Here is a 122,605-nt window from a genome sequence, read left to right as displayed (position 1 = left end):
AAGGCTGGCAAGTCACATGCTGCTAACAGAATGATAACTGGCCACTAGATTTAACAAAAGAGGGTTTGGGTCATATTAGAATGAATGAATTTTTTCAGTGGAGTTATGGTCGGAAGCCCAAGTGAAATGACTTTTAAGGAAAGTGGAAGAGAGTCTGAGAAATTTTACTCTTTTGGAATCTTCCTGCCCCCCCACCAAACAATGGAGACAAACCAAATAGGAGAGCAACTAAGAGTACAAAATATAAATCCACAGAGAACATCTATATCAAAACTATGTGCCTAATTATCCCTCTATGTCCTGTAAGAAGAATAATTGGAAATATACTGCCAGCCCAAAACCCTTTTGGTGTCTGGAACTTTGTGATGAAGTGGAAGCAAAGCAAGAGAGTATGTAACAGCTCTGAGAAGAAGATCACAAACTTACTCTCTGGAAAATTCAACAGTCCATTCCGAGGGCAGCAACTGAAAGTAGAGGAATTTTGTATCTTTTTATAGGCAGGTGAGTACAGGGTAAATGCCACCATCTAAAAGTATCTTAGCAGTCTGGGCTCCATAACCTCTTTTTTTGGCCAGGGGAAGGGCAGTGCTAGGGATTGAACCCCAGGTCCTGTACTATGCACTACATTCCCAGCCCACCAAAGCCTTTTTTAAAATTTAAGCTAAGTTCCCATGGGGCACAGTGGTACATGCCTGAAATCCCAGAGGCATGGGAGGCTGAGACAGGAGGACCTCAAGTTCCAGACTATCTTCAGCAATTTAGTGAGACCCTAAGCAACTTAGTGAGACTGCCTCAAAATAAAAAAATAAAAGAAGGACTGAGGATGTAGCTCAGTGGCCAAGTCCTGGGTTCACTCCCCAGTACCAAAAAAATAAAATTTTATTTTAAATAAGGTCTCAAGGCTGGCCTTGAACTTGTGATCTTTCTGCTTCAGTCTCCTAAGTCACTGGGGTTGCATGCATATGCCACTGTGCTTGATTTGGGCCCCATAAACTCTTGAAATTAAACTATAGTTGCCTTTCAGAACACCTACCAAGAGGATACACTTCTGGGAGTAGAATCCAGATTGAACACGACACGAACAACAGGGGCAAAAAGAAGAAGAACTAGATAAATGTTCAGGAAGGGAAGTAGAAGAATCACCACTCTTTAGGATATGTTAGAGACTATACTTAGGTTTACTTCATAGAAAGTCACAGAGAGGGAGCTCTAATGCCATGAAGCTGCAGAAGCTATCCTGGCCTAACCCATCCTTCTAGAAGTAGCACAATGCTCCATTTCAATAAAAATTGAGTAAGAGAATTAAGATAGATTATAAACTGGGTGTCTGGTGGTGCATACCTGTAATCCCAGTGGCTCAGGAAACTGAGGCAAGAGGATCACAATTTAAGCCAGCCTCAGGAATTTAGGAAGGCCCTAAGCAACTTAGTGATCCCTTATCTTAAAATTAAAAAAGGCTTAGGGATATAGCTCAGTAGTAAAGCACCTCTGTGTTTAATCCCCAGTATCCCTCCTGCCACACTATTTTTTAAAAATGGATTACAAAAATGTATTTAGTTACCATATGACCCAGCAGTATCATTTCTGGATGTATATCTTAAAGAATTGGAAAACTGTGTCTCAAAGAAATAGTCATATCTACGTTCATAGAATTATTCACAGTAACTAAAAGGTGGAAGCAACCCAAATGTTTAGCAATGGATGTACAGATAAACAAAATGTTGTAGATACATATAATAGAATATTAGCCTTAAAAAAGAATAAAATTCTAATTCATGTTACAACAGGGATGAAGCTTAAGGATACAATGTTAAACAAAAGAAGACAGTCTCAAAAGACAAATAGATATGATCTCACTTAGATGAGCATTATCTGGAATAGTTAAGCTCATAGAAACTCAGACAGAATGATACCAGAGGCTGGGTGGAGGTGGAAATGGAAAGTTGTTGAATGAATACAGAGTTTCAGTTTTGCCAAATGAAAGAGTTGTGGAAATTGCACAACAACGTGAATGTACTTAACACCATTGCATCATACTTTTAAAAAATGATTTCAGGCGGTAAATTTTGTGACATTTGAACGAAGAAAAAAGAAAGCTGGGGCAGAAAAAGCCATTAATGCAAATGAAGACAGGAAAGTGAACCTCAATCCAAACATATCAATAATTACAATAAATGCAAATGGTGTAAACTTATCAAATCAAAGATTTTCCAAATGGATAAATATACAAGATCAAATTATATGCTGTCTATAAGAAACTCACCTCAAATATTGGTCAATTAAAAGTACAAGATTAGAAAGAGGTATAGCATGCAGATACTATAAAAAAGATGGGCAAAGTTGTTATATTAACATCCAACATATTTCAAAGAAAGATGATCACCATGATAAAGTCGGACATTACACACCCTGAAGAGTCAGTTCATTGAAAAGACATAGCATTCCTAAACCTTTATGTGCCTAATAACAGTTTGAAGCCCAGGAAACAAAAGTGACAGAAAGGAAAGGAGAAAAAGATAAACCCACTATGTTAACTGAAGACTTCAACATGCTTCTCTCAGTAATTGATAAAACTACTGGATGGAAAAGTCAGCAAGTAAATGGAAGAACTGAGCAACACCATTATGCGACTGAATGTAATTGACACAATTTGCCCAACAATATTAGAGTCCTAACTCTTCTCAAGTGTATATTGAATATTCTTCCAAGTATCATGAAGCAAATCTTAAAAATGTAAGGAATTGGGCTCGGGTTATATCTAAGTTGGTAGAGTGCCTGCCTTGCATGCACAAGGCCCTGGGTTCAATCTCCAGCACCACACACACACACACAAAAATAAATAAATAAAAGTGAAGAACTGAAATAATACATTGTATGTTCTCTGACCATAATGGTATTAAATTAGAAATCAGTTAACAGAAGGATAATGTTAAACCCTCCAATCATATAGACAGTAAACAATACATTTCTGAGTAATGCATGAGTCGTGTATTACTTTCTTCATTTGAGGAAGAAGATTTGACAGTAAAAGACTTGGATACTTCATCAGAGAATGACAAATAAACACACACAAAAATGTGTTCGTCATCATTAGCTATTGGAGAAATATGAGTTAAAACCATGATAAAATGCCATTAAAAATAAACAGGAACTATAGAATGGCTAAAATCAAATACTGCCAATACCAAGTGATAGCAAGGATATCGAGCTACTGGAATGCACACATTGCAAAATAGTACAACTACTTTGGCAGAGTTTGGAAATTTCTTTTGAACTTAAATATTGTATAACCAGGGAAATGAAAAACATTCTCAGAACAACCTGTACATGGACATCTGTAGCAGTTCTGTTCATGATTGCCCCAAACTGAAAACAACCCAGATGTCCTTTACAAGTGCATGGTACATCCATTCAATGGGATGTCATTCATCATTAAAAAGGATTAAGCCATCAGCACCTGCACACAAGCAAGCCATGTCCACAGATGGATCTCAAGAGCATTATACTGAAGGGGAATAAATCTCTGAAGATTATATACTATATGATTCCATTTATATTACAATCTAGAAATGAAAAAAATTATAGTGATGGAGAAAAGATCAGTTGCTTACCAGAGGTTAGGAACAAGGAAAGAGAGTGACTGTAAAGGGACATGAAGCAGTTTATTGGTTGATGGAACTATTCTGAGTAATGGTGGTTACATGAATCTCTACATGTATCAAAATTCATACCATGGCACTGGAAAACTTTGTGTGTGGGGGGGGATGGGTGGTATTGGGGATTGAACCAAGGGCAGTCTACAGTGAGCTACATCCTTTGCCTCTATTTTTTTTTTTTTTTTAATTTTGAGACAAAGTGTCACTCAAGTTTCTCAGGCTGGGAACTGAAGATATAGCTCAGTTGGTAGAGTGCTTTCCTTGCAAGCACAAGGCCCTGGGTTCAATCCCCAGTACCACTGGAGGGGGAAAAAAAAGTTTCTCGAGCTAACCTTGAACTTGGGTCTTTCTGCCACAGCCTTCCATTGACTGTGATTACTTGCATGTCCCAATGTACCTGGCAGATTCCTGTTAATTTTAAAAAATTAAAGGAATAGAAAAATATCATGGTTGAACTTTGTACAAAATTATAAGGTTAAAGAGAATGAAGAACAAAATGACATTCCTATAGGTAATGAGCAGCACATAGCAAGTCATAATGTTTCAAAACTAGCTAAAGACCAAACATATTAAAAAGATAGTGCACCATGATCAAGTGGGTTTCATCCGAGGGATGCAAGGTTGGTTCAACATCAGGAAATCAATAAATGTAATTCACCATATCAATAGACTTAAAGTCAAGAATCACATGATTATTTTGATAGATGCAGAAAAAGCATTTGATAAAATACAGCACCCCTTCATGCTCAAAATACTAGAAAAAATAGGGATAGTGGGAACATTCCTTAACATTGTAAAGGCCATCTACGCTAAGCCCATGGCTAATATCATTCTAAATGGTGAAAAACTGAAAGCATTCCCTCTAAAAACTGGAACAAGGCAGGGATGCGCTCTTTCACCACTTCTATTCAATATTGTCCTTGAAACTCTAGCCAGAGCAATTAGACAGACCAAAGAAATTAAAGGGATAGAATAGGAAAAGAAGAACTCAAACTATCCCTATTTGCTGATGATATGATTGTATACTTAGAGAAACCAGGAAATTCCACCAGAAAACTTTTAGATCTCATAAGTGAATTCAGTAAAGTAGTGGGATATAAGATCAATGCACATAAATCTAAGGCATTTTTATACATAAGCAATGAATCTTCAGAAAGAGAAATTAGGAAAACTACCCCATTCACAATAGCTTCGAGAAAAATAAAATACTTGGGAATCAATCTCACAAAAGAGGTGAAAGACCTCTACAATGAGAACTACAGAACACTAAAGAAAGAAATTAAAGAAAACCTTAGAAGATGGAAAGATCTCCCATGTTCTTGGATAGGAAGAATTAATATTGTCAAAATGGCCATACTACCAAAAGTGCTATACAGATTCAATGCAATTCCAATTAAAATCCCAATGATGTACCTTACAAAAATAGAGCAAGAAATTATGAAATTCATCTGGAAGAATAAAAAACCCAGAATAGCTAAAGCAATCCTTGGCAGAAAAAGTGAAGCAGGGGGTATCGCAATACCAGATCTTCAACTCTACTACAAAGCAATAGTAACAAAAACGGCATGGTATTGGTACCAAAATAGACAGGTGGATCAGTGGTACAGAATAGAGGACACGGACACAAACCCAAATAAATACAATTTTCTCATACTAGACAAAGGGGCCAAAAATATGCAATGGAGAAAAGATAGCCTCTTCAACAAATGGTGCTGGGAGAATTGGAAATCCATATGCAACAGAATGAAACTAAACCCATATCTCTCGCCATGCACGAAACTAAACTCAAAATGGATTAAGGATCTCAGAATCAGACCAGAGACCTTGCATCTTATAGAAGAAAAAGTAGGTCCAGAGCTTCAACATGTCGGCTTAGGACCAGACTTCCTCAACAGGACTCCCATAGCACAAGAAATAAAAGCAAGAATTAATAACTGGGATAGATTCAAACTAAAAAGCTTTCTCTCAGCAAAGGAAACTATCAGCAATGCGAAGACAGAGCCTACAGAGTGGGAGAAAATCTTTGCCAATCATAGTTCAGATAGAGCACTAATCTCCAGAATCTATAAAGAACTCAAAAAACTCTACACCAAGAATGCAAATAATCCAGTCGACAAATGGGCTAAGGAAATGAATAGACAGTTCACAGAAGAAGATCTAGAAGCAATCAACAAACATATGGAAAAATGTTCAACATCTCTAGTAATAAGAGAAATGCAAATCAAAACCACCCTAAGATTCCATCTCACCCCCATTAGAATGGTGATTATCAAGAATACAAGCAACAACAGGTGTTGGCGAGGATGTGGGGAGAAAGGTACACTCATACATTGCTGGTGGGGCTGCAAATTAGTGCAGCCATTCTGGAAAGCAGTATGAAGACTCCTTAGAAAACTTGGAATGGAACCACCATTTGACCCAGCTATCCCACTCCTTGGCCTATACCCAAAGGACTTAAAATCAGCATATTACAGAGATACAGCCACATCAATGTTCATAGCTGCTCAGTTCACAATAGCCCGATTGTGGAACCAACCTACCTAGATGTCCTTCAATTGATGAATGGATAAAGAAAATGTGGTATATATATATATATATATAGTGGTATATATATAAATAAAACCTTATATATACCACTATATATATATATATATATATATATATGTGGTATATATATATAGTGGAATATTACTCAGCCATGAAGAATGATAAAATTATGGCATTTGCAGGCAAATGGATGAAACTGGAGAATATAATGCTAACTAAGATAAGCCAATCTCAAAAACCCAAAGGACGAATGATATTGCTAATAAGTGGATGATGACAAATAATGGGGTGTGGGAGGGGTTAGTGTTAGGGTTAGAGTTAGGTTTAGGGAGGGGGGCAAGAATGGAGGAAGGAAGGACTGTATAGAGGGAAAAGAGGGGTGGGAGGGGTGGGGGGAAGGGAAAAAATAACAGAATGAATCAAACGACATTACCCTATGTAAATTTATGATTACACAAATGGTATGCCTTTACGCCATGTACAAACAGAGAAACAACATGTATCCCATTTGTTTACAATAATTAAAAAAAAAAAAAAAAACTAGCTAAAGACCAGGCACAGGGGCAAATAGGAAGAAAAGACCAAGAGGACAACAGGTATTAGCAAATATATTAGGGTAGAGAAGATTATTAGATAAAAAATTCTGAACTTGACTAAATATGAAAAGATACATTCCAAAATAGAGAGTGAATAAGATACATAAGATTGTGTGTATATAAATTATATATATTATTTATATAAATTGTATATATAATTATATAAATCATATATATATATCTATAAAAGATATGGGCTGGGAATGTGGCTCAGTGGTAGAGCGCTTGCCTAGCATGTGTGAGGCACTGGGTTCGACTGTGAGCACCACATATAAATAAATGAATAAAATGAAGGTCTATCAACAGCTAAAAAAATTAAAAGATATGTATGTGTGCACATTCAAGTGTTTATGTGTTCTTAAATATAAATGAGAAAACTGAGGCCAGACACTGATTATTGTCAAAATATACTGACTGCTATGTATCTGTAACAAATGATGTTGTATTTTTTTTAAGCCTTAAAAATTAAACTGTGGGTGATAGAAAGGAAGAGACTTTCCTTTGGCTATGTTTTGTAGATTTGAGATGAACTATGTAAATATCTTATGCAATTATAAAACAAAATTAAATTTAGGAAATTCCCTAAAACCAAAATAGAAATGCAGTGATTCAATCTAAATATGTATCCAGTGGTTATATATCCTTAAATTTGTAAGAAGCCACAAATAAAACCTTATACTATTTTATCATATTAAGTGGTAGCAGTGCTATATTGTTCTGAGAATGTTATGTGTTCCTGGGGGATAAAAAGAAATGAGCAATTTAGTTGCAATCTTTTGGTACCTGAGGCTCAGTACATACAGACAAAGGAAATGCAGATCAATAACATTAAGTAAAAATTCTATAGTCCTTAATATGAATTGGAAGTATATTATTTTGAACTCAAGCTCTATTTTGTCTTTCAGTATATATTATACAGGTTAAGAGATTTAGAGATATTATTTAGTCTCATGTATAGACCTCATCTAGGTCCTAATTTAAACAAACAGAAAAATACACTCTGTGAACTTTATTTATTTATCTATTTATTTATTTTGCAGTGCTTGGGATTGAACCCAGGGCCCTGTCCTTGTAAGGCAAGCACTTTACCAACTGAGCTATCTTCCCAGCCCCGTCTGTGAATATTTAGATATGATTATTATTATACTTTTGCAGAAAATTCTTGTCTTAGAGATTCATGCTGAAATATTTACAGATGAAATATGATGCCTGGAATTTGCTTCAGTATAATCTGTGGAGTTGGCTATGATGAGTGGATTCATAAGCTTGTCCTCAACTGGGTGCGGTGGCACAAGCCTATAATGCCAGCAGCTCTGGAGACTGAGGCAGGATGATCGAGAGTTCAAAGCCAGCCTCAGCTAAAGCAAGGCACTAGACAACTCGGTAAGACCTTGTCTTTAAATAAAATGCAAAATAGGGCTGGGGATGTGGCTCAATGGTCAAGTGCCTGTGAGTTCAATCCCCGGTTACCCCCCCCACACACAACAACAAAAAAAGATTGTCCTTAAGTTGATAATTGTTGAAGCTCAGTGAGTGTTACATTGGTTTTTCCTCCTTTCTTTTCTGTGGTGAACTATTTGAAATCTGAAAACAACAACAACAACAAAAAAAAACTAGGAACTCAGTGAGGCAATGTGTGAATGGTGAGGAAAGATAACTGGTGTTAACTTTACATAACCCCTCTAATCTGTTATAATGCTCTGTGGGGAACAGGCATGTAGTTTTCTAGGAAGTCCACATATAGTGGTCTTAGAAAGGAGGGAAAAGGAGACTTTGAGAATGGGCATGAGAAACTACAGAAGGAAGACTGAATAATACTACACATTCATGAAAAGGCACCTCACTACAGTGGTTGAAATAAGGGTGAAAAGATAATTATGACTTTATATAAGTGGCAGTGATAGAGGTATATGGATGGATGGTTAGGTATATATATCATATTTTCATTTGCATCATTTAGTAATTTAGCTTTAGTTTAATCTACGTTTAGTTTTGATGTTTTTTAGTCTGCAAGAGATGAAGTAAATGCATCTTGTGAGTGATATGGGAGAAATTAAACAGGAACACATGGTCAGAACTATTCTGTAATTGTGAGCACAAACAATTACAATAAATTTATTTATTTTATGGTACTGGTGATTGAACCCGGGTGTGCTTAACCACTGAGTCATACCCCCAGCCCTTTTTTTTTGGGGGGGGGGGAGGCAGGGTACCTGGAATTGAACTCAAGGGCACTCAACCACTGAGCCACATCCTCAGCCCTAGTTTGTACTTTATTTAGAGACAGGGTCTCACTGAGTTACTTAGTGCATCGCTGTTGCTGAGGCTGGCTTTGAACTTGAGATCCTCCTGCCTCAGTCTACGGAACTGCTGGGATTACAGGCATTAGCTTGTTCATATGCTAATTGCTTGATCAAAGGCATAGCTTGATCAGCTTCCCCAAATATTCGACCAGCTGTTTGTATTAACCTGTCTACAAAATCTGTATATGGTTCATTAGAACCTTGTATTACTTTAGACAATTGACCTTGTAAATCCCCTGAGCCTTGAAGAGTTCTCCAGGCTCTTACTGCGGCAGTAGCAATTTGTTGATACACCGCGGGAGGATATTGAACTTGAGCCTGAATATCATCATATTGTCCTTGCCCTGTGAGCATTTCTATATTCCATGCAGGATTGCCTGCTGCTGCATTCCTTCTGGCTGTATCTAAACAAATCTCTTGGTGAGTTGTTTTCCACATTAAATATTGCCCACCAGTCAAAGTAGCCCTAGCTAAATTCTCCCAATCTCTAGGGATCAAGTTTGAAGATGAAATAGTTTCTACAAGTGACATAGTGAATGCAGCTTGAGGACCATAAGTACTAGCTGCTTCTTTTAATTGCTTTATTAATTTAAAATCTAATGGTTGATGATACCTCTGATTTTGTGGATTTTCAAATACAGGAAAACAAGAACTAGTATTGGGCTCATGTTTCCACCAAGGTTGCTTTAAGGGGTTTTCTGGGTAATACAGATTATATTCAGGAAGAGGTACCTTAGGAGGTTCCTCAGGTCCCGGGGGGGCAGGAGGAAAGAAATTGGGCTGTATATTAGAACCATAGGATGGTGGAACTGATTGTGGCACTTTAAAACTAAAGTCTTTAACTGAAGGATACAATTTCTTACCACTAGGTGGCACCGACTGTATATTGTTGGCTCTTGATTTAGGTTCCTCATCTGATAGTTCCTCCCCTGACTCAGAATGGTTAGATTTAATGGGAGGAAAGGAACACAATGACCTTTGTTCCTTCACTTCCTCTAGGATATTATTTCCTTCATCTAGAGGGGGTTGAAATTTCTCTTTTTTCTTTGAAGTTAAACAGTCTTTTACAAGAGACCATATAGCTAAAGTACCAGCAGGTAATTTTTCCTGTTGATCAATTTTAAATAATTCTTCACCCAATTGTTCCCATTGTGGGATATCTAATAATCCTGTATCTAAAAACCAAGGAGATATAATTTCTACTGTTTGTAAAAATTTCCTTGCCGTGGAGGCTTTTAAAGGTGTACCATTAATTCTTAAAAGAGCATTTAAAGGCCCTTCCATACGAGCTCTAGACATTTCTGAACCCATATTCTAGTTGTTTTGTCTAATTGAATCGGCGCAAAGAAAAGAGACACCAGTTTTATAAATCAGTTTTATTGCGTCCTTCCTATTTTTTGTTCCTTTATTCTATAGCTATTATGGCCGCCTTTTGCGTGCCTTTGGACCTTTTAATAAGTCCTGATTGCCTTTTTGTGATTGTAATCACTTATTATTACTTTTAATTGGACCGTTTTACACGTGTCCTTATTTAATTATTATAATGTCCCTGGACTACCTTTCTCTGTTTAATTGCTTTGTGATGTAGTGTAATGTTCCCGGACCACCCTCCATGTGTCCTAATTGTCTCGAACTTTCACTTTAATTGGACTACTTTACGTATGTCTTGATATTTATAATGTAATGTTAAGGCTGCCTTTATTTCTTTTATATCATTTATCTATAAAACTTATTATAACATTAATCTTAAAAATTTAATCTTAAAAACTATTTAAAAACTTTAACCTTAAAAACTTATTATAACTTTAACCTTAAAAACTTATTATAACTTTTTCTTAAAAACATTTAATCTTAAAAACTTATAATATTAATCTTAAAAAACTTAAACTTAAAAACTTACCTAGGTAGTTGCTTCGCTCCCGGGTTTCAGCACCAGAATGTCGCGTTCCTTCTGCCCGCAGAGAGAAAACACGACACCTCAGTTGATCATCAGAGCTCTTTATCCTCAGATGATGATGATGATCATTTTACAAGGCAGTTACAGTTATATATATATGAATTTGTGAGACAATCGGGTTACAGAGTTCAGTAGTACAATCAGGTTACAGAGTTCAATAGTAAGATTACAGTATATCAAAAAGTACATAGTGGGCACAGATACAGAAGAACAATCAGTTATAGAATATGCAGGGAGAGCAAGGTTACAATATAATATAATCAGAGCAACTAAAAGGCATATGCAAGCATAAGTCACTTTTGTCCAATCAAAGCAGTTCCTTTTGGCCCTGGCTCAATGCCGGGGCCGTCTTCCCAGACAGCGTCAGCTGCTGGCTTAGTGCCGGGGCCAGTTCTCACGGCAGTATCAGTCATACGTTGCAAACCAGGCTGCCCCGGCTTAGTGCCAGTTCATCAATGTTGCAGATCATGCTGCCCCGGCTCAATTCCAGTCCTTAGTGTTGCAAACCAGGAGCCCCGGCTTGGTGCCAGGTGTCGCACTGAAGTCATTGATGTTCCTTGATGTTGCAGTTTGTGTTGCCCCGGCTCAATGCCAGGGTACAGTCCTTGTTGCAATCTATGTTGCCCCGGCTCAATGCCAGGGTACAGTTCTAGTTCAGTGTTAGCCTACTGGCTCAGCGCCGGGGCTCCTTCTTCAAGCAGTGTCAGCTGTTTGTTGCAATTCTATGTCTCAGCATCTGGGCCACACTGATGTCCTGCATCAGGGCCACACTGAAATCCTCAATGTCTCAGCATCTGGGCCACACTGATGTCCTGCATCAGGGCCACACTGAAATCCTCAAGCCAGGCCAGGCTAGGATGGGGTCTGCAGCCCCCGACAGGCATGCACCACTGTACTTGATCTTTTTTAAAGTTTGAGACAGTATCTCACTGAGTTGCTTAGGTCCTTGCTTAGTTGCTGAGGCTGGCTTTGAACTTGCGATTGTTCTTTATAAGCAAGGTGTTAGTAATTCTGTGTCTAGTGAAACAACCATTTTTCCTTTTTTTTTTTTTTTTTTTTTGGTGGTGCCGGGAATTAAACCCAGGGACTCATGAATGCTAGGCAAGCACTTTATGACTCATCTACATTCCCAGCCATAGCCATTGTTCTTGCTCTTTAAGATAAATAAAAGGTTACATATCAAGAAATTAATGATTGTATGATTTTCATTTGTATTATTTTTTTGAACCCAGAGGTGATTCACCACTGAGCTACATTTCCAGCCTTTTTAATTTTTTATTTTGAGACACTAGTTTTGCTGCATTGCTGAGGGTCTTGCTGAGTTGCTGAGGCTGGTCTTGAACTTGTGATCCTCATGCCTTAGCCTCTCACGTTGCGGGGACTGCAGGGATTGCAGTTGTGTGCCACTATTCCTGGAGATTGTGTGATTTTTAAATCCAAAAAATTGCAATAAGAGAGAAGATACTTAGATTAGATAGAGAATAAAGTGATGAACTTGGTTAGGGCTGTCTAGCCTAGACTTTCTAAGGAAATAACTTTTTATCTGAGACATGATGCGAAACCAGCCAGGCAAAGAACTCGGTTTAGAGAATTTCTAGCAAATTGAACAGTTGATGGAAAACTTTGGAAAGGTAAAAGACTTGTCTTATTTCAGATGTTTGAAGAATACTATTTGGTCTATAATGAACAGTGGGGAAAGCAAGTCAAGAAATGTTGGATAAGATTTTGACTGAGATATGCTGAAAGGAAAGGTTATGGACAATATCATGAATTATGGTAGTGTTTGGATTTTATTCTAAGTGCACAGAGTACCTAAATAGTCTGACTATTGCACACAGCCTCTGCCAGCAAAACCTTACTTGAGTCCAGCTGTCCCTATGTATCTAGATATAGGACTATACTGATGACTTTCTTAGGTTAGGAGACTCACTAGATACTGACATAGGACAGATTACTTATCACTGTACTTATTTCTGCAATAGTCTTTGACAACCTCAGCCTTTATTGTTGAGTCCTCCCTTGGATGGCTTCTCATCACTCCTTATAGCAGCAGATAGGGTGAACTGTTTATCCATTGTCCCTCACTCATCCTTACTGACAGCTCCAATTTTAATTGAGATGTCCACGTTCCCGACTAGAGTATATTTCCTTACCTCTCTTGAAGCTACTCAAGTATACGTACATGACAGTCTGACCAGTGAGAGGGAAGCCAAACATGCTATGTGCAACTTCCAGAAAGGTCCCTCAAAGTGAACACTTTGCCCTGATCACCACCTGCTGCCTTTGTGAAATAAGGAAATGAAAGCCTGAACTCCACCTTGGGCCATGAGGTGACCTTGAGAACACAAGCCTCACAATAAGTGTGGCAAATAGGAGTGGGGGCCCTGATGCTCACCAAGAAAAAGCCCACCTTCAGAATTCATATGTGCAGGAAGAACATGCCCTTGTATTTTAAGCAATGCACGTCAGGGGTTTTGTGTGTCTGTAGCCATTCCTAACCTTGTGTGTCCTGACCCTGTGCCTGGCCCTCTGGCGAACTCTGTGTGGGCATCACTGCAGATTCCCTGAGCATGTTCCATGGAGTCTGGACTCTTAGTACCCAATTTTGCAAGTGGGACCTCAACACAGGAAGTCCCCTGCCTAAGGTGATTCAGATATGGCAATGTTCTGACCGCTAAGTCAGTGATTCTCAGTTGTGGCTGCACGTTAGAATTTCCCAGAGAGTCATACTAAGACTAGTTATTTGGAAGTGTGATGAACATAAAAATATATACCCAGTCTCAGAGAAGACTCCCTTACCTTAAGATACTTAGAAAGGGGAAAAAGACTTTGCACTGAAGTCTCGCAGACACCCCCTTAACCTAGAGCTCCACATGAACACCAGTCGTGGGTGACATAGGATGCTGTAAGTACATAGCCCTCCTGTGGTGTTCCTGCCAAAGATGCAAGACCTCACCTACCTATGAGGAAACACTGGAAAAAAAGATGGAAGAAGTAGAATAGTACTCACCTGGGATTCCCATATGTATATGGAAAGAGATAGTTCACACAGATGAAGAAAATACTGTCTTTTCAACAAAAAAGCCCTTGGTGGACTGAGAGTAGAACATTGTTAGACCATCCTCTCCACTTGCTACTCACCTAGGAAACCAAGGCAGGCTTGGTTCTTTTGTTAGTCACCACTGTTAGCATATAACAGTATTTATTAACCTACAAGTAAACTTACTTTAGACCTAATCCCTAGGTCCTCATGTGTCTGAACAGAAGTTCTGTAACCTTATCTAACTTGTTCCAGTTATTTTACTCTAAAGTTTGTCCTGAATGTAGTCTAAAAACCAACCAAACAAAAGCCAAAGAAACTAAGCATAAATATAATTATTCAAGGCTACATTTCACAAAGTTCTGTTCAGATAAGGCATGATATATTTTACTTTTATGCCCCTTTCAAGTTTAAATTTTTTTTTTTTATCATGTCCTTTCCCTCATCATCCGATAGTTTTTTTGCCCTGAAAGTATCTGCAAGTTCAGGACTGACAAGTATGATTACATGTACTGTCAACTGGCAACTGCTGTCCCTTTCTGCAGGCCAGTGGGGGCTGCTTAATGTTTTCAGTGTCAGATGCTTGAACCATGAACTGTTTTCCTGGTTCCTCCTATGTTCAATGAGTAAAAAGGCTTTTAAAATTTTCTGAATTTTATTAGACTTCATACATATAGTAAATGCTAGTTATAAGTACTCCTTTCCAAGAGGGATCTAACATGGTTCAGATTGCTATTGAGCTTCATATGTTCATGGATAAGATGCTGTAAAAGTTACTATCATAGTAGATTTCTGATTCTCAAATATAAAAATCTTTCCAGTGATTGATCTTGGATTTTTCAGAGAATGACATTTCCTTTGAGATAGGTTAAGGTATAAGAGGGTTATTTTATATGAAAAATATTTTTCATAATTCTCTCTACTGTGATTACTAAATTCTCAAATTCTACTCACCTGTTTCTCTTCTAACATCCCTTTCTCCTGTGTGAATTCTTTGATGTTCAAAGTGTCCCTAAAATCGACATCTATAGTATTCACCTGTAATTTGAATTCTTCTGTTTTGTGTAGGACTTGAGGAACAAAAGGCCTTTCTACATTTAGTGCATTCACACAGACAAAACAGCCTCTCGCTATTATTAAATTATAAGGTTTTTATTTTTATTTTTTTTTTTAGCAAAAATTCTCTATTTGAATGACTGCTAAAAACATTTCTACATTGACTGTTGAAAAAGGTCTCAAATGTTTAGCAATATCTCCCATAACTGAAAAGACTTAAGATATTCTCCTGGACAAAATAATTCCAGTGTTGAATATACACCAAAAACATAACAAGAATAATTATGGCATTATTTTTATTATAACACAAAATTATAAAAATACAAATATCCATCAATAGAATAAATAGCAGTATATTCTTAAAATGGAATAGTATACAAAATGAATATATACTACTGCCACATGGAATACTATACCAATCTTAAAATGTTCAGTAAAGCAAAGCAGAACATGAATTCATGGTGTCTAAATAAAAAATATATAAATAAAATTTGAAAGCATGCATAAACTAGTTTAATGAGATTATAAGCCAGGGAAGTGGTAATTTTTTTTTTTTTTGTAGAAGTGGTAATCTTTGGGGAAGTAAAAACTACTTTTTATTATATAGACTGAAAAAAATCATATTTATAAAATTTTAATGAAGATCAATGCTGATACCATTTTGTAATTTACTTCTACATGTATTGTATTTTTAAATAAAGCCTTTGAGTCAGCAGGTAGGTACAGTTACAAACTAAAAATGAGTGTCAGAGCTGACAACCCAATAACAATGATCACACCCATTTCTTTTGCTAGTAAACAGTAGATTTGTGGTGTGGAACTTTAAAGACTGTTATTACATTTGTGATTAAAATTACATCAACATGTTTAAGCATGCTTTTCTTTTTAAAACTAAAGGTTTGTGTTAACTTGGGAAGACTTCATAAAGAAACCACTTTATTTATTGCATTTCCATGTTTTCTCCCTTATGCGTTCTCTGATGGACAATGAGGCTTCTCCTATAACTGAAGGACTTAGCACACTCATTATAAATATAGGGTTTCTCCCCTGTGTGAGTTCTTTGATGTACAGTAAGAGTTGTCTTCTGGCGGAAGTACTTTCCACATTCATTACATTTATATGGTTTTTCTCCCGTGTGAGTTCTTTGATGATGAATGAGATAAGACTTCCTGCTAAAGGCTTTCCCGCATTGACGACATTCATCGGATTTCTCACCTGTGTGTATTTTCTGATGTACAGTCAGGGTTGCTTTCTGGTGAAAGGACTTCCCACATTCATTACAGATATAGGGTTTCTCTCCTGTATGAATTCTCTGGTGTAGATTGAGATTTGTCTTCTGACTAAATGATTTCCCACATTCATTACATTCATATGTTTTTTCTCCTGTGTGTGTTGTGTGATGATCAATGAGGTGTGATTTCATTCTAAAAGCTTTCCCACAGTGAGGACATTCATAAGATTTCTCCCCTGTATGTGTTCTTTGATGCGCTACAAGGGTTGTCTTCTGGCGGAAAGACTTTCCACATTCATTACAAATATAAGGTTTCTCCTCGTTGTGAGTTTTCTCATGAAGAGCAAGGGTAGTCTTCTGGGAGAAGGATTTACCATATTCATTACAAATATGGGGCTTCTCCCCTGTATGAGTTCTCTGATGTACAGTAAGGTTTGCCTTCTGGTGAAAGGACTTTCCACATTCTTTACAAATATAGCGTTTCTCCCCTGTATGAATTCTCTGATGTAGAGAGAGTTACCTTCTGGCAGAAGGACGTTCCACAGTCGTTATATGGTTTCTCTCCTGTGTGAGTTATCTGATGACAAATGAGGTGTGACTTCAATCTGAAGGCATTTCTACATTGTGGATATTCATATGACTTCTCTCCTGTATGTGTTCTCTGATGATCAGTGAGTGCTGTCTTTAGGCGGAAGGACTTAACACCCTCATTACAAACAATGGGTTTCTCTCCTGTGTGAGTTCTCTGATGATCAATAAGATAGAACTTCCTTCTGAATGTATTCCCACACTGATGGCCACACTGATAGGGTTTTTCCTCTGTGTGAATTCCCTGATGCAGAATCAAAACTGACTTTCTGCAGAAGAATTTCCCATATTCAGCGCATGTATGCTTTTTTTTCAATATTGGCTGCTCTTTTTATTATGCATAGGTGGGGTTTCCCCTTTGTACACTCTATTGTGTGTGATTAAGCCTCCCTTTTTAAGGGATGATCTCTCACACTCATTGTATCCAAATGACTGTGCTGGAGTTACCATCTTCTAAAACTGCATAAGGACATCATTATGATGGAAGGTCCTATCACTTTGATTATGGGATTTGATTTCAGCAGGAACTGTTCCTTGCTTATTATTAAGGAGGGATTTCCCATATCCATTGTACTCATTAAGTCTCTTTCTTGCAGGACTTAGATTACTGATAATCCTGAAACATTTTCCAAAATCTTCCCATGAGTGTCATATTCAGGAGGTAAATTCTTTGAATCAGCAGATGTTTTGCTAGATCAGATGTTCTCTCATATATGCCATTCTTCTCCTTGATAAATCTTTTGTGGTTAGTGCACACAACTGATCTAGAATACTTATCTTGGTGTTCCTTGAATTTCATTAACAAGTCTTCAACATTCCAGTTTTCTTCTAAAAAAAAAATAACTTGTAACTCTTTACAAATTTGCTAGGGAAAGGGTCTAGTGAATTCTAACATGAGGATATGAGACTGTAGAAAAGGCCCAGGACAAATTATTCCCTGCCTGGGGAAGAGGTATAGAACCTAAATAAAATCTCTGCTTCAGCCTGCTTCAGCTGGCTGTGGTGGCACCCACTTGCAGTCCCAGAGGCTCAGGAGGCTGAGGCAGGAGGACGGCAAGTTCAGAGTCGGCCTCAGCAACTTAGTGAGGTCCTAAGCAACTCAGTGAGACCCTATCTCTAAGTAAAATACAAAAATAGAGCTGGGTATGTGGCTCAGTGGTAGAGAGCCCCTGGGTTCAATTCCCAATCCAAAAACAACAACAACAATTCTGCTTCAATGTGGTAAAGAGTGAAAAAGACAAATGAGCAATGAACACTATTAATACCTTTTACATCCTGCAGAACTTCATAGACAAAGTAAAATAGAGAATGGTGGAAAAGGGATTGATAGAAAAATAGATTCACAGACAATGAAGTAAGTGTATAAAGGGCATTATACTTCCAGCAAAATGGATAAGAAAGTATTTGTAGAAATATTTGTTCAGGAAAAATATTAAGAGAAGGATTATTTTTGCAGGACACAGATCACCTATACTTTAATTTAGGCAATTAATGAAATAACTACTGAACACCTAACATGTTATATAATTCAGCAAAGATTAAACAGAAGGTCTTTTATTTGGAAGAAAGGAATCCTTAAGCATAAATTATATACAATCAGACTTCAAATTATATTATTGTATTCAGGAATTGTGTGTGTGTGTTCTAATGAGTAGGCACCACAGGAATTCAGATAAGAGGAAGGTAGATCTGATGTGAAGTAATGAAGGAATAGTTCATGGAAAAGGAATATAGCATATGGAAGGGAATACATAATGTTAATAAAAGTACCTATGTGATGACAAGTTCTCCATTTATGGAAAAACCTTAGAGCCTAAATCAAATGGAAACAGTTTTGTGTGTGAGTGTGTGTGTGTGTGTGTGTGTGTGTGTGTGTGTGTGTCTTTGCGTGTCTTTGCCAGGGTTTGAATGCAGGGGCACTCAATCCCTGAGCCACATCCACAGCCCTTTTTATTTTTTATTTTGAGGCAGGGTCTAAGTTGCTTAGGGCCTCACTAAGTTGCTGAGGCTGGCTTTGAACTTGCAATCCTTCTGCCTCAGCCTCCTGAGCTGCTAGGATTACAGGCAGCACCAGTGTGCCTGGCTGGAAACTGATTTTTATCCATGCACTTTATAAAGATCAGTAAGAATTCTGGCTGGGGACAGAGCTCAGTTGGTAGAGTGCTTGCCTTGCATGCACAAGGCCCTGGGTTCAATCCCTTGCACCACAAAAAAAATTAAAATAAAATTCTGCATGAGAGAAAAGTTGAAAAGACTAGATGAAGGCTTATTGAGGTAGTCAAAGAAGAGAACTTTCTATTTCAATAAGTAATGGCATATCTTGTTAGGAAAGTAATGATATAAATTGAATGAACTGGGACAAAAGTTATAACAAAGGCAAACTGTACTTAAAAGTAATGAAGAGATGACATATGAATTTTCATTTTGTATATCAGTGAGAAATGAAGAGTATAACAGAATGTTACTATATTTCACAGGCTGATAAACAACTGTGAACAGATCCAGAAGAAATGATGACAGAGAGAAGACTCAGGCTGATATCATGGCAAGAATAAAATAAGTAAGAAATAATAGAAAAGAATTTAAGAGCTGAGAAGCCGATAATTTTCATTTCTGACATGCTGTAACAAAACAGGTGAGAGGAGAGACTACAGTACTTTGGAGGGACTAGAGTGGAGGTGGGAGAACATGCGAGTAGCTGACGCCAGAGCCAGCTACAGAAAATGAGCAGCTGAAGTTCTGAGAATGGAGGAGTTGGCATGATTTAAAGGCAGATCCCTTGAAGATAAATTAGAGAATGAAAACTAAGAGTACAGTGAGATAGTGTATATTTATTCTTTTAAACATGCGTGACTCTTACGTGTTAGGCACTATTAGGAAGTATGGACACACTGGTGAAGAAAAGAGACTAAGTTCTAAAATAATCACTCAAGAAATCTGGATAAGAATGAGTTAGTGTTGTTTACCCAAACCAAGGGTTGATTTTAGGAATGATGATCAGCCACATAAAATGAACCACAGAGATTTAATGGAGAACAACTGTAACTAAGGAAAGTCTAAGCAGAAGCCAAGTGAGTTTTAAAGTTAACAGATTTGTAGTGAGAATGGGAAGTAAAGCTTAGTGCAGGAAACAACCCTGAGGTATTATGAAGGAAAAAAAAGAACAGTAAAGTAAGACTACTTGTTGAGAATGTTCTCTTCTTAAAGGATAGATTTACTTATTTATTTAGGTACTGGAGATTGAACCTAGGGGTCCTTAATCAGTGAGCCACATGTCCAGCCCTTTTTATTTTAAGACAGCATCTTGCTATGTTGCTTAGAGCCTTGCTAAGTTGCTGAGGCTGGCCTTGAACTTGCAATCCTCTTGCCTCAGCCTCCCAAACTCACTGGGATTACAGGTGTGCACCACCACACCCCTCTTATAGAACAGATTTAAGAATGCCTGAAAGAGATCTATCACAATGGAAAGGACTGAAAATGCTAGAGAGACAGAGGTGAAAAAAGCAAAAAGAAAAAACTCACAGCACACTTTAAGGAGTAATATCAAACAAACTAGAAAAAAACTATTTTGAAAGAATGGTAGAAGTTTGTTTTTTGGTTTTGGTTCTTTTGTTGGTTTTTTTAGAAGTATATTTCTAGTCTTTAGGGTTTTATATGTATATATTTTTAGCTGTAGGTGGACAGAATACCTTTATTTTATTTTTATGTGATGCTGAGGATCAAACCCAGGGTCTTAGGCATGAAGTAGGTGAGTGCGCTATCACTGAACCACAACCCGAGCCCCGTTGATTGTTTTTTCTGAGGTGAGTCTTACTATGTTGCCTGGGCCAGCCTCAAACTCCTGGGCTCAAGAGATTCTCCTGCCTCAGGCTCCCGCACAGCTGGGATTATAGGAATGCAGTGCTGTGCCCATCTCAGAAATCTGGTTTTAAGTTTTATGAACACAAGGGTCATTTTGAAAGTTAGGAGTCTTTAAAAAGATACTCCTAAGACACTCCAAAAGTACAGCCAACACCTGATTCCTTTAACATTTACTTTCCACTTTTCATCTGCTTTTAACAATGACTTACCTAAGCAGGCATGACCTGCAGATGAGGTCCAGGGTTCTTCTCCTTGTTCTAATTTGAGGATCACATCAGGTTTGGTCATGTCACATCCTGATAAGGGAAAAGAAGACTTATGTTGGTTGGGCTCCAATGCCTTTGAAAGATAAAGATGTATGTTCAATATTGCAAATTAAGGTTTTCATTCATGTAACAGTAAACTGAGAACCTTGCAACAGGCAAGGGAGACACCATCATCCTTTCAATGAACCGAATTCATCACCTCTTTCCCTTGAAATTCAAGATTATACACTTTACATACTTTGAGATGAAATATATGCTTCTAACAGTTTCAAAGAGAGTTTTTCTTACCCATGGAGATGAGATGGCAATAGTTTTCTAACATCACATCCATGTATAGAGTCTTCTGAGCAGAATCTAGGTGCTGCCACTCCTCCTGACTGAAGTCTACAGTCACATCTTTGAATGACACTGATTCCTATAATGCATTGAAATTGTAGTCACAAGAGATTAATGAAATATTGAGGCCTACTCAGTCCTGCTTTTTTGTGTTATTCACAGGAAAACTTGTTAAGAAAGACTATCATTTTTCCTGTGTTGTGATTTTCCTTATAGGGAAACAAAACCCTCTGAACTTCTAAATGCCTTATAAAAACCTTGTAAAAACAATTACTATGAAGTCAGTTGATATCCAAAACCTGTATTGGTTTATTAGGAGGCCAAAACAAAGAAAACATTGTTGCTGCTCAAGAGAAATTAGAGCCTCAGACCAAGAAAGTAACTGAACTGTAACAAACTATAAATGCACATACTCATATGGATTTATGAATATGTCAAAATGAACCCTATTATGTTAAAGTATAATGCACTAACAAAATATTTCTTTAAAAAAGAAAGTATTTGTGAACACAAATCTCCAATGTGTTCCAAGGACAGCATAGAAATATATCACAAAGGTAGAACTAATTTCCCAGGTTTCACTAAGGTAAATTTTTTCACCTTAACAATGAATGTTTTGGGCTGGGGTTGTGGCTCAGTGGTAGAGTGCTTGCCTAGCTCACATGAGGCACTGGGTTTGATCCCCAGCACCACATAAAAAACTAAGTTAGCAAAATAAAGGTATTGTGTCCATGTTCAAATAAAAAAAAATTTTTAAATGAATGTTTGCGCTTGCCTTGCATGTGTTGAGGCACTGTGTTCGACTCTCAGCACCACATATAAATTAATAAAACAAAGGTCCATTGACAACTTAAAAATTTGTTTTTAAATGAATGTTTTATGCAGGAAGAAAATGGTTCTAAGGTGCATAGTGGGATTTTCAATATCCAGCAATAAAAGAGTAAACTACTCAGGAAAACATTTTCTCAGACAGTAGTTATAAAAATCTGGACAAAATATGTAATAAACAACTAAAACAAAGTACTGGAAATTAATTTTATGACTTCTTTGAGAATGCCTAAGACCCTGTAGCTCTCCAGGCAGAAAAGCATCACTTCCCCAGTCATGACAGAACAGAATTCAGGGCTGGTCAGTGTGCTGGAATCTTAATTCTGAAAGTGAGAGAACTATACAAAGGATGAGACTCAATAACTGAGTGTAAACTCTGCTAAATCCCCTGGTTAACAGTTATATTATGTATGTGTTGGAGAGCTCACAGAGTGCTGAGCAAAAAGCAGACAGAAAAACAAAAGCAAAAACAAAAGAATCTTGAAAATCAGAAGTGTACCTAGTGACATTTTAAGATTTCTGCTTTTGTGACTGGTGGTATTGCACAACCTGCTCACAAATCAAGCAAAAGAAACTGAAGCTTTATTGGATTGAGGCTGGGCTTAGGGTTAACAAAGCAAGAGGAAGTATTAGGGATATGGAAAACAGAATCACAAAGATCTGGAGGTCAATTTCAAAGTAATCCAACACAGATAGAATTGGCATGACTGCTTCAAGTGGTGCTTGGTGACCCTTTTCTACTATTTTGGCATGAAAACAGCCACAGACAATGTTGTGTTTCCTTTCCCTCCCTCCCCATCCCCCTTCTTCCCTTCCTTCCTTTCTTCCTTCCTTCTTCCTTTCCTTCCTTCCTTCCTTCCTTCCTTCCTTCCTTCCTTCCTCCTTCCTTCCTTCCTCCCTTCCTCCCTTCCTCCCTCCTCCCTCCCTTCCTCCCTTCCTTTCTTTACTGGAGATTAAACCCAGGAACATTCTACTGAATTATATACGTAGCCCTTTTTATTTACTTATTTATTTTTTAATTTTGAGACAGGGTTTTGCTAAGTTGTTGAGGCTGACCTTGAACTTGGAATCCTTCAGTTTCAGCCCGCAGAGTAGCTGAGAATATAGGTATCTGCCACCACACTCCATTTTGAAAATATTTTTGTTTCAGTAAAACTTACCAATGGATGCTGAAATTAGAATTTTATGGAATTTTCATATGTTGGGAATATTTTTCTTTTGAATTTTTCCAAACATTTTAAACATAAAAACTATTCTTAAGTTCTGGGCCTGCAGCTCAGTGATAAGAGTACTTGCTAATCATATGTGGCCTTGGTTCAATACCCAGTACAGCCAAACAAAACAAAACAAGCAAAAAACAAGAAATCTAACAAATATCATAGCTCATACTCTACAAAAACAGGAAGCTGGGGCTGGGGTTGTGGCTCAGTGACAGAACAGTTTACTGGCATGTATGAGGCCCTGGGTTCAATTCTCAGTACCACATATAAATAAGTAAATTAAATAAAGGTCTATGGACAACTCAAAAAATATACATTAAAAAAAAAAAAAACAGGAAGCTGTTTGAATTTCATTTATCACATACATGGCATATGGACCAAAGATGGGGGGCGGATCAGTAAATAAAACTGAAATGTTGCAAAATTGGTGCATTTTATCTTAAATAACTTAATATAATATTAACCTTAAGTAAACCTTGATAAGTTAAAGACTGCATACTTGAATGTTCAAGTAACCATTAAAAATGAAGATATAGCTTCGTGTGGTGGAGCACACCTGTAATCCCAGCAGCTCGGGAGGCTGAGGCAGGAGGATCGAGAGTTCAAAGCCAGCCCCAGCAAAAGTGAGGTCCTAAGCAACTCAGTGAGACTTTTTCTCTAAATACGATACAAAATAGGACTGGGGATGTGGCTCAGTGGTCAAGTGACCCTGAGTTCAATCCGTAGTACCCCTGTCAAAATGCAGATATAACTAAGATGTCAATAAAGGAATTAAAATTAATTACAGCAGTAGACTTAACACAAAATACAACAGGATATAGGAATAGATCACCAAAAGCTGGTTAGAAGGAACTAAATACACATTACGAAGTGAAAGAAGCCAATCTGGGAAGGCTACCTACTGGATGATTCCAATGATATGACATTCCAGAAAAGGCAAAATTTTAGAGTGGTTGCTAGGGGTCACAGGAAAAAGGATAAATTTTTTTTTTTTTATTTTTTACCTTTTCTGCAGTGCTGGGGATTGAACCCAGGCCTCATACATACCAGCTACACCCCAGCCCAAGGTGAATATTTTATTTCAGAAAATTAACATATGTTTTAACTAAACATTACAATGAACTTCCTAAATCCTCTAAAGGCATTTCACAATATTGTATGCTAACTCTACAATACAACAGTAATAATGAAAATAAATAGGAATCAATGTATAATTCCTTAATGATTGATACAATGTGCACACACAAAGTCAATTTTCTTCCAAAGTTCAATGTTAAGGAAACTTAAGCCTAATATTTTTTCTTTCCACTCTTTTTTATTGGTGCATTACAGTTGCACAGAATGATGGGATTTGTTGTTGTATATTCATACATGCACACAATATAACCATATAATTTGGCCAATATAACTCCCCAGCACTCCCGGCCACCTGCCATCCCTTTCCTCCATTGGTCTCCCTTTGATTTTCATGAGATCCCAACCCCCCACTTTCTTTTCCTCTTTCCTCCCTAGCTTCCACATGAGCAAAAACATACAACGCTTGGCCTTCTGAGTTTGTGTTATTTCATTTAACATAATAATCTTTAGTTCCATCCATTTTCCTAAAAAATGACATAATTTCATTTTTCCTTATGGCCGAATAAAACCCCACTATGTACATATACTAATTTTCTTTATCCATTCATCCACTGACAGACATCCAGACTGGTTCCATAGTTTGACTACTGAGAACTCTGCTGGTATAAACAGGTGTATGCCCGTATCACTATAGTATGGGGACTTTCATTCTTTAGTATAAATACTAAGGAGTGGTAGAGCTGGGTCATATGGTGGTTCCATGCCTAGTCTTTTGGAGATCCAAAAGACTATGATTTCCATGCTGGTTGTACTAATTTCCAATCCCATCAATAGTATAAAAGTATTCCTTTTTCTCCACTCAGAATGAATATTTTAAATACCAAAGATGCAAACAGACAAAAGGTAAAAGGATGAAAAAAGATATAATACACAAATACATATATGGGAAAAGATGAAATGATTATGGGGAAAGATGAATTGATTATGGTAATCAAAAGACAAAACAGATGTTGAGTTGAAGAATATTATTATTAGATACAAGGGGCATTTCATAATAATAAAAGAGTAAACATATCAGGAAAATAAAATCACAAATGTGTATGCATAGAGTTGAAAAATTTGACAAAATTTCAACAAGAATTTTTTTTTTGTTTTGTTTTTTTGTTACTGGGGATTGAACGTAGAGGTGCTTAACCACTGAGCCACATCCCCTCTCCTTTAAAAAAAATTTTTTTTTTAGTTGTCAATGGATCTTTTATTTTATTTATATGTGATGCTTAATATCGAACCCAGGGCCTCACACATGCCAGGCAAGCGCTGTACCACTGAGCCACAACTCCAGCCTCATCATCTAAAGCATTGGTTGGTATTCATGTCAGTATGTGACACTTTCTGATGCTTTTAGTCAGAGGTATGGTGGGACACAGAATTCAAAGAGATCTGAGATCTTGCCAGGAAATCAGAGAGACATTAATATCAACAAAAGGTGCCAATTGTTAGCTTTTCCACAGCTGAAGGATCTACACTTTGTCCAAGAAAATAGCAGCTAGGGAGCACGCCCACAAAGTGTTCTTTCCATTCAAACTGATGGAATTAACTGAAAGTAGCTTACACAAAAGACAAGGAAAATGAACAGCCCAGAAAAACCCCAACTTTCTCCATGTTATAAATCCAGAGGGAGTCACTGCAGCCTGCCACAGCCTCTCAGTGACCTCACAAAGGACTGCTGTGGTGTGAAACGCTCTGGGCTGCCATCCTAGTGCCTTGTGTTACAGGAAGGTCACAGGATGTGGTGACTGAGCCTGAGGAGTGTGGAGAGCCTGAAAGCACTTGACTTCAGTCACACTTACTAACACATTTCCTCCCATCCCTCAGGCTGCCAGTTCAGCTTTCTCGTTCCCTGATGACCAGATCCCTGGAGTGCCCCTTTGCACCTTTTCCATCAAAAAAGCAGATTTCCTCAGATTTCATCCCTCACATATATGTGTGCTTCAGCACTTGCTGATGCTCAGGAATGTGGCTGTGGATTCCTCTCGGGAGTGGGAGAGCCTGGACCGGGGACAGAGGGATCCGTACAGCCGTGGTGCTAGAGAGTTAGAGCCACCTCATCTCCCTGGGTGAGAGTCACAATTTGAACCTAGAAATTCCTGCTTGCTGTTACTCTTTTTTTGGATTGTCTTTAAATATCTAGAGGTATTTCTTTTTAAAACAATCTTTGAGTCATAGATGGACATATAATTTTAGTTACTTTAACAAGTAACTTGGTAACAAGTAACTTGTCAAAGGCTGGGATGGGGACCCCCCACCTCGGTGGTGGGGTGACTTATGGCCGAGGAATTCACATCCCCAGGAGTCCTGTCTCCAGCTCTCTGTTCCCAGATTCATCACTTCAACTGCCCCAGAGCTGCACTCTCTGGGAAGCCATTTCTCACCAGCTTTAAGGTGACTTTAAAATTGTCACCGAAATTTTCTTTCTGTTCAAAGGCTGGAACTCAACAAAAGCCTTTCAATTACTTTAACAAGGCCTGCTAAAGAATGCTCTGGATGGAGGGATCAAAGAATTTACAGACAACAGAGAGGGATAGCAGGGTCTTCTAAGCAGGAGGGACCCTGCATTTCTCAGCTTCTCTTGAATGAGAAAATTCAGAATTTTAAAAAGCTATTATTTATTGAGTACTTTCCAAGTACTGGACATTACTCTAAGCCTTATATGTACAAGTTTAGATCATATAAAACTTGTAAAGCAAAACTCCACAGGTCGACATAATCTCGTAGCGTCAAACGGAGACATTTCTTCATTTCCTGCAAGTCCATGAGATAGTTGGTAATATCCCCATTTTACAGAGGAAAAAAAACAAAGTTGAAGTGTTTGAGTGACTGTGCCTCGACCACGTAGACCAGCTGGTTCTGATTAGAGATGAACCAATAAAGCATGGAGCAATAAAGTACAGTTGCCCTGTGTCCCCACATGTAGCACTCTTCCATGTGTTTTGATTTACTGGTCGACCCATAACACCCAGCCCTTCAACAAGGTGGACTCTGTACCTCAAGGACTTGTTTATCTTGGTAAATGCAGCCTTTTACAAATTTGAATAGGGCCCACATAGGCTCGATAAGGGTGTGTGTGAGAGTTTGCCTAAGTGTGTGCGGTGAGAACATGTATGTGTGAACATGTGTAAATGTGTGGGTGAGATGGCAGGGTGTGAGAACATGTATGAGCATGTGTGAGCTTGCAGTCTGTGGAAACGTGTGTGCGTGAACATGTGTGAGCTTGCGGGTGTGAGGATGTGTGTGTCGACATGTGTGAGCTTGCACCACGTGGGGACATGTGTGGACGGGTCAGCGGTGTGTGTGAGCGGGTGTGTGCAGGTGAGTGGTGCCCTGGGCAGGGGCTGGCTCTCTTGCACAGGCTGCTCACATGTCCGCACAGTGCTCCCGTGGGCGCGGTGGCCTGTGCATGAAGGAATAGCACCCAGGGTGCCTCCTGAGCAGCTGCTCTCCTGCTCTCCAGTGCCCCTTGATGGCGGCTGTCACTCAGCAGTCCCTGGGGCCCTGTGCTGGATAGACTTGTTGATCATCAAAGCGAGAGATTTTAAAGTGAAGTCCCACGGTGGCTTGGGAGAAGTCCAACAGAGTTCCAGATGGTACCAAGTGGCCTGGGGCAATTCCACTAGGATAGGACGCTCTGGGAGCCCTGAAAGACAGTCCATCAGAGCAGACGGTGGCAGGTGGTCTGCAGGCCTTGCTCCCAGCCTGGCTGAGCTATGTGGCTTGTGTTCAGCTGGTGCTCTGGAGCTCAGCATCGCACAGCAGGGCCAGGGAGGAAGAGTCCTGGGGCCTCTGGGGAGATGGATTTTGCCTGGTATCCTGGACTCTGTTCAGAAGAAAAGCAAAGGTGGTCTGAGCATGGGCTTGTGGCTGAGTGCCAGGATCTCAGCAGCAGAGGAGCGTGATGCCCTGGAGCCTCATGCATGCCAGGCAGGTTCGTGGTCAGAAACGCGGCCCCTGTGAGAGCAGCACCTGTCTTGGAGCTCGCCCCCCAGGCGGGAGACAGCCAGCAAGTGGCCAAGCAAAGCTGACCAGTAGGAGGTCGCAGCACTTGATGACACAGAGCCCTGCGTGAGATGACCAGGGAAGCTCTCCTGAGGGCCACGATGTGCAGAAGCTGAAGAGAAGGGGAGCAGCACTCCCCGCCTGACCCTGGGAGCAGAGAAGAAGAGGGTCCCGAGTAGCGGCCTCAGGTGCAGGGCCAGGCAGGCATGGCTGATCCCCCCAAGGCAGGAGGCGTCTGCAGGATGGAGCCGCGAGCTGAGGCCACATTGGTGCCTCAGCCCGTGCTGTGCCCTGAAAACCCAGAAGCCCAGCTTTGCCCTAGAGAGCAGGAGCTGTGGCCTCTGGGCCAGGGCTGTCCAGAGGGCACCCAGAGCCTCAGTGCAGCGCTGGGCCAGCAGCAGTGTGTCTGGGCACAGGTGAGCCCTGAGGGGGCTGGATCTGCACGGTGTCCATGGAGACAGACGTGGGGCTGAGTCCCGGGAAGGTGCTTGGGTGTGAAGGTAAAAGATGGGGCGGGGACTCTGGGGAAGGCTGGGGAGGGCATTTCTGGAGGCCTGCAGGGGAGGGAGGGGTGACCCTAGGAAGAGGGTCCCAGCTGTGTGAAGAGCCCAAAGGCACAGATAGCACTGGACTTGGGACCGTGAGTGGAAGCGGGCGTGGCTGGGGGAGAGACCCCATGAAGCCTGACACATGCAGCGTGGACCACGGGGGGCGGCTGAGTTTTCCTAGGGTAGGATGGTCCCCAAAGCCAAGGCAAGCACAGGGCAAGAGTTTATTTAGTTTCTCCAGGAAGCTGTATCGGAGTAGGGAAGTGGCTAGGAAAGGGAAGAAGCCATTTGCTCAGGTGGGCCTCTACTGGTCATCTGGTGGCTCCTGCCAGGGGTTTCTAGGGACAGTGGGGAACTTAACCTGTGGGATGCACCTGAGGGTGAGGAAGCTGGTGTCCCAGACACAGCCAGCCAAGAATGAGGAGCACCAAAGGACTGGAAGCACTTGGTCTGGGATCCGTGTCCCCACTATGTTCCCAGGCCCGAGCTGTGTGCTGGTGGCCACTGGAAGTAGTGGGGCTGGGAGTTCAGAGGACACTGAGCTTTGCTAGACAGAAGACCTTGAAGATTTGGTAACTCGCACCTTTCTCTGCCTCTCTTAACTTTGCACATTTTTACTGGCATTAAGTGAGGAAGGAGAAGCGGGAACAAATATTCCCTACTTGTCACTTTTTAAGGAAGACAATGAGCAGAGGAAATTTCCAATCACTTCCTTTTCCAGAGGGCCATCTCAGCGGCATGAGCCCCTAGATCTTGTCTGATGGCACTGAGGCCAATTTTCAGTAGGCGAATGGAGATAAGCTGGGCCTTCCCATTAAGCCAACCAACCAAACAGGGCATTTAAGGAGGGTTGAAAAAAATCCTTGGAAAAAGAAGCAGACACTTAATATTATTAATTAGAAGTAACTGCACTGGCTCTAAAAAGCCCCTTCCTGACTGCAGCCCAGGACTGCAGCCTCTTTATCACGTCTAGAGTCCCCTTCAGTGGGTCTGTGAACTGCTCCTGTCTACAGTGGGAAACTAAGTCTGCCCCTGCCTACAGTCAGCTGCGGGTTTCCAGGTTCCATTTGCTGGTTGCTAGTCTGGCTACTGGTTGCATCAGGTTCTCAGGTCCTCACACGTGGTGATGGTGTTGACGGTGATGTCATCCTAGTGTTGGTGAAGGTGACAATGATCAGGCTAATGATAGAGGTGATGATGTTGATGACAGGGGGTGTTGATGGTGGTTATGGTTGTGTTGATGGTGATGATGGTGGTGATGGTCATAACGGTCATGGTGGTGATGTGGATGGTGATGGTTATGGTGATGGTGATGATGGTGACGATGGCTAATGAATGAAATTCACCATGTGCCATGTGAGCCCTGGCTCATGTCCTTTGCATGTATTAATTAATTTAATTCTCATAATTATCCTGTGAGAATCATCATTATCTCCATCTTATAGATGAGGAAACTGAGGCCCAAAGAGTGAAACTCCTCTGTTCAATCTCAAGAGCAACCATTTGGAAATACTCATTCTGGGAGCTGTGGCTCAGAAGAGTTGGAGATAAAAGGTTTCGTTTCCTCGGCGGCAGCAACCATAACTATAAAAACTTGTTTTTCACTCCTTTGAATCTAAAGGTCAGCAAGGTCTCTGTGCTTGTCTGTCCTTTCTTTCTTCCTTCACTATGTATGTATTTTTAAACATTCAGACCTCCATTTCACTTATGGTCTGTGAAAACTGTTTGTCCCCTTTGAGGCGCTTGCTCACCCTGGAAACCTGGCGGCCATCCAGAGCGCGTGCGCTGGGCTGTCTGTGTGAACCAAGATCCACACCCTCAAAGTGGCCGTTGGGTGTTGCCCACTGGAAACCCTTAAGCCCGCACTGCTTCTTGGTTGCTTTTTCCTTGTTTGTGGCACAGACACAAAGTGAAAAGCAGAGCAGCCAGGCGGAGAGTGTCCTGGACTTTCTGCAGGTGCTCAGCCATATCTGATGGATGCAGTGACTCGGCTCCCAGGGCAGAAGCACCGCGCACCATGGAGTTGGGTAGAGCGGGCAGGTGCACCGTCGGGACCAATCCCATCCCCAGCCACCCCAGGAGCCCAGTGCACTGTGTGCCTGAGGCCGTCCCCTCACTCTGGCCCCACCTGGGCACCGAGCCACAGATGGTACGGAAGTCAGTGACTCCCGGTGTTTATTTTTGACCTTTTCCACGGCTGTGGGATCAGCTATCAAGCTGGACACACTCTGCTTTTTTTAACTTAACCTGGTTCGTGACTCCAGTGGTGAGGGGGCAGAGGGGACACTCGTATCTGTGTTGACACAGGAGTGCCACCTGTGTCTCTTTGAGTGAAGATGAAAATGGTTTTCAAGCAAGTGGAAAGAGTCGTGTAAAACAGGCAGGTCCCTGAGGCAGAGGCGTGGGAGGTGGACCTGCTGAGCCCAGCCCTGTGTGGGGCACGTGGTCACAGCTGGCAACACCCGGGACGCCTCTCCCTGTCTGTTTCCGCTGACATGCGAGGTGGGGTGGCCGATCTCCTGGGCGTGGGGGCTGAACCCCACTTGCTGAAGGCTCGGGCTGGCCCTGTCACCGGCCCTGTTGCCAGCCTGTCATGGTGGACAGTTCTGCTTAGTTTGCTGCATCAGTCAAACTGGTATTTTTGCCTTCATCCCACATCAGCTTCCAGCTCTTCTGTGCCAGGACCTGTGCTCATTTCTGGGGACATAACAGAGCATGAGGGACCCACCCTTGTCCACCCAGTGCTTCCAAGGCCACATGAGCCACAGGAGACCTCAGAGTGAGGGTGGTCTTGCTCCTCGCCCACATCCTGGTTCTCTCCTAGGACCCTGGCAGGGCAACATTCCTAGGCCAGGCCCTTAGGCCTCACTCTCCCTGGGTCCTGCTCCTGGCCCTCTTCCACATCCACCTGCTGCCTGGGGACACTGTCAGCCCCCAGCACGCACTGTTGGTGTTTGCACGCCCACGAGCGAACTGGGGCTTCCCTGAAACACACACGGCCTAGTCCCTGGGTTGAGCAGGTGTCCGTGGCAGATGGAGTGGTAGCCTGTGTCCAGCACAGCTTCCCACTGGGAAGGGTGGGCCTGAGAGTCCATGTGTCCTGCAAGTTCCCAGGTGATGCTGCTGGTCCCAGAACAATGTTCCCGTCCCCATAAACAGAGTGATCAGATCCCCTGGTGCTGGGAAGAAGGCAGGGAAGTAAGCAGGTGGGTGAGGTATTTGCATTTCTGTCAGCAAGAAAGTAACCTGCTGACCCGTTACCCTGACCAGACTCACCTGCTGTCCAGTTAACCAACACACCTGCTGTCCAGTTAACCAACTCACCTGCTGTCCAGTTAACCAACACACCTGCTGTCCAGTTAACCAACTCACCTGCTGTCCAGTTAGCCAACACACCTGCTGTTCAGTTAGCCAACTCACCTGCTGACTGCTCAGGTGGGCAGGCACAACGTCATCTGGGTCCTCCCATGTCCTGTGTGTGCTGCGGTCAGCCAGGTGAGACAGCAAGCCCGACCAGGGACTACTGGAGCCCCTTGTCCTTACTGCCTTTGTTGTCTACGATCATCCTCCCACCTGCCCTGCCCCATCCCTCTTCAGGGCTCACTGAGCAGTTGCCACCTTGCTTTGGCACCCTGGCCAGCTAGCCCAGTTGGCTGGACTGAGAGAGGATGCCGGGCCAGCATGCAGCATGAGCACAGCGGGCAGCAGTGTGGTCCCCCAGCTGGTGGGAGAGGGAGAGGACGGCCAGGGCCATGCTCCAGCTGTGCGGTCCTCTGAGCTCTGCAGGCTGCTCATGCAGCAGAGGTGCAGTGGTGACCAGGTCACGCCGATCCACCCTCAGAACCCAGAGCCTGGGAGGGAAGCAGAGGCTGCGGACCTGGGAGGGCAGGGCTGAGTTAGGGGCAAGGTCAGACCCAGGGATGGCACTGAAGCAACTGAGGACCACCTGGCCGTCTCCACCCATTGCCTGACCAGGGACACCTGGGGCCGGGAGGACACAGCCTGTCCCTGTGGGTCCCGCGTGAAGCCTCCGTTCCGTCAGGCACACACTCGGCTCCTGGACCGTCCCTCGTCCTTCACCCCCAGCCCCACACCACCCAAGGAACAGCCTGAGCCCAGGGAGAGGAACTGGGCCATGCACCCCACGTCTGGCCCCAGGGCCACAACTGTCATCACAGATCACTGTGAGAAAGGAGCCCTGTGATCTGCGCAGTTGGAGGGTGCACAGCTGTGACCTGTCTCCCCACAGCTGTCCACTGTCCTGGCCAGGAACCTTCCACAAGGTTCCACAGCACTCAAGTGGGAAGTGACCCCCGAGCACCCACTTGTGACCACAGTCCTAAGGGGGCAGCTCTTCATGCAGCTCCATGGGGGGGAACAGAGTCTAGCGGGGCTAACAAAGTCCCTTTGTTCTCAGGTCTGTGTGCGCTCCTTCCATCCTGTCTCTCTGGCTCACTGGTCACCTTCCCGTCTTCACACACACCCATCTACTGGCCACAGGTCCTTTGCACTCACTGCTGGGTGTGCTGCCCGGCTCATTCCCTTCAAGCAGGTCCTCAGCAAGGCCCCCCTGACCCACAGAGCAATGCACTGTTGCTGCTGCTGGGCAGTGTCTCCTCCCCTCCCTGAGCTTTCAGGAGAACTGGGGTCTCCCCCAGGACGGAGCGGCTCTGCTCACCACTCCCAGTCTCTCCTCTACAAGGTACAGGTCTACAGAAGGTAGGACGCTCCAGGTCCTTCTCCATCCTGTATCCCCAGGCCTAGGGCAGAGCCCAGCACAAGGTGGAGCTCAGAGAGGAGTCGATGCACGAGTGAGGGACAGCAGAAGACCTGTCACGTGGCTGTCTCATGCACATGACTTTGGCCTCCCTTCCACTCACAGGGCTTGCCTTCACTTCCCTGCCCACCCCAGGACCCACATGCCCCAAGCCAGGTGATAGTGGGCCCAAGTCCTCCCCAGAGCTGATGAGCACAGGCACCCCATGGAGCTGGCCCATGAGAAATCAGATCCCCTCCTGGGGAATGCGGAGCTGGAAGCAATGAGAAGCGATCTGGCTTTTGGTGGCTAGGTGTGCACCCTGCCTTGGAAACGTCCCCCCAGATGGAGCAAATGCGCACGGAGAGTGACAATCAGGAGGACAGGGATTAGAGAGGAATGAGGCAGAGTAACGAGGAGGTCAGAGCGGAAGGAGAAAGAGAAAGAGAGGAGAGAAGGAGGGAGAGAGAGATGGAGAGGGAAAGAGTCAGAAGGGAAGGCGGGCAGAGCGAGAAGGGCCTGGACCTTTCCTGGACCTGGCTCAGCCCTTCCAGGAGCCCAGCTCCGTCCCGGGGTTCTGACAACGGCTCTGTTTGGCTTCAGCCAAGGCCGGTAAGTCTGAGCCATTTTCCCTGAGAACCTGCCTCCTCCCCAGAGCTGAGTCCATGCACCCACAAGCCTGGGCACACTGGCCTGTGGGGGAAGGAGCCAGGACGTCCAGGAGTGCCACACTCTGCCGTCCACTGCTCAGAGAGCTGCCTGCCTGCCTGTGCCCTTGCAGATGTCTGCATGGAGCTGCAGTGTCCCCCGAGGGGCCCTTCTGCCAGGCACTGGGCTCCTTCCTGGACCTGGTGCAGAGCAGACAGGCAGCCCTCGGCCCTCACCGTGATCACATTCTTTGGAAGGAGAGTGACTTCATAGCCCTGCTGGTGTGATGCAGAGTGCAGGGGGTGGTGGGGTGAAATCTGGGCAGGTGACAGAAAAGGCGAGGCTTGAACAGAAATGCCAAGGAAGCGAGGAGCGGGTGCAGTGCAGGCTGTGGGGACAGCAAGTGCAAAGGCCGCGGGCAGGGCCTGACTGTCTGAGAAGCTGAGGGCCAGCCCAGGTGGCTGCAGGGCAGAGGGCAAGGGGAAAATTCTAGAATGGAAAGAAGAGGAGAGGGGCTGCAAGGGACAGTCCTCGAGTCCTGGGCTGGCCATGTGTGCAATTCATTTGGGCCTCACAGAATCTTGGGAGGCAAAGGATGAGGGACAGAGACACGCAGAGGTCGAGTCAATACTTAAGGTCACAGAGCCTTGCATGGAAGGTCAGGGGCTGGACCGTGGGCCACGGGACCCCCGCAGCTCCCCCAAATCCCCCATGGTACCTGAAGAAACCCAGCAGCCTAAGCTGTAAGCCATTGCTGAGAAGCAGTGGCTGCCCTGCACGCAGGCTGCACGGGGACACAGCCAGGTCCCACAGACCCCTGATGGTTCCCCTCTTCTGACTCTCACCATCTGGTGAGGTACAACTCACTGTGGTTCTGAGCAGCACATTCCTGAGGTGGCACTGAGCACCTATTCCACCTGCTTGCTGCCCTGAAGGGCCACATCATGTGTGACCCTCTGCCCCAGTGTCCCCAGCAGGCAATGCACAGAGCAAGGGCCCAGCTAGACAGTGCAGGGACAGGGGTGCTTCCCTTCAGAGGGCTGCCTGGCGGGGGCGGGTGGCACACCTCCCTGAAGTGCTGATGCTCCTGAACCCATCACCTGAGAAGGGCCGAGGGGTGGGTCTCAACTGGGGGCGCCTTGCCACAATGCGTGGGCGACTGCACCGTCTTCTAACCTGAGCAGGCTGGGTGCTCGTCTCAGGGTTCAGGAAGGTACCCTAAGGGGTCTCCTGGAGGCCCGGGGCTTTCTCCACCTATCATGGTCAGATGCCGAAACTGATGGGAGAATCCGCTGATGGCTGCCCCACCTGTGGAACAGAACCTGATGGTCCCCGCAAGTCTCTGGTCACCCCAGACCCATCCAGTACTCCATTAAATCAATACCCAGCCCTGCCTGGAAGCTCAAAGTACATGAACTAATAACAACAAACAGTTATTTGGTTACTTTTTACAGACACATTTGGACTGCAATTCAATTTTCAGGCAATTTTATGGGCAAATGCTATTTTGAGCATTCCCAAATTCCCAAACTGCACGAGAAACATCTGCAGGGCGAACACGTGGAGTCTTAAGCCCCAGTTCTTGGACATAAATCTGAAGCTGTCCCAAGACCCAGACTGGTTCAGACCCCCGACAAACAGTCCTGGATGGGTAGCCGGTGCCCGCAGGCTCCGTCCACAAACTCCGCCAATAATAAGGGCGGATCTCGCCAGGGCCTGCAGGGCAAGGAAGTTTGAGGCCAATGTGCTTTGAGGCGGTGGGGAGACCAGAGCGTGGGCTTCTTGGGCTCTCAGGAAGACCCTCCCCATCTGGGGGCTGTTGCTGACCACACAGCTCTTCCCACTGTGATTTAGGTGGGCTTCCCTCCATGGCATTTACTCCTGGAACCGCCCAACCCAGGACCATGGCTCTCAGTTCCTGCTGTAGATCTTCAGGGATTTTCATTGCTCTGGGTGAAGATCCAACTCCCCACTGGGACTTTGCAGGAGGTCCCTCGTGTGATCCCTGCTGATGACTGAGCCTCATCCAGCATACCAAGCGCCCAGCTCCCTGGGACACAGAACTCTGGCCTCCTCCAGTTCCTCTCTTGCCCCAGGTATTGGCATGTGCCAGGAAATCTCTTCTCACACTTGTCCTTCCCCATTGACTTTGCCTCTTCCTCCAGCTCCAGTCGACCTGTCACCTCCACTGGGCAGTGCACATGAGCACCAAGCCAGTCTCCCGTGGCTGGGCCTCCGCACTGTGTCTCTTCTTCATGTGTGTGATGCACTTGCCATCTTTTGGGGACACTGGGGCATCTTTCCCACTGGGGTCCCCAACCCCTCACCAGGACCTGGCTCCTGGCTGGTTCCTAATGAAAAACTCAAGCATGAACGAATGCTCCCACCTCTGCTCCTGGCTGCCTGAGACTCCAGTCAGGTCCGAGGGCAGGTTGGGTGCACAGTGTCAACCTGGGTCTCCCCACATGCTCCGCCCACCTGCTCAGACTCCACCCCATCAGCACCGTGTTGGCATGGCAGGACAGGAAGGTCAAGCCTTGCCTGAGCCCTCGCGGCTTGGTTGGACCAAGGCCAGGAGACAGATGGATGGAAGTGACGTGCTTGGGGATCATGTGGACTGCGGCCTTCCTGGCACACAGCCCAGGAGCGGCTGGCCCCTCTGCAGGCCTGAAGGTGGTTCTGCACATTTTGTGTTTGCTTTGGTCCTTGAGGCACGTTCTGTGGCTCCTTGTCCTGCTAGAGCTTATTCGTGCAGGGCTGGGGATTGAGCCCAGGCCTGGTGTGTGTTAGGCCAGCGCTCACCCCCCAGATCACCCCACCCCTGCTACAGTAAGCAAGCCCACTGCCTAGCAACCCTGGCACAGATGAGGGGCCACCACTGTCAGGGCTTCTGGGACCCACTTGGATCAGACTCATGGGGCAAAGGTTAAAATGCAAATGTTTAGCAGGAGAACCAGAATCTCTGTGTTGGGGCCAGAGGCTCCAAAGTCCCAGGTCTTGGGCCAGGGACGCCCTGCTCCACACCAATTACCTCTCTTGGTGTCTCACTGCCAAGGATGCTGGTCTGGATGATTCTTGCAGCCCTGGAGACCTCGTGTGTGCCGTGGAAGACCAGCTCGGTCAAACCTTACTTGTTACAAGCACAGCTTGGAACTCCTCATGTAACAGAAATCAGAACACAGAAGCCTCCCGATTCTCTAAGGGGATACTTCCTGCAGATTAGGAAGGCACTTGGGGTCGGCAGGACCCCGGGCTCTGCGGGCTTCCGGTTGGCTTCTGGAGCCTACCTACCCTTGCTCTCAATGCCGGGGGACGTGGCCTGGCACCACCATGTGCCCGTGTGTCCCAGGACCTTTCCAGAGAAGACGGACACTTTCCAAGACGGTGACAATCCAATGGCAGTCACCTGAGCACCCAGGCAGAGGAGACGCAAGACTGTGTGGTTTGCTGGTTGTTTCTGGAGGTGACCAGGAAGACATCAAGTGTCACTCGGCCCCAGGCCTCCACCCTCTCCCACCGCCCTGGATGCAGGACAAAGGAATTGAGGTATGAAGTAGGAGGAAGCCGGCCAGCTGGGCCCTCCACCTACTGTGCCCCACACTCCTTGGGGGCTTTGAAAAGCCCTGCCCTTTTCCTGGGGGTCCTCCAGGCCTGTGATCTGTCCCTCGGGGCAGGACTGCACCAGGGACCCCAGCCCCTGGCCTGACTGAGAACCGAGCTACTCCACTCCAGCTCCCCCCTCGGTCCCTCCCCACCCCTTGGCACGGGTGCCCTCTCCAGTCCTGCCACTGCCGGCCCTTCCTCCCTCAGCAGACTGGGCTCCACCAGGCCTGGACTGAGAGGGGAGAATAATGGGGCCTGGATTTCGGGAGCCAGCGCCTGGGTTCTGACCTGCCTCTAGCGCTGCTCAGCTGCCTGATGCAGGGCACTCTTGGTGCTCTTGCTGGGGCTGCGATGATGGTGGGCAACCCATGGTGAGCATGGTGGCCAAGCTTGAGTTAGGCATCGGAGAAGCAGGGCCTTTTTCTGAAGTACTGCCAGTACTGAAACCTGGGCCCCCAGAGGGGATCTAGCGCCCACCACCGTCAGATGGGCCTTTGAAAACTGCCCACTTACCATAGGGGTGCATCTTCCTCTGTTGGTGTGTCTTCCTAACATGATGGTTTCAGAGCTGAAGGGCCTTTGGAGAGCCGGGTTGGTCTGGGTTTGATGGACGAGTGGATGCATGCCTGCACCTTTCCTGTATTGCCACACGGAGGCGCTGGGCTCTCCAGGTGTGGGGCAAGAGTACCAGCTGTGCGACCACTGCAAATTACCACCCTCTCTGAGCCCAGTTTCATCATGGAAAGTGGGGGTGGCCACCCTGGTAACAGACTTGGAAGACTTGGCCATGGCACCCACGGTTAGCTGAGTAACTACCCCAAAGACATCCACAACCTATCCCCAGATCTGAGAACCACTCACAGCACAGGGGGACTTCAGAGGGGACTGAGCTAAGGATCTTGAAGGGGCACTCACCCAGGATCAGTCCTTGGGTCCTCTGTAGACTTCAGGGTCTGGTTAGGGTGTGGGAGGGCAGAGTCAGAGGAGGTGAATTGTGGTGCAGAGGGAGTGTTCTACCTGAGGGTGGGCAGCAGGGTCACTGCCTAGCCATGTGGGCAGTCACTGGGCAGGGAAACAGGAGACCGTGGGTCTGGAGCCTCCAGGAGGGACCCGCAGCCCACACCTGGATCCAGTCCAGTGAGACCACGTCGGCCTATTGACGTCCAAGCTGTAATGCCTAGGCTGCCCAGCTGTACCCTGTGTCCCTGCAGTTGCCATCACTGCCACCAGCTGTGAGCTCACCCTGGCCTCAAGTTCCCTGTGGTTATCCCAGTTCACACACTCCATTCCTGCCTCCCTCTCTCTCTCCCTCCCTCCCTCCTTCCCTCCCTCTCCCCCCTCCCTCCCTCACCCTTCCTCTCACTTCTTCTCTCACCATTCATTTGTCCTTCTTCCCCTCTTGCCCCTCCTGCCCACAGTCCCCTTTCTCCCTCCTGAGGACACAGGAGGTGCTGGAGGTGCTTCTCCAGGAGCTGGTGTCCCAGGTGCTCCCTGCTTTTGCCCCTGCCCCAGATCTGCTCCCAACCTGATAACGAGATTCATCCTCCCGAGGGGGCCGGGCTGCCTCCTGTGTTCACGCAGCAGCAGCCTCTGCCCGTCCTCTGCACCGGGCTCTGCCACTGGAGCTTGCCCCTCAGCTGGCCCTGACGTGGCTGCTCTGCCATTGCCCTGCCTCTGCCCAGGGCTTTGTAGCTCCCCTGGGCCTCGATGGGCTTGTCCTGGTAGGCACACCACCTGCCTCCTCTCCCCTCTTCATTCGCCTTCTCAGGGAGACCCTCTCTGCCCGCAGTCCCCTCTCCTGTATATTCCCCCGCTTTGTGTTCTGACACCCGAGTCTCATACTTTGAAACCCCTGCTCCTGGCCGCCTCCACTGCTGGAGAGAGCAGCTCCATGAGGCAGGGCTTTCACTGTTTTTTCCTGTGTCCTCAGCGCCTGGCATACAGTAGGTGCTCAATGAGGAACCATGGCATCACCAGGTCACAGCAGGCTCTCCAGAGCTGGCAGCTCGCACCGCTGTCCCCGCGGCTGTTCTTAGCTCAGCCCTGCTCCACTCACACTGCCCATCGTCTCTCCCAAACCCTCCCCTCGAGGCCACGGGGCCTGGACCACCTTCATCCCCAGCACCAGCTTCTCAGTCTCCTTGAGCTCTCATCCCAGCTCCGTCTGTCTGTCCCCCACATTCTGAAGTACCTGTGCTTCCTTCTAGTGTGGCACATACTGTGCTGTTCACAGAGGTGCTGGGCCTTTTCACCCGGGTGCTTTACCGTGAGCCACATCCCCAGCCCCTTCTAACTTTATTTTAAGACAGGGTCTCCCTATATTGCTGAGGGTCTTGCTACACTGACCACCTGGCCTCGAACTTGAGACCCTCCTGCCTCAGCCTGCCAGGCGCTGGGAACACAGGCCTGTGCCTGTCCCTGGAGTTTTACTTTTCTACTGAGTCTTTCCATGGCCAGCTGTTTAGGCCTCACTTACTTTTAGTTTCCTGCACCATCTAGTGACTCTGGCACATAGAGGATGGCCAGCAACAGTGAGGGAGGGAGTGAACCGGTGTCCCAGGGGACCTCGCCTTACTGGCTCTGTCTCTAGCCCAGTGTGGCCGGCAGGCAGCGGTCAGAGAAGCCCTGGTCTCCGAGGACAGGATTCTGCTCTGCCTGTCCTCAGTCATGTCCCTGGCACTCAGGCAGCTCAGTGGACCCTCGGCTAGTGCGCTGTAGGGACCACTTCCCCTGCCACCCACTCTCTGAGGCCTCCGAGGTCAGGAGGGGAGGTGGCTCCAGGCCACCGAGATCTCCTCTCTGGCCTCAGAAGGGCACGTGTCTGTGTGAGTCCAGCAGGCTCCACACAGGAGGCACCCACAGGGAGCGGCGCCCACAGGAACCCTGCCAGCGCCTCCTGCTTTTCCCCGAGTAGGCAGCTCTGGAGGCCTTCAGCTGACCCAGGTCTTTGGCTGGTCGGGTCTGCTTTGCACTGCATCCTGTAGACCAGGGAGGGTTTGTGAATTGAGGGCTTGTGGGCCCATCTTGGTGAGGTTCTAGGTAACAAAGGGTCCCAGAGGAAGGAAGATAAGCAGTGAACACCGAGTTGTGAGCTTTGGTTAGCCACAATGAGTTTCAAACTTTTACAACTTCCTTCCTTAGTTGAAATTTTAACCTGCGGGGCTGGGTTATGGCTCAGTGGTAGAACCCTTACCTAGCATGTGTGAGGCATTGGTTCGATCCTCAGCACCGTATTAAAAGATAAAGAACAAAAAAAGTATTCTGTTCGTAGAAAAGATACAGGGGAAAACTTCTGGGTGTACCATTTTGTATAGTTTTGTCCATAGAAATGTGTTTTACCTACTGAAAAATAGATACATGAAATTAACATATTTACATATTTATGTGTGTGTGTGTGTGTGTGTGTGTGTGTGTGTGTGTATATATATATATATATATGTTTAATATATATACACATTTTTTGGGGGTATCAGAGATTGAACCCAGGGACACTTAAACACTGAGCAAAATCCCAGCACTTTTTATTTTTTTATTCTGAAAGGGTCTTGGTAAGTTGCTTAGGGCCTTTACTAACTTGCTGGGACTGGCATTCACCTTGAGATTTTCCAGCCTCAGTCTCCCGAGTCAGTGGGATTATAGGCTTGTGCCACCACACCTGGCTTAACAAGTATATTGATTTTCTATTGCAATGTAACAATTTATCCAAATCATTTACTATTTCATAGGTTCTCTGGGCAGTCTTTTTGTTTGTGCTTTTCATAGCCCATCCTAACATTAAGAGTCAGAAGGCCTCTGGAGTTCTATACATGCCTCAGGAGCATGTTTTCACTGGGCCACTGCAAGCAAAATGTAACAAGAAAAAGAATGAGTTCAGCCAAAAATGAGACAGAATTACATTTGGAAGGCTTTGGGCGATATTCTCACAGAAATCTCTCAAAGTCCTCATCACCTATCATTACACCATTCCCACTCTGAAAATTTCTTCTGTCCTGTCCTAGGAAATATTATTTCCTGGTCTGAAGAACTAGCTCAGTTAAGCCAGAAATTAGAAGAAGGGAGAAGTTCCTCCTTCTACCTCAGTCAGCATCTCCAGGACCTCCTCACCCAGGAAGACTGACAGCCACCAGGGACAGGGCCTCGGAGAGCAACTGGCTGAGGGCTGCAGGCTGGGAGAACACCTTGTCCACAGGCTCATTGCTGATGAGGTGACCGTAGGCCTGAGCTGCTCCAAGGTCACCTGTTCACAGGATACTCCACATCTCCACTAGGAACATTTCACCAGTTGTCCTGGATTCCACATCCCACTCAGGCTGTGGCAGGATGAGTAGAGCCTGGGTGGGAAGAGAAAGGAGAACTGTACTGTCCTGGAGGTCACAGTATTCCACCTGTCTCTGTCCTCCCTGGTGGTGTGTAGCCTCTAGGGTAAGAGGCAGCATCCATCAGTGCCAAAGACAGGAGGCAGATTCTTCAAGTGCAGAGGGCCTGGTCTCTGGGGACAGTTTGCTGGGTCCTCTCCCCAAAGTCTTACAAAGTGAAGGTGTTAGCCATTCTCATGGAGGAAAGGATTTGCTTCCAGCTTTCAGATGGTTGGCATTAAATAATTTCTTTGTGGCTATAGAATTCATGGCAGTTTGTTTCTTGAATGTTTCAAAGCATTGAACAGAGAAACAGAGGGAGGATCTTCGCTGCTTGGAGCCTCTGACTTTGCTGCTTGGAGTTATCTTCATCAGCTTTGCTATGAAACAACATAATTACAAGAGTGATATTCCACAACTTTTGCATTATTCCGTTGGTTAGAAGCAGTGCACGGGTCTCACTTACCCTCAAGGGGATGGCATTACCCAGTGTGTAGTTGTGCCAGGCTAGCTCAGACACAGGTAAGGGCATGGAGTCAAGAAACCAGACTCCGGAAGTTGGGTGGAAGCAGCTTGTGGCGAGCAGCCTACACACTCATTTGTTTGGAGAACAGATATACATTTTATAGGCTTCTGCCCAATCATAATGTGCCAAGGGGGATCTGACCACCAGGCCTCTATACGGGTTCCCTTGGTTACACTAGGTCCATGTGGGGAAGTTGCTTACTTTCCCAGGTGGCCAGAGCGGAATGCGCCTCTCCACAGGTTTTCCTTACTGGCGGGATGTGCTAAGGTTTTCCTACACACTTGAGATGTTCACTGCTACCAGCCAGGAAGAGGATTTCTCCCAACATGGAGGGAGTCACTGCAGCCTGCCACAGCCTCTCAGTGACCTCACAAAGGACTGCTGTGATGTGAAGTGCTCTGGGCTGCCATCCTAGTGCCTTGTGTTACAGGAAGGTCACAGGACATGGTGACTGAGCCCGAGGAGTGTGGAGAGCCTGAAAGCACTCGGCTTCGGTCACACTTACTAACACATTTCCTCCCATCCCTCAGGCTTCCAGCTCAGCTTTCTCGTTCCCTGATGACCAGATCTGTGGAGTGCCCTTTTGTACCTTTTCCATCGAAAATGCCTCCTCAGATTGCATCCCTCACATGTATGTGTGCTTCAGCACTTGCTGATGCTCAGGAATGCGGCCATGGATTGCTCTCGGGAGTGGGAGAGCCTGGACCAGGGACAGCAGGATTCGTACAGCCCTGGTGCTGGAGAGCCAGAGCCACCTCATCTCCCTGGGTGAGAGTCACAATTTGAACCTGGAAATTCCTGCTTGCTGTTACTCTTTTTTTGGATTCTCTTTAAATATCTAGAGGTATTTCTTTTCAAAGCAATCTTTGAGTCATAGATGGACACAAAATTTTATTTCATTTATTTATTTTTATGTGGTGCAGAGGATGGATCTCAATGCCTCACACGTACTAGGCTAGTGCTCTGCCCCTGAGCCACAAGCTCAGCCCTGGTTTGTGTTTTACTGACAGCCCACATCATCCTCGGTGACCCAACTTCTCCATCCTTCAGGAATCTTGTGTGCCATTTTCTTGCCCTGTCACTGTTTCTCTTCCTTAACAAACAAGGTTCCAGATGGAAATTTTATTCATGTGATCATGTTTTAATATTTTGACTTCTGGACAGGGCTGTGCATGTATCAGCCAGATGTGCTCTTATTAGGAAAAAGTCAAGAGCCCTGGATGGTTTTGAAGGATGAAGTAAGAGGATCTTACTCAGGTGAGCGTGGGCTGAAGAGGCACCAGCCAGCCATCGTCACACATGATAGCTCGACTGCTTGGTGAGGCAGCAGCACCCCTGGAATATCCAGCTGGAATATCACTTCACTGGCCAAAAATCTCTACTGAAGGCCTGCAAAACACACACACAGCCTTTTGCAAGAGAACTTTCTCTTCATTCCAGACGACTCTCCATTTCTATGCTCTCATTATCCCATTGTGTTACAAAATGGAAAATGCCCTTCTATTTTTCTAGTGGTACTTATTTTATGGATGGTATGGGTAAGCTCCTTTCTCTACCTTTTTCATTTGTGTATTTGTTAATTTCTTCATTCTCTAAAACAAATTGTGCTTTTGCTTTTTATTTTACCTTGACCTCTTGAGGTCTTCCTATATTACCTACTCTTTCCTTGCTGTGTTTTTCCTGCACTCATTAATTCATACTTTCATCTGACAATCTTTCATCTGATTTTTAAATTTTGTTTTGGTTTAGAAGAGTTAACAAAGAGACTAAGAATTATTAAAACAGCTTTTATGCTTTCCTATGACAAGAACATGGCCACACATCTGCATAATTCATTCTATAGTAAGAAAAGACCCAATAGCCTGCGGTTTGAAATCAGGATAAAACAGTGAAAACTGTTCTGACCAGTAAGGAGGAAGAGACACAAGAGAGGTTAAAGCCGATGGAGGACAACCAGGGAAAGACAGTGCAGAGAGACAGCTGGTTTGTCCAGGTCCCAGGTTTCTAGATTTTTCATTTACTCCTCTAATGATGATGATAATTTCTTACTAGTTCTTGAGCACTTATTCTGTGCCGGGTGCTTCCTGGAAATAGTGTATGATTCCCTGTTCCCTCAAAAGAAACTCTGAGAAGAGATACTTTATCTTCATTCATCATACAGAATAAATGAAGAAAAGCTCTGCCAAGGTCATTGATTCTCCCAACACCAAAAGATGGTATCAGTAAATAAACTAATCTGAAACCATGGTCTGTTATCTTTCTGCTGTGGTTCACTGTTCATACCTTGTGACTGAACTTCCTTTCAACTCTTTTGCTTGTTGCTTGAGTCCTTGCTCAGTTCCTAAGAAATTCTGTCCCAAGAAAAACTCCCAAGTTCACAAGAAAAATTTATAGCACAAACAAATGCCATTTTGACTGAATCCTAGTTGCGTATGAAAAATTAGTCGCTAAAGAGTTAAGACTTCTGCTTTATTTCTAGCTCGTGCCGGATTCATGTTGCTTCAACAGAATTCTCAAATTATTTTCCTGTCTGAAATATCACCCCTAACTAACTCCATCAATGTAAATACAACATACCTCGTGTTGTGGAGTTCCTCGTATAGTGCTGATTCTGGACTACATTGCTTTCTATGTATCAGACTGATGCTCTGTTGTTTCCAACCTTCCTGTATTTTAGCTTAGAATTATATAAGATGTTCATCATAGTGTCTTGCATGTTACTTGCAGATTTGTAGGTATTTTATGAAATACTTTCCTTGGCCTTGTCTAGAAGGGAAAAAGAAGATCTTGGGAGGGCTTTGAAAGCATACAACAGCCACATTTTCTATCAAATGGATGAGTAATACTATGATATAAAGAATAAATAAAGCACTCTGGGTGGGATTTTATGGCTATGCAAGTGGAAGAAATGAGCAAGGTTCAGTATTTACATGTAGAATGACAAAAAAAGAATGAGAAGGGTTCATCACATTCCTTCACATTTCTCTGTGACTACTTATGGCCTGGGTATGCCTTTGTCTCCTGATTATCCAAGGCTTCTGGAAGCACCATGTGTAACAGTTTCCATAGAGATGGAAGGGGTGAAATGGTGAGACAGGTCACATGATGAGATTACTCCATTGGTGGACTTGGTCCCTAATTTTGTAATGGCATCCTCTACTATATCCTGTGTACCACTCACCATCCTTTTTTCGTGTAATATGTTTATTCTATAATTATATTCTAATGATTCACATGTGCTAAAAATTCATGAGCATACTATCTGAAACACAGCTTTAGGTCTTTAGTTTCTTATGCTGTTTTTGAAGTGGTATGCAGACAATCCTTTTTGATCAATCTTCTCAGATGAAGATGACTAAAGAAAAGATTTTCTCTCATTACCTGCCTGAATTTTTATTAGCACATAAAAAGTTTGACTTCTTTCTGGCCCTTTTGTTGAGACTGCAGAGAATTTGTGAATTTTAAAACTCATTTCCTTCCCATGAATCTTAGGATTTACTCTGTATCATTTCCTATCTCCTACAAAAGCAGTTTCCAAATTGCACATGGGCTTTAAAAGTAGGACCTTGGGGTGAAGGGCACAAGCAAGATTTGGGAGTGTTATGGCTTAGATGTTAGTTGTCCCCCAAAAGCTGATGTGTGAGACAATGCAAGAAGGTTTAGAGGTGAAATGATTGGGTCATGAGGTCCTTAACCCGATCAGTGAATTAACAACCTGGTAGGAATGAACTGAATGGGAGCTGAGGCCAGGTAGGGTGTGGTTGGAGGAGGTAGGTCAATGGGACTTTGGGGTGTCTATTTTGTGAATTGAGCCCAGTCTCCCTGCTTCCTGATCGTCATGTCCTGGGGCATTTTTCTCCACCACGCACATCTGCCATGATGTTCTCCCTCCTCTCAGGCCCCAAGGAATGGAGCTGACTGTGAATGGACTGATACCTCTTGTGTTTTATAAGCCCACAAATAAAATGTTCCTCCTCAGATTGTTCTTCAGGTCTTTTGGTCACATTGGCAAAAGATCTGAATCAAATAGGGAAAATTATGTATTATCAAGGGATAACTCCCAATAACAGAGTTGAGAATTCATTTGATCCTGTTTGTGGAACCTTTCTACTTGCATCACTTCACCTCTGTGAGCCCTGCTGTGTCCTACGCCCACGAAGCCCCTGGGCAGAGAGTGAACCTGGGGTTGAAGCAATGCTTAAATCAACAGGAGGCCTTCATGAAATTGGTGTGAAGCTGCTGCTGGAGGCCGCCTTCCACTTGCACCTCATTCCTGCTCTTGGGAGCACACATGCTCTTGTACTGAGTACAGGCCCTAAGGTCCCCTTAGGATGAATAGGAAACTCTTGCTGCCAGAAAGCAGAGTTCCTTAGGGTCACATGGAAATTCATGTTGATAATTAGCCTTGGAACCACTGTACAACATCCAATTAATTTTCCCTTCAACAAGCAGTTTCCAAATTGCACATTGGTGTAAAATCTGAGACAGTGGCCTGAAGGTCAAGGGATTTATGGAAAGATCATTGTTTATCAAGATGTGTGTCCCAAAGATAGGATTGTGAATTCATGTTGATTCTGCATTTGCAATCTTGCCACTAGTACATTTTGTCTGTGTTCTTCTAGTTGTTTTTCTAAAGCAGATACTCAGACCAGTTGTGCAATATACCTACTAAGTTTCTAGATAGAAAGAGAACCTGGGGTTGACATAAGAGTAAACTCAGATCCCTTGGTGAATTAAATTGGAAACTGCCTGTGGTAGAGGCTGCCATTTGCATTCCACTACTTGTCACATTAGCCTTTTCTAAACTTAATTTTCAAATCTGTTTGTTCCTCTTAGATATACATGACAGTAGGGAACTTGAGACCTCTAAATTTCCTAACCTCCTACAGAGGCAGGCTTGATCTGTCTTTGCTAATATGATTACCCACCCTAAGAGCCAGAAATATAGGGATCTCTATTAAACACAGAGGTTATGCCAATAAAAAGGTATTTTACAAAATTCAGGTGGCATTAGATATCTTAATTACAACTTATGGGAGCATCTGTGACATTATACAAACTAAATGCTGTGGTTACATTCCTGACAACTCTGGCAATGTAACTAATATCCTTAAAGATTCACATTCCCATTAAAGGCAATGTCCTCACAGGCCTTGTCATGGTAACAACTTCTTAGCTCTTGGTCATCCGGCATCTCCTGGTGAAAAATATGCTGGTCTCTACCATCATCGCCATCATCATCACCATCATCATTATCACCACCACCATCATCATCATCATCATCGTCATGATCTTCGTGATGTTTACTGACATGTTCAGATGCTCGGACATTTATTGTTGTATTAACCTCATTCCTGAACTCATGTTTTCTTTTTTCTCTTGTACAGCACCCTCCCCCCAGGTGATTTTACAACCTGTTTTCTCCAAACTAGATTCATCCCTCAGACCCATCAACACACCCACAACATTTCTAAAAGGGAAACCAAAGTGCTTGTCCCATGTCACCCCATCTCAGCCTGAAGCAGCCAGAGCAGTCCTCGCCCATTTCACCTTTCAGCACTAAGGGCGCCCTTACTCAGAGGGGGAATGAGACAGGAAAAAAAGACAGAGAGTAAGTGATCAGGTGGGAAAGATGAGGAGGGTTATAAAAGGATAAGAAATGGGCCGCTCCAGTTGCAATTCCCACTGAACCACTTGCTCACACCTCCCCGATCTGCACTTTCCAACACAAAGGATCACACCCTGGGCTGCTCCTTCCTGACATTATCCTGTACACAGGGAAGAAAAGGAAGTTGGGGAAGGAGAGGAAACCTGGGATCTATAAAATTTAAGACACACCACCTGCATGGGCACCCAGCTGTGGTCTCCTATTTCCCTCTGGCTTTGTGTGCCACCTCTGTTCTCTTTCCTTTAAAAAAAAAAAAAAAAAGTTGTTTTCTATGCTTGTGTTATGGTTTGGATATGAGGTATTCCCCAAAAGCATGTGTGAGACAATAAAAGAAGGTTCACAGCAGACGTGATGGGGTGATAAGAGCCTTAACCCAAGCAGTGAAACCCTGGCTGAGAACTAACTGAGAGTGGGCAGGGTCTGATGGAGGAGAGGTGTCATTGGGGGTGTGCCTTGGGTATATATTTGGTATCTGGAGAAAGGAGTGTCTGTTTCCTGGTATTTACATTGTGAACACTTCTCACCAGACCTACAAGAAGATTCTATATTACTTTCAATCCCCATCTTTCCTAATTAATTATTTCTTTAATTAACAGGATTAACAGGATTATCTAAGAACTAACTGAGATATCTGGACTTTTTCTTACAAAATCTTTGATGATTGAACTTTCCTTGCATAATACTTCTCTAGGCCGGCTGGTAAACCTTTGACCTCTTCCAACAGTCCCTCCCAAACCACCCTCAGCATCTTCTCCACACTCCCTGTGTGTTGTATTTCTGTCCCAATGGGCTGTAGGGATGCCCCAGATTCTATCACATTTGTCTCTCTTCTCTTTCCTCCTCTGGGAAGTCCTTATTCCTTCACAGGTTTGGAAACCCAAGCACAGTACAAGCTCAGCTTTCTTCATGACACCTTGGATGTGTTCCCAGTTAAAGGTAATTCTCCTTTCCTCTACCCTTCAAATGGAGAAAATTCATAGATGAGACATGGAAAAAGGTTAACCCTCCAATCCAAATCCATTCCGGGATCATGTTGATGTTAGAGGTAATTTAGGATTCAATAAAGCAAACAAATGAGGGTAAAGAAAAGAAATATTTATTGGCTCATGTGTGCTTCTTTAAAGTTTTTAACAGATTTTTTAAGAATAAAAATCAAATATAAAATAAAACAAACTATTTAATAAAACTATCAACTATGGGAATAATGAGGAAATGAGTTTTTTTTTACAACAATACATGTATTTATGTTTTAAAATAAGGGTTATATTAACACAATCAAAATGTCAAAAAACTTAAAGAAAATATGCTATAGTAACCTGGAGTTATGTTATTAATAAAAGGGAATTTTTTAAAGTAAAAGAATAAGCTCATGTAACTCAAAAGTCAATATTCGAGCTCTTGAGGACACTGCTGGGGTAACTGTCCTGAAGTATCTGTCTTCCATTTGATGTCTGCTCTGGTTTCCTTTGTGTTCATCTCAGTCTCAAAGAAACCTTCCATGCAAGTATGGTGCAAAAGCAGTTCTCTGGAAACCCAGAATTTCACATTGTGTTTAGTTGTTGACTCAGAGAGAGACAAATTGTCAGCCACTTGGATGATCTCCATAGGGAACATGTTGCCACGTTGAGCCCTGAGTTCCCTTGGAGAAGTCTCAGTTATTTGCATGGTCGGTCTAGATGTTAAGCTCGCTCGGAAGGCACAGGAAGTGGGGCCACCTAATGAGAAGGGGAAAAAAAAAAAAAAAAACTCCTTTAGAGTCACAAAGACACTTCCAGGAACAGTACATTTGGTTCCTTGTCAGGTCTGTTGGGTGCTTTCATCGTGCCCTCACACAGAGTTAGCCACTCCTGTGTATCTCACGCTTAAGTCTAAGCTCGTTGAGGGCAAGCCTCAACAGAGGTTCAACCAGGTGGAGCCTAAGCAACAACAGTTAGCTGTGTGAAGAACCTTCATGGACAGGATGAGTGAAACAGAAACCAAGGTCAGCATGTAGTAAAGTAATGTTCTTTCAGGCCTTTCCAAACTCCACGAATGAAACTTGATATTTTTCAACAATTTAGAGAAATCGAACATCCCTTAAATGAAGGGACAGTGTTACTGCTTAAAATGCAATCAGGAAAGGAAGGGACAGGGGCAGGCTTTAAGATGAAGCTAGGATCTGACTAACATTAAGAACAAGAAGTTTAAACTTTTTCCTCATCAAAATTGTTGTATTTGGAAAGAAAACTTTAATGTTTTGGCATTGCTAAGTGCAAACAGGACTTAAAGCTTGCATTTTAAAATCGATCCCAATTTGGAAATGAATTTCCCTTTAAGGTCTTAAGAAGTATGCACACTGCCAAGAGTTTTAAATCTTCAAAATGGATTACTAAAGAATATTTTCTTTTAAAATTTTCTTACCTGAGTAATTTTCAATAACCTGTGAAAATATCCCTGCTTTGCATTTTTTCCTCTCAATACATTGGTTGATTTATTCCAACTACTTATTTTATGGTCACAGTACTATAATACAGTTGGCTCATGGGATCACCACATGGATGGTACCTAATTAGTGATGTTTCCTATAATGGACTCTTAGTAAGCAGGTTGTAAGCTTCTGTTCACCAAGTCCATGTTGTAGAGTCTGTTTCGTATACAGGTTCATCATTATGGACTAGAATGAGATTTAAAATCCTATGCAATCACCTCTGCTCACTCTTATCACTGGGTGTCTTGTAAAAGGAATTCAGCCTCCATTCAGCTCATTTTACAAACCTAAAATGGGGCTCATAATATGTGGTTCAGAGAATTGTGAAACTTGCAGAAAATGATGTGATGATTTGCACAGAGCATAAGACACACTATAAAGGCTCAAAGGAATACAAGGACTCTTGGCAAAAGAGTGATTTTTATGCTAAAATTGGTATGCATTCTCTTGAGAAAGGAAAACTGGATATTCCTGTTGGAAGAATAGTCGATCAGTCATAGTTGAGTATTCCTGTGTAAAATGAAAAGTGTCGCCGTGTGGATGTAAATGACAGAACAGTGCAGGGCCCTTATTTCCTGGATGCTGCAATGCTCTGCTCACGTGTGACGGGCTGAAGCCTCTGCTGCTTACCTCCCTAAGGACACCTGGTATGTTTCCTGACAAATATCCCCACGTGGGGTCCCTAGGCCGGACCCAGTGTGACTTCTCATCTCCCACATGATACAAATATCTTACTCTAATTCAGACTCAAGGTCATCTTTTTGAGTAAAGCAAAGCTGCTCTACTCCAGGCCTCTGAAATTTAAAAAAAATGTGAAGTCAAACAAGGCATAGTGTGCGGGGCCTCTAAGTGGGCACCTCAGGGATCTCACGAGGCCACACCTCATGGCACTGTGTCATGATCAAAGTCAGGGTGCTGTCGGACTCTTGAGGACTTACATAACTTCATTGCTGCCTGGACAAAATTGATTGAGTGCCTCTTCATGAGAATTATTTTGAGTTGCTAGGATGAGTCACAAACTTTTCACATTTTGTCACATATCCATTATCATTGTGTCTTTCCCTAATTCCATTTTTCTGAACATTTTGAGAAGAGTATTTGTGTCTCATACCCCTGAACCCTTTAATGCCTTTACTGTGCTGTGACTTGTCCAGGAAACACATTGTCTCTCCTAACTCTGGAACATTTCTAAATTCAGGAAACTAACATAGATACCTTCCTCCAATGTCTAGTCCAGGTTTGTTAGTTGTCCTCAGAAAATCTTGGAAAATATTTTGCATCCTCCATACTTGGTTTAAGTCCAGGGTCACCAAATTCCTACACTTGTCACATCTCTTTAGTCTCTTGAGAGTCTTAGAAAAGTTTCAAATTTGCATAATTCTGAAATTTAGAGTCAAAGACTGTGGCATTCCTGTGTGTGTGTGTGTGTGTGTGTGTGTGTGTGTGTGTGGTGGGTGTTTGTGTGTGCGGGTGTGTGTGCATGCACGATGCTACCTTGGTGATTCTATGTCCAGCTATTATGTCAAAAGCCCAGATTGGCAAAGCTCATTTCAGCTCCAGAGTCATGCTGGGATCAATCAGAACATCCAACATGTGCCACCAGGCCTCCGATCTAGAACTAGCTGTCAACGTGTGCCATGCTTACCAAATGGAGTGAGGATGAGAGCTTGGCATGCAGGAGGTGACTAGAAGAGGATCGCCCACGAAGGAGGGGTGGTGTCCATGGGTTCTTCGCTGGAGGCCTTGGAGGCTGAAGGGGCAGAGGCCCTGTGTGCCAGGGTGGAGGCCAGTGAATGGTTCACAAGTGGCAGCACGAGAAGCCTGGGGGCGTTGGCAGAGGCTCTGTTCTGCTGAGGGTTCCTGGATACAGGCTGAGGGGTAGGTTGTAGGACAACACCAGGGTAGAGATTGGAGTTGGGGTGGGTGACCTGAGGCACCAGGGTTCCAGTGGAGACAGCTGCCTGAGCTGGCTGCCTGTTCTTCCTCCGGCCATGGCCCTTGGGGTGAGGGCAGGAGCTGCCCCAGGAAGCAGCAGATGAAAAAATCACTGCCAACAACGGGGGGGTAGTGTCCATGTCAATGTCCTCAGGCTGCACATTTGCATGGCCAGCAAGGGGAGCCGATGACTTGGCTATGCTGGTGGCAGAGATACTGGTAACAGGTCCATTGTGGCCCTGGCAATGGAGGTTGCAGGTGCAAGGGAGGAGAGTAGGGCTTGGGAAGGAATGGGGAGGAGGAGGAAGAGGAGCAGCAGGAGGAGCAGCAGGAGGAGCAGCCCAAGGAGAATGGGCATTAGGAGGAGGAACAGGAGGAGGAGGAGGATAAAGAAGAGAAGGCAGAGGACAATAAAGAGGAGGAGGAGGGAGAGGAGAAGGAGGAAGAGGAGCAGCAGGAGGAGCAGGAGGAGCAGCCCAAGGAGAATGGGCATTAGGAGGAGGAAGAGCAGGAGGAGCAGGATAAAGAAGAGGAGGCAGAGGAGGATGAAGAGGAGGAGGAGGTTGAGTAGGAGGAGGAAGAGGAGCAGCAGTAGGAGCAGGAGCAGCAGCCCAAGGAGAAGGGACATTAGGAGGAGGAACAGCAGGAGGAGCAGGATAAAGAAGAGGAGGCAGAGGAGGATGAAGATGAGGAGGAGGGAGAGGAGGAGGAGGGAGAGGAGGAGGAGGAAGAGGAGTAAAAGGAGGAGGAACAAGAGCAGTCAAATGAGAAGGGGCATTAGGAGGAGGAAGAGCAGGAGGAGGAGGAGGATAAAGAGAAGGAAGAGGTGGATGAAATGGAGGAGGATGAGGAGAGAGAGGAGGAGGAGGAAGTGGGTGTGGAGGAGGGGGAGGAGGAGGAGGAGGAACAGGGGCAGGAGGAGGGGTAGGAGGAAGAGGAGGAGGAGAAGGGGAATCAATACACATGGGGATGGGGGAGATGGATCTGCAGTGGGTAGGAGGAGGAAGAGCAGGAGGAGGAGGAGGAAGAGAAGGAGGAAAGTGAGGAGGATGGAGAGGTGGAGGAGGAAGAGGACCAGGAGGAGTTGGAGGAAGAGGGTGAGGCTGAGGAGCTAGAGGAGGAGGGGGAGGGGGAGGGGGAGGAGGAGAATCAATACACATGGGGATGGGGGAGATGGATCTGCAGCGGGTAGGGTTGGAGGGGAAAGGGACCTGGATATGAGGTGTGGGGAGGTGGGAATTGGGAGGTGCCACAGGTCTTGGCAGGTGTGTAGTTTGGTGAACGTCATTGGGGTTAACTCCCACATTGCTTCCCACTTTGCTCCCAGCAGGAGGAGGGTGAGTGGGAAGAGGCAGAGGAATTGAACTGGGCCTTTCCCCTTCACCTTCCTTTGGCACGGGGGAAGGTAGAGGGACAGATGGGTTCAGGGGTCCAGCAAGCTGGAATTGGATCTGGTGGCTGGAAAGAATATGGGGCATCTGGGAGGGGTGACTGGGTGGGCTGACTGAGTGTGCCTTGCGGGCAGGGGCTGCAGGTGGGAAGAAAGAGTGGAGCGACTGACTGGTGCGGGGGCCCCTCAGAGCCCCCCTTCTACCCGCCAAGGCCTGTGCATCCTCCCCCTTTTTCCTCCTTGCCCCCTGAACCTCCCTCCTCAGGCTGCCTGAGACCTCCTGGAAGCACAGATGTGGCCGCTTGGCAGGTGGGGGCAGCTCTTCCTCAGGCCAGGGCACCAAGTGTGGCAGGGCTGTCACCATGGGCAATTTTCTCTTCCTGGGCCTCCAGGTAGCAGCCCCTTGTGAGGGAGAGCAATGGGGTGGAGCCCAGGAAGATGTTTCGCTCTGAAGCCCCTTGATGGAGGCCCGAGGGCCTGGAGAGATTGTCCCATGGTGTTCATGTCGCCTCCCCTTGCTCCCTTCCTCCGGCAGTGAGCAGCAGCCCTGGTGTGGCTCCGGCCGCACTGCTGCCTGGGTCTCGGCTGTAACCAGGACGCCCTGAGCAGGGCGCTGGGAGCAGCAGGTGGCAGGGCTCCCACCAGACGAGTGCTGTGGAGACACCTGGGCGCTGTCTGGATTGCTGTTGGTCTCCAGGGGCCCAGGGCTGGGCTCCAGGGCACTGAGATTTCCCTCAGCCTCCGCAGACTTTGCTGCTGTTGCTGCCCCTTGGCTCATGGGCCCCGTATCCAGCTCCTCAGGCCTCCCTCGTGGCTCACCACTCTCACCCTGGACGACGACCTCCTCCTCCTCCTCCTCCTCCTCCTCCTGCTCCTCCTCCTCTTCCTCCTCTGCCTCCTCCTCCTCAGGCTCCTCCTCCTCAGGCTCCTCCTCCTTGTGCTCCTTCTCCTCGTCCTCCTCTTGTACATCCTCCTCCTCCTCCTCCGGCTCCTCCTCCTTGTGCTCCTCCTCATCCTGCACGTCCTCCTCCTCCTCTTCCTCCTCCACATCTCCTTCCTCCTCCTCCTGCTCCTCCTCCACGCCTTCTTCCAGATGTTCCTGGGCCCTGGGCTCTACTTCTTCCGAAGGAGCTCCAGGGCCCGGAGCCGGTGTCATGGGCTCCTCAGCCTGGTGGACTGGCTGACCAAGTGAAGGCGGGAGGACAGGTCTGCTCCGAGTTGGAGAAGGGATCCTTAGGGTTGTGAAGGGGCCCAAGATCCGCAGGGACCGAGATGTTAGCGCTGGTTTTGGGCCGGAGGCCCCCCAGGACAGCGGCGGCAGGATCCCCATGGTGGCGCCCACTGCCTGCAGGACGGGGCCTCTTATGCAGCGAGCTGCAGGAGGCGCCCGACGTCCGGGATCTTGCTGGACTTTCCTGCAGGCAGTCGGGACAGCAGAGGCAGGAGCTGCAGGGTGCTCTCTGTGACAAGAGGGAGCTTCGAGGCAGAGGCGGATGGGCGCCTGATGGACCCACGCCAGGCGGCGAGGCCCGCGCCCCCGTTTGCTAGAGCAGGTGCCCATTCTGGGCACCTGGTGTACTTGGATCCGAAACTAGTCCGTCGACCAGAGGAGCTCGGCCAACACGCCAGCTCCTTGGAGACAAAGTGTACACCGTTGAGTTGAGCCCCTGTGACGTGGGGCTGGAACGCATGACGGAGGGAGGACTGGGTCCCAAGCAGGGTGGTCAGAGGAAGGCCGCCCCACCCCCACCTGCACTGCTGCTCTCAGCCTAACGCTCCTCTGGACGCTGCAGCAGCTTTTCCCACACCGGCCACACCATTGTTCCCACCGCTTCAGGGTGTCCTTCTGAGGCTGCTTGCCTTCCGCTTATTCAGGCAGCCCTTCTCCATGATTCCCAAGAATACCTGTATGGCTTCTGCTTGACAGGACTCCATCCACCTAGAGTGAAACCACCATCCATTGTCCCCAAATAGCTCTAGTTGATTTTTCCTCCATAGTTTCCCACCATACTATCAATTTAGAAAACCAGGAGAATGACCCTGGAAGTGTCCCACAGGATTCTTGAGCCAGTCACAGTACCTGACTCTTTGATAGTTCTTCAGGTCCAATGTGTCTTCTTTGGGAAGAATTCCCTTTCCTCCTAAGTCAAACATCTCCACATCCATGCTATAAACCCAATCGAGGGTACCCAATGCTGTGCCTGTTGCCTCGCATCACATTTCTCAGACATCTCAGTCCATGTGTGGCTGACTGCATTGCTCTGGGCCCCAGGTGATGCACAACAGCTCCTGTTTCAGAGGTGTCAGTCCGTGGGCCCCAGCCCCATTGCTCTGGGCCAGAGGTGAAGAAGAACACCATGGCACAAGTTCATTTTTAAGGAAAGCTGCCCACCTCATGCAGCCACACAGCAGAGAGTAAGAAAGAGCGAATGAGAAAATGTTTTCTCCAAGGACATGCCACCAGTGACCTCCATCTTCCAGTCATGCCCCACCCTCCCATAGTTACAACCTGATACAGTAGTCCTTTCTAATTTTTAATCCACCCAAAGGATTTATTTCTTGATCAGGTCACCATGCTCATAATCATATAATTTTGCCTCTCAACATTCTGCATTAGCTCACATGAACTTTGGAGGAACACCTAATCTGCAGACCATCACTTGCCACGCCTGGTCCCCAAAAGGTTATGTCGGTTTCACCATGCATAATACACTCACTGCTTCTCCAAGAGTCCCCCTAATCTGAACAATGCTATCATTGCCAAAAACTTCAAGTCAAAAGCCTCCTTCCAGGGGCTGGGGTTGTGGCTCAGTGGTAGAGTGCTTGCCTAGCATGTGTGAGGCACTGGGTTCGATTCTCAGCACCATATGTAGGTAAATAAAAAAAAGATCCATCAATAATCAAAGAAAAAATTTTAAAAAAAAGCCTCCTTCCAGTCTCAATTCAAGCATAATACACTCACTGCTTCTCCAAGAGTCCCCCTAATCTGAACAATGCTATCATTGCCAAAAACTTCAAGTCAAAAGCCTCCTTCCAGTCTCAATTCAAACTTGGTTATGAGTCCTAGCACACATTCAAATCAACACATATCTCCAACATACATTGGCATACAGCAGATATTCCCATTTCAAAAGGGAGAAATAGGCACATGGAAAGAAGAAATGGGATCAAGTCAAGACTAAAAGCAAGCCGGGTCAACAAGTCTTGTGTCTCCATGGCCAGCATCTGGGACACATGGGTGTGCACAGTGTGCTCCCAAGGACCTGAGCAGCCTGGTCTCTATCCCCAGCCAGCAACATTCCTGGTCACATGGTCCACAGTTACTGGCATCTTCCTAATCCCAGGGGTGTCTATGGCAGCTTCCATAGAGCTTCCATCTCACAGCTTCCCACATTAGCCTGTCAGGGCCTACTTACCCGGAGTCTGACCTTGTAAGTTTTGAACTGCTGGGCCTTTATTTCTAAGTCTTGGTGGAAGCACACATGACCACCTGACTGAGCATCCCGCATTCCTGCAGAACCAGCACCCGTGGTTGACACGAAGGTTAGCCACCACCTCAAGCAGTGGCCAAGCATCTGGGGACCATGGCTGTTGCAGCCTTTGCCTGCCTGTTAGACTGAGCATGGAAAACCACTTCCGAGGACCCCTGTGCCACCAGGGTGCCTCCATGCTCACTTCTCCAAGGAATTTTCAGTGGGATACACTTTGAGTCTGGGTTGGCTCAAAGTTGAGCCACATTCTGCCTTGATTAGCACTGAATCTTATGGTGCCCATAGGAAGATGGGGAACCTGATAGTTCAGCGAAAACCTGTCACCTGAAATCCCGTGGAGAATTGTCTTTAAAACATCCTCAGAACATTCCCATTTCCCAACTCCTAGGGTAGGCAGTTTACAAATTGTACATACCCAATAAAACTGAGAACTGGCACAAATTAGCCAAAGGAAGAATGGGATCCTCACTGTCACCGAGGGAAGGCTCCCCGCAGCCTAACTGAAGATTCAGGCGGATTCTGCATGTACCATCTGCCTGCCTGCACCATTTGGCTCCTGGTCTGTCAAGCTGCTTCCTAAATGCAGATGTCATGGCCCGTGGAGCACTGTGCTTAACAGGCCAGCGGGCAGAATGTGAGCCTGGTGTTGTGAAGGGAGTCAGTGACATAGACTACTTCATGAATTAGGTCTGAACCTGCCACTGCAAAGTTCATGCCACTTGCATTTATCTGATGCACCTGTAAGCAAGTTCCCAAAACAACATCTGTGAGCTCTGATCTGCACGTTCCAACACACGCAATCACCCCTGGGCTGCTCCTTCCTGAAACTGGCCAGTACACAGGGAAGAAGGAGAAGGTGGGGACGGAGAGGAAACCTGGGATCTATAAAAAAGTATGACACACCACCTGCATGGGCACCCAGCTGTGGGCTCGAACTTCCCTTTGGATACGTCTGTCACCTCTGTTCTTTCTTTTAAAAAATAGAACTTGTTTTCTATGCTTGTGTTATGGTTTGGACATGAGGTATCCCCCCAAATCATGTGTGAGACAATAAAAGAAGGTTTAGAGCAGAAGTGATGGGGTGATAAGAGCCTTAATCCAAGCAGTTGAATCCCTGGTTATAGTAACCTGGGGTTACCTGGCTGAGAGCTGAGAGTGGGCAGGGTCTGATGGAGGAGGGGGGTCATTGGGGGTGTGCCTTGGGTATATATTTGGTATCTGGAGAAAGGAGTGTCTGCTTCCTGGTCATCATGTGAGCTGCTTTCCTCTGCCATACTCTTGTGCCATGATAATTTGCCTCACCTGCAGCCCTGGGACATGGAAGCAGCTGTCTAGAGAATAGACCTCTGAACCTGGGAGCCCCTAAATAAACTTTTCCTCCTCTAAAATTGTTCTTGTAGGAACTTTTAATCACAGCAGGGAAAAGGGTGATACAACAGCTTGCCTCAACATTACTCAGGTGTTAATCTTCAAACAAGGGGAACGAGGGACCTGTCCTGATTTCCAAGTTGAGTGTCAGAGCTTTCTCCCTTCTCCGAAGCGCTTACTGTATTTACATTGTGAACACTGCTCACCAGGCCTACAAGAAGACCCTTCATTTCTTCCTATCCCATCTTTCCTAATTATTTCTATAAGCTGTTAACAGGATTACCTAAAAACTAAGTGAGAAATCTTGACTTTTTTCTTACAAACTCTTTGATGATTGAAATTTCCCTGCATAATACTTCTCTAGGCCAGCTGGCAAACCTTCAAGCTCTTCCAACAGTCCCTCCCAAACACCTTCCAGTCTCAGCTTCTTCTCCACACTCCCTGTGTGTTGTATTTCTGTCCCAATGGGCTGTAGGGATGCACCAGATTCCATTACATTTGTCTCTCTTCTCTTCCTCCTCTGGGAAGTCCTTATTCCTTCACAGGTTTGGAAACCCTAACACAGTACAAACTCAGCTTCCTTCATGACACCTTGGGTGTGTTCCCAGCTAAAGGTAATTCTCCTTTCCTCTACCCTTCAAATGGAGAAAATTCATAGATGAGACATGGAAAAAGGTTAACCCACCAATCCAAATCCATTGAGGGATCATGTTGATGTTAGAGGTAATTTAGGATTCAATAAAGCAAACAAATGAGGGTAAAGAAAAGAAATATTTATTGACTCATGTGTACTTTTTTCTTAGTTTTTAACAGATTGTTCAAGAGTAAAATTCAAGTAAAATGCAATATTTAATATAACAATCAAATAAGGGTATAATGAAAAAATGGATTTTTACAAGCATACATGTATTTATGTTTTAAACTAAGGGTTATTTTAACAGAATCAAAAGATCAAAACCTTTCAGAGTAAACATGTTATAGTAACCTGGGGTTACTTTATTATTAAACGGAGAATTTTTTAAAGTAAAAGAATTAGCTCATGTAACTGAAAACTCAGTAGTTGAGGTGCTTGAACACAGTGCTGGGGTAAATGTCCTCAAGGATCTCTCTTCCATTTGACATCTTGCTCTGATTTCCTGTGTTGATCTCAGTCTCAAGGAAACCCTCCACACAAGCATGGTGGAAAAGTGGTTCTTGGGAACCCCAGAATTTCACAGTGTGTTTAGTCCTTGACTCAGAGAGAGACAAATTGTCTTTTGCAGCAGTCAGTCACCTCAGGACTTGGATAATCTCCATATGGAGCATGTCTCCACATTCAGCCTGGTGTTACCAAGGGAAAGTTTGAGTTATTTGAATGGCCAGTCTAGGTAGTAAGCTCATTTGTAAGGCAAAGGGTAGGGCCAGCTAATGAGAAGGAAAAAAATTCATTTAGAGTCAGAAAGACACTTCTAGGAAAAGCACATTTGGTTCATTGTCATGTCTGTTGGGTGCTTTCATCTTGCCCTCACTCAGAGTTAGCCACTCCTGTGTATCTCACGCTTAAGTCTAAGCTCGTTGAGAGCAAGCGTCAACAGAGGTTCAACAGTCGGAGCCTAAGCAACAACAGTTAGCTGTGTGAAGAACCTTCATGGACAGGATGAGTGAAACAGAAACCAAGGTCAGCATGTGATTCAGGCCTTTCAAAACTCCATGAATGAAACTTGATATTTTTCAATAATTTAGGGAAATCGAACATCCTTTAAATGAAGGGACATAAATGATACCCAAAGTGCTGCAAATATTGACTTTGAGTAAGGAATTTACAAATACAGAATATATAAATGAAGATTAATTATTGTTATTATCTGGTTCTTTACAGAAAAGTTTGCCAGTCCCTATATTTATAGTGTATCACTCATAGATATATAATTAATATTTAAAAACTATTTAAAAGATTCTTTTCCCTATGTCATCAATAATATCTGTAAGTTTGGGAAAAATATGTATCTGTAAGGGACTGTAAACATCAAATAAAAGAGAAAAGGGTAAAGACAGCTTTCTTTGTAGAAGAAAATGAGATAAAAATGTTTTATTTGACATGATGCATGAATTCTGCATCAAATACATTTACAATATTTAGTTTAGTTTAGTTTAGATTTGTTTTGGTACTGGGATTGAATCCAGGGGCACTTGACCACTGAGCCATATCACCAGTCCTATTTTGTATTTTATTTAGAGACAGGGTCTCACTGAATTGCTTAGTGCCTTGCTTTTTGCTGAGGCTGGCTTTGAACTCACGAACCTCCTCCTGCCTCAGCCTCCTGAGCTGCTGGGGTTACATTTGTGCACCACTGTGCCAAGCCCCACAATATTTAGTTTTGATGGGAATTTTTATAGTATGATGTTTTTCTTTCAGTTCAAAGTCATTTTTATTTCACCTGCCTTAGGTAAGAAGCAACATCATTAGAATTAATACATCTTCATGGCACAAAAGATAGTCATTAGTAGGATAATATTGACATAGCTGCCCAGTCACCAAGCCATGGAGCCAGCACCTTGGTCCCTGATGAGAAGCAGTATGGGAGTGGTGAAGTGACAGAACAGCATCCCAGGTGAACTGAAGCACAAACAGCAAGCACTGGCTGCTATTCTGCAATGGAGGCATGGGCCTGAGGGCTGGTGGGCCAGGCAGAGGTGAGCCAGGACAAGCTGACCAGTCACCCCATGGCAGCCCAGGCTACACATGGTTTAGATGTCCACAGCAAAAGTGCACTGCACACAGGCACCGCAGCTCCAGACAGCTCACTGAGCATGCACAATTCAATGAGTTCAACCTCCTGCTTCCCAAAGCAGGGGTGAGAAATGGAAGTAAGGCAAACCTGAATGGAATTCAGGGCTAACCAATAGCTTTAGTCTTTTTCCATACCCTAATTAGTATAAGTTTGGACCAATAGCAGTGACTCAAGTGCTATACAAACCCCTAGACTGGCACACTTGGATGGAGAAAACCTGCTCTTGGGTCTCTTCTTGCACTGTGAGAGTTTTGTTCCTGTTTCTATTCAATAAGTCCTATTCTTATACTTACCCACCCTGTTGTCTGTGGATTTTATTCTTCCAATACATGAGACAAGCACCTGGAATGAAGAAGAAATTGAAGGTGAGCTGCTGGGGTCTGCTGCAACATTGGAGGGCACAGCCCACCATGAAAAGCTGCAACACTTCTTGGCTGCAAAGGCCTGCAACCTTGTGCAGACCTCACCTGCCAGCAGCAGAAAAACTCCAGTCTCACCTGTCAGCAGATGCACAGAATCAAGTTTCATCTCAAAACTTTGGTTTCAATATGATAACAAAATTTATCCGGCAATACTGAATTTTATTTGAAGTCAGTCTCAGACTGATTTCTCACAATGCTTGATGTCTGCCTTGCCTGCTAATGACTACTTCTCCTGTTTCTTTACAGAGCCTTGCTACTCAGTGTGTAGACAGTGGTGAAAACAAGGTATCCAAGAATTAGCTTTTCTTAAGCTGAGCCAGAGATAGAAAAAAGTATGTTTCCACAATTAGAATTACGTAGGAGCTCAGTGCATTCTCAACTGCATTGGGGTTTAGGACTACATGGCTACTGGTCCTATGCAGAAGAGTGGCTGTTGTTGTATCATTGATTCTCAGGTATAGACTTCCTGGATCTCATCCCATATTTTCTTACTCTCTATTAACATCGCTACCATGAGCAGGTGGCTTCTCAGTATGAAGCACTCCTCAAGACTGAAAGGACAAGGCATTCTTGCATTATCTAAGTGAGAAATTGAAAATGCATTTGTATCTCTTTAGTTTGTTTTGTTTCTTTTATTATTATTGTTATTTTGATATTTGGAATACACCTTACAACAGCGTATTCATATATTAATGGAATGAGAGAAAACAATTAAAAGTTGAACACAGCAATGGAAAAATAATCCGAGTAGGCAGTTAGTAACAGCTGAACATCCCTAATCAAAAAATCCAAAATCAGAAATGCTTTATAACCTGAAACTTTTGGAATTCTAACAAGATGCCATAAATGGAAAATACCACATGAAAAATTTTGTTCTAGGCACAAAATTATTTAAAATGCTGCATAAGCCAAGCACAGTGGCACATACCTCAGGAGACTGAGGAAAGAGGATCATGAGTTCAAAGCCAATCTTAGCAAAAGGAAGGCACTAAGCAACTCAGTGAGACCCTGTCTCTAAATAAAATACAAAATAGGGCTGGGGCTGGCTCAGTCGTTGAGTGCTCCTGAGTTCAAGACCTGGTACCAAAAAATAAATAAATAAAAATAAATGAATAAATAAAAAATGCCTATAAAATTGTTTTCAGGTTATGTAATAAGATACATATGAAATAAATGAATTTAGTCTTTAGACTTGAGTACCATCACCAAGAAATCGCATGCATATGCAAACATTCCAAAACCTGAAAAAATCCCAAACCTCCAATTCTAAATACTTCCCATCTCAAGCATTTTAGATAAAAGATGCTTAGCCTGTAAAAGAAAAAAACACATTGCAAATAAACACACAAAATTAACTAAGTTAATTAGAAATCTCAAAAGAGATTCCAATTAAAATTATGTTAAATTGAGAAGATAAAGTTAAAAAAACAATGATGTAGGTGTGGAAATGTAAAACAGTCATGCTCATGCTTGCTAATATATCTGTGAAGACCAATGATTCAACTTTTAAGAAGTTATCTAAGTGTGGTGACACACACCTCTAATCCTACCCACTCATGAGGCTGAGGCAGGAGGATCACAAGTCTGAGGCCAGCTTTGGCAACTTAACTTTTTATTAAAAAATAAAAAGGGCTGAGGATGTAATTCAGTGGTAGAGTACCCCTGAATCCTGGGCTCAGTCCCTAGTACCATGAAAAAAAAATTATCTTGAACTGGGGTTGTGGCTTGGTGGTAGAGCGCTTGCCAAGCACATGTGAGGGCGCTGGGTTTGATCCTCAGCACCACATAAAAATAAATAAAACAAAGGTATTGTGTTCATCTACAACTAAAAACATATTTTAAAAATCTTAAGGAAGTAGTGGGACACCACAGCTGTTTATAAAACTGGAAGTAGTGCATGATCAGGGAAGTAGTTAAATTTGCAGGCCTGCTATAGTTTGGATCTTAAATGTGCCCCAAAGGTCCATATATTAAAGGCATGGTCCCCAGAATGGTGCTAGTGAAACATGGTGAAAATTTTAATATGTGAGGAGTAATGGGAGGGCCTCAGATCACTGAATGTGTGCACTTGATAGGAATGGGAGGCATCTCTGTCCCTTCCTCTTTTACTCCTTTACTTTCTGGCCATAGGTTGAGTGACTTTGCTCTACTGCCTGGTGTACTGTCTCACCACATGCAACAGGGCCAACTGATCATAAACTGGAACCTCCAAAACTGTGAGTCAAAATAAAACTTTTTTCTTTATAAGTTGATTGTCTCAGGTATCTGTTATAGTGATGGAAAGCTGACCAACACAGGGTCCCATATGTAGACTATTCAACTAGATAAAAGATGGCATGAACAGTCTGGTCTGAAGATAAGTGATAAATACTTATTATTTCCTATTTAAATTAGATTATGCAAATCATCTAACCCTGTATGATCTTTAGTAGGATTTCAGGAAAAATGTGCTTCTTAGATATTCATAAAGAAAGAAAAATAATGAATTTATTTTACATGTATTACAAAATCTATTAAAGTTATCAGTTTAATGTCACTTTGCATTTTCATATTCATTAGGAACATCAAAAGTTAAAATGATATAACCAGCAGTTTATTGTATACCCTTAATAAATATTTTAATGAATGTATAATATGCCTTTGTATTGAATATGGCTGTTTATTTCATGCCCACATGGAGTTTACCTTGAGAGGGAAGTGGTCGTGTTCTGCCTGATATAAGAAAAAGTTCTGATTTACATATCTAACCTTGTTCGTAGTCCCTGTTAATAAAACGTAATTTCATCTCCTGCTTAAGTTGTTGTTGGGTACTGAATTCTATCCTGGCCCATATCAAATTCTTCAAGTGCAGAAATCACCCTCAATTAAAAGGTTTATTTTCCAGGAAAATAATGCTTGCAATGTATTCCTTACCCAGGTCATGGCTGGAAAAGGAACCAAACGGGTGAGTGATTGCCAAAGCATGATTAAGCAACAGAGATCTTTCTGGCATTTTAGAAAAACCCGAGCTACAGGCAGAATATTTGGTTTGTGCTTCTTGTAAATCGAGAATAGGTATTTCTCCTGTGAACCCTTGGAGATAAGTCCAACACAGTTTATAAGGGATTTCCTCCTTTTCATTGGAGAAATGGAGAAATTTTAGGAAATCAGCTACTTTCATGCCTATAATTCTTCTCTAATGGAGATATACACAGAAAAACAAGATTTGACCTGAGGGTTGGGGTTGTGGCTCAGTGGTAGCATGTGTGAGGCACTGGGTTCAATCCTCAGCACCACATAAAAATAAATAAAATAAAGATCCACTGACAACTAAAAAATAGTTAAAAAAAAAAAAAAAAAGATTTGACCTGAATTCTTTGCTTCATTAAGGATCCAACTATTGTTCTTCTGATAACAACTACTTTCTCAGTCTAAATGCCATTTCAGGTCAAATGCCATCCTAGGCTAAGTTACTCATAAGTAAACACATAATCTCTAATTACTCAGCAATGCAAGTGAAAAGCAAAGTCTACACACACACACACACATCATATATACGTGAAAAATTAATTAGGTCTGGGTGATGAAAAGTTAGAGGGAAAGGAGATGACAGAAAGCTCTTCATTTTGGGACCAGGGATTTGGGATGGTTGTAGACTTCAGCCATTAATTTTTGAAGTTAACAGAGCATCCTGTCCATTCATAGCCAGTTAAGGCATCTTCCCCTCTTTGGAGATCTTCTGTAAAGGAGTCACAGCTGGTGAAATTTTTTTTTTAATACTGGGGATTGAACCATTGATCTATATCCTGACCCCTCTTTGCTTTTTTTTTGGTTTTTGTTTTGTTTGTTTCCATTTTGAGACAGGGTATCCTTAAGTTGCTTGGGGCCTTGCTAAGTTGCTAAGGCTGGTCTCAAACTCACCATCCTCTTGCCTCAGTCTGCTGAGTCCTAGGATTACAAATGTGTGCCACAACACCAGGTTTCCATTTTTATAATTAGAAAACTAAATCTTACACTGAGTTCCTTATCTCCTCAACTGAACAAAAATTAGAACATATTGTCTGTAACCAATGTGTTTGCATTATTGGAGGGAATAAGAGGGCTTAAGAGAACATTTCTGTGTGTGATAGTCAGACCTCTTTCCTCCTGATTTCTAGACTGAGAAGTACAGCATTTTTGTTGGCAATACTTTTGAAAGAGGCAGATTGAATTTGAAGTTAAAATGTACACTCCAAAGCTGCAATGAAACTCTAGATAACTGGAATGTATACACGGAGAGGATTGGGCTAGCAGAGTAGGTCTAGAGTCTGCCCTGGGAACCATGAAGAAATTATGAGCCCAATAAAGGGAAGTAGTGTACATTTTAACATGTTTCACAGGACAATAAATCATTTCTCTTATGATATGCAAATAAAAAGAGTAGGGATGAAAATAGGAAGCAGAAATAATCCTAAAAAACTGATCCTCCTGTCCATAAAGATGAGGAAAATACAGTAAAAAGAAAAAAATCCTAACATCCACCATCATCAAGTCTTCAGCATGCAAAAAGACACAAAACAGATGTAAATATCGTAAGATGGGTGTATCATCTTTATTTGCAGATTTATGATGGTAAAACCTGAGAGAATTTATCATTATAACCAATACCTGATAAAATGTTAAAATTTCAGGCATTATTAGCATATTTTAAATATTGTGCAGCATTACATTACAAGGTATTGTTATTAGATATAAGAGGGTGAGAAAAATGAGTAGTCAAAAGAAATTTCACAACATATGTATTAAGGAATATCCATCCATTCAGTGTCAAATGTGCAGTCATTTGGGGTTCTCTGTATTTAAATAAAATAAAATTCAAAATATAACCCCAATAAGTTTTTTATTGAAACTGGATAAAACAACTTAAATTTTATGGAGAAACATTTGTCTTTATTTCCAAATAATAAACTATATATTAATAATATGCATATTATTTATTTCCAAGCAGTAAAAGTAATTGAAAATTTTAAGTCGAATACTGATGGAACAAAGAGGATAGAAATAGATGTAAGGATATAAGTATTTAATACATGACATAGTATTTTAATTCAGCAGGAGAAAGATTAAAAATTTAATAATTGTTCTAGCACAATTCACCTTATTTCTGGATGGAAAAATACTGATACCCTGTATCATACTATGAATCATAATCAATTATAGATAGATTAAAATGTTAAATCTAGTCTGTATACACAGTCACGAAAACTGCACTTGGCTCCTTTAGTCCCTGGCTGTCTGAAATTTTCTATAAGCAAAACTTTCCTAAGAAACAGAAAATGCTAGAAATAGGGCTGGGAGTATAGTTCAGCAGTAGGTCTTGCCTGACATGCACAAGTTGCTGGGTTCCATACCCAGAAAACATGCACACAGAAAAAGAAAACATTGAAAATAGCTTGAGAAACAAAATAGATAAGAATATGAGAAAGTTTATTCTAGCATTACTCTTTGTTGCCATTTTTTTCTATTTCCAGTACCATGGACTGAACTCAATGCCTTGAACATGCCAGACAAGTACTCTTACTATTGAGTCATATTCCCATCCCCGAAGCATTACTTTTAAGACAAAGAACAGAAGACAATCAGAAATAACACAATTGGGGAAATATTTGAAGAGGTAAAGGCATACACATATTGTGGAACATACTCTAACTATTAAAAAGACTAAATTAAATTTATTGAAGGGAAAATTTTTAAAATGTAGTCAATGTAAAAAAGCAAATTTCAGAGAAATATATAAAGTATTCTCCATTTTTTGGTAAAAGTATAATGATTCATTTGTGTATTAACATTTGAGCAAGAAGAAACACATGAAGGGAAAGCTTTAGACATTATTCAAAGAGAATAGATGTGGGAAGAGAGTGAGGAGTGGACAGGGGCAGTTTAATGGCACTGTTTCATTGGTTTAGTACAAAAGCACTATCTCTGTAATTTTAGATGAGGACTTAATACTTCAAATATGCACATAAAACAAAATAGAAATGCATTTGGCAATTCTCATTTTTTACCAGCTTTTTTTTTATAACAATGTGAAACATTAGACCAGAATCATCTGTAATAATTCTCCCATTTGCAGGTATTTTACCTTTTTTTTCTTTTTTCTTTTTTTTTGTACTGGGGATTGAACTCAGTGGTTAAGGGGCACTTAACCACCAAGTCACATCCCAGTCCTTTAAAAAAAAAAAAAAAATATATATATATATATATAAATATATATATATATATATATATATAAAAATATATATATATTTTTTTAGATGTTGATAGACCTTTATTTTATTCATTTATTTGAGACTCAAACCTAGTGCCTCACATATGCTAGGCAAGTGCTCTACCACTGAGCCACTGAGTCAAACCCCAGCCACAAACCCATTTTTTTTTTTTTTTTTTTTTTTTTTTTTGTGGTGCTGGGGATTGAACCCAGGGCCTTGTGCTTGCAAGGCAAGCACTCCAACTGAGCCATATTCCCAGTCCTTTGTATTGTTTATTTTGAGACAAATTTGAAGTTGCTTAGGGCCTCACTAAGTTGCTGAGGCTGGGTTTGAACTTGCGATCTTCCTGCCTCAGTTTCCCCAGATGCTGGAGTACAGGTGTGCTCTACCACACCTGGCAAAATTTTACCTTTTTTTTTTTTTTTTTTTTGTGGTGCTGGGGATTAAACCCAGAGGCCTTGTGCTCAGAGGCAAGCACTCTACCAACTGAGCTATATCCCCAGCCCAAAATTTTACCTCTTTATACCTGAAAAAATAAAGTAATTCAATGTCCAAAAACCCTCTCTTACTGCCAAGTATGCATAAAGCTTGGGATTCAATACCCAATACCACAAAAACAAAATAAAGCAAAAAGCCTGCTTGCACAGGATTTAAGAAAAATGGGAGTGGTAGTGCATGAAAGGATGGCCTGGCAAACATACATGGATTTTCCTTCCCCACAATGGTTATGTGTCCATAAACTAGACAGCTGTTTGCCAAGCATGAAAACTGAGGCACAAGAAAAGCCCATGTCTTGGGGCTGGAGTCAAGCCTTGGTGGTAAAGCACTTGTCTGGCATGTGTGGGGCACTGGGTTCGACTCTCAGCACCACATATAAATAAATACATAAAACAAAGTTCCATCAACAACAACAACAACAACAAAAAATATATATATATATACACACACATACATACAAGAAAAGCCCATCTGAAAACATAACTTAATCCTAAACAAAGCCCAATTGTGGATTAAAAAAACACAACCAAAAAATAAAACTTAAAAGAGCTGGGTGTGATGGCACAAGTCTGTAATTCCAGCAACTCGGGAGGCTGAAGTAAGGGGATCCAAGGTCAGAGGCAAGTCCAGGGAACTTAGGGAGACACTGTCTCAAAATAAAATTGAAAGGGGTGGAGATGTAGTTTAGTAGTAGAGCACCCCTAAGGTCAATCTCCAGTATCACAAACAACTTAAGAATTTCTTAAGATACTTTTACTTTTTCTTTTTCTTAAGATACTTTTTACTAGGCTTCTGTACTACAATGGCAGGGTTTAGTATCAACAGAAATATTATGGCCCACCTACTTTTCTTGCCCTTTATGGAAATGTTTGCCAACATTTGGTCTAGAACACAATATATAATTCCAGTGATGTATTTGCTGCTATTGCAAAATTATGAGTCTGGGTTCTTAATAGGTTAACCCTAAAAAGTTTTTTTTATGTATGTATTTATCTACAGTACAAGAATGGTAAAAAGGGCACATTCTAACTGACATGGTGCTTAGAATAAGTAAAAACTGCCTTTAGGAGAAAATATTGGGAATGGACTCAGTCTTTACTTTGAAAAAAGAAAAATCTTCATACTTTGTATTTGGATTCAGCTATTTCATCTCTGGAAAAAACTTCAACTGGAAACTGTTCACATCTATGAAACTTTAGGAAAATTACCTTGTACTGTATTATTTCTCCCCTGCCCCCAAACCTTTATGGGGCCAAGGAATTTTCCATCTTAAAAGCTCCTCCTGTGTCCGGCCAGTGGTGCATGGTTGTAATCCAAGCAACTCAGGTGGCTGATGCAGGATTGTGAGGCCCTATCTTAAAATAAAAATAAAAAGGGCTGGGGATGTGGCTCAGTGGTTAAGCATTCCTGGTATAAACAAAACAAAAACCAACAAAGAGCCATTTGCTACTTGTAGAGACAATAGATCTTTAGCCTTCACTTTTTTTTTTTTTTTTTTTTTTTTTTTTTAATTTGGTACCGGGGATTGAATTCAGAGGCACTCAACCACTGAACCACATCCCAGCCCTATTTTGTATTTTACTTAGAGTCAGGGTCTCAACTGAGTTGCTTAGTGCCCCACCATTGATGAGGCTGGCTTTGAACTTCTGATCTTCCTGCCTCAGCCTCCTGAGCCACTGGGATTACAGGTGTGCACCACCATGCCCAACTTTTCTTTTTTTTTTTTTAATGTGAATGATCAATTAAAAATCAGGATCTATCACACAATTCAAAAACGTAGACTTTTGGTCAGGTGCAATGGCACACACCTGTAATCCACACTAGTCCAGAGGCTGAGGCAGGAGGATCACAAGTTCAAAGCCAGTCTGGGCAATTTATCAAGACCCTATCACAAAAAAAAAAAAAAAAAAAAGACTGGGGACATAGCTCTGTGGTAGAGCACTTGCTCAGGATGCATGAGGTCCTGGGTTCAATCCCCAGTACTGCCAACAACAACAACAACAAAAACTAAAAACCACTAGTAACAAAAAACCCCAACAATGACAAAGTGAATTTGTGGATTCTCTTTCTGGGCCTGTATTTCCTTAGAACATCACAGTAGACTTGAACTGGGCCTTGGGCATCCTCTTTAGGTAGTGTCCCAACTAGGTTCATTTCTAATTTTATTTAATAGACACTTACTGTTGGATCATTTGTTTAGGGTGTGCATATGGTTTATCTGACAGTGAAAAACAGCTGTCTTTTTCATACCCTCCTAATCCATTGCTGACATCAAGATTTTTAAAATGGCAAAAGGACATCTACTGTTATATAACAGTTCTTTGAACACTTGATACAAGTTTTGCTTAAAAAGAAATTGGGGCTGGGGCTGTAGCTCAGTGGTGGAGTACTTGCCTGGCACATGTGAGGCACTGGGTTTGATCCTCAGCACCACATATAAATAAATAAAATAAAGGTATTATGTCCATCCACACCTAAAAATAAAAAAAAAAAATTTAAAGATACAAGTACACATTAAAGAAAAGTTGGGTTTGCTGCTTCATTATAACTAGCTAATTGATATCATGCTAATTTATCCTGTTCCTTCTGTTTAAATTTACATTTATATTTTCCCAAAAAAATTGGGTATTTTTTTTGGTTTTCAAATGTTATCTGAAAGAACATCATATTTGGAATAACAAAGTCTATAACTATAATGTTTCTCCTATACCTTTTTTCTTTTTTTGGTGCTGCTGGGGATTGAACCCAGAGCCTTGTTCATGGGAGGCGAGCACTCTACCAACTAAGCTATAATCCCCAGCCCCCATATCCATTTTGAAACAATGCTATTTGTCTTTTCCTTTTGCTTCATCATCACCAATGTTCTATCAATAGTTTCTTTTCATACCAGGTATTCAATGATGTAGCAAAGAGGAGGTCAGTCTAAGTCCTTCCCACATATTTTTCACATTTCCCCCCATCAACACCCAGGATGTTTCATGTTCAATAGGAAAGAAGTGATAATGGAAAAATTTCTTAACACATTACTCTTACATGGTCTTTAATACACTACTTAATGGTAAGGTCTGCAGAAATTCAATGCCTTCAACAAACAATACTAATGGTAACAATGAATATAAAAAGAACACACAGCAAATATGGATTTATTACATGGCAGGCACAATTCTAAGCACCGTGTCTTAATTCATTTAATCCTCACTGAATATTATGAGGTAGGTATTATAAATATCTCCATATTATAGTTTCCACTGAGAAATACATCTATAAAAACAGGGTTGGGCATGGTGGCACACATCTGTAGTCCCAGCCACTTGGGAAACCGAAGCAAGAGTCACTTGAGCCCAGGAGTTTGAGCCCATTTGGGCAACAGTGACTCCTTGTCTCACAAATAGAAAAAGTATCAGAAAGGGTAAGTAAAAAACTGATAATGACTATTTTCTGGAAAGGGGAATGGATAGAAAGATGGCAGTCAAATGGGTATGTTTTCCTTATTTGTAATGTTTATAAAACTTTTAATAAGGAAAACATTTTCATGACTTATCTCTACATTAAAATAAAACACATAGTACATAGATATGCCTAGAATTTTCATGAGGGACATGCATTTTTGCAGGTATCATGGCAAAATAGTTGAAGGAAACTACAATGTCCATTAATAGGGATTTAATAAAAGATTACAGTAGCACAATGAAACATCATGAAAGAATCCCTATTTATTGAGTGGAACATTTTTCATGAATATTTTTACAAAAAGACTTCCTTACTTTTATAAGAGCAAAAAGGAACAAGCCAGCTATGCATGATGATACCCACATGTAAATCTCAAATAGTCAGGAGGCTAAGGCAGAAGGGTCTCAAGTTCAAGGCCACACTCAGCAATTGAGTGAGACCCCATCTCAAAATAAAAATAAAAAGGGGATAGGGATGTAGTTTAGTAGTAGAGCGCCCCTGGGTTTAATCCCCAATACCATTAAAAAAAAAAATCATCTTCAAAAAAAAAGGTTACTTCTCTCAGTAGAGATATTTTTAAAATAAAGGCATTTTACAAATAATGATGTAAAAAGACCTTTATAGCTATAAATTTAAGATAGATTAAAATATTAATAATGTAAGAATTACATAAAAATTACAGGAAAAAAGAAAATGAAAATCAGGATTATATGTGTGCATGAATTCTATGATGTTTAACACAAAGGTCAAGTGTTATTTTTTCAATATTTGCTAGACTGAATAATCTGAGTTTAAAAGAAAAATGAATTTGTATTAAAAGTCTTCCAAAATATATTCTATTTGTATGGTGTATCTCCAGTATGATTTTTCTTTGACTGAATAAGCCACAGTTAATAAATATATAAGGAGGGATTATCAGCAAGATACATTCTCTGATATTGAATAGTTGTGAGCCATATTCAAAACCTTCCCCCACATTTTGAATATTCTGATTTGTCACCAGTACAAATTTTGATGCTGAATAAGCCGTGGGCCATAATTAAAGTTCTTTCCACAGTCCTTGTATTCACAGGGTTTCTCACCAGCGTGAATTCTATGATGACTAATAAGCTGTGAACTCTGAGAGTAGGCTTTCCCACAAATCTTACATTCATAGGGTTTCTCACCAGTATGAATTCTCTGATGTCTAGTAAGGTCAGAACCAGAACGAAAAGCTTTTTCACATTCTTTACATTCATAGGGTTTCTCACCTGTATGGATTCTTTGATGTTTAATAAGTTGTGAACTCTGACTAAAGGCATTGCCACATTCCTTACATTCATAGGGTTTCTCTCCGGTGTGAATTCTCTGATGCTGAATAAAGTTTGAACTACTGCTAAAGGCCTTCCCACATTCTTTACATTCATAAGGCTTCTCTCCGGTGTGAATTCTCTGGTGTCGAGTAAAGTTTGAACCACTACTAAAAGCCTTTCCACATTCCTTACATTCATAGGGTTTCTCGCCAGTGTGAATCCTGTCATGTCGAGTAAGGTCTGAGCCATAAATAAATGTTTTCCCACATTCCTTACATTCAAAGGGTTTCTTGCCAGTGTGAATTTTCTGATGATGAGCAAGTCTTGAAGGATGTCTAAAGGCCTTTCCACAATCCTTACACTCGTGGGGTTTCTCAACAGTATGAATTATTTGATGTGCAGTAAATTGAGAGTCATGTCTAACATTTTTTCTGTATTCTTTTGTTGCACAGTATTTTTCTTTATTATTAATAAGTTGCTGTAATGTAAAGGATGGATGTTGACTGAAAGCAGGCACATCTTCATGAGTGATTACCAGTTTACTGAAATGCCTGTCCCTAGAGCCATGTTGTTTCTCAAACTGGCCATTACACTCCCAGTCATCTGTGAAATTAGAGCACTGAAGGTCATGTCTTGTAAATCTTCCCATTATCTCCCACTGGGCTGACTCTATTTCATATATTTCTTTCTTCAGAAATAACTTCTTGGTCTCACATGTTGATTCCAGGACTGAAAAAAATATGAAAGCAATCACTTGCATTTTTATTATTTAGAAGGAATGAAACTTCAATTAAAATGAGTGAATTAAATTGAATTTTTAAAAAATAGATGAGAAAAGAAGACAGGATGTGGGGTTGAGGATGTGGTTCAGTGGTAAAGCACTTGCCTTGCATATCTGAGGCAGTGAGTTTAATTGTTGGCACCACATATAAATAAATAAATAAAGGTCCATTGACGACTTAAAAAATAAAAAAAAAAAAAGAAGATAATAGGGAGATCACACAGGAATACTGTCAAATATGTGGCACATAGGTAATTAATATTACTATGGATTACCATTCTTAAATAAGGAGCTTAAAAAACACAAAATCATAGGCAATGTATCACACTGCAACTTTTATTTTGATAACTATTAGGTATTAAATCTGATCATTATGATAAAAGTAGAGGACAGAATAGAAACAAACACTTCATACCATATTCTCAGTGAAATTAACAGAAACATGGCATTGATAAACTAAAGCAATTTATCAGAAAAAAAAAGATGTGAGATACCTACAAGTGAGAGTCATGATAGCTAAAATAAAACCTTAAAACAGACAATAAAAACTATTGGCAGAATAGAAATTTTCAGCGTTTGTCCCTTTGCAGAAATATCAATTTGAATAATTATACATGTATGAAAATACCCTCACAATTGCTAGGCAATCAAGATGAAAGATTATAGCAGCTGAGTGGAGTATAGAAATAAGAAAAACAACACACTGAAGAGGGTAGGAAGACTGTTATATTACCCATGTCACCTCTTTGCAAAGCCCAGGCAGTGAAACAGAACAGAGATAACATTTCAGGGAAGGAGCAAATTGAGCATCTGATTGCTACAGATGGTAACAATAGGCCTGTCCCAGTTAACCTCAGTACCAAGGTAGCACAAAGTTTTGAGCACATAACACTGACAGACTAATGCCAATGGCCCCAGGTTTCAGGCTGACCCACGTTGGCCAAGACTCCAGGTCAGTCCACATGATAGCCAATTTATGCAGACCAATGAAACAGGCCAGCACCTTTGTGGACCCAAGCTCTAGACCAGTCCTGATAGCCCCTGGGCTCTAAGCTGACCCACAAAGACGCAGGTTCCAGCTCCCACAAACAAATAACTCAGGCCCATCCCCACATACTCAGGTTGCAGGCCTGCCTACACAGACACAAACTTCAGACCTGTCCAAATGTACCCAGGCTCCAAACACACCCCCATGTTCTGGGCTCCCAGGCCCACCTATGTGGAGGCCAGCACCAGGCTGATCCTGAGGTTCCAGAATCCAGGGCCTCCATGTGCACAAGCTCTGGACTAAACCCAGTGGACCCAAATTTCAGGACCACTTCACAGAACCAGGAACCAAGCCAATCCCTATGGACCTAGGCAACAGGACCACTCACCACTGACCCATCTGAGGATTCCAACAGCAAATGTGTCTGTAGACACTACCAGATGGCATGCTCAGAACCCATAGATGGCCTGATCAATGTTAAGGCTTTCCCTGACAAACAATGAGGGGCACCTACTCCTTTTTTTTTCTCTTTTTAGTTATAGACAGACACAATACCTTTATTTTATTTGTTCATTTTTATGTGGTGCCAGGGATTGAACCCAGTGCTTCATGCATGCTAGGCAAGTGCTCTGCAACTAAGCCACAACCCTAGCCCAGGTGCCTACTTCTTAAAGTCTGCAGATATTGCTGAGCATGATGGCCCCTGCCTATAATCCCAGCAACTTGGGAGGTTGGGGTAGGAGAGTTGCAAGTTCAAGGTCAATCCGAGAAACTTAGTGAGACTCTGTTTCAAAAGAAAAAATAAAAATAAAAAAAGGGCTGGGAATGTAGCTTAGTGGTAGCATACCCCTGGGTTCAATCCCCAGTACCATGAAAAAGAAAATCTGTGAACACCAAGTTAGAAGAGAACACAGACTACTAAACAAAGTAAGGAAAAGAACACATGGACAAGTTGAGGAATTCAACAAAGAGATACAAAGCATAATTTAAACATTTTTTTAGAGCCAAAGAACACATGGCTGAATTGAGAAACTCCACAGACTTCAATAGCAGATTTGATCAAGCAGAAGAAACAGTAAGCTTAAAGACAAGTTATTTGAAGTTAACCAGTCAGAAGAATGAAGAGGAAAAAAAAAAAAAAAAAAGAATAAGAAAAAAAAGTAGGGATGATGTTGTAACTCAGTGGTAGAGAGCACTTGCCTAGCATGTGTGAGGCACTGGGTTCAATTCTCAGCATTGCATATAAATAAGTAAATAAAATAAACGTCCATTGACAACTTAAAAAAAAGTCCATAAAAAAAGAAAAAGTAAAGAAGGCCTTTGGCACTTATGTGACACCATAGTAAATTTATTGATTTACCATAGTAAATCAATATAAGTTTCAGGAGGAGCAGAGAAAGAGAAAGGGGCAGAAAGTTTATACAAGAACTAATGAAAGAAATTTCTAAAATCTGGAGAGGAACATGAACATCCAGACCCATGAAGCTCAAGAACCTCAAGTAGATTAAATATAAAGAGATATTCACTGAGAAATATAATCAAATTCTCAATAGTCAAATACAAAGAATTCTGAAAGCATCAAGAGTAAGCAACTTATCATATTTATGGATGACACCATAAAATTAGAAGGAGATTTCTTAGCAGAAATCTTACAGGATAAGGAAATAGCATATGATATATACGAAGTGCCAGGAAAAAAATCTCCCAACCAAGAATACTATATCCAGCAAAGGTATTCTTCTGAAATGAAGAGATAAAGAATGAATTCCCAGATAAACAAACATTGATGGGTCATAACCACTAGACCTTCCTCAAAAGAAATGCCAAAGAGTTTTTTCAAAGAGCAACAAAAGGACATTAAAAATATGAAAATACAAAACTCACTGTAAAGGTACAAATAGTCATATTCAGAATACTCTAATAAGATACTAGTAGTGTATAAACTGCTTTTTACTCTAGTTAAAAGACAAAAGTATTAAAAATAACTAAGCCAGGTATAGTGACACATATCTGTAGTCCCAACTACTTGAGAAGGATAATTTGAACCCAGCCTAGGCGACAAAGTGAGACTCCAGCCTAGGCGACAAAGTGAGACTCTGTCTCAAAAATAAAGAAACAAATGCCAGGCGTGGTAGTGTACACCTATAATCTCAGCAGCTTAGGAGGCTGAGGTAGGAGGATCTCAAGTTGAAAGCCAGCCTCAGCAACTCAGTGAGGCCTTAAGCAACTTAGACCCTGTCTCAAAATAAAAAATAAAAAAAGGGCTGGGGATGTTGTTCAGTAGTTAAGCATCCCTGGGTTCAATCCCTGGTACCGCCCCCGCCCCACAAAAAAAAGGAGAGAGCATGCATATAAGAATTATATGAGAAAATGCATGTAGAAACTATTACATCTAATCCTTATGGCACATTGCCTCTTATGAGTTCACCTTCTACCCCCCTCTGCTCAACCTACAATTCTTCATTATACCTTTGTTTTCTTTAGACTTATGGACACTGAGGTGCTTAAGGGTGCTGTCTTTGCCTTTATCTGTACTCATTCCCTAGGTTATCTCATCCAGTACAATGCTGTGTATCTCTATATTGAAGGCTCTCCAAATTCTCCAAACCTGATTTGACCTCTGGACTTATGGACTGAATTGTCTACATGACATTTGTGCTATATCCAATTAACAGTTTGAACTTAACACATACAAACCTGCTCTTGCTTTTGCAACACATGTTAGGAAAACAGTAAATACTGGTTAAAAGTATGACCGAATCAGTGAGGATTTGGAGCTCACAAATACAAAATGAAAAATTAAAGAAAACAAGCCTTTGGCAATGTAGGAAAACGTGTACTTCAGGAGACAGTGATGCTTTGATAAGAATAAATACAAGAGGATGAGAAGCTAGGAAGAAACTGGATCCAAAATATGGACAGAAAGCAATATCATTAGATAGGGTAGAGGAGAGCACTGGCTAAACAGAATTAGGAGAGAATAAGAGCATAAAAGCAGACAAAATGTGGTACATAAGGGGAAAAGGTTAAGATTATTTGAAAGCTCATACAGAAAAGGTGTTACATTTGCACAGGAGGACTAAAGCTTTTGAGGGGAGCTTCCCAGAGAGCATGTCAAAGAAGCAGTCTCTCCACTAACCAACTGGTTTATTATCTGCTGTGCCTCACTTACCTGGCCACTTGCCTCTTGTCATCTCTCTGTCAACCAACCAGGGTTCCTTTCCTTGCTCCAAGTAGGAAATCACATTTGGTTTAGAAATGGAATGTCCTGCTTATAAAAGAAGTAATGAGACAAATGTATGATGAGAATTGTCTCAGAATTCAAGTCTAGTCCCTTAATTGTAAAGAAAGACATGACATTATAGGAAGAGTCAAAGAAAGGTACAACAGATCTATGGAACATAACCCAAGATTTGAAGTGTTTTCTATAATGCATTGCAACTTCCTTTTCCTAACTCTACAATATTCAGAACATTCCTATGAGAATAAGATGTAGGACTCTGGTTTTTCGAAGTTAGAAGAACATTTCATATTGGAGGAAACAGATCTTCCAAGGGCAAATCTGAATTACTATGGACAGATGTCCTTACCCATTGAAACCAGGTTGCTGTAATTCTCCAACATCACCTCTCTGTATAAATGTCTCTGATCATCAGTCAGGCATTCCCACTCCTCCTGAGAGAAGTCTACGGATACATCACTGAACACCACTGACTCCTGGAACAACAACCACGTATATGACTTGATTAGTAAAAAGAAGTGTTTTGTGTAACAGAAAAAGATTAAGGTAGTGGAAGTGGAATATAGTGAGCATTTGAATGTCTGGGACACAAGTAGAGAATTGTAAAAAATGAACACAACAGGATCCGTGTGCTTCCAGTCATTCTGTTTTCTCCAGACAAAACTCTCTGTTTAGTGGGGTATTTTAACATCAGAAGGTACAAAAATCCACCTAAGAGGAGTACTGTAATTAAATGCAATTGTATATACAATGCCTTACACGACGCCTGACATACAATAAATCGTTAATACTGTGTGACCTTTTTCTTTCCTTTCTCTCAAACAGGTAGAAGTAAAATTTCAGAATAAGGAATAAAGACAGAACATTAAAAGCATCCAGAGGATAGTAGGTTATATAAAAGGCATCAAGAATCAGCAGGGCAATGAAATTCTCAAGAACATTCAAAAAACAAGAAACAATAAGAACAAGTCTTCAATATCCTGGTGGAGAAAATACATTCTGACCTAGAATTCTAAAACCAAAACCATCACTCTGTTTTAAGTACTTAAAAATGACATTTCTAGACACACAAGGACTCAAACAATTTTCTAGGAAAACTACTGGAGGATATATCCCACCAAAATGAGGGAATAAACCCTCATGGGATTCAAGCAACAGGTAAAGAACACTAGAGAAACAGCAGGGGGAAAATCCAGAAAAAGGGAAAGTCCTAGGAAAGCTGTGTCATAGGCGTAGAGAATAACCAGATCAGATGGGAGTAGGAGACAAAGGAATGGGGAGAAGTTTCTATGTTCAAAGGCAACTGACATGTTCCTGATAGAAAACTTATTGATTGGCACATGGCAACAATACTGGGAAATCTTAGATATAAATACACAAACAACTAAGCAAGTAGTGGAAGAAACAATTAACCCCAGGAAAAATGAAAGTTTGTATTAGAATAAAGCCATGACTGGCTTGGTAGAGAATAATTTTTTCTTTTTCTTCTTTGGTACCAGAGATTGAACCCAGGGGTGCTCTGTCACTGAGCCACATACCCAGTCCTTTTTATTTTTTATTCCAAGACAGGGTCTTACTAAGTTGCTTAGGGCCTCACTAAGTTGCTGAGGTTGGCTTTGAACTTGTGATCCTCCTGCCTCAGCCTCCAGAATCACTGGATTTATAGGCATGTGCCACTGTGCCCAGTGAGAATGATATTTAAAGTCATGTTAACATTACAATATTAATTTAACCAAATGGTGATACAATGGTGAAATATAAACAGGAAAAATGAAAGGTAAAATATGGGAATATGATGTCCCCTTTCACTTTGAAGTAAATCAAGGGATAATGAATATAACCAATTCATCAAGAGATAGCAATTAAACCACATTCAAGAGTTGAAGCCAGGGGTTGTCCCTGTGACTGGCTCAGCAGTTCTATCAGTCATGGCCATGTTGTTGGTCGCCACCTGCTCAGGCCTGGTCAAGCTAGTCCTGTCGGTCATATCCCACAGGGTTGTGGCCACAGTGCCCACCACCTGGAGCCACTTGTGCTGGACATGAAGTGACCCTTTCTGTGCCAGGAGTCGCTGAATGGCCAGACAATGGGCCAGACTTTGGTCATCTGCATGGGCCTCAGTGTTCTGCTTCTGTTCGTTATTCCCACACGGATGTCAAAGTGGCTGATTTCTCTGACTATTGTCACACCGAAGTGTTAGATGGCACAAAGTCTTCAAAAGAGAGCAGCGAGGCTAGAAAAGGTTTCTCTTATTTGGTAACTGCAACAGCTACTGTGGGTGTTGCATATGCTGCCAAGAATGTTGTCTCCCAGTTTGTCTCCAGCATGAGTGCTTCTGCTGACGTACTGGCCTTGTTGAAAATTGAAATCAAGTTATTCGATATTCCTGAAGGCAAGAACATGGCTTTCAAATTGAGAGGCAAACCCAAGAAGAGGATTGACCAGGAAGCTGCAGTTGAAGTATCCCAATTGAGGAACCCACAGAATGATTTGGATGGAGTAAGAAACCTGAATGGGTTATCTTGATAAGGTGTTTGTACTCATCTTGGTTGTGTACCCATTGCAAATGCAGGAGATTTGGGCGGTTATTACTGCCCTTGCCATGGGTCACACTATGATGCATCAGGTAGGATCAGGAAGGGGCCTGCACCTCTCAACCTTAAGGTTCCCTCATGTGAGTTCACCAGTGATGATACAGTGATTGTTGGTTAGAGACTTGAACACAAGTCCCAGACCGCTTTCATTCTTCATGTCACCTCAGAAGAGTTGAGGGCAAGCCTCCTGTACTTCTAAGTTGGTTGATTTGAAATATATAAGAATTGTTAATAATGTACTTGCAAACATGAATGTGAAGTAAATTGAATTTAGAGTACTTACAAGCATTCACTTAATAAAGGCACTGTTAAACATTGTTAAGCTCAGTCAGACTTGAAAGGTGCAATATCTTGGATAGCTAATTCTAATTAAAAATTACACACTGGTGTACAAGAAAAAAAAGAGTTGAAGGCAGTGGGTGGCCTCTTAGAAGTAGAACTGGTGATGGGGCAAGACTGAACAGTTTTATTTCACTTGAAAACGTATGTAGGGCTGGGATTGTGGCTCAGTGGTGGAGCACTTGCATAGCATGTATGAGGCACTGGGTTTGAATCTCAGCATATAAATAAATAAATAAAATTAAAAAGTCCATTGACAACTAAAAAAATTTTTAAAAAAACGCATGTAAATGCCTTTATCTTAGAAAATTAAATTTGCATATAATTTAAGACTAATTTATCCTTATGCCACTATCATATAAGAATAGTTATTACAACAAATGCTTTTTATAAGCATGTTTATTTCTCACTGATTAATACTGTATTATAAAAATATAAATGTTAGCTTTTCTTTGCCTTCAATTAAACATTTAGGCCAGAGGTGATCTTTAAGACCTCCCTAACAATGGCCCAATATTATTTATAACCATCCACTGTCCAATTTTAAGTCCCTCTTGTTCCTGAGTTATAGGAAAATGATGAAGGATGATACAGATTAACAGCATGGTATTATCAATTTTTTCCCTCAGTATTAGGGACTGAACTCAGGGGCACTTGATCACTGAGTTACACTCTCAGCCCTTTTTATTTTGAAACAGGGTTTGCTAAGTTGCTGAGGCTGGCCTTGAATTTGTGATCCCCCTGTTTTGGCCTCCCAAGTAGCTGGGATAACAAGCATATGCTACTATGTCCCACTTGATGTCAGTATTTCATGGATGCTTACTGGAGTATTAGAACTTTGATCAATCAACAGTAATTTCCCAAACCTAAAAAGCTCACAAACCAGGAGATCTTGCCATGTACAAAGACTGAAGTTGAATAAAACCATTATACAAATTCTCTTATTGGAAAACCAAGGTTTGTGGAGTAATTAGTGCTTTTCTTTATGATGTGTCCTAATTACTCATTTCCATCCCATTCAACTGTCCAGGCAAATTAGATTCATTAATTCAGTGTGAGGAACATATTTCTGTACTATCAGGATTTGTGGCAGAAGTCTGAGATAGGAGATGCTGAAGCACTGAGTAAGAGCATGTAAACATTGTTTAAAAAAAGGGACAACTATAAAGCGTACTGAATTGTTTAGGAGGAAATGGAGCTCAGGTCCTGAAAGGGGAAACTGGTAACTTGTGTAAAAAAAATTATTCCAAACCTGGTCTAGGTGTTGTTGTTAAGAGACAGGATCTCACTATGTTGCCCAGACTGGTCTTGAACTCCTATTCTAAAGTGTTCTTCCTGCCTCAGCCTCCCAAATAGCTGGAACTACAGGCACTCACTATTGCACCTGGCTTTCAGTCAGATGGTTTTTACATTAAGAAACTTACAACTAAAAGAATGATAAAATTGTTAAATTTTCTGATGAAAATTCCATTTTAAAATTTTAATTAAAAGTTCTTTAGAGAAATTTGTTATCCACCCACTTGAATGCCTAACAGTTATATGTAATTTAAGAGTCTAAAATTTTTTAAAATTTATTTTTATTGTAAACAAATGGGATACATCTTGTTTCTCTGTTTATACATGAAGTAGAGGCATACCATTTGTGTAATCATACATTTACCTAGGGTAATAGTTTTTGATTCATTCTGTTATTTTTTCCTTCTCCCCCACCCCTCCCACCAAGAGTATAAAATTTTAAACAAGATTATATAGCCACTTCTTTTTTCTATAAATATTTCCAACAGTGGAAAAATTTTTGAACTGGTCTATTAAAGATCCTTTATTTTACAGAAGAGTAAGATCACTTTGACACTATATATAATTGATCGTCTAAAAGGAGTTTTTAAAACAATAAAAAGCACTATGATGAGAAGGCAAATGTTCCTATGTGCTAGAGGTAAAAATGTCTCTATCTGAGCATCAGGAAACAGTGTCTCACCTGAGCCATGGCTTTGATATTTGTAGAAAGGACCTCCTCTGGGTTCCTCTTTAGGAAAACAGTAGAGCTGGGAAAGGCAAAAGGAGAGACATGAGACCCTACTTGCTTCAAAGCTCCCAGAATAATAATCTCCCCTCTGTTCACTCCACACAAACACTTAAGAGCTATCAAGAAGAATGGGAAAATCTCCTATCATCCCCAACTCCAAAGAGACAGGCCTTGGACTGGAACAAGAATATTTCAGAAAGATAAAGATGGTTTGAAGAATATATATTGAAACATACACATATACAAGTATAAAATTCTTTTACACTATTATAGACGTTGCTATTTTTACCGGTTGGAATTCATATATTTTAAAATGAGTCCCAACCAGTACATATTATATGTAATTGTCTTAATAATCATATTGTATTTTATTGAATGAATGTATCTTAATTTTTTAACCCAACTGCAGTCAATGATCATTTGGTTATTTCTAGTCTTTCACTATAACAAACAATGCTATAATATATATCTTTGTGTATATATCATTTAACTTGTACGGTATATAAATTCTGAATGGTAATTCCTAAAAGTAGGTCAAACAGTGTTCAGTAAGCTTGGTTTATATGATTAGGTCCCAAGTCCTGACCAAGAAAAAATGATCCTTCTTAATTTGAGAGGATTTGGGAGATAACAGGTCTTGGTTTAAGATAACTGAAACCCAGAAAAGCAAACAAAATAATATTACTGACCCAGAAGTCTAATTAAGTCTTCTGCCAGCACCTGTGAAACTGTGTCATACTAACTTGTTAGCTGACAAGCAGGGTCAAATTTCAGATACTTTACTGTTCTTGACAGAACCTGTGGTTTCTGGATTGGAACTGAAGGTATGGGTTTGAATTTGTAGTTGTAAAGTATATAAACAGCTGGGTGTGGAGGTGCATGCCTGTAATCCCAGCAGCTCAGGAGAGCTGAGACAAGAGGATCACAAGTTCATGGCCAGTCCCAGCAACTTAGCTAGGCCCTAAGCGACTTTGAGACGCTGGCTCAAAAAGAATAAAAAGGGCTACAGATATAGCTCAGTGGTAAAGGACCTCTGGGTTTAAATCTCTATAACAAAAACAACAAGTTACACACACACACACACACACACACACACATACACATATGTAAATAGACACTAGACATAAATGCATGTAGTAAAATATATATATGTATGCATGTATGTATGTGTGTGTGTGTGTACTTTTTTAAGCTCTTTCTGCTGACTGAAATCCAGCAGTGGCACCCCCAAGCACTCAGAGTTTGGTTTATAATTTTATTTTCCAATAAAAGAAACTAGATCTCCTTGATGAAATTGCTGATTTTATGACTAGAAGAGGGAAAATACTAGATAAGTTTTTTTTTTAATGTGTATTTTTTAGTTGTAGGTGGACACAATACCTTTATTTTTATGTGGTGCTGAGGAAGGAACCCAAGGCTTCACGCGTGCTAGGTGAACGCTCTACCACTGAGCCACAACCCCAGCCCTAGATAAGTTTTGCATATTGAATGGTGCTAGAAAGTAAGAAAATGTTCATAAAAAGAAAAAAAAAGACATGTTGAAAGAACAAAGGATCCAACTTAAGGAACTCCTAATGGCCAAAACTGAGCCAATATCTGAGCAGCAAAATGAATAATGACAATAATGGATTAAAACTCATAATAAAATAAATATCCAGAGTCCATAAATAATTAAATATACATATGAGGAAGAGATAGTTCTTTCTTACAGTAAAATTTAAATTAATAAATGTAGAAGGACTCACAGAGAAATCACCATTAGTCAAACATCATAGTGTTATTACAGATAAGATTTATAAATTGAGGGTAAAATTAATGGGAAAAAATACAATGAGAAATAAGATTTTTGTACAATCCCAAAGTATCTCTCTCCCCACAAGACACTTATTAAGTAAAATGGAAACAGCAATGATTTTACATAGGAGACATCTGGTAAAAGTCAACTTAATAAAGTGATCAAAGAAACATTATTAATAAATACAATATCACATAACTCTGATTCAACACAATTGAGAAGAACACCACCATTTTTGTGATATTCTTGCCAAAAATACATAGTCTAAGTTTAAACATAAGGTAACATCGAGAATGAGCCCAAATTCAAAAAGGCATTCTAGTAGAAGAAAGAGAACAATTCAATCTGCTGTTTTCTTGAAGCTGAAGGGGATTATATCAAGGAAATGGGAACCTTAGTCCTGTAACCTCTAGGACCTAAATTCTCCTAACAACCTGGATGAACTTGAAAACAAAGCTTCCCAAGAGCCTCCAAATGAGAAGCCAGTACAATTGATACCTCGATTTTAGTACAGAGGCCCTGAATAGAAGATTCAAGGGATCAATGCTGTGCCCATGGACTTAAGACCCATGGAATTGGTTTTGGTAGTTATTTGAAGCAGTAGTAGAAAACAATATACTCTCCATTCCTGTATTATATTTAAAATCTTTACTGTTAGGGTGTTTTCATTTTGGTTGTTTTGTTATTTATAATTGAAAAAGAAATGATGTGTATATATGTATATCCCCCTACAAAAAAGTTAGAACTTTCTCTTTCTCTCTCTCTCTTTTTTTTTTTGGTACCAGGGACTGAACCCAGGGGTACTTAATCAGTGAGCCACATCCCCTGCCCTTTTTGTTTTATTTTGAGACAGGGCCTTGCTAAGTTGCTTAGGGCCTCACTAAGTTGCCAAGGCTGGCTTTGAACTTGAGATCCTCCTGCCTCAGCCTCCTGAGCCACTGGGATTACAAGCGTGAGCCACCACAACTGAGTAGAACTTTCTCTTCTTACAGTCTATTAAACGTATTGCCTTTTGGATGGAATACTGCAATTTTCCTTCTATTGACTGAGTGGCTGTCAAGAGGTAGACTCTGGGCTAGTCAGTTTACAGATTTCACTCCAATCCTCAGAACAACTTTTATGTTACAGATCAAAAGCAAATGATCAGAAGTGCGTGGGCAGGCCCAGCAAACATCTCTATTGATAAGCAGAACTAGAAACATTACTTCAAAAAGAAAACAGGTTTATATGATAACAGTTAATTTTTTAACCTGACTCTAATATGCAAAATGTCCAGGATTTCAGGAGCCAGCATACAGAGGAGATATATATTATATATCTATATAATATATATTTATTATATATATTTATATTTAATATATTTAATTATATATAATTAGATATATATTTAATATATATATTTATGAGTTCTGAATTTCAGGTCACAAGTTGAATAATGCAATAATTAAATTTAGAAAAAAGGTCTACAAAATAACTGGTCAATATTTTTCAAAAGCATCTTCTTGGAAGATATAAAAGGCTAGCTGGGGGCAGTGGCATGTGCCTGTAATCCCAGGAGCTTGGGAGGCTGAGGCAGGAGGATCTGAAGTTCAAAGCCAGCCTCAGCAACTTAGTGAGACCCTGACTCAAAATAAAAATAAACAAATAAATTAAAGGGGGTGGGAATATAAAAAGGGCTAAAGAACTATGTCAAAAGGGGGAAGTCTAATGACACAAGACAAATAAACTAATATGAGATCTTTGATTAGTTTCTGGAACAGAAAAGTACAATTAGCAAAATTTTAAATTTGAATAAGGTCTATAAATAAGGTCTTAGTTAAGTTTACATCAGTGTTGACTTTTCAGTTTTCACAGTTGTATTATAGGCAGATGGGTAAAGAGTATATGAGAATTCCTTATACTATTTTCACATTATGAAATTAAAATTTTTAAAAATTAAAAAATAGAAAATAGACAAAATAACCGAACAGACACTTCAAAAAAGAGGAGATCCAAGTGGCTAATAAACATAGAAAAAGGCACTGAATATCATTTATGCATCAAGGAAATACAAATTAAAACTACTATGACCTCGCAAGCACAAGGCCCTGGGTTCAATCCCCAGTACCACAAAACAACAACAACAAAAAACTACTATGAAATTTACACAATGAACAGAATAGTTAAAAGATTAAATATCAAATAACAGAGAGGATGTGGATCAACTGGAACTTCATAAATTGCTGGGTTGAGCATAAAATGGAACACCATATAATCTAGCAATTTTAAGTATTTGGCCAATAAAAAAGCATTCATATATTTATAAAAAACATGGTAGACTGTTCACAGAAGGAAAATAATGGGCAATAGTCTCAAATTCAGAATTACTAAAATATCCATCAACGGTGTAATCAATTAATATGTTACAATATATTCCCAAATCAATGAGTAAGTACAATTACACTGAACAACATGGATGAATTTCACAAACAAATATGGAACAAAAGAAGTCAGGCATAAGAGTGTATGCTAGCCTGGCACAGTGGCACATGCCTGTAATCCCAGCGGCCTGGAGGCTGAGGCAGGAGGATGGCAAGTTCAAAATCAGCCTCAGCAAAAATCAAGACCCTGTCTTTAAATAAAATACAAAACAGGGCTGGGGATGTGGCTTAGTGGTCAAATGCCGGAGTTCAATCCCCAGTACCTCCCACACTCCCTGCCAAAAAAAAAAAAAAAAGTATAAGTGGGTTTGCTAGACGTCTTGATCCTGAACAAATAATTGGTGCCACAGACAGCAGTGGACAATTGATGTTTCTCGTGAAATGGAAAGATTCAGATGAGGCAGACTTGGTGCTGGCAAAAGAAGCAAATATGAGGTGTCCTCAAGTTATAATTGCTTTTTTATGAAGAGAGACTAACTAATATTCATGTCCAGAAGATGAAGCTCAATAACTGTTTGCATTATTTTTTATATATACTTAAATACATATATAAAATCTAGTTTTTGGTTTTTGATTTACTAGTGTGAAAAATAATTACATTATAATGAAAATCAAATTTGATATGTTGGTTTTGAAAGTAGGGGAGGTTTTTTTATGTATTTTTTAGTTGTAGGTGGACACAATAACTTTATTTTTATGTGGTGCTGAGGATCAAACCCTCATGCTTCTAGGCAAGTGCTCTACCACTGAGCCAGCCCCAAGTCAGGGAGTTTTGGGGTTTTATTTTTTTGGTTTTGCATCAATAGCACAGATTACAATGAACAAATCAAAGCTTTTGGTAGTTGCTTCCTTTATCAGGAAAGAGCATTTGATATGATGGCATATTTCCTCTGCTTTTCTAAAAGTTGGGGAAATTTTCCATAGTCATTACTAAGAACTTGTTTTTAACTCGTATGCCTAAGGACCATTCTGGGGGTTTTGTTTGCTGATGTGTGTGTGTGTGTGTGTGTGTGTGTGTGTGTGTGTGAGAGAGAGAGAGAGAGAGAGAGAGAGAGAGAGAGAGAGAACATGTGTATATAAAATCTTACATAGCAGTTTTTGTATTTTAAGCATTCACCAAAACAACATGTTTTGGGTGGTAAACCCATGTTCCTGAGGTGCCATCATTCTGTGCAACCTAACAAATAATTCACTTCAAGTTCAACTGAATTTTTTCCTGAAATCATAACCCTTAAGATTAAATGATTCTGTAGTTAATTGGACAGTTAAAATTGGGTAATTAAAAGCAGCCCCATTAAATCTACATCTATAGTCACATAAATGCAACAATTTTATTTGCAAAGTTCCTGAAAGGAAAAATACTATCACTATTAACAACTTCTGCACCCAGACAAGTAAACTAGACAAATCCTAGTGTGTCTTAATTAGCAAGATTTAAGTGTTCCTCCAGTTAGCCATTTCTTTCTTAAAAGTTGAAATCTTTGTACTAAAAGGTCATAATTCATGGAATGTCTTAAGATTTGGCTCATGGGAACCTGATCAGATGACTAGAGATGTTGGCAATCTACAACTTGCTCACATAAACGGGTGAGGCAAGTTTTATAGTCTAAATTATTGACCTGAATGTTTTTTCTTTACTCCAATTAACTCCTTACATATAGGTTCAATCTTTTCAGTATTTGGATTACTGGTTCAACATAAGCCAAGAAAATTACTTTGTAGTAATCAGAATGTTACCTAACTGTATATTGTTTACCTTATTGTAAATACTGGTGAACAATGGTCAATAAGTAGTTTTATATTCCTATTAAAAAACATTTATGCAATTTATTATATGTCTATATCTCATTAAAAAATTAAAATTTGCTTTTAAACACAGTTTTAACCATGTTTTGGTAGGGATACAAAACAATAAGATGTTTTAAATGTTGCTGTGCAAGTGTAAATATGTGCATTCACTTTGGTATATATTTTGCACCATTTGGTAAAGTGCAAAATAGCGTTTGATAAAGCAATTCCTCTGGCAAACAAGCATGTGTACCCTATATAAAGAGAATGTTAGTGGCAGGGTAACAAGGACTTACACTCTTCACTTTTGCCTGCAAATGTCCAATGAGTAGCTAAAAGGATTAAAGACTTGGCATCTCTCTGTTTCCATTTCACATCCATCTCCTTTGCTCAGAGTAACCTTGGATGCAAAACAAGGTCTGATCAATATATATATATCTTGTGATTAATTGAAATTACCCCCCCCAAGGCAACAGTAACTTTCTTATTTTAGACAAGGCTCTGCCTGACCAATCTGAGATAATGATGGACCAGACCATGTCTGGTCAAGACCATCTGCTCTGGCAACTGTGAAAAGTTTCCAGTTATGTGAACTCTCAAACCTTGCCCTCATTCACCTTTTTATAAAATCTCAAAGTCACTGTCAGCCCTTCAAAGATAGGGCAAAGGACATGGGTCCCCTTGTCTTCCCAGTGTAGCTACACTGATTAGAGTTGCTTTCATAATTTTCCCCATTACCTTTTCCTTCATTTATTTTTATTTTTATTTTTTTTTGAGGTATATGGCTAGACATGATTTGTTGGATCCCCAGAATCAAGCTTCTGGCCTAGAGTCTGGTAACAGCAGCATTATTTATAAAATAAAAACCCAGAAGTTACTCAAATATCCTTCATTACTAGAAGGGATGAATAAGTGTGGTATACTTCAAAGCCTGAAACACAACGCAGCAAAAAAACTGAATGAATTATTATTATATCTAATATGAATGATTCTTAAAAACATTTGAAAAAATAAACATAATAAAAGACAAAGGATATCAAGATAACATTCATATTAAGTAATAAAACTGGGAAAACCAGAGTATACTGCTTTGAGGTACCATTCAGTTACAGAAAACCCATGCCCAAACCCACAGGTCACACACCCAGGGCTTCAGAAAGTCCCATAAACACAACTGCAAGTTTACCAAGAGGACGCTCAAAGTTACAACTGCAGTCACAGACACTGTTCACCTGTACCTGGTCACAGTCAACATAACACACTAACCACATGCACACACAAATATAACCACACAGTATTTATCTGTATTCCCTCCAGTACTCTGCTGCACGTGGCCACAACGTCACACAATCATACACTACTATGGAGACCCAACCAGTCACAAGCTCCCCATATCCGCACACAATGCTGCGCGTGGTCCTAACCTCTCTCTCTCTCTCACCCACAGCAGGCTTTGCACACCGTGTTATCATCAGAAGCAAATACTCAAGTCTGCTACATCCATACGCTCATTCTTCAGAAACTACCACACAGACAATAATAACCACACAATTTCAATCAACTCCTTCGCTGCACAAAGACAAGTCTCGGCTCCAGCCCCGCCCTCCTCTCGGAATGCTCACCTCAGGCCTCCCAAACTTCCAAGGCAGTAAAACACTCCACAGCACTGGATTAATTGCTAGTGAAGCTCCAAGGCTCCCGCCAGCGCGTGACTTTAAGGCTGAATTCCCGCGAGAAGCAGGTAATGCCGACTAGTGCTCTGGAAAATGTAGTCGGAAAGGGACCAGAGGTGGACAAGGTGGTTCCGGGTTTTCAGGATTCCTATCAGCGATTAGCTGCGGCCACCGGAAAAGATTGTACCCTTCATTGAAACGCGCCCCCGAAAGCTTAAGTCCTGGATCAGCCTCCAACCTCGGCTCCCCAAGAAGGCCGCTCTGGCGCGTTTGACATGGTTTACTCTCCGCCCCTTCCTATCTGTAGGAACCAGATAGCCTCAGGAAAAGAAGGGCAAATTTAGGGCTGGGGATATAGCTTAGTTTGTTCAAGTCCCAGCACCGAAAAAAAAAAAAAAAAAAAAAAAAAAGGGCAAATTTGCCTAGGAAGGAAGTTTGCACCACTGAGCCTTCTGGGAAATGTAGTTCGGATCGGGGGTGGGGGACGCTGTGGGCTGACCATTCAAAAGTCATCTCAGAGATAACCCTCTGCTTGGCCACACCCCGGTGACTGACGCCTGGGAATGCTAGTGGGCCAAGGAGGTACTCAGGTTCAGATTTCCTGGGGCGCCGTTATGGTCTTTGTTCAGGGATAAATTGGGTTGGCGCTCTTCTGTGCAGAGGGATTGTGGGATCTGAGGCAGTGAGACCCAAAGCTGGTCTGGGAGGTCGAAGGGGTGGAGAGCAGGAGCACTCAGTGACTGGGAAGGCTGAAGTCGCTTAAACATGCGACAGGTTCCGAGACCCTAAAAGAGGAGTTTCGGCAATTGCGAAGGGATCTTTTGTTATTCTGAGCTATTAGCCTCTGTTTGAAGTGTGGGGGATGAGGAGGATGAGGGGATGATGAAGCGGAGTTTGCAGCAAACAAGGAGAGTCCGAGGGTGTATCACTTGGGTGTTGGAGGTTCGTAGAGAGAAACTGCATTTGGGAATTGTGTGTGTGTGATCGATACTTTAAATAAATATAATTGTACATGTGGCTGGGATTGTATATTGGAGATCATCTTTGAGCCTCATCTGTAAAACCGTAAGGACGGATCATTCTGGAGCATCAGTTTTTCCTGAAGGTTTTAAGGGAGAAAGGTTATGTAACTGAACTTGTAATGACTTAAGGCTTAACTTTTATGTAAAATCAGAAACATCTATTATGAAATAGAAGATGAAATCGTTCTTGGTTTCTTAAAAAAGAAACTCAATTTCAAAGAACTTTGTGCGAGAGTGTGCGCGCGCTCCCTCTAGAGGTGGGTTCTTGCTCTTCTTTGGAGCACATGTCCCCCTATTCAATCTGGGTTCTTTTTGGGTGGTGTAGAATACTGGGGAGCAGGTGTAGGTCTAAGGGATCTGATTTGGGAAGCCCTGGATTAAGAAACAATAACTTCAAAGCTTGAAGAGTAGTGTTGACCATTGCAGTTAGCAGAGAAGTGAGTTACGCAGTGAAGAGACAACCATGAAAGAATTGCGAAGGGGTCTGTTATTCTGAACTACCAACCTCTGAACTGTGGGGTATGAGGAGGCTGAGGGGCGGTGAGGCCGAGTTTACAGCAAGCAATGAGAGTTATCTCCAGGCCAGGTTTTTTTTTTTTTTTTTTTAGGTATGAAAATAAGTAGCTTCTAACTACAAAGATGCTTTCTTGAAATATTTTAGTCCAGTTATTTTAATATAATTTTAAATAAAAAGAGAGATAGTTAATAGAAAATTCATGTAATTATACAAACAAAACCATGAAATAGTATAAAATGCTTAAGAATAATTTTATCAATATATACAAGAAAGCTATATACAATATAAACAAGAAACTTTAAAACACTACTAAAGACTTAAATCTGTATCATATTCTTGAATGGAAATCCTTACCATCTTAAACATGTCATGTTAAATGAACTTATGAGTTTAACACAAACCCATTGAAAATATTGTATTTTTTAAGTCAAATTCAGAAAATCAAGGATGATATGTTTTCTCTCATATGTGAAGCTAGTAAAGAAAAAGGAAAGGAAAGGCGTGGTTGGAGGGGGGTCTCATGAAAACTGAAGGGAGATCAGTAGAGTGAAGGAAAGGGAACATGAGGAGGGAGGTGGGAGGTAAAGGGGAAATGTTAGGAAATGATATTGGCCAAATTATATTGTTATATTGCGTGCATATACAAATATCTAACAACAAATCTCATCATTATAAATTACAATGTACTAATTCAAAAATTGAAAAAAAGGGCCTGGGATGGTGGCTCAAGCATGTGTGAAGTCCTGGGTTCCATTCTCAGTACCACATATAAATAAATAAAAAATAAAGATCCATTGACAACTAAAAAATATATTTTTTAAAATAATTTTTTAAAAAAGAAAATAGTATATTTTTCTAAATAAGGGTGATTTTTAAATTCCAATTTAAAAACAAAAGCAAGCTGGGCGTGGTGGTGCATGCCTGTAATCCCAGGGACTCAGGAGACTGAGGCAGGAGGATCACAAGTTCAAAGTCAGCCTCAAAAAAAATAAAAAAGAAAAAAGTGAGGTCCTAAACAACTCAGTGAGACCCTGTCTCTAAATAAAATACAAAAAGAGCTGGGGAGTGGCTCAGTGGTCAAGTGCCTTAGTTCAATCCCCAGTACAAAAAAAAAAAAAAAAAATCAGACAGTAAATCAGGTGGAAAGAAAGTAATGTAACTAAACATACTCTAAATTTTCAAAAATTAAAATAATACGCTGGGGTTGTGCCTCAATGGTAGAGCATTTGCCCACCATGTATGGGACATTGGGTTTGATTCTCAGCTCCACATATAAATAAAATAAAAGGCTGTAGCTCAGTGGTGGATCGCTTGCCTAGCATGTGTGAGGCACTGGGTTCAACGCTTAGCACCACATAAAAATAAAATAAAGCCATTTTGTTCATTTATGACTACAAAAAATATTTTTAATTTAAATAAATAAAGGTCCATCAACTAAAAATTAATAATAGTAGTAATAATAATAATAATATGGGACCATCAACTAACTGAACTGACCAGTGGAACTGAATAAAGAATCTAGAAATGGAACCAAATAAAGAATTTTAGTGTATGGTGAATGACTCATCTCAAATCAGTTGGGAAAAGATGACTTTTCAGTGAGGATACAAGGGTCAATTTATTAATCTCTCTGGGGAAAAGAATGACCTACAACCTATATTTAAAGATTCAACTCCAAATAGGTCAAAATTTAAAACTTAAAGAAAAATTATAAGGGCTAAAAGTTGGGCAAATGACTTTATGACCACATAATGGAGAAAACCTAACTTCAACATGTAAAACTCTGAATTTAAGGGATTGATCATCCCTACCATGTGACAGTTTTTTTTTTAATTATGAACTGGAAAAAATATTTTATATTACAATCTCCCAATCGCTTCTAGGCCTTTTGGCTAAGATCAAGTGTAGTATAATACAATCTCCCTAATATGTAAGAAGCACCAAAATAATTGATATTTTTAAAAGATTAACAGTCTAATTTAAAAAGATAAGAGAAAAATAATTCACAAAACTGGGTTTCTGTTGATAACTATATAGAGATATTGGGACTATAACTTTACAGAGATAGTTTTTTAGGAATTTAGAATGGCAATAAATAAATACAATACAAAAAATTGAAAACCTGTAATTTAGAGAGACCACAGAGAGTAATTACAGAGAGACCTGTAATTAAGAGACTGGTACAATCTCTTTGGAAAGCCTTTTCTCTGTGTGTGTGTCCTTCTTTTCCTCTCTAATTTTTTGGTTTGCTTGCTGAGTCTTCTCTGCATTTATTGACTAATTTTTCCCCAGTCTCTCATATTCCATTTTGAAGTCAGCATAGGTACCAGAAAGAGCCCCAGAATATAAAAGCAGCCCAAGGAAGTCAAAGAGAGTTACGCTGGGCATGGCGATACACATCCGTAATTCCTGTGACTTGGGAGACTAAAGCAGGAAGATCCCAAATTCAAGGTCAGCCTGGAAAATGTAGTGAGACCCTATCTCAAAATCAGACGTGCTCAGTAGTAGACTGCCCCAGGGTTCCATCCCCAGTACCAAAATAAATAAATAAAACTGATGAAGGACATGAGTAGATATTTCTCCAGAGAAGATAAACAGATGTCCAATGAGCAAGTGAAAAGATGTTCAACTTCATGAATCATTAGGGAAGTGCAAATCAAAACCATAATGACATACCACTTCACTCCATTAGGTTGGCTATTGTTTAAAAAATTGAAATAACAGGTTTTGGTGAGCATATGGAGAAATTGGAACCTTGTGCATTGTTGGTGTTAGAGTTGCAGGACACAGTTTAGAGGTTTGTCAATATGTTAAACACAGACTCACCATGATTCAGTAATTATACTTCTGGTTGTTACTCAACAGAATTAAGAGCAGGAACTCAAACAATGAGCAATGGAGCATTATTCACAATCATCCAAAGATGGAAACAACCCAGATGCCCATCAACAGATGAATGGATAAACAAAATGTGATATATTTATACGTATCCTAGGTGACCCTCTCCATCCACCCCCAGGCTCTGACTCTGTACTTTGCCAAGTGCCACTCCAACACACGGAAAACAGGCTGCCAGTTCCACAAGGAAGTGGCATTGGAATGAACTGGAATCTCCAAAATTCTTATGTAAATTAAGATTACATAAAGATGGCAAACTGAAGTCATGGTGTTGGTCCTTACTGTCAATCATTTTCCCATCCATTAGATGTACAATCTAGTAAATAAATCTGTGGTAGAAAGAGGCAGTGAGATAGTCATTGAAAATGCATCTTATAAATGTTAAAAGTAATACCATGCACCAGTTATCAATCCTATGAGAACAGAACACTGCACCAGTTATTAGTCCCAAAGGAAAATTCTAAACACTTCTGCCTATAGTATCTTGGTTGCCTAGGGAAACAAACATTTTTCCATCCAGTCAAACAATGATGAAACAATGCTTTACCTACATGGAGGGGGAAAAAAAAGGATCGGTTTTCATAATGTGCCTCAATCCCCCTGGGCCAGGGGTTCCCATTAATCAACATAGGGCAGTTGGCTACAAACATCCTTCTCCTGCTACCCTAGAAGGACCCCATCCTGTCCCCTTTCCTTGGCGAACAGATTACAATAGTGAGATTGACCAGGTGGTGTGTTACCCACATGTTTCAGCAAAACAAAGATTTAATACTGGGCCTGCAACAGAGAAAGATAATTCTCACTCAAGGCAGTAAGCTCAGCATAAACTATATGGGCTTTTCATCTCTTGATTAGGAAACATTCCGCGTCCAACGTCTGTTCTTATGTGACCAAGTAGGGGATCAAAAGACTTTGTGTTGGGGTTGGGTTGTAGCTCAGTGGTAGAGCGCTTGCCTAGCACATGTGAGGAGCTGGGTCCATCCTCAGCACCATATTAATTAACTAATTAATTAATTAAAGGTATTGTGTCCATCTACTAAAAAAGAGAAAAAAAATTAAAAAAAAAGATTTTATGTCTTTCCCCACTGTGGGTTTATATTCACATATATCAACAAGGCTGCCTAACATTTGTGGGATCTTAGAAAATAGGATTTGCTATGTTTGGGGAATTTCCAGAGCCAGCTCAAGTCCAGGAAATCTAGGAATAATAGTGGAAATTGGATATAAGGGGCAATGATATACATAACTGAAGCAATTAGTTAAGACTTTCTTATATGAGGCTTTACTCAGAGGTTCTGGAAATAGAATTTACAGAAATTCAGAAGGTCAGGATGAGAGCAGAGTTCATATCTCCACTGGTTTCTTCATCTGAGGCTACTTGCGAAGGACCAAAGTTTTCCTACTTCAAGAACAATTAAGTCCCTACTTTTTTTCTATTCCAAATTATGCTCAGCCTCATTATCCAACACAGAGGTTCCACAATATGGAATAATAAAATATTCAACATAAGATATATAAAAGTTGAGAAAAGTGCTTCCTTCTACTCAATTTTCCAGGGAGAAATTAAAGTTTCTACACTAAAACCCCTGAAAAGTTAAAGTCCAAAGTAGCCAACATCTAAAAGAGTAGAATTTGAAAATTTATCTTCTTCCTTCTTGGAAAAACAAATTCCAAAATCCAAATTTCACAAAGTAAATAATAATAAAAAATAGTCATTGTCTCCAAACCCTTTTTAGGCTCATCCTTAAAAGGGTTCCCCAAGCCTGACTTGAATTTAGATGCTTTTAACAGTTATGCCTGGGTTGCCTCTCACTGAAATTGTTACAGATGTAACAATTTAGATAGTGCAAATGTTGCTCTTTTGTTGAATCTAAGGAGCTATTTGAGCACATCATATCATCATAATACCTGCCAACTCATCCCAAATTTAGAAAATATAGCTGAGCCCAGTGGCTCATGCCTGTAATCCCAGCAGCTTGGGAGGCTAAGATAGGAGGATCACAAGTTCAAAACCAGCCTCAGCAACTTAATGAAGCCCTAAGGAACTTAGTGAGACCCTGTCCAAAATAAAAAATAAAAAGGGCTGGGGATGTGACTCAGCCAATGGTTAAGCATCCCGATTTAATTCCTAGTACAAAAAAATTTTAGAAAACGCCATTCGGGTTGGGGATGTAGCTCAGTGGTAGAGCACTTGTCTGGCATGTGCATGGCCCCAGGTTCAGTCCGTGGCACTGCAAAAATAAAAAAAAATATATAACTAAAATTAAAAGCACACACACCACTTCCCAATTATGGATATAATTAGCCCAGCTGCTGCAATGTGTAGAGAGTCAGTAATTTGAATTGCCAAAGTACAAATACTCTTGTGTTTCCCGGGAGAGAGTATGGATGAAGAAAATCTTCACTTTGGTATTACGAGAATGCTGATCATTCTGCATAGGGGTTCATGAGCTGTGAATCTGAGCTTTTGGAAATCTCAAATGCAAGAGGAAATTATGGCATGCTTACCAACTCTGGGGCAATATTCCCCATTTCTTTCTCTGAATTTGTATTTGAAAAATAGTTTTTTTTTTTTTTTAAATGCAGTAGTGGGGATTGAACCCAAGGCTTTGCACATGCCAGACAAGTGCTCTACCACTGAGCTACACCCCCAGCCCTCTTCCTTGAGGTTTATAAATGTAATGATGGCAGATCTAGTCACCAGGTTTTGAGATCCTTTTCCTTCCCATTGTGCATGTTCAGAGCATCTTCATTTCTGCTTTTTCTCTGAGTTCTGTTTTAGGGGTTCTCTAGAACCACCTTGATGGTGGGGTCAAAATAAAGTTATGGCCTTCTCCATCTCCTGAAACAGCTATTTTCAGTTCTGTGCCATTATAGACGCTGCTGTGGAATTTATTCATTCTGCAACCTCTTACTATGAGGAGATGGAGGGCATACATACTGGGCAGGGTACTAGTAGGTTATATCAAAGTTAGAGATAAAGTTAATATTAAATTTAAAACTGGATTTAGTCCCATGATTCCTTAACACACATTTTAAGAAATCTGGCTCATAGCTAAAATATATATGTGTAATTTGTCATGCCTGACCAATAGACAAATACAAAGGCTTTACCTGCCAGGTGTCACAAGGAAAAGGTGCCATCTATTCACCAGGCTTGGTGCACAGCCAATACACCCCAATCTCTGGAAGAAGTTACAGTCGAGGTCTCAGGTCCCTGGTGGGCCATGCTCTTATACATATTTTAACTTCTAGCCTAGGCACTTCCCCACAGAATCCTCTTGACCAGGGGTCTTGAGTGGTGGCCCTCCTCAGGCATTTCAGCCAAGATCTCCTTGTGGCAGCAAAGAAAATAGGTGGAAAGACCAAAGACAATCTTTCACACTCACCCTCCTTTCTCTCCCCACATCCCTTCACCTTGACTCTTCAAAACTGCAGGAGCTGGGGCTGGGGAGATAACTCAGTCAGTAGAGCACTTGCCTTGTAAGCATAAGTCCCTGGGTTTGATCCCTAGCACCCCCCCCCAAAAAAAAAAAAAACTGCAGGAGGCTTTGTTTGGGGCTTGCTTGGCTGTGAGATTATTCCCCAAGTCAGTGCTGATCCACTGGACCCTGGACTGGCTGCTTTATGGGGGAAAATGGAATAGGAGAGGGGTAGTTGACACTTTGTTTGGCTTAATTTCTTGCATATGCAATTGTAATGTATAAAGACTTGACTGTTACTTTATTTTGTCTTGTCTTAATTGGCTGGCTATTCTGATACCTGGCAACCCAGTGCTCTCGAGGTTGGCTTCTGATGCGTTCCCTGTATATATTCTTTTATTGCTTAATCACATTAAAAACAACAGGATGGGGCAAGGGAAGCAGCTCAGGGGTAGAGCACTTGCCAACCACGTGCAAGTCCTTGGGTTCAAACCCCATCACTGCAAAAACAAAAACAAAAACAATCCCTTTACTACATTACATAATAGACATATTTGTTAGCAAAACAAGACATTATACATAAACAAGCATCTATGAAAAATAAAAAGTGAATGAAACATTTATTATTGAGTTGTTATTTGTATTACATTTCCAGTATCTGCTTTCTATGCTTTTAAATTGATTATTAATTATATCTACTTATGGGGTAAAATGTGATGACACCTTGTGTACATTGTGAAATGATTGAATCAGGATAATTGACATAATCATCACCTTATATTCTTATTCTTTGTGGTGAGAACATTTAAAATCCACTCTTTTAGCAACTTTGAAATACAAAATATATTTTTACCTAAAGTCACTGTTCTGTAAAATAGATCATAAGAATTTATTTCTTGTAGCTGACATTGTGTAGTCCCTGTTTAACATTGCCCTTTTCTGGATCTCCTTTAGCCTCTGGTAACCACCATTACAATCCTACTTCTGTAAGTTTGACCTTTTTGAATTCCACACATAAGTGAGATCATGTGGTGTTTTGTCTTTCTGTGTCTGGCCTATTTCACTTAGCATATTGTCTTCCAGGTGCATCCATGCTGTCACAAATGGCAGAGTTTCCTTTATTAAGGCTGAATAGTATTCCATTGTGTGTGTGTGTGTGTGTGTGTGTGTGTGTGTGTATCACATTTTTATTCACTCATTCTTTGACGGGCACTTAGTTTGTTTACATATCTTGGTTATTATGAAGAATGATGCGGGGCTGGGGGTGTAGCTCAGTGGTACAGTGCTTTCCCACCACATAAAAATAAAGGGATTGTGTCCGTCTACAACTAAAAAATATATTTTAAAAAAGAATACTGTAGTGAACATGGCGTGAAATCTCTTTGAAATTTCAGTTCCTTTGGATATACACTCAGAAGTGGAGTTACTGAATCACACAGTGATTTTTAGTTTGAGGAATCTCTGTGTTATTTTCTAAATTGGTTGTACCAACTTACATTCCCACTATCAGTGGACAAGTTTTCCCTTCTCTCCACATCCTCAGCAACAATTGTTTCTTTTTGATAACAGTCATACACCCCTCCCGTATGTGAAGTGGTATTGCATTGTAATCTTAATTTGCATTTCACTGATTACTAGTGATGTTGAGCATTTTTTCCAAATATCTGCTGACCATTTGTATGTTTTCTTAGGACTGGGGATATAGCTCAGTTCATAGAGTGCTTGCCTGTCAAGCAAAAGGCCCTGGGTTCAATCCCCAGCACCACAAAGAAAAAGAAACATGTTTTCTTTGGAAAGATGCTTAGGCAAGTCCTTTGCCAATTTTTAAAGTAGGTATTTGTTTTCTTGCTATCAATTTGTTTAAGTTCCTTAAACTTTGAACCTGAGCCTCTTATTAGATTTATGGTTTGCAAGTATTTTATTCTGCTTTATGCTGTCTCTCCACTCTGTTGTTCCTTTGTTTTACAGAAGCTTTTTAGTTTGATGCAATCCCATTTGTATATTTTTGCTTTGGTTGCCTGTGCCCACACCAAAGTCATGGAGGTTTTCCTCTATGTTTTGGTCTAGTAGTATGGTTTCAGTTCTTAGCTTTAAGTATTTAATCCATCTTAAATTGAATTTTGTGTATGTTGTGAGGTAAGAGTTCCATTTCATTTCTTTATATGTGAATATCCAGTTTTCTCAACTTTATTATTACTTTTCATGGTGCTGGGGATTGAACCCAGGGCCTCATATATGCTAGGCAAACTACTACTGAGTCACATCCTCAGCCCACAGTACCATTTATTGAAGAGACTATTATTTACTCATTGTGTGTTCTTGGCACCTTTGTCAAAAACCCATTGACCATAAATGTGTTTAATTCTGGGCTCTCTATATGTTCCATTAGTCAGTGTGTCTGGTTTTATGCTTTTAGTTCGTTTGTTTTGCAGCACTGGAGACTGGAACTTTGATGGGGGTTGTACTAAATGTTTAGATTGCTTTGGATAGTATAAACATTTTAATTATATTAATATTTACCAAACTCCTGACTTGGGTTGCTCATGTTACTTGTTTTGGCAAGCAGGATGAAGCTGAGGGACAGTACGTAGTTACAAGTCTAGATCTCAACAGGCCTCATTCATTTCTGCTTTCCTTTCCCCCTGCCATGACCAAGGTAAGACCAGGTGTAGGCTAGCACACTAATCATAGGGGGAGGAGACACACAAGGAACAGAAGTGAATTTCCTCAGTCACACTTGGTTTAAATGAGTCAATGTTCATTCATCACCCAGCCAGCTTCCATATAGATGTGTGAGCCCTGCAGAAATAAGCACCATTGCTCAGATGAGCCCTATCAACATCAGCTGTTCCACAGATCTTTGAGAATAAGTGATTACTGTTTTAGCCCATTGATTTCCAGTACTTCTGTAGCAGTGGTAAAGGATGCATAGCTGATGGCATATCTGTTTAATTGGTAGTACATGAAAAAATAGTGCATCTTACAAATGAGTATTCAATAAAATGGTAATATTAGTACAATTCTAAGAAGTCATATCATCCCTGTGATTATTGCTTTCACTTAAGCTCTTACTACTTCCTGCATAGTGAAGACAAGACTTTCTCAGTCAATACATCCTATACTGTCGGTCCTCTGTATTCATGGCATCTGGAGCCCTGAATTCAACCAACTGCAGATTTAAAATATTTTGGGGGGAAATTGCATCTGTTCTGAACATGCATAGACTTTTTTCCTTGGCATTATTTCTTAAACAATACAGTAGAACAACTCTTTATATAGCATTTATATTGTATTAGGTACTTCAAGTGGTGTAAAGATGATTTAAAGAATTTGGGCTAATGTACATAGGTTATATGAAAATACTATGTATTTTATTTATTTATTTAAAATTTTTGTTGTAGATGAACATGATGCCTCTATTTATTTTTATGTGGTGCTGAGGATCAAACCCAGTGCCTCGCTTTTCATTCTATTAAACAAAACTTCCATACTAAGTAAAAACTTCCCTCCCTTTCCTCCCCCAACCTCTGATAATCTCTACTCTATTTCTTATCCCTTTGAATTTGCCTATTCTAGGTACTTTGTGTAAGTGAAATCATTCATTATTTGTCCTTTTGTGTCTGAGTTATTGTACTGCATATTGTTTTCAAGGTTTATGTTGCATCAGAATTTCATTCCCTTATAAGTCAGAATAATATATCATTGTATGTGTATGTCACATTTTGTTTATTTGTTATTTATCTGTTGGTGGGCATTAGGGTTGTTTCCACCTTTTGGCTGTTGTGAATAGGGTTACTATAAACATGTATGTACAAATCTCTCTGAGTCCCTGCTTTCAAGTCTTTTGGGGTATATACCAAGAAGCTGAATTGCTGGATCACACGGTGTTAGCTTGATCTGTTTTATGCTGCTGTAACAAAATACAGGATGCTAGATAATTATCAAGAAAAGAGGCTTATTTGCTTCACAACGCTGGTGATTGAGTGGTTCAAGCAGCATGGTGTTGGTATCCTAGTAGAGGCCCCTGGCTGCATTGTCATGTGACAGAGATATCAAAAGCAAACTGATCTCATGCAGAGGAGGTCAAGGTTTAGGTGGTGTCTTTTTATTTTTTTAATGTTTTTGATCAATGGATCTGGTGCTGAGTACCAAACCCAGGGCCTCACACATGCCAGGCAAGCGCTTTACCACTGAGCCACAACTCCAGCCTCTAGGTGGTGTCACTGTAAAACAATACCCTCTCATGAGAGCTAGTCCAGTCAGGAGACTTGACCTACTTTCATGATAGCATTCATTCATTCTTGAGGGTGGCAACCCCATGACCTGATTATCTTCTCGGAGACCCTACCTCCTAAAGATTTTTCCATCTTCATACTCTTACGTCAGGGACCAAGCTTCCAGCTCGTGAACTCTGGAGAACAGGGTAGGGAGCGGAGGATGAACCATTTCCCACAGGAGAACATGCAATTCTATTTGTAACATTTTGAGCTGCTACCAACTGGTTTCCCCACAGCTGCACCATTTTACATTTCCACCAGTGATTCACCAGAGCTCCAAGCTCCACATCCTTGCTAACACTTGCTTTGTACTTTTTGATACTTGCCATCCTGGTGGGTATTTAGTGGTTATTGATTACATGTTTATTGTTTATAGTGGCAAATAAGCAACAAGTGAATCAACAGGAAGTGACTGAGTAAATTCCCAGTACATATTATCACAGAAGTACTATGTAGCAATTGCTTCTAATTCTATGTGACCATCACAACTACTCATTTCTGCTGGGTCAAGGATCCAAAGGTTGCCTTCCTAATTTAGTCTGAATTAATTCCTAGTTGTTCTCATGATGCTAACACTGCACAAGAACATGGGCAGAATACTTAAAAGTATTTTGAAAGAATGTTCAAGGAAAGCAATGTTGACAAATGGAAGAAAACAGAATGGTTTATTCATTTTGATATATTTTCAATCTTATTTCAGGACAAACCTTCAAACATGTTAATAACAATCAGTGAAGTACTGTAGTTATATTATCATTTTATTAAATTTAAATTAAATTAATGTATCTGAAATGAGTCTAAGGTTTAAATGCTGTGTACTTTCATTTTTATCACTCTTCAAACGGACCATTAACAATTTCTGTCAAGTTATCATGAAAAGGGATCAAGAAAACAAAAATCCTTACAAAGATACCTTCTTTCATAAGAGGTCCAAGAGCTCCCTTTGCAGTGACACTTTTCCCCAAGGAAATAAACAACGTGAGTGGGGACTGACAGTGTCTGGTAGAACTGAAAACAAAATTATTTGGCAGGTCAAAATTGAAATCCAAGAGTTAATGTTTTACTCATTGGCTTATTAAAAAAAAATTGAGTGACATGGTTTCTTTTTAAAAATGTCTAATTCCTAATGCCAATATTGGTTATATGGAGTATTAAAATTTCTGATGTTTCAGTAAAAACTAACTCCAATTTACAATATAAAATGAATGATAGGATCCTTAAACATATGTAATCCAACCTGTTCCAAAATAATGCTATAACTTTCTTTTTTTACAGTGCTCAGGATTGAACCCAGGGCCTTGTGTATGGGAAGCAAGCACTCTACCAACTGAGCTATATCCCCAGCCCTATGCTGTAACTTCTAAGTAGAGACTGTACAGATTAATGTGACAAGTATATTTAAATAACTGAATTTGTTGCCACCTCAATATTAAAAAGTTTATCTCATATTTGAACATACTAGTATTAGACTGTAGTTTGACTTTCTGAAATTTGTTACCCATACTCAACTGCTGCCCAAAAATATCAAATGAAAAATTTCAGAAATAATTCACGTTGTAAACTGAGCACTCAGGAGCATGATGAAATTTCATGCCCTCTCAATCCATTTGTCCAATGTAAATCATTGCTTTATCCAGTGCATACTGTATGTCCTACCCGCCCAGCATCTCTGGTTATCAGAATAACTGCTGTGGTATCCCAATGCTCATGTTTAAATAAGTCTTATTTTTCTTAATAAGACTTATTTTACTTAGTGATGCTGGCAATCTGGGTATGCCAAAATACAGTATTTTACCTTTAATCAAAAAGGTAAAAGTTCTCAACTTAATAAGAAAAAAAAATCACACTGAGGTTGCTAAACTGTATAGTAGATTGTTGTTAATCTCTTATGACACTTAAGTTTAAAAATTAAACTTTATATTAGATATGTATAGGAAAATCCTAACATATAAAGAGCTAAGCACCATTCAGTTTCAGGCATCCACTGGGGGTTTTAGAATGTATCCTCCTTGAACCAGAGGCACTTAACCACTGAGCCACATCCCCAGTCCTTTTTTACGTTTTATTCTGAGACAGGGGTCTCACTAAATTGCTTAGGGCCTTACTAAGTTGCTGAGGCTGTCCTCAAAACTGTGAGCCTCCTGCCTCCGCCTTCTGAACCCGAGATTACAGACATTTGCCACCACACCTGGCACCATCTTCCTTTTTAAGAAAATAGCAGAAAGAATAGAATGAATACGTATATTACAACTCAGAATTAACTAACATTTTGTTACATATACTTAGAATTTTTAAGGAGAAATAGATTATTTTGACACACAACTAATTTAAAAAAAAAATTTTTTTTCTTTAGTTGTAGATGGACACAATAACTTTTTTTAATATGGTGCTGAGGTTCGAACCCAGTGCCTCACACATGAGAGGTAAGCATTCCACCACTGAGTCACAGTCCCAGCCCTCCAATTCACTCTTAATAGTTTTATGCAAAACCAGGCATGGTGGTACATGCTTATAATCCCAGAAGTTTAGGAAACTGACGCAGGAGGATTGAGTTCAAAGTCAGTATCATCAATTCAATAAGGCCCCAAGCAACTTAGTAAGACTATGTCTCAGAATAAAATTAAAAAGGACTGGGGATGTAACTCAGTGGTTAAGTACCCTGGGTTCAATCCCTACTACTAAAAAAAAAAAAAAAAAAAAAAAAAGTTCTACAAAAAAGTGTTTATCCATAACCAATGCAAGTAACTGGGGTTGGTTAGTGTTGATTTTATTTAGATTTACACAGGTATCTCTACAATTTTTTCATAACTTCAGTTTTCTTCAATCTATATAATTTTTCTTATCTTTCACTGTTAATACATAGATTTAATTTGTACTTAACTGCCAAAGAATATTCTATTGTATGACTATATTTCATTTTATTCATCTATTTCACAAGCAACAGACATGTGTTTCCAATTTTTGGCTACCATTTTTCATGCTGCAATGAACAGACTGATAACAACATTATACTCCCTGTGTACAGGTGTTAGTATCTTGGGTATATGTATATATACTTAGAAGTAAGTATATACTTACTTCTTCTTAGTATATACTTCTTCTTAGTATATACTTACTAATTTCTAAAATAGAAATCTATTCTGGAATCTATTTTAGAAATTCTTTCCCACCCTAAGGTTTTAAAAACACGCATGTATAAAATTTATATTAAGTTTTGCTTTTTGCATTCCAGCATTCAATAGTTTCAGATTTCAAGAGAAATAAATATTTTAATGTATAATGATGACAGAGGTCTATTTATTTTTCAAATTAAGAATCAATTACCCTGAGACCATTTTAAAATTCATCCATAAATCCTGGATGCCAACTCTAGGAATTACCAATTACCCCTAAATTCATGCTTAATGGATTCAGTATTCTGCCCCAAATTCAATTTTATACAACTGCACTGTCAAATACTTTGATGATTAGCTTTACAAAGTACACATGTAGCAAAGCACATAACAAAAAAATAATTGTGTCTCTTCAATTTCAAGTCCTTATAGCTCTCATATTGTTGTCTCAATGTATCTCACAGGCCTCCCAGAATCATGCAAGTGGTCTTCAAAACTTCAACATGAATGCTCATAAAAGTACAATATTAAGTGTTTACTGTGGAAGCTTTTCCCCTTCGGAGGTATAGGTTTTCACTGTACTGATACTTATTAAACATCTTTATATTTTGAGTTGCTGCAGGATTTCTCACATTTTTGTCACTTTAATGTAAAACAAGTTTTCTGATATATTATTAAGTATAAATTCTGCTGGAGTTTTTCCTACCTCCAAGGCCTTCATAGAGCTTTAATGAGTATGAATTCTCTGGTGTCTAATGTGATGTGACTTCTGGCTGAAAGCTTTCCCACATTCGCTACATTGATAAGGTTTTTCACCAGTATGGATTCTCATATGTAGAGCAAGAGTTGAGAACTGAGAAAAGGCTTTCCCACATTCATTACAGCCATAGGGTTTCTCACCTGTATGGCTTCTCATATGTACAGTAAGAGATGAGCTTTGACAGAAGGCTTTCCCACATATTTTACATTCATAAGGTTTATCACCTGTATGGATTCTCACATGTACAATAAGTGATGTGATTCGAGAAAAGGCTTTTCCACATTTATTACATTCATAGGGTTTCTCTCCTGTATGAATATTGTGATGTTTAATGAGGTATTGCTTCTGTCTGAAGATTGTTCCACATTCATTGCATTTATAGGGTTTCTCTCCAATATGAATTTTCTCATGCTCAGTGAGATTTGATTTACCACTGAAGGCTTTCCCACATTCCTTACAAGTGTATGGTTTCTCTCCAGTATGACTTCTCTGGTGTCTAATGAGGCTTGACTTTTGAATGAAAGCTTTCCCACATCCTTTACATTCATAAGGTTTCTCTCCAGTATGGATTCTCTGATGGATAATGAGGTTTTCCTTCTGGCTAAAGGCTTTCCCACACTCATTACATTTAAAGGGTTTCTTCCCACTATGGATGTTCTGATGTTTAATGAGGTATTGCTTCTGGCTGAAGGTTCTTCCACATTGATTACATTCGAAAGGTTTTTCTCCAGTATGAATTTTCTCATGCTCACTGAGATATGATTTTCCATTAAAAGCTTTGCCACATTCCTTACAGGCATATGGTTTGTTTCCTGTACGATTTCTCTGTTTAATGAGGGATGGCGTCTTAATAGAAGTCTTTCCACTTTCATGAGATTTCTCTCCAGTATGATGTTTCTGATGAGAAAGGAAGTTTCCTTTTTGTCCAAAGGCTTTTCCACACTTATTACACTTATATGATTTCTTTCCTGTATGACTTTTCAAATGTAGAGTAAGTGATGAGACCCGAGAGAACACTTTACCACATTCAGTACATTCATGTGACTTTTCTTCAGTATGCATTTTCCTATACTCTATTAAGTTTTGCTTTAGGCTGAAGGTTTTTCTACACTCATAAGGATTCTGTCCAGTATGAATTTCATCATGCTGAAGGAGATCTGAATCAGGCTGAAGACTTTCCAACATTCCTGTCCTGCCCAGGGATTATTCTCCTAGGTTTCCCTTGTAGCTACAGAAATGCAGTAAGGATGAAAGCTTTTCCACCTTTCACTTAACTTGTGTGATTTCTTTTTGGTATTAATTCTCAGGTATCTAACAAACTTGAGTTAATGATGGAAGATTTTTCTCACATTGGTTATCCTGAGATGAGATGATTACAAAAAGGAATAAGCTAGATATAGCATTCTCTATATTAATGGTTCTTTCTTACTCTGCTTCTTCCATATTTAAGTATAAATTATGTTTCAAGCTCTTCAACTGAATCCCATACACAGAAGTGTAGTCTTGAAGAAACAATGTCTGTGCTCCAAGGAAATCCTTTTTCCTAGGTTGTCTAAGTTTTTCCTGTCTATATTTTCACAGAGAATAATGAGACTTCACTTTCAAGTTGTATCTTTATCTGTTTATAAACTTCCCAGGCTTTTTCTTAAAAAAAAAAAAAAAAAAAAAAAAAATCATGGAAAAAGAGTTAACAAGTGCCTGGTGCCTGGCATGTAGTAAGCATTCAATAAATTAGCTTATTGTTATCATCAACATCATTAACACCTGTGAATTTTCCCACAATCATTAATAAAATTTCAGAAATATGCTTTTAAAATAGACTATTCAAGACTAATCAGTATAAAAGTTCAAATACATGTAATATTCATAAGTATATACATCTTCAACTGCTTTTAATTAATTAATTTAAAATTATTTTATTGTTGTTGTTTATCTTTTATTTGATGATGGGGATTGAACCCAGAGCCTCATGCATGCTGGGCAAGTGCTTTGCCACTTAGCTATTTCCCTAGCCCTTCAACTGCTTTTAAATGTAACCCTATATATATCATGAACAGTAAAATAAGAGAACACATAAAGACTAGGCAATTATTATGATGAATGACAAATATGAGATTGGCAGAATGTAGGATAACAGAGCAAAACATAAAATGAACAGAAGAATATAAATAAGGTATTTACTTCTACATCTTCCTAGAATTCCAATAAATGATTTTAAAAAATCAAAAAAGATGAAGGTAGGCAAATACAAAAATTGTAAGGTCAAGACCCCAAGTGAACAAAAGGTATTGGGGAATTCTGGAAGGGAAGTAAATGGAGAACTGTATACAAGGGGATGAGTAAATGTTTACATATATAATAGGAACTGGATTCCCAGAAGGTTGGTTGTTGCCAGATGTGTAATGATGAATGGATTCTTTTCTGAAAAAAGTATTATCCATAAGAATACTTACAGACACTATTTGGAGTAATATAAAAAACATCTAGATTCCTAACTGATTGCTGCACAGTGAAGCTCAGTGTTTTAAACCTCATCAAGCACAGAGAGATTATAATAATCTCTCTAGATCCTCAATGTTAAATATTAATGTAGAGTTAAAAGATCATAAAACATTTGATGAAGGCCCTAACATCAGAGACAGATGAAAACAAATAGGCAAATACAAGGCAAAGAATAGAACACAAATATATAACAATATATCTGGGCTATGTAGCTCAGTGATAGAGCTCTTGCTAGCATGCATGAGGCTCTGGATTCAGTCCCCAGTACTGAAAAAATTAAAATAAACATTATATTTAATGTCACAAAAAGCCAAGAGAAGATTCTTATAGCAATGAAATATTAACAGGGCTCTAAAAAAGAAGTACTTTTGGAAATTAACTTTAAAAATTTAATGCAAGGAAAAAAAAAGTCTAGGAAATCTAGAATAAAAAAAGGAAGAATGGAAGGAAGGGAGAAAGTGATAGGGATATACAGACACGAGTGGTGGAAACATGATGAGGTTAAGGGAATAATTCTACAAACTGGGCCCACTGTGCAGACCCGCCCCCACATACTTTTGGTTTTTTATGGTGGGGTGGTACTAGGGAATGAACCAAGGGACACCTTACCACGGAGCTTCATCTCCAGTCCCCAACTCCACCTTTTTTTTGAGTCAGGATCTTGCCAAATTGCTTAGGCCCTCATTAAGTTGCCAAGGTTGGCTCTGAACTTGCAATCCTCCCACCTTAGCCTCCCCAGCTGGCTGTGACAGGCATGTGACACCATGCCTGGCTATTCTTTCACTCTGAAAAGCAATTTACCTGCAGCCCTGTGTGGCTTAAGTGGACAGGATATGTTAACTCTGCGGAGCCTTTATATTGCGGGGGTGAATACTGGGGATTGAACCCAAGGGCCATTTACCGCTAAGCTATATGCCCAGCCCTTTCTTAAAATTTTTTAAATTTTGAGACTAAACTGCTTAGGGTCTCTCTAATTTGCTGAGGTTGGCCTCAGACTTGCAATCCTCCTGCCTTAACCTCCCAAGTTGCTGGATTACAGGTATACACCACCATGCCCAGCTCCCTTTCCTATCCCTTCTAATAAACTCATGCCTGTTACTCTGAGTGACATGTCTGAAATCTTTCTGGCATGCTTATAAAAATAAAGGTTTGAAGGGGGGCCTTACTTTCATGGAAGGCCCAGCTCTGTAACAAAAGGAATAAAGAGAGTAATGATTGGACGGTTCAACAACTATTAGAAGAGTTGGAGAGGAAATCTGAACAAAAATGAATGTAGGTAATTTTCAAAGAATACAAGAAAACTTATCAGAATTATAGATTGAATTTATATATTGAACAGGCCCATCAAGTACAAAGAACATTATTCCATTTAAAAAGGAATCTACCTTGCTGGATGTGGTGGTGCTCGCCTGTACTCCCAGTGGCTTGGGAGGCTAAGGCAGGAGGATCATGAGTTCAAAGGCAGTCTCAGGGGGCTGGGGTTGTGGCTCGGTGGTAGAGTGCTTACCTGACATGTGTGAGGCCCTACCTGGGTTCGATTCTCAGCACCGTGTACAAATAAATAAATAAAATGAAGGTAAAATAATTGGAAACAAAAAAAAAAAGCCTGAGCAATTTAGCGAGAACCTAAGTTATTTAACAAGACCCTATTTCTAAATAAAATATGAAAAAATTAAAATTAAAAAAATTATAAGACTCTACCCTAAAGCATATCACAGTGAAACTTCAGCTAGGGATAAAAAGGGGATACTAAATATTTATTTTATTTAAAATTTTTTTTTGGTTATTGATGGACCCTTTATTTTATTCATTTATTTATATGCAGTGCTGAGGATAAACCCAGTGCCTCACACATGCCAGGCAAGTTCTCTACCACTGAGCCACAACCCCAGCCCTCTAAATATTTATTAAAAGTTATTTATCATATAAAGAGAAGTAAAAAGATTTATTGTATCAAAAAACACTTAACTCTAGAAACTAACAAGACAATGGACACTCCCAATCCCAAATAATAAATATAACAATAATTAATAAAAATATAATCATCATTATTATTTGGGACTAGAGATGGAATCCTGGGGCGATTTACCAATGAGCTACATCTCCAGTCCTTTTGTTTTATTTTGAGACAGGGTCTCCCTAAGTTGCTTAGGGCCTCACTAAATTACTGAGGATGGCCCTGAACTTCCAATTCATCTGCCTCAACCACCTGAGCTGCCAGGATTACAGGCGTGTGCCACCATGACTGGTTCCTATTTGACTTTTAAAGTTCCTACTCATTATACCTACAGAGTTGGTCTTGAAGACTCGGGTCTTTTAACTTGAACCCATCTATAACTGTATAACTAGAGACAATGCTCTTTTTATCGAGTTGCAATTGAGGCTCACATATGCTAAAAACCAAAGTATACATATAACTAATGATCTCTCACCAAAGAAAGAAATAGGCCAAAAAAGCTATCTTTGCATCTGATTCTGGTTACTATGGTGTTTTAATTATCAATATTATTGTTTCTGGATGTGAAAACTGTCATTAGCATCAATTTCTGTATTCACTTCATTGTTTGCTTTTACTAGGCCTGATACACTGATACCCAAACTCTTCTGTAAAAAGCCCTTTTCTTGCTCTCTCCTAAAACATTTGTTTTTTATCCTTCAACATCATCCTGATCTTTTTGTCAGAATATTATTATTTTCTCATAAACCTTTGTAAGAACTGACTCTGGTAAATGCACTGTCACTCATATCAATGCTTTAACTTTCATAATTTAGAGAAAAAAATGGCCTCAACCCATTCACATAAGTGAAAATTCACTCAAAATAAATCATGGATCTAAAGCACTAATACTATTAATATGAAAGAAAAAAAACGGTAGATTCCATCACAAGTTCAAAACTAATGCTCCTCAAAAACAGTGAAGAATGTGGGGTTGGGCTATGGCTCAGTGGTGGAGCACTTGCCTTGCATGTATGAGGCACTGGGTTCAATTCTCAGCCCTGCATATAAGTAAATGAATAAAATAAAGGTCTACCAACATCTAAAAAATATTAAAAAAAAAAAAAACAATGAAGAAAATGAAAGGGCAAGCTGCAAACTGGGAGAAACTTAAATCTTTAAAAATACACATACACATTCAATTAAAAAAAAATAAAAAGGACTGCCAATCTAAGTGCGAGTTCAAAGAAACCATAACTCTCTCACATTGCAGGTCATAATAAAAAATGGCATAGCCACTTTGGAAAACTGCTCTACGCCTTGATTTTAGTTTTGATTATGTGGTTATATACAACAAAATTCATCAAATAATATACCTCAAGGTGGTGACTTATGTAAATTATATTTCAATCAAGTTGAAAAGGCAAATCCTTCTACATTGTTGCTCTACGAGTGATTTAATGGTCACCTAGTTTATGCTCAAGACTGTAGACAAGAAGGATAAAATGCTGCCTTTCTCTCATTGAGCTTCAATGTACATATTATATATCAAAATGACAATATGAATATAAGATATTATACAGGGCTGGGGAGATAACTCAGCTGGTAGAGTGCTTGCCCCGCAAGCACAAGGTCCTGAGTTCAATCTAAGTTGCTCAGGAAGCCATGATATGCAAACTTTGGGGACTTTGGGCTAGAAGCAATAGAAATGTTTTCATAAGATTGAAGCTCAAAGCAGGATGCAATAATCCCAGCTATTTGCAGGGGCTGTTACAATAGGATTTCATATTTGAGGTCAGTCTGGGCAATTCAGTAAGACTGTCTCAAAAAATAAAAATGGCCAGGAATGTAGCTCAGCGGTAGAATATCCTTAGGTCTAATTCTAGTATGGCAAAATAAATAAATAAATAAACACATAAACAAATGTATGTCAATAATTAAAAAGAAGTTCAATGTTAAATGAGGGATAGGACCTTATTAGATGGATTTAAGGCAAAGATACAAAGAAGCTCATGTTCACCTATGAAGCTCATGTCAAACCCGTGAAAAAGGTTGCAAATGTTAAATCAATTGTGGTAGAGAGAAAAATGAAAATATACTGATATCTTCATTATCCCCAGTAGAGTGTAAATAGGTACTGCTTAAATAAATCAAAGATTAGGAGCTGAAATGTGGCTCTCTGTAGGGTGCTTGCCTAGCATGATGAGAACCTGAGGCCCTGAGTTCAATCCATAGCTGTGGAAAAAGAAAAGAAATCAAGAATCAAGACTAAAAAAATTGATGACTATACAGGTAACTCAGAAAAGGAAGAAAATACAATCTTTCCAGGTTTTCCAGAAGAAAAGACATGCTCGAAACAAAGCAAAGTCAAAAGATTCTATAAAGATAAAGATGGAGTAGAATATAAAACATAATGCATAACGTCATATAAAAGAGCCGGGCTGGGGATGTTGCTCCATGGTAGAGTACTTGCCTAGTATACATGAGGCCCTGAGTTTGATTCCCAGCACTACAAAAAAAACAAACAATACTAACCATATTGTTCATGCTAATAAATGCAATTAGAGCAAACATAACTATAAAAAGGACTATGATAAGCTATGTTGAGTGTTCTCAGTCCCTATCCCAGAACTCTTCCAACAGACAAATCTAAGGTTGGGGTCCAAACAATCTGTATTTAACAAGATTTACATGCCTAAGTTTAGCAATTCCTCACATAGCAAAATTCATCTATACTCTCTACATAAAAGACATGTATCTAAAACAATATGTATCAGAAATGCTGAAAATAATATACAATGATGATAAAAGAGGATAACCAGACTATATCAACTGGAAAAAATCCCACATAGAAAAGCACATTAATAATGAAGAAAAAATTTCTCTCAATTTATGAAACCAAATCTGTAAGAATATATAAAAAAAAAATAAAGAAAAATATAAACCAGGTGCAATGGTGCATATCTGGGATTGAAAGTTTGAGGCCAACTTGGGCAACTCAGGGAAAGCCTGTATCAAAATACAATAAATGGGCTGGGGTGTGGCTCAGTGGTAGAGCCCTAGCCTCACATGTGTGGGACACTGGGTTCAATCCTTAGCACCACATAAATAAACAAAAAATAAAGGTATTGTATAAAAAATATAATAAATAAATAAAAAGGGCTTATAAACTAGGTGTATTCTTCAAAGGACAGGCAAAATACTCTGACCAAAAAAGTAACAGAAATTATAAAACAAAAATAAAAAATGTTTCTAAGATCTACTGATTTTGGCTGGGGGCAGTTGCATACACCTCAATCCCACCAATCTGGTAGGCTAAGGCAAGAGGATCTTAAGTTCAAAACCAGCCTCAGCAATTTAACCAGAACCTCAGCAACTTAGGGAAACCCTATCTCAAATAAAAATAAGCTCTTGCTGGGATTGTAGCCCAGTAGTAGAGTGCTTGCCTATCATGTGTGAGGCATTAGGTTCAATTCTCAGCACCACATATAAATAAAAAAAAGGTTCATTAACAACTAAAAAAAATATTAAAAGCTCAGTAGTAAAGCACCTCTGGGTTCAGTCCCCAGTACCAAAGGGGGGAAAAAAACTAATAGTTTTAACAAACTCTTTGGCCAAAAGGATATATTAATAAATTTCAGAATATTCAGAAATATTACTCATTAAAACAAAGCACATGAGAAACTACAGAACTTATTTGAGCAAATGCTTAGAGAAGAACCTTTAGCATAAACTTTACATTATTTAAAGAAGAAATAACAACAAGCACTTTAAGTGATTAAAATAAGGAAAAGTAGTCAAGAAAAATGAAAGTAAAGATAAAAGAAATTAAGGAATAAACAAAAAGAAATAAAAACACCCATGAATTGATTCTTAGGGAAAAACTTAAAAAGGAATAAAAGAAAAAAAGAGAAAGAAAAAAATAGGAGCAAAAACCTAGCAAATATAATCTCGGAAACTGAAAATGTAAATAAAAAAATAAAAAGAAAAACTTAGTGAAACACTATCTCAAATAAAATAGGTAGTAGTGGTTTCTTTCCCGACCCATTTTATTTTTTTTAAATTAGTTTTTTACATGTTGATGGACTTTATTCATTTATTTTTATGTGGTGCTGGGAATCGAACGCAGGGCCTCACACATGCTAGGCAAATGCTCTACCACTGAGCCACAACCCCAGCCCCTGACCCATTTTAATAGGTCATCATTTACACAGAATACAATTAAGAGTTTGTTTGCCTTTAGGGCATTTTGATTTATATCTCAAAAGTATTTTTTAAACCAGAAAAAAAATACTATTGAAAGGATCATTTTTTTTAATGTTGACTAGTTCAGACTTGTCATTTACAGTGTGAAAAATTCACTTATAATGTGTGTGTGAAAAATGTTGATGTAATGCCTATAACATACAAGGGGCTTTAATTACAAAAGAGAAGTAATCTTTTACTTTCTCATTAGGAATATAATATATTAAGTCCTGATCCATTGTACATCTTATTTTCCCAAATGTAATGAGTTTAAAAAGTAACTGAATATTTGGGAGGCTGAGGCAGGAGGATTGCAAGTTCTGAGTCAACAGCTTATGAGACACTGTCTCAAAATAAAAATAAAAAATAAAAATGACTATAACATGCCCAAATTCACTCATTTTCTTATTGTCTATGACAATACTTTAGTGCTACAATGCCTGAGTTGAGTAGTTTTAACAGTGACCCCATGGACTACAAAACCTAAAATACCTGTTTTCTGGCCCTTTACAGAGTTTGCTGCCTCCCTGTCCTTAGTGTGTCCTCCCTCTTCCAACTGGCATTGTTAAAACAGATCTAATCACAACTATTTACTAGGCAACCTGGAAGGACACTTGATCCTTAAAGAACCTCAAAGACCAAAGTTACCATGCAAATCTGTACAATTTACCACATGACTGTTATATGCCAAGAAATCAATTCCCACATTCCTTAAACTAGTACATTTTGAGGTTCATTATAGTCACTTAGCTTTATATGATTAGTGCACTAATTAGTCCTGTCTCTCTGCTTTGTCCATTATGTCTCTGAAATGCCTAAAAAATGTTAATCACTGGCCTGCACCTCTCTCTTCAACAACTGATTCACATATCTAACTAGCTTTTCAACATCTGTACTTAAATGTCTAATGGGTATTTAATTTGCTGCCCCAAACCAAACTCTTGCTCCATCTCCCAAACCAATTCCTTCCCAATTCTTCGATCTCTTTAAATAACAAGCTAATTCTCCCAGTTTCTCAGGCAGTACTTCCCTTTCTCTCAGATCACACATCTGTTATACTCTCATCTTTCTGGCTGTATCTTCAAAATATGCCCAGAATCTGGCCATTTCTCACATTCTTATTGGAACCACCAAGGTCTAAGTCACATTATATCTTGTAGATTATTTAATAGGTTCCTCACTGGTCTTGCTACTTTTGCCTTTATGTCTTTACAATTCTCAACAGAGCAGTCACAGCAATATTGTCACACTATATCAGGTCACTGCTCTACCTCGAAGCCTTCCACTATACTTATAAAAACATTTAGAAGCACATACAAGATAATATTAATAGTGGTTGCTTCTGGGGAACAGAAATAGAGAATTGAGAGGCCAGGAATAAGGAGACATAATCTATTGTCTTATGTCTTAACATCCTATCAACCTTATGTATTAAATTTTTTAAAAAACATTTGTTTAGTTATAGATGGACATAATACCTTTATATTATTCATTTATCTATATGCGTTGCTGAGGATCAAACCCAGTGCCTCACATATGCTAGGCAAGTGCTCTACCACTGAGCCACAACCCCAACTCAAGCATATGTATTAAATTTTAAGAGTAATTACATTATTTCTTGTTAAAAGTAGCAGAGAAATGATCAAGTAGGATCAATAATAAGTTCCAAACTTGCAATACCATTCAGGAAGTAGAGAAATGTTAAACTATGATGGCTCCAAAGGAAATGAAACTAATGGAAAAAATTCAACTCTGAGCCAGGCACAGTGGCACACACCTATAATCCCAGCAGCTTGGGAGGATTGTGAGTTCAAAGTCAACCTTAGCAAAAAGCAAGGCGCTACGCAACTCAGTGAGACCCGGTCTCTAAATAAAATATAAAACAGGGCTGGGGATAGTGGTCAGTGCCCCTGAGTTCGATCCCTGATACCACAACCCCCCCCCCCCCCCCCCCGCCAAAAGAATTTAATTCTGAGGCACTTAACAGTGAAAGGAGGGAGAAAAGACAGAAGTTACATTTTAAAGAAAAGATCAATACACAAGTTTTTTTTAAAAAATGTTTAGTTGTGGATGGACACAAATTAATTTTCTTATGTGGTGCTGAGGATCAAACCCAGTGCTTCACATGTGCTAGGCAAGCACTCTACCACTGAGTCACAACCCCAGCCCTACACACTAGTTCTTTTAAAGATTACAGATATGTGAAGGATTGAATGTTTAGGGAAATGAGTCTAGGCAACCAAGAAGTGAAAAATGGAAAATGTCAGTGAAAGGAGAACAAACATGACAGAGGCTGTAAAAATCAGAAAATTAAGGCTACAACTGAGACAGAGACTAGTCTCTAAATTAGAGATTAGCAGGGCAACAAATCCTCTAGAATCTGAGAAAAGAGAAGCAAAGACTCCAGAAACTCTCCCTGAATAACTATAATGAACCTTTATTCCATTCATAACTGCCAAATTCTCACTTACCTAGCAAGACCCTTCTTTACATTTCTTCTCAAATCATCCATTGCTCTTTTTGTTTGAACTGGTGACTTTAAACTTGTAAATAGACAAAGTGACACAGGACTTGGCCGTTATGGTCGGGAGTCAAAGCAGCATGCCAGAATTCAGCTGAGTTCTTAGAACCCTCAAAGGTTTTCAAAGGCAAAGAGAAAGTAGCTCCTGGGGATCACACAAAAGTTGGCCTGCAATAAATAACAAAGTTATTATAGTTTGGCTATGAAGTGATCACAAATAAGCTCTTGTGATAGACAATACAGGAATGTTCAGAGGTGAAATGATTATATTTTGAGAGCTGTGACCTAATCAGTAATTAATCCACTTGATGGATTAATAACTTAAAGGACTACTAAAATGGGTAGTAACTGTAGGCATGCGGGATACGGATAGAGGAGGCAGGTCACTGGGGGACTGCCCTTGGGGATTATATTATATACCCATGGCTCCTCCTGCTCTTTTCCTGGGTGCATAGGCAGAGCAAGGCTCCACTACCATGCCCTTCCCTTATTATGTTCTGTCTTACCTGGGCCCAGATCACTGGAGTCAGCCCACCACAAACTGAATCTTTGAAACCATGAACTAAAATAAAACTTTTCCTCCTCTAAGTCATTCTTGTCAAGTATTTTGGTCACAGCAATGAAAAGCTGACTGACATATTATGATGAGGCTTGGGCATGAATAAATGTGAAGCGTATTTGTGCTTTGCATCTCAAGTTAAACCCATTATTCCATTCAAAAGTTCCACATGTTGGATGTGATGGCACATGCCTATAATACAGCTACTTGGGAGGCTGAACCAGGAAGATCACAAGTTCAAGGCCAGTCTACACAATTCAGGGAGACTTTGTCTCAAAAAATAAAAAAGGTTGATGTGCACAGTAGTGCACATCTGAAATCCTAGTGACTCAGGAGGCTGAGGGAGGAAGACTGCAAGTTTGAGGTCACCCTTAGCAACACAGCGAGGCCCTAAGCAACTTGGTGAGACACTCTCTCAAAATAAAAAAGTAAAAAAGGGCTGGGTATGTAGTTCAGTGGTAAAGTATCCTTGGGTTCAATCCCTAGTAGTATAAAATAAAACAAGGCTCCACATATTTCAGATATGGAAAACAGAAGGTAACTTATTTTCAGAAACCATGAGTCTGTGTTATCATAGTTCTCCAGAATCACAAACTCAAGTTTTTAGCTTTTTTTTTTTTTTTTTTAGTTGTCAGTGGACCTTTATTTTATTTATTTATATGTGGTGCTGAGAATGGAATCCAGTAACTCAAATGACAGGCAAGCGCTCTGCCACTGGACCACAACCCCAGTCCCTCAACATATTTTTTTTTAAATATATTTTTTAGTTGCAGATGGATACAATACCTTTATTTTATTTATTTATTTTTTATGTGATGCTGAGGAACCCCAGCCCCCTTTACAGGTTTTATTAAGCAGGTGTCACCTGTGGCGTTGCTCCTGATTGAAATAAAATTTTTGAGTATCATTTCTCCAAAACAACATTTTTCTTATAAATGTGAAGTCCTGGGGCTGGGGAGGTAGCTCAGGAGAGTGCATGCCTTGTAAGCACAAGGCCCTGGGTTCGATCCCCAGCATCCAAAAAAAAAAAAAAAAAAAAGTGAGGTCATAAGCCTTGAACAATATGGATGGTGGATAAAATATTAAGGAAATTATTCTGATAATATTCATAGCTCAGAGCTCTTAAAAATATTAGAGGCCTAAGTTTTACTTAGGTTAGGTTACTCGAGGAGAAATTAAATTTAGTAAGAGTCCCATAATTATATGCACATTCACTGATTCAGCAAATATATTCATCTAATATGTGCTATGAAGAAATCTTAAGTTTCAAATTTGTAATGTGTTATGACAGGGAAAAAGATCAAACTTACTCAGAGGCTTTTTTAGATGTAATAGCCTGAAAACCTGGTTGGATAGTGCTATGAATACTGAAACAGATAATACAAAGGGGGAAATGAATGGAGACAGATTGTAGGAAGCAGCTATCAATAAAATATTTTGGCTATAAAGAATTTGAAGTTCCTATGCAACCTCCAATTGGAGTTGCCCATCAGGCAGCTGGATGTATGACGTCAAACAAGACTCCAATAAAAATGGACCCCTCACACTGCTGCTGATGGAGTACTTAAAGGTGAAAAAGATGATGAAGGCCAAAAATGTAGAAACACCAATGTCAGATGGGCAAGGAGAAACAAGTCCTGCCTTCTTAATAACTTTTACTATTTTCTTTTGTATATTTCAAAATTATTATTTCTATAAGAATTTTTGTACCCTAGTACATTTGCATTTAATTGAAAAAAACACTTGAAGGGACTGTAGATAAATTTGTTTCACTACATTCACATAGGTAATTTGGTATGGGGAAAAACTGGTTAGGACTCAGGCTTCCCTACCCTTTGTGACAAATCAGGGAATCTTAAAAAAGTTCCTTGACCTTTCTTCACTAAAGGCAGGACAACTAGCTTTCCAATTCTGTTCTGTGCAAACTACCTTTTAAAGCTATTCCTAATAGGACATCTCAAAGCAGCTCAACCAAAGATTCTCCAAAGTACTAAGAAAAGTCAAAGTTACTAGTCTAAGCACTCAATAACAAATTTTTCGGAAATCTTTGTTCTAAACAAACAAAAATGTTGATTTCCTCTTCTACCTCACAATGGCTCTACTTTTATATGTCGCTTTTAAAACTGCTTATCCACTCAATTCCTTAGCCCTTTCCTTCTTAAATTCCCGGAAAGCGCACCTTTATTATTTAAGAAAAGAGAATAGTGAGCATTAGAGGTTACTACCTCACAAAGCCACCCTTTCATCCTCAAAACTTGGAACTAGTTTCTAACTGCAACCCCGAACTCACCCTCACACCCTTGGTCACCCACCCTCTAACCCATCCGTTTCCTCCAGTACCCCTGCCCCCATCCGCACAAGCTCTCAACTCTGCAAGTCACAGGAGGTGACTTCTATCCCTTTAGCCTCCCCCGCTCCTTTGCAGGAGCTACGAATCCTCCCCCTAAAGCCTTCCAGGCCGGGCTGGGGCCTTAGAAAACCAGGTCCTACAGAGCCGAAACCGAACTCACCAGCAGACAAAGACAACGATGGCGAGCCAGAGGTTCTGCGCCTGCGCACTCCTCAGGCGCGTTAGCGTTCCCAGGGGTCTCCTGGGCTCTGCCAGCCCGGGCTCCGAACCTGACCTACCGGTTTTGGCTCATCCTTTGCTTTTTTGGCTATGGACTACATTTCCCATAAGTTTCGGGAGTTCTAGTCGGCTTTTCCCGCGAATTCTCTCTGCCAGAGTTTGTGGGACTGTCTCCCTGGTGGCAGGGGTGTGAGTAGGCCGTGTTTCAGGACTCGGCTAATTCTACCTGCCTTTACCTCCGGCAGAGGGCAGCGGTGTCCCAGCAATCAGCGAAGCCCAGACAGGGTGTCTCGACTTTAAGAAGGGGTTCCTGGTGGCTCCCAGGCGCGGTTAGGGATGTAGCAGCTCACTGGTCTGTGGGCCCTCGCGTCCCTCGCGGCGCGGCCCCGAACTACATTTCCCAGAGGGCGTCGGGCCCTCGGCTCCTTCCCGCGCGAGCCCAGGGCTCCTAGAGGAGCGCCGGAACTTTGGAGTTAGTCTTGGAACCTTTCTTCCCAGCTGCAAGGTGACGCGATCCTGGGGAGGCCGGAGGTGAAGAGTCTACAGCCCAGGGCGGGAATCGAGCATTAAGCCCGTGGGGTAAAAACAA

At 40.9% G+C, this 122,605-nt stretch overlaps 2 protein-coding genes and 2 pseudogenes across 9 annotated transcripts; 2 read left to right on the top strand and 2 right to left on the bottom strand.

Annotated features, from left to right (window-relative positions):
- Nucleotides 1-60,220: 60,220 nt before the first annotated feature.
- On the bottom strand, nucleotides 60,221-92,046 carry Znf566 (zinc finger protein 566). Of its 8 annotated transcripts, none has more exons than XR_007105331.1 (8): nucleotides 91,625-92,046; nucleotides 83,952-84,018; nucleotides 79,390-79,516; nucleotides 78,972-79,070; nucleotides 73,989-74,759; nucleotides 71,683-71,762; nucleotides 62,435-62,483; nucleotides 60,221-60,690 (listed from the first exon to the last, which is right to left on the bottom strand). XR_007105331.1 is itself a non-coding variant. In XM_047527586.1 (7 exons), exons 2-7 carry the CDS (start codon nucleotides 83,958-83,960, stop codon nucleotides 60,645-60,647), a joined length of 1,101 nt encoding a protein of 366 aa, XP_047383542.1. In that variant the 5' UTR covers nucleotides 83,961-84,018; nucleotides 91,625-92,046; the 3' UTR covers nucleotides 60,221-60,644. The 8 variants fall into 8 exon arrangements, 6 of the variants coding, with proteins under 6 accessions (XP_047383542.1, XP_047383544.1, XP_047383543.1 ...); XR_007105332.1 differs by having other exon boundaries at nucleotides 60,644-60,690; nucleotides 62,439-62,483; XM_047527586.1 differs by lacking the exon at nucleotides 71,683-71,762.
- LOC124966976 (cytochrome b-c1 complex subunit Rieske, mitochondrial-like) lies at nucleotides 80,969-81,752 on the top strand (annotated as a pseudogene).
- A 3,040-nt stretch (nucleotides 92,047-95,086) lies between the features above and the next one.
- LOC124967658 (uncharacterized) lies at nucleotides 95,087-95,190 on the top strand (annotated as a pseudogene).
- Nucleotides 95,191-106,528: 11,338 nt separating this feature from the next.
- Znf260 (zinc finger protein 260) lies at nucleotides 106,529-122,101 on the bottom strand. Its single transcript, XM_047527594.1, has 3 exons — nucleotides 121,958-122,101; nucleotides 118,839-119,056; nucleotides 106,529-109,328 (listed from the first exon to the last, which is right to left on the bottom strand). The coding sequence occupies exon 3, from the start codon at nucleotides 108,867-108,869 to the stop codon at nucleotides 107,652-107,654; it is 1,218 nt and encodes a 405-aa protein (XP_047383550.1). The 5' UTR covers nucleotides 108,870-109,328; nucleotides 118,839-119,056; nucleotides 121,958-122,101; the 3' UTR covers nucleotides 106,529-107,651.
- Between the last annotated feature and the right edge of the window lie 504 nt (nucleotides 122,102-122,605).

This window comes from Sciurus carolinensis, chromosome 16 (genome assembly GCF_902686445.1).
Source record: "Sciurus carolinensis chromosome 16, mSciCar1.2, whole genome shotgun sequence".
Classification (NCBI taxonomy): domain Eukaryota; kingdom Metazoa; phylum Chordata; class Mammalia; order Rodentia; family Sciuridae; genus Sciurus; species Sciurus carolinensis.
This window is presented reverse-complemented; position numbering and strand designations above follow the sequence as displayed.

What these genes read in the sequence shown, in the direction of transcription:
- Znf566 (XM_047527583.1), bottom strand. An exon ending in CAGCAACCTGGTTTCAATGG is followed by an intron (nt 79,071 to 79,389) that starts GTAAGGACATCT and finishes TTCTTTTATAAG; the next exon opens with CAGGACATTCCATTTCTAAA. An exon ending in GACAAGAGGCAAGTGGCCAG is followed by an intron (nt 74,760 to 78,971) that starts GTAAGTGAGGCA and finishes TATTTTTTTCAG; the next exon opens with TCCTGGAATCAACATGTGAG.
- Znf260 (XM_047527594.1), bottom strand. Translation starts at nt 108,869, where the DNA reads ATGTTGGAAAGTCTTCAGCCTGATTCAGATCTCCTTCAGCATGATGAA.